Source organism: Barbus barbus (genome assembly GCF_936440315.1).
Source record: "Barbus barbus genome assembly, chromosome: 11".
In the NCBI taxonomy this organism is placed as follows: domain Eukaryota; kingdom Metazoa; phylum Chordata; class Actinopteri; order Cypriniformes; family Cyprinidae; genus Barbus; species Barbus barbus.
The window spans coordinates 30,096,749-30,232,781 of NC_136739.1; the positions used below are offsets into that span (position 1 = coordinate 30,096,749).

General features: G+C 35.5%; 3 protein-coding genes across 4 annotated transcripts; 2 read left to right on the top strand and 1 right to left on the bottom strand.

Moving 5' to 3' along the window:
* Positions 1-2,104: 2,104 nt before the first annotated feature.
* On the bottom strand, positions 2,105-33,524 carry LOC306877451 (sodium channel protein type 2 subunit alpha-like; the record flags this gene model as incomplete). The annotated part of the gene is made up of 26 exons (XM_079429220.1): positions 2,105-3,294; positions 4,704-4,974; positions 5,279-5,383; positions 5,603-5,740; positions 5,851-5,904; positions 6,473-6,745; positions 10,877-10,999; positions 12,099-12,272; positions 12,552-12,706; positions 14,312-14,444; positions 17,728-18,138; positions 18,225-18,581; positions 19,261-19,425; positions 20,213-20,451; positions 22,982-23,108; positions 24,168-24,533; positions 25,368-25,619; positions 25,832-26,038; positions 26,541-26,682; positions 26,811-26,874; positions 28,645-28,884; positions 30,302-30,393; positions 31,507-31,635; positions 31,728-31,808; positions 32,642-32,793; positions 33,261-33,524. 26 exons carry the CDS (start codon positions 33,522-33,524, stop codon positions 2,105-2,107), a joined length of 5,904 nt encoding a protein of 1,967 aa, XP_079285346.1.
* A 14,351-nt stretch (positions 33,525-47,875) lies between these two features.
* On the top strand, positions 47,876-54,495 carry slc38a11 (solute carrier family 38 member 11). The gene is made up of 12 exons (XM_079428176.1): positions 47,876-47,990; positions 48,071-48,191; positions 48,882-48,956; positions 49,642-49,776; positions 49,898-49,963; positions 50,423-50,529; positions 50,918-50,997; positions 51,947-52,017; positions 52,104-52,265; positions 52,373-52,485; positions 53,594-53,725; positions 53,815-54,495. Exons 1-12 carry the CDS (start codon positions 47,892-47,894, stop codon positions 54,103-54,105), a joined length of 1,452 nt encoding a protein of 483 aa, XP_079284302.1. The 5' UTR covers positions 47,876-47,891; the 3' UTR covers positions 54,106-54,495.
* A 1,280-nt stretch (positions 54,496-55,775) lies between these two features.
* Positions 55,776-118,307, top strand: LOC306876654 (cordon-bleu protein-like 1). Of its 2 annotated transcripts, XM_079427988.1 has the most exons (14): positions 55,776-56,008; positions 57,802-57,876; positions 92,574-92,765; positions 99,400-99,607; positions 102,371-102,596; positions 102,743-102,784; positions 103,191-103,285; positions 103,516-103,734; positions 105,121-105,256; positions 108,940-109,174; positions 113,221-113,297; positions 113,632-114,959; positions 117,691-117,802; positions 117,966-118,307. In XM_079427988.1, coding segments are annotated over exons 1-14 (2,988 nt in total). In that variant the 5' UTR covers positions 55,776-55,967; the 3' UTR covers positions 117,968-118,307. The 2 variants fall into 2 exon arrangements, with proteins under 2 accessions (XP_079284114.1, XP_079284115.1); XM_079427989.1 differs by lacking the exons at positions 55,776-56,008; positions 57,802-57,876 and adding an exon at positions 81,553-81,644.
* The last annotated feature ends 17,726 nt before the right edge of the window (positions 118,308-136,033 follow it).

Here is a 136,033-nt window from a genome sequence, read left to right on the forward strand (position 1 = left end):
GATGGGAACAGATCTCTAAAAGCTTTGTTTAAGGAACAGTTTGCCCAAAAATGAGAATTTGCTGAAAATGTACTCTCCCTCAAGTAATCCAAGATGTAGATGAGTTTGTTTCTTCATTAGAACAGATTTGGAGAAATGTAGCATCACTTGCTCACCAATGGATGCTCTGCAGTGAATGGGTGCCATCAGAGTCCAAACAGCTGATAAAAACATCACAATATTCCACAAGTAATCCACACTTGTAAACAGTGCTTAATCTTTGCATATTTCTCCCCTGATTCAGACAAGACAACTTTTTAAATGGAGAAAGCAATATTATGGATGGAGGACTTGTATTTTAGCAATGGATTGAAGACAAATAGTTAATGAGGGATTTGTTTCTTACAAACATGCAGCTTTTCACTTCACAAAGCATTGGACTGGAGATGTGTGGATTATTTGTGGATTATTGTTTTTATCAGATGTTTGGACTTTCATTCTGACGGCACCCATTCACTGCAGAGGATCCATAGGTGAGCAAATTATGTAATGCTACATTTCTTCAGATCTGTTCTGATGCAGAAACAAACTCAACTACATCTAGGATAGCATAAGGGTGAATACATTTTCACACACTTTGAATTTTTGAGTGAACTATTTCTTCAAAGCTGTTTCAAGTGCAATATCAGTGATGCAGCTACAGGAAAGGCTGAAATCAGACCGGTTTCACAGTTCAGGATGTGACAGAGGTCTTGAGGTTTTAAGGAAAATGTTAGCTGCAAGCTCTCGATTAGGGAAGGCACGTGTGCGAATGGCTTTCTAGCATGTTGAAGAGAGACCTGAGAGACACTGAGCCATTCTGAAATACTGAGTGAGAAACTTGTATGACTACAGGTGAGCTATCATGCAACTATAATTACACGTATCAACAACAACCGACTGCAACAGTGGTCGGCAACAGTCAACAGAAGAAAAAAATACTTAAACTCTTATCTCGAGTAACATAGGAAAACGCAACCTCGCAACAAATCACTCTCACTTAAAAACAAAAACAGATAAGAGAAACGCAAAATTATATTAACAAACACAAAATGACATTTAAAGAGGAAGTTTGTAATTTCTGCACCAACAGAAGCACCAAACATACCTCAACAATAACATCACAAGAACACATAGTTCCATATCCTTCACTAGTGCTATATTATTTTGCTCCCATAATGGTGTAGTTACAGCATCTACCATCAGGGATTAACTAGTAAAGTTAACTAGTCAAATTTTGACAACCATTGACAACCAATTGCCTGTTTTTCATGGCGGACGGGACTACTGTTTTCTAGCAAATAGGGCTGGGTGATATATTAAATATATAAAGTATATTTTGCAATATAAAATCACCTGATAGTTTAAATATCACAGTGATTTATATATTTATGTAATGCCAACAGTATTCAAAACTTCGGGGTTTTGAAACACTTATATAGTGTCTCTCATACTGTGCAATTATTTGATAAAAAATACTGTAAAACCATTACTATTGTGAAATATTATTACAATTTAAAATAACCGATTTCTATTTTAATATATTGTAAAAGTAATTTATTCCTGTCACTCAAAGCTAAATTTTCAGCTTCATTACTCCAGTCTTCAGTGTCACATGATCCTTCAGAAATCATTTGAATATGCTGATTTTAATATTATATATATGCAAATCATATATATTTATGCAATATTACATATGCTTTAATTACACACTATATTTGTATATTTTGACTTTAAGGTTTGATGCCACTAGTGGCACAAAAATCACACACTTCACCTTCTCAATGCAACACACTGGATGCATCTCCAACAAACAAACTTGCTGAAGAGCACACAAAGAAAACGCATGAGATCACAACACTTAGACAAAACAACAACATTTGGTCCATCGCCATTTTCGCCAGCGAGTGAAACAGATTAGGCGTAGCAGCTTCACTGCCTAAATCATGTCAATCACAGCTCCAAAATAGGCAAAAAGTTCAAGTATGCTCAGGCAGTATGGCATAGACATCCACATCAAACTGGCAAGGTCACCTGACCCTGACAAATAACTTGAAGTAAAAGTTGTAAACAATTGTTCGTAATGCTACTCTAAACGCCGTTTGTCTTCCACTTCCTTCTCATGTTTATCCTTCTTGTATTTGTTTGTGGCGTTCTGCATCAGGCTATCATACGACAACGGAGAGGACGTGGCGGGCGTTGCGTTTGAGTCTTCCGAAGCACTGTTATTATCACACTTGTCATTGTCAACAGACTCTTTACTCGGGACCTTCCCGTTTTGATTCCTGGACTCTCTGTTGTCATTACGGACCTTCTTCATACTATCCCGGACCATGTGCTTCCTGAAGGCTCTCTGGATGATTGCAGCAGACATTTCTTCATGCTTCCTGCGCAGGGTTGTGGTGATGGGCTCGTAAGAGGACTTTGAGGGGTTGGAGACCATGAATCGGTCTTCCATTTGTCCGCGAAGGATGTCCATCTCACCGTCTTCCCCGAGAACCCGTTTGGTGAAAGCAAACAAGATATCCAGACAGTGGATGCGTTCGCCGCTCACCATCGGCAGATTCATGGAGATCAGCTGCAGTCGGTTGGGCTTCGGTATTCGCAGAGGCGGATCCAGAGAATTGGCAAAGTCCGACAACTTGTCGTAATCTATGAACTGCGTGGCATTCGGGTCAAACTTCTCCCAAACCTCGTAAAACCTATCGAAGTCATCTTCGCTCAAAGGCTCGGCACTCTCCTCGGTGGCCACGCTGAAGTTCTCCAGGATGACGGCGATGTACATGTTCACCACGATCAGGAAGCATATGATGATGTAGCTGACGAAGAAGAAAATCCCGATGGGCGGGTTCCCGCAGTCGCCTTTAACCTGGCTGCCGGGGAAGGTCTTATGCGGGTCGCATTCGGATTCGTTTCCATTAGTATTTAACATGGGTGCCAGAAGGCCGTCCCAGCCTGCCGAGGTGGTGATCTGAAACAAACACAACATGCTGTTGCCAAATGTCTCAAAGTTGAACATGTCGTCAATGCCGTTCGATTTTTTGACGTAAGCGAAGTTGGACATGCCGAAGATGGCGTAGATAAACATGACAAGGAAGAGAAGAAGTCCGATGTTGAAAAGGGCAGGAAGTGACATCATCAACGCAAACAGAAGGGTCCGTATTCCCTTGGCGCCTCGGATAAGACGTAGCACGCGGCCGATCCGGGCGAGGCGAATGACACGAAACAAGGTGGGCGAGACAAAGTACTTCTTAATGACTTCTGCCAGGAACATGCCTGCAACGACAAGAGGTAAATGAATGTTGAAACAGCACTGTCTATATTCAGGAGGATGTAGTGTTTTTTTGACATTTTTGCAAGCAAAATGAGGGTGATGTTAATTTCCAAAATTTTGTCTTACCAAATTCTGTCACTTAAACTTTAAACAAGATTATCTTTGTTAAAAAATATTAAGTAGCAAGTTAGAAATTTACAGTTCAGAGAACAAAAGAGAGTACCACCGGGATTCTTTGTGTGATTTGCATGATCAAAATGTCTGAATTTTACTTGATGGCTTGTATCGTCACAAAATGTAACTATATTATCTGCTAAATGTGATTATAAAGCATAAAGATTTTAAGATATTTTCAACATTGTGATTTCCTGTAAAGCTGCTTTGAAATAATGCATGTTGTGACAAGCGCTATATAAATTGACAGTAGTCGTATATACAAAGAAAATAAAATAAAAAAAATTGCTGAAGGCTCGTTTATTTTGTGTTTTTCCAAGTTGTACCACATGACTTTTAACAAAATTGATTATGAGTAAGTGCATAGATGGCAGAAGGTTTATTAGGCTGCTGTCACTTTAAGACCTAGGGCCAAATTTACTAAACAGGGCAAATTAGCATGAGAGCGCAATTCCAAAACACAGCTGATGGGCGTGAAAATAAAATAAGCAGAGCCGATGCTCATCAGGTCCGGGTGATCTGCTTACAACACAGGCGCAAAAAAGTTGAAGACATGCTTTTTATGGGCTTTAAATAATGGCACAAATACAAGTAATTTGACAAGTGCAAATGTTAGTAAATCACGTTGTGTGATTCATTTGAATACTCTCCTCCCATAAATTTTGTGTCTGAAAGGGAAACTCCTACAAATGCATATTCAATAAGGTCAAGCGCAAAAATAACTGTGCCCACGCTTTTTCAGTGCTAATTCTTCATTGTACCAGGTTTATTAGGCTGGTTCTTTAATAAATCCTGACAGAACTATTATAACGCAAAAAGACGGTTTGCGCTGGTGCAAGCTATTAGTAAATTTGGCCCCCATGCACATATCTAATATACTGACGCACATTGAATTTTCTCCAATATATTTTATGTTCATAAAACATAACAGATAACATAACAAATTTGACCATTCAAACATGTGTGACCATGGGTGTTTCCTGTTATTGCTCATAATTCTTTTTAACATCAAGCACGCACCTCACTTTATTTTATCATTCATTCATGCTTCATCACACTAAAATATCAATAGCTAAGTAGTACTGCACTTTGTGTGATTATTCTGCAGTTAAATGTTTGCTGGTTTGAAAAGAAGAAAGATGATATTTAGTTGATTTTGCAACTGTGAAAAACAGGAGGGGGTGATAAAATAGTTGCTTAGTAAAGGGTCAATTCCTCATCATATTGCAGATCTTACCAACTATAGACAGGATGACCACGATAAAGTCGAATACATTCCAGCCGACGGTGAAGAAGTACTGCCGTAGCGCGGCCATCTTTAGCACACATTCACTGGAGAAGAGCACAATGAAAACAAGATTGATCCAGGACAACACATTGGCCATAACCTTGGTTTGATCTTCCGTCTCCACCATCATAGTGACCATATTGAGCCAGATCAGGAGCATAATGAAAATGTCAAAGGCCTGTTTGGTTACGAGGTCAAAGATGAATCCTTGAATCTTGTTCTGAAATAAATGAGAATACATACATGAAAAGATGAACATCAAGTTATTCCAACCCCTTTTTTGTTTTGTATCTTCTGCAAAGCAGAATGTTTGCGCTTCTCTATTCCATAACAAAAGCGGTTGTGATTTATACCAGGAAATCTTAACAGCAGTCTATATTTATAGAAAAATCACCATACACTTTAGATTTATGAAAAAGAGAAGCTTAGACATTCTGCCTCATTTTGCATTTCATAGAAAAAAAGAGAAGTTCTGGCATGACATGATGACAAGAATGTAAGCTGTTTTTCAAAGTAATGCTTACTTTTGGCCTTGGAATGGGTTTTTGAGGTTTCTTTGAGCCGAGCTTCTTCATAGCGTTGTAGTATTTCTTCTGCTCTTCTGTCATGAAAATATCTTGACCCCCAAAGTAAAGACAGAAAAGACAGAAAGATCATTTTGGGACTAAAACGGCCTCGATTTTATCATCCAAAATATGTACTTTGTAAAGCCATCTTCTTTGTAGAGCATCCATTGAGTACACACACACACACTTATAATATATATATATATGTCTGAGTCAAAATCATTTCAAAAACATCCAAAGCAGCTGGCTTTCTTGTCAAGTTTATAATATATAGATACTTATCTTTTTCTTCTGCTGATTGAAGTTGTCAATGATGACGCCAATGAAGAGATTTAATGTGAAAAAAGCTCCAAGGATGATGAAGATGACAAAATAGAGGTACATATACAGATTCACCTCATACTCTGGCTGTTCATCTACCTGCAGTAATGGAGATGAAGGGCAACATGCACCAGTACAGTTTGATTATAAATCATAATTTTGAATTAAATATTATTGAAGCTATAAAATGACAATCAAAAAAGACTTACATTGCGAGAGTCTATTGCTGCATACATAATGGGCAACCACCCTTTAAAAGTGGCCTAGACAAAATGAAAAAAACTTGATATTTTACTTTTTGATTTTAGGACCATTAATATTGTTGCATTGTGAAATCATTTTGCATGGTAAATAATATTTTGCGGTAATAAAAAAATGTTTTTTATACTGTAAAGCATTTAAAGGGGTCATATGATGAGACTTCAAGCTTTCCTTTCTCTTTGGAGCCTTACAAGCTGTTCATGCAGAGATAAGATCCGTGAAGTGGCAAAGACTAAAGTCTCAAAGAGATTTTCTTTATAAAAGTTTTAGCAACGTCATATGACCCCTTTAAATATCAGGGTAAGATCTGATGTACTGTCTTAAACCTAACTTTAAATTCATAATGTCAATAATAATATAAATCATATTTTATTATTAATAATAAATAATAATAATAATATTAATGGAGATTACAAAATAAAAACAGACGATGTTAAAAATCTCTTCTTATGATGAAACATTATACATTTTCTATGTTCAAGATTAAAAAAATAAAAATGTAGTTAAATTTAAATTAAAAACAAATCTCTCTCATATTTATTGACCATCAAATGCTTGGGGCAACCTTACCACTTGTAGCAGGGACAGGTATCCATTTCCTACATTGTCAAAGTTAATCTTCGAATTTCTCCATTGGAGTTCATGGGGGCTATTGACACACTCCGTTTTATTACGGATATGTGCAGTAGACATGCGCAGTCCCGTGGTTTTGTTTACACATTCGTAAAACTTTCCGGCGAAGTAGTTGACGCCCACAATGCTAAAAATGAGCCAGAAGATGAGGCAGACCAGCAGGACGTTCATGATGGAGGGGATGGCACCCAGAAGAGCATTCACAACCACCTGCGTCAACAGAAACATCACAAACTCACAAAGTGTCATGAATATGTGCAATCGTCACAGAAGCACTTTGTTTTACAGCTTAGTAAAAATGACTAATTGCTTAAAGTAAAAATTGCTTCTTACTGTATATTGGTGTTATATTGTTAAAATATAATTTTTCTCATATTTATCTAGTGACAAACAATGTGGAAAACATGCCTTGAATATATTCGATTAGTCTTTTACATTCAACATTTTGAATCTTCTTAAATATAACGGTTGACTGGTTGAAATGATTATTCATTTGAGTGAAATAAAAGCAGCACGCTGTAATTTCAGAGTAAAAACATCGATATTGATATCACGTATCTTTCACTTAACTTTTTTTGCCATATCACCCAGCTCTATAATAGGCCTGATATACCAGTAAAACTAAGTGCATCCGTTTATTATTCTGTTGAATTTTGGTAAAGAGAGGAAAACACATGAGTGTAATGAGAAACTGGTTAGCAGTAACAATGGCAGGAGGACACATCATTACCGGCAATGACAATAACGATCGAGGGGTGAAGCTGGGAAGAAAGAAAGAGGAATGGAGAGGGAAAGTTATCGGTGCACGTCGATCTGTGCACTCACTAGTTTTGTCAGTTTTGCCGTTTGGATGATTGTGCAAAGTTCAGAATTGAAAAATCAGCTGAATTTGAAATGTCACCACATTATGTTGATTTGGAACAATTTAAAGAAATAAGGCTGCAAATATATAAAATATAAATTATAAAACATATAGTATAAAATATATACAATTTTAAATATTTAATCTCTCTCTATATATATATATATAAAATATTTTACCTGATAAAATGATCATTTGTGATAATAAATGATAAATAAATAATAAAATTATAATTATGTAATTTATTATATATTTCTATTTTAATATATTATTTTAAATAAATTATGTAGATTATATATATACATAAATTCAATTGTCTGCTACCTCAATTCATATTCAGGAACCGAAATGCTATTTAAATGCCTCTCAATTCAGTTCTGAATGATGCACAACCTTGGCATGAAAAAGCATGACCTTTAGGATGTACGGTGAAGCCACGGTATTAACGTTTACTGTAAATGAACAAACACAAAAAGAAATGAAAGCACACGTTAAAGGCACTCAGCAGCAATGGAACATCCGGATGCACGGTGCATTTCTAGACACTGTCAATACAAACAGAGGAGAGATCAGTGATTGCCACGTGAGGGGAAGTCATTGCAACATCACATTCATGTGGAGAACGTACGCAAGCGTTTGGTCAATAACAGCACTACCGACCCCCACCCCTGAGCTTATTACATAAAGCAGCACGTCAATGCTCCCTACCATTGCTTGCAATTCACAGCTTGTAATTGTTTAGTAAAACACCACAAATGATGACCGGACACAGGATTATGTCACAGTTGAATTTCAATGGTTTCAAGCTCTCAGCAGCCAATAAGTAGTTTTTGTTCATTGTCTTTTAGGACGAGGTCATGTTAATCAATTTTTCTCAGTTTCTAAAAACATTTTATAGAAATGCACCTTTTTAATCTGCATTGTCTAGAATGAGGAATGTGCAAAGAGGTTGCTGTCAGTCTTGTTAACTGATCAGGTTTATTGGGGACTCATGCTGTGACACACATTTAGCTGGAACAGTGAGAGGGGGAGACAGAGGAAAAAGCCACAGTCACGATCTACTGTACAACAGGCACACATTTCTCTCTGCGCTCTTAAAGTTAACATGAAATCAATTTTAACCCCATTTACTTTCTTTATGCATGCTTACAACCTTATTGTTGTTATATAATATTAAATATATTAAGGTTCTGCAATATATAAATATATTGTGGAAACTTAAATTCCTGTAGAGCTGCTTTGCAACGATTTGTATCGTAAAAGGCGCTTTACAAATAAACTTGAATTGAAGTGAATTATTGTGAATGATAACGTGCACATTATACTAAAGCAGCATTTCGTTTTTGTCGCTGAACCACTTTGATCTAAAATATTTTCTGAAGTATACCTGAGATTTTAGGTTCATTTTTCAAAACAGTCAAATGGCATGCAGGGTAAACATAAAATATATTAATGTTTCATTTTGATTGTTTTTAAGGGGATAGTTCACCTAAAAAGGAAAATTCTGTCATTTACTCAGCCTCAAGTTGTTGTATGAGTTTCTTTCTTCTGTTGAACACAAAAGAAGATATTTTGAAGAATGGTGGAGTGGTATCCAAACAGTTAGCCATTGATTTCCATAGTACTTTTTTCCATACTATGGAAGTCAATGGCAACCAGCAACTGTTTGGTCACCAACATTCTTCAAAATATCTTCTTTTACAACTTCATACAGGTTTTGAACAACTTAAGAGTGAATAAATGATGGCCCTTTAATTATTTACTTATATATATATATATAAGTAAATAACTAAAGGGTCATACATTTTTGATTTTATTAATTAATAGCTATTTATCAACTCTCAAAGTCTGGGCAACCCTGTACTAAATAATGAGGTTTGAAATCTTCCAACTTGCTCCGTTTCTTTTCAGATTACATCAAACCTCGAAAAAATAGTCACGTGTATGTAACTACACGTGACTCTATTTTGGTATTTAACACCTACTTTCTATGATATAAACCATTTCTGATAGATAAACTCAAGCCCCACAATATTTTTTTTTATGCCAGTTTCATGTTGACTTCAATAAACTGATCTGCTCAGAGGACTTCATTCACATGTCCAGCCAGAAAGAAACACAAAACTACTGAAACGGGCTTTTCGTACTGCAATAAACATTGGGTTAACGTCTTCTTAAGTCTTCATTAAGCTCATTTTCATTCTGCTTTTACCAAACTTCATCAAAATACAGTAAGGAGAATTGGTAACCTAAACTACAGAGAGCAACAGACAACCAATAATGAATCAATCAGTGCTCGGCTCATTAAATATGTATGCACTTTCTTAAAGTTGTGCGTTTTCATTCTGTTTTTGTCTTTTACTTTTCAGAAGGCATGGCGACATCTTTTCAAAGGTAAAACAGAAGTTATTAAAATCGACTTCATACTTGCCGCATGCTGTATTTATCAGATTTTAATTTCATAAATATAAAAAATTAGGGCTGTGATGAAAATATTGATCTCTCCATTTTAATGAATTCTCCAAAATCAATTCTTACATCCCAGAAATTGGTCTGTTTTCAGATGATGCATGAACAAAAAAAGCAATTCAATGTTTATAGCTAACCAGTTGGAAAATGAACTCTAGGAAGGAACATTATGCTAAATGTACACACTATATTAGCCTATATATTCATTATTTGTTTTCTTAACATGTTTTTTAATATTTAATGTATGCTTGAATAAATCTATCATGAAAACAAGTTATGACATCCACTGTTTAAATTGCTACAAACTGGAGTAGAAACATGATTATAGGCCAATAATAAGTTTTTATAAAAACAGCCTTATGTGCAATTTAAATGTTTGTTTACAAATCACTTTAATATTACAGTAATATTATATATTATTATAGTAATGTGAATTCTTTCCTTGAGGGATGGGAAGTGGTCTGTGGCCAAGTATGGTGACCCATACTCTGAATTTGTGCTTTGCATTTAACCCATTCAAGTGTACACACAGTAGTGAACATACACCCGGAGCAGTGGGCAGCCAACGGGGAGCAGTTGGGGGTCGGTGCCTTGCTCAAGGGTCTCACCTCAGTCGTGGTATTGAGGGTGGAGAGACTGTTGGTTATTCACTCCCCCACCTACAATCCCTGCCGGACCTGAGACTCGAACCCACAACCTTCAGATTACAAGTCCAACTATCTATCCATTAGGCCAAATCACAAGCTTGTGAATCAAAATAGAATTGAACAGTAAAACTGGTCTCTCTAACAGAACTCACAACGTTAACCCAGAGTTTACAATAGTAGTGTGAAATCTCAAAACCTGACCAACCAGGACTTTCATTGATTGAATAAAGTCCTCTCTATATAATATAAGTCCTCAATAAATGTATAATTTATTATAAATGTAATGTAATTTTATGATATGCTAATTTAATTTAAGAATAAAGATTTATATATGTAAATGAATAAATAGTTCACAGATTTTACCCTCATTCCTTCAAAGCGTGAGAGAGCTCGGAGCGGCCGGAAGGCTCTCAGGGTTCGGAGAGATTTGATGGCGCTCAGCTCTGAATAATTCAAGGCGTTGGCCACCAGGCTGATCAGAGAAACCTACACACATCAACAGAGCTCATTAGGAGAAAAGCAGTCACGATTCCCTTCCTTCCTGCTCCAATCTCAACTTCTCTGCGGGTTCTCATGGGAAAACGGCCTTTCAAATGCACAAATGTCCAGTTCACTCTCGCAACTGTTATCAAACAGTATAAACTCGCTCAGTCTCAACACCCTCATGCATAACACACACGAAAGCCATCATTTCCAATCAATCATCCTCATTTCACTGATGCTCTCTTGACAATGGTGCTTTTATAAATTGATGTGGGGAACCAGGGAACCAGCCAAATAGTACTGTTATATTTTACTGCCAAGGAATTATTTATTTATTATATTTGTATAATAAAAAATATAAATACAACTTAAAAAAAAAAAGCAAAAAACATAAAATTTTAATTTATTTCAGTTAGCAAAATTTCTCATTTTTAAATTATGTACTAAAATAACTACAACTAAAATAAAAAGAAAACAAAGTTATTCAAAATAGTAATAAAATCTATAACAGTATCTAATCCCAATTATGATGACTATAGCATCCTGTCAGTCGTACAGATTTGAAATGACATAAGTGTAAATGAATGATGGCATAATTTTCAGTTTTTGGTTTTACATACACCTTTCAGAATCAGCAAAATATTAGTAATATTAAAACACTATTTTTTTCAGCACCCTGGCTCTTAATGCATCATGCTTCTTTCTTGACCATCAGTGAATGTTTGCACTATTTGTATGAGTCCCTCGATTAAAGTAAAAGGTCATATAGACACTGTTAGAAAGGGTTCAAATATGCAGAAGATCCTGGAAAACCAAAAGACGTGCAGGACCTGGAGGATTTTTCTGAAGAGCAGTGGTCAAATGTACCTGCTCAGTGACAGCTATCACAAATCATACAAGTATGAAGCATATAGGAATTTTTGAATGGGGTCATTTTTATAAACTCATCTGTTATTTTTTTCTTGTGGACTATATGTAAACATCTCTATGTTTACACTACAAACATTTTGCAGATTCTGCAAGGTGTATGTAAACTTACGACCACAACTGTAACTGTAATTTTGTGCAGCACATATTATATTTAATCAAAAGTTGAACCTACATCAACAATAATAAAGTCCAGCCAGCACCAGAGATTGGTGAAGTATTTGGCAAAACCATATGCGACCCATTTCAGCAGCATCTCGAGGATGAAGATGTACGTGAAAACTTTATCAGCAAATTCCAGTATGGTCTTTATGGTTTTCCTTGACTCGAGGTAAATGTCCTCAAATGCCTGAAAAATGGTTGAGATGTAAAGATATAAAGGATTATAAGCATGGATTGCAACAAGTTCAGTGAAAAAAATACATCCAAGAAAAATACTGATTTTAAATGCCAATAAAATTTAAAACAGGTAATTAAAACCAACAATATTTGTGTGTGCCATGTATTATTCTGTCTAGATTATTGTGTCATAGGCTTAGCAACATGTTCACATCAAACTCTGCTGAAAGTGAGTGAAGGCTTTACCCTGTGACACACTGACAAACAAAATAGCATGCATTTCCCTCACCAGAGCGCCACTGCTAAGCAGAATCATAAAGACGATGAAGGTCTCAAACCAGTTGTGCTCCACTATGTTATAGCATGTCTGTCTCAGCAGCCACCATTTCTTCCACATGCCCTTTTCAGCATCCACCTGGCAGCACGGGAACTTTTGGACACACCCTGAAAAACAAAGTACAGATTTGGAGAAATGAACAAATAAGTTGGTGGATAAGTATAATAATGATTTTGATGTAAAAGCACAACGTGGGTTGGACTTTTTCATGTTATTATGGATTATTATTTTGGCCATAATAAAGTGACAAAGCAGCAGGTTGAAGTTAAAACATCTACAACATCTACAAACAGACAGCTTTTAACTTCACAAGACATTAATTGGTGTGGATTACTTCAGCTATCAGCTGTTTGGACTCTCATTCTGACGGCACCCATTCACTGCAGAGGATCCATTGCTGAGCACGTGATGTAACGCTACATTTCTCTAAATCTGTTCTGATGCAGAAACAAATTCATCTATATCTTGGAGGCTTGAGGATACCAATTTTTGGTAAACTATTCTCTTAACTTTTCATTTTTCCAAATACTTTTCACTAACTAGTCTGAAGGCGGTTTTAGTGGGTGTGCAAAGTCAGTTCCCTTAGGTTTACATTTACTAATTTGGAAAGGAAAAGGAAAGGAAGTGACATGTGGCCAACTATGGTGTCCCATACTTGGAATTTGTGGTCTGCATTTAACCCATCCAAGTGCACACAAACACAGCAGTGAGTAGTGAACACACACACACACACACACACCTTGAACATACACCCGGAGCAGTGGGCAGTCATTTTTGCTGTGGCTCCTGGGGAGCAGTTGGGGGTTTGGCACCTTGCTCAATAGTCTCAACTCAGTCTTGGTATTGAGGGTGGAAGCAAGCGCTAGTCATTCACTGCCCCCACCTACAATCCCTGCCGCACCTGAGACTCGAACCCACCACCTATGGGTTATAAGTCTGACTCTCTAACCATTAGGCCACAAGTCACGACTGCCCTTTTAATACAAGGAACATCACAAGCAAGGTTGTTCATCACATTAACTATGAACTCCCCACTCTCCAAGAACTGTACTCATCCAGAGTGAGCAAAAGGGCTGGCAAAATCACTCTGGACCCCTCACATCCAGCACACTCCCTCTTTGAACTGTCACCAAAACAAATTCCTCGTATGCGTAAACATACCTGGCAATAAAGCTAATTCTGATTCTGATTCTGAACAAGCTACACTAAAGCTTAACAATCACAAAGTGGTGCCATAAATTTTGTCTTCATTTTCAACTTAAAAATTGTTGTTCAATGTTCCTGTTGTGAAATGTTTTTTTTCTGAAAATGGGTAAAAAAAAATATTTATTTAAAACAAATTTTAAGCCTGACTTAAGTGTCAAAACGTGTAATAAATCCATGCAAGAAAAATAATATTAATAACCATCAAATTTATTCAATAGCAAAAAACATTGATAAAAATGGAGATGAAACACATAATAAAAACCAATAATATTTGTGTGTGCCATGTAGTATTCTGCCTATTGTCGAGTCGAGTAGACAAATAAAGACATAGACAAATAAAACAACACGTGCATTTCCCTTCAGAATTTTTAAGCCTGACTTAAGTTTCAAATGTTTTTTTGGGGGGGCCCATTGTAAATAACATGGTATTTCCCACAGATACTACTGAACTTTTTTGTAAGATTTGAAGGACAGTCTTAATATGGTGAACAAACTATTAGCAGCACCTTGTGTGAAACAGGCTTCTGGATCTGTAGATTCCTCAAGTTCAGAGTCCAAAGCATCTTCTCCATCTTTACCGAAGTGTCTGAGGTCCACCGTGCTGCCCTCCGAAGAGCTGGGAGCCACGTCAGACAGCTTCTGCAAGAGCAGCACAGACACATCATCACACGTTACTATGGCGACGCCGAGGAGATGATACACGTGCACAGGGTTTCTGAAGTCAGTCGTTTCAGCTGAGTCACTGGGCAAAGTCTGAGAAGTAAGGCTTGCTTGGTGTGATATCTCGTGTGCTTAAAACCAGTATGTACTTTGGTTTTGACGTCACGGTTCGGTATGGTCTCGGTACAGCAGGGGGAAAAACTAAACATAAAATTGCTTTTTTTGTTTTTTTTCAGTGGTTTACTGAACAAATTGCCCTTTCTTTAAATAAATTCACTTATAATTAAAATGTTCTTATGGATACAAATCTACCTCAGCTTACGCTATAGGGAGCCATTTTACATTACTATAAGATTACAATTAACAACATTTAATTACTGTTTATTTTTAAATATAATAATCAGCACTCAACTTAAAAAAACAAATTGTATGCAAACATGTAAATTGCACATAATGCAGTTTTTAAATTTACTTCTAAATGATAAAATTTATATTTGCTATTGAAATATATTCATTGACACAGTGTCTGTCATAACTTGTTTCATAAGAGATTTATTTAAACATACATTAAATAATCAGGACATCACTAACACCTATGCTCAACTATACCACTAACAAAATGCTCTTCTCTAGAGTTCATTTCTCTAGAAAACTAAAGAGCTGTGGACACTGATGACTTGCCAGAGGTAAATGAATGCCACGTGTTTAGAAGATTTTTATTGTTGTTTTTTTGGACGAAAAGATTTTTATTAAGTTTTATTGACGTCTTTCCGCGGTTGAATCACTGATTAAGCGATTACATGAGGAATGAGATGTTAATTCATGTTTATTTTGTGTTAAAACTAGTAGTAAAAAGGGCTCCATGCTGCCGTTTGAACTGAGGTATTTATGAAAATAGCATTTATTGGTTGAATGTCCATCATTTGAAAGATTAGACTTTGTTTCTTATCAAAAGTAACAATATATAAAACTGGAAGTTTCCAATGAAGTTCCAATTCGTGCAGTAGTTAAAACAATGCTGAATTTGTTCGGTACACATCCATACTGAACCGAAAGACCCAGACCGAACATTTACGGTAAGAATACGTGTACGAGTTACACTCGTGACCAAGTGATGTAATGCTACATTTCTCCAAATCTGTTCAAATGAAGAAACAAACTCATTTATATCTTGGATGGCTTGAGGTTGAGTAAATTTCCAGAGAATTTAAATTTTGGGGTTAACTATTCTTGTATTGTGCCGAATTCTCGGTGCATGGCAAATTAAAATGGTAATTCAGCTTTCTGTGGGAGGCAGTTTTATGCAATCATTCCTTGAAATGCTGCCTAGTGCCTATGTAGGATTTTTGAGTTTCAGTTGAAAACAAGCAGTAGACATTTTAGAACAACTTCAAAGAGATTGGCATACGAATGATCAGTGAATAGATGATTATATGCCAAAAACCACAGACCGCCACATCCTCGTTTCCCAGCAGAGAGCAAATGAGCGTGTTATCATGAGGCTAACATTCACACTCAGCACTTAAATGGCAGATAATGCGATCTGAAGACTGATATTCCCTGACCTCTCTTCCATAATGGGTCAAGCTTCATGTTGATGTAATCCATAATGCACTTACTGCAATTAACCCCACCGGAAAAATGAGAAATTCAGTGACACTACTGAAAAGCTTTCATTTTTGGCACATTTTAACTACACCAAATGACTTTAGTGTAGTTGACTCGCCAAAAGACATAATTTGCACTGTTATATAATGATGTAAATTATATAATATGCCATCAATAGCAGTTTGTTTCCACAAGTTAGGGTGCATTGCTGTCATACTGCAAATAAAACTCACACAACCACCTTTTGAAGAGGACTTCGGTGTGCACTTGTGAAAGTGCTGTCGGAAAACCACTTGTTGTGTCAAACAGACTTTAGGGTCCCCTTCTTGTGGTATTAATGCATTTTCAATGATCGGATCACGATCGGATTACACTTGACCACATCAAAAGCCAGGAGTAAATGCACCCAAGATGCACTGAGATCAGATCACTGCAAAACCCATTTGGAGTCTAAAGAAAAATGTTGATAATTCCCCTCATTTAAGTGCCATGTCAGATATCGCTCACATAATTTGCTCACCTGGTTCAAATGAACAATATGCCATTATTTATTCAGTACATTACAAATTGGTATCTCACTTCTTTTCCCAAATACAAGCTCTTCTAAACCCTAATAACATTTTATACTGAGGGAATATTCATAGAGAAGGGATGCAAACCATACTCAAAAAAACTGAATTATGTAATGTATCAATGCTTTAGTTGTCAGAAACTAAATGTCAGAAATGCTAACTCTTACATAATACCCTACCGTTCCAAAGTTTGGGGTCAGTACGATTTTTCTAATAAAAGAAATTAACATCCTTTTTCACCAAGGATGCTTTAAATTAAGCAAAAGTGAGAGTAAATACATTTATTACAATATTAATATTACAAAAGACTTCTACTTAAAATATATGCTGTTCCTTTGAACTTAATCAAAATGTTCAGAAAAAAATCCCACAGCAGCACTGTTTTCAACACTGATAATAATAAGAAATGTTACTTGAGCAGCAAATCAGCATATTAGAATTAAATCAAATCTCTATTCTATTACACTAAAGATGCATTAAAATTGGTTACATATTGCTATTTTAATGAGTTTCAAAGGGGACATTTTTCCCTTAAAGGGATAGTTCAACCAAAAATGAAAAATCACCCCATGATTCACTCACCCTCAAGTGGACCACTTTTTTATAATGGATGGACGCAGTTTATTGAACGTCTATTGGACTACTGAATATCACTCATTCACTGCTATCATAAAGCTTGGAAGAGCCAGGACATTTTTATATATAACTCTGATTGTATTTGTCTGAAATAGGAAAGTCATAAACGCCTAGGAAGGCTTGAGGATGAGTAAATTATGGGGTGATTTTCATTTTTGGGTGAACTATCCCTTTAAGGTCCTGAGTATAGCAATATTTTATACCTAGTTTAGGCATGAAAGGAAATGAGCGTGAATAATACTAACAATAAAAATACACATTTGTGACAAAATTGGTTCCGTTTGCATTAACAGCCAAAATGAAAAAAAAAAAGAAAATGGCACAAGGTTTAAAAATGTATATGTAAAGGGGACTTCATATCTGCTTATCTCCCTGGTCAATCTGAGGTTTGAAAAAATTAAAACTGAAAAATTGAAGGAAAAAAAAGCTGAAAACTGTAAGTTTACCTCTTTATTCTCTAGGTCTGAAGAAAGGCTGCTGAAATCCTCAGTGTTGAGGCACTCAAAGTCAGACTCCTCAGCAGCGATCGGCACACTGACGGTCAAGCTTGGGTTGCTGATAAAATCCTCTGTGTCACTATCCATGCCCGTACTTCCAGTGCTTTTAACCAGCTCTAGTGTGGTGTGGTTGGAGTTATCATTTATTCCCTTGCAGCTTCTCAAAATCACTTTTGGCTTCCTCTTTCTTATACAGCCGCTCCGGAAGAAATTCTGAAGGCAGGGCTTGACTACAGTAAAACCTTTCTTGATTCGACCAACCGCTATCTGCAGGTTGTTCTTTTCAGCATCTTCTCCGGGGGCCGTGAGGTTGTCGGCACTGAATGAGCTGAGCAGCAGAGCGAGGAACAGGTTCAAAACCTGCAAGATTTGGAAGAAACCAACTACAGGTTGACACAATTCAGATTTTTTTTGTTTGTTCATTTATTAAAAGTAACTATACATACCACCAGATTTCCAATCACCATGACCATCATGAACACAATCAAGCACAAGGGAAGTCCTGACACTTGCATGCAGTCCCACATGGTCTCGATCCACTCTCCACACAACACCCTGAAGACGATCAGGAACGAGTGGAAGAAATCGTTCATGTGCCAGCGAGGAAGCGTGCAATCCTCAGAGATCTTACATACACAGTCTCGGTAGCTCTTCCCGAAGAGTTGCATGCCCACCACAGCGAAGATGAAGACGATGATGGCCAGCACAAGCGTCAGATTGCTCAAGGCACCTAGTGAGTTGCCAATGATCTTGATCAGCATGTTCAGAGTCGGCCAGGACTTAGCTAGTTTGAAGACTCTCAGCTGTGACAATAAGGGGCATAAAAGATTAGTATGGGCAAGTACAGATGCACAATATAGATTTGATTTATTTTATTACATTTATTAGAATCTGCTGATATGCTAATTTCCTGTAGTTTTAGATTCAGATTACCTTTGAAGTCATCTAATGTTGATTTAAAGTTAATCTTAAAAAAAATATATATTTTATAATATTTATTTAAAAAAATTATAGCATTGTTAAATATAGTCTTTAGCAAATCTCACTTATATTTTTTTATGAATTTATTAGTTCACTATAGAGATATAAATAATATAAAATATTGAGAAAAATGGTGGTAAAATTGATTTAGTTGAAGTATAACACATCAACTTCCCAAAATGTATGCATGTTAATTTCCCAAGTAAACTTGAGAAACAAAATTTCTCTCAAGCAAAAAATTATTTAATATGCTAATAAATATATAAATGAACTGCTAAATGTATACTTTTTGAGGTAGAGCCAGTAAAATATTGGCAGTTCAAGTGAAAATTCAAGCCTCATTGTGACACAACCTTAGATTTTGTCCGAGACAAGGTAACTTTGAAGACAGCAATTCATATAGTACCATTGGAAACAGCCCTTAGCAAAGGGCACCTATGCTGCCTCTTATATGACTTTATATAGGGTTTAGAACAGAGCCATTAGTTGAGATACTCTTACCAGTCTGAACGGCCTAAGGAAACCGATTCCAGGAAAACAAAGTTCCAGAAGACTCAGCGTGACTATGATGCTGTCGAAGATGTTCCAGCCTTCCTGAAAGTACATGTATGGGTCCAACGCAATGATCTTGAATATCATTTCTGCTGTAAAGATGGCTATGAAAACCTGCAGGCAAGGAGACAATTCAAGCTTTTTAAATGAACAGCAACATCATAATAATAATATTATTATAATTATTTATTTACAAACCTAGAGACACCTACTGACTAAATTGTGATTAAAATGTAGATTGGCCTTTATTAATAATAATTTCTGAGAAAACATCACCTCAAGTAAAGTGGTGCCTACTCTTATTAAAATGCAAAACATAGTTAAAATACTGTTGCTGCATCCCAATTTGCATCCTAAATAGAATTCGAAAATAGAATTAGTATGTCCCAAATCATAGTACGTTTAAAAAAGTATGCCAAAGATTAACGGATGGTCTACTACATCCGGTTAGATTTCAAAGTGCAGATCAATGCACACTCTAAAGGCTAATATTTGATTAGAACTACAAACACGCATAAAAAGTGTTAAAAAACTACAAACATGGTGGTTTTGTACATCTGTAGGTAAGGAGACCATTTTTTTTTTTTTTTAATTAACAACAATTAAAAGTGTTTTACAAAACTACAGCTGTCCATGGACTAAATTTGTAATAAAAATCATTACGTATGTAATGTGGATTCATTGATAACATTTAGAAAACATCACTACAAATAAAGTGGTTTATATTCTTACAAGTTAAAATACTGTTTTAACACTTTCATAGATAAATCTGAAGTACTAAATTAGTAGTGGGGTTGCACACTAATAACAGTAACTCTTTCTAGAATAACAGAACAAGTCTCACAGTATTGTATATGAGGGCATTTCATATTCATTAAAATACTGCTAAAAAAGTTCTTACCACATTGGCGGTGGAAAGCATGTTAATATAAGGGGCATCCATGGGGTGATACTCCATGGCCATGAATGCTGTGTTTATCACGATGCAAATGGTGATAAACAAATCTGCAAAGGGGTCCATCATAACCATGTGGACAATTTTCTTTATCTTCAGCCATGTGGGACTGCAATCCCATATCAGATAACGCTCCGCAAACTCGAACCAGTACTCCACACATTTCTGTTTCCAGATCTCCGACGCTGCAGAAAACGAAGACAACAATCTGAAAGCTGTATTTGAACTTGTATGAATTTTGACAACATTTGGAGCAAACAGAAATGAGGAAACAGGAACTACATTAAAAAAAATAGTTCATCTTTCTTCTGTGAAAGCGTAAAGCGTCACTATGAAAGTCAATGAAAACTAAGGCTGTCAAACTTCAAAACGACAATAAAAGCACCATTAACCTTCAGTCTATTCCTCAGAGGGCCTGAATTTCGTTTTGGAAAATGGGGCGTAAAGTTCCCACCTTAAGGTGACTCTTATGAGGGGAGTTAGGATATATTTTTAGATATTTTTAAACTAAAATCATCAAACCTAAATTTTTTGTCATACAGTGTAGTTGTGTTTTGCAGTTTATAATGTTGTTGATTCATATGTATATTGTGGAGGAAGATGAACTTTGATTTCAAACTCTGAATTGATTTTTTTTTTACTTAAAAAGACAAGTAAACAGTCAGTAATAAAATAAGAACAAATAAATGACAAGCAATGGGACAAACAAATACAATAACAAGATACAACTGAAATGAACTGTGATTTAAGTTTCTCAGGTAGGTGTAACAGTACTATTCAGATACAGAAATACTACAGAAACTGAGTAAACTATTTAATTCCCTAAAATAACACAATTCACTTAATAGCCTATATACCGACCATGTTTAGTATGGACTGTGTTTACATAAATACTCATCAAGACGGGCCTTTTTTTGTATGTGTTTGGTTGCAAAACACAACTTAATTCTGTAATCGCATGCTGTTTCAGATGCGGCTTTATGTGCGAGTCTCTCAGAGAGCGTGCAAGTACTAAATTGAGTTCTCTTTGGCGTAATCTTGCACTTGAATATTTAAACTGGTAAGACCCTGGGAATAAAAAATCTAGCATGGAAGGATAGAAGTGAAGTTGAGTGACCCCCCCCCCCTCCATGTATCCACCTTTTTCTTCAACGCGGAAGCAAGCCTATGGATGACACTTCCGGTTCATTAGCCACTATAGGTAAATAACGAGGAGAATAACAATGTGCAGTAAACGGTAAAACTGTTTGCACAACAAACCAGTGTGATCGTAATTAAGATAATACATTAAAATAATATGATAAGACACACCAATTTTCAACATCAAGCAGTAAAACAAATTGTTTTGTACAGCTAAAAATAGCTGGACGCGGATGAGACCGGAAGCTAGATCCATAGAATAGACAAATGGCTGCGCCCATTTTTACAGCAAGAAAAATGTGGATAATGTCTGTGATCCCCTCCTCTGTATTTTGCTCTCTTGTTTGTTCTTTGTTGTATTATTGTTATTTTAAATTATCCATGTAAATGCCAAAAACCGCAATTAAAAAAAAAAAAAAAAAAAAAAAAAAAAAAAAATGTAAGACTTAAGCACGTTCAAATGTTACATTCTGTCATCTGTCCTGAGTCTCTTTCACGCTGAAATATTTGCGGGAATATCCCATGTTACAAGCGCTGAACCAGCAGGAATTATGCACAATGCCCACAATCCCGTGCTGAAATTCAAGCATCACTTTTATGGTTCCTTTGCATTTTTTTTAAAGCTTGACAGCCTTTTTTTATATAAATGATTGTGCTGTAGTCAGAAGACTACAACGGACAGTTAGGACTGCTGAGAGGATTATCAGAGCCCCTCTGCCCAGCCTCCAAGAACTTTACACCTCCAGAGTGAGGAAAAGGGCTAAGAAAGTCACTCTGGACCCCTCACACCCAGCTCACTCTCTCTTTGTACTGTTGCCCTGTGGCCGGCGCTACAGATCACTGAGCACCAGAACAGCCAGACACAAGAACAGTTTTTTTCCCCCAGGCCTTAGCCCACAACTTATGAACAACTTATGAACAACACATAACACACCCCGGTACTATACATCTGTAAATAACTCATCAAACCTTCATCTGTCTATGGTCATGTCTCACTTCTGTATATTTTTATTCTTTATCACTATTGTTATTCTTAATTATTGTCTATTCTCTTCATTATTAGTGTTCTTTATCACCTTAATTATACGTTGTCTGCACTATGTTTGTACTTTCTGTACTGGAAGCTCCTAACACCAAGACAAATTCCTTGTGTGTGCAAACACACTTGGCAATAAAGCTCTTTCTGATTCTGATTCTGTATTGAGAAAACATTGAAAAATGTTGTGCTACAAGGCAGCATAAAAGTCATACAGGTTTTATATCAACATGCGGGTGAATAAATGATGACAATTTAAAAATTTCAACTATTTCTTAAAATTACAGAGAAAAAGCTAACAAATATCCCTCACGTGGAGTTTATTGTACAGGGCTCATTCACACAGAATGCATTTTTATTAGTTTCCTAAGTGATACTTTCAATAGTTTTTCTATGAGAACATGCAGTTTTTAAAAATGCATCTCGAGACTTTGCATTTCTTTCCCCGTTCCACTGTCCAAGTCGCACATTTTTCAAAGCAAAAACCACATTTCAAAACGGTGTGATTGGCCCACAGTAAGTGTGTTTGGCATTCTTACGGTCAGTCGTGTTGTTGCTGACACTTGCTATGCTCAAAGCTCGCTGTCTCGCTAATTCGTCATATGGAAAACCCCTTGAAAAGTTCTTTGAATTACATCGGTGTCGATATTCTTCATCTGTGTCAAACTGTAAAGAGATCAGATCAACAGAAAATACATCAACAAATGTTACGATGGTGCTTCATTAGTGTTTGCAAGGCAGCAATATATTGCTATTCATCAATCATTCTTTTATGCAGCCTGTAAAACATCTCAGATTGATATTTCACAAAAATGTGGAAGAAATTAATAAATTATGACAAAACATAACATCTTATTCTTGATGATAAAATTCAGATTTTTGGGATCCAGTGAAAAGTAGCAAAGCAAATTTTATATATAGATTATTTTTCTACATTTGAATTGGAAAAATAAAAATGGCTGGTGGAATTTTTTTTTATTTTCCTTCAGTTTAACACAATTCTTTTGCTGCCTTGCAAGCATTGCTATTTCATTCTGGACATTTTAACCACTTTGAGAATGTCTTCGTTTGTGCTAAACGCCACTATTATTTCTTTAAGAACATCAAGACATTACAAATGTTTATGCAATACAGTGAAATGCTTCATATAATATAAAGTTAATAAAAGTTGTAAAAAGTTACAATTTAATTTTAAAAGTCATAATGTAACTAATTTGACAGTATGTACAATAACATGCTTTAAATGCATGCTTTAACACGCTTTTGAATAAAAAAATAAAAATATATATATTTTTATATGATTAATTGATAACTAAAAACATAATTGACAAATAAATAGATTTTCAATGCTGATGACATGCTGTAATCCTGGAAGACAATTAAAATTGTTCATTGTCACAAACTGATTCGCAGGCTCACACACAGAATCTGCATGCAATGAACTTCCACATGAATCTCTGCAGATTTCTGCTGAAAGTGAATCTGATCACTCATAAGTTCCCTGCAATTTAAAAAAAAAAATTGCATCTGCTTATGCAGCTCTTTCTTTATTTAAATCCATCCCACAGAATTCTGCAGATTTCCACCCAAAGTCAGCAAAAAATGCAAAAAAAGAAAAGGGCAAAGAGAAAAAAACAAAAAAGGGTGCACAGATTTATGTTACATAAAGAGAAAATTATTATTGCATTGCACCACAGCAACAGCACATGCATCATATGTGCTTACGCAAGTGTCGTCAAACGTTGTTCTTTTTCTGGACACCTCTGGTGTCAGCATTCCGGAGGGCGAGTTGGGTGAAGACGCTCCACCTGACACTATCACCATGCCATTGCTGTCGACCATGTACCGTGCTTTTCCGTTAGACGGCAACAGTATACGTGGAGTCAGGCTGCTTTTGCTATGAGTGCTGCAAAGCGGATCGGATCGAGAGGGTAGAAACAAAGAGCTTCTCCTGCTGCCTGTCTCCTCACACATGTTTTGCTCGTCATCGGCGTAGTTGTTTTCTGAATGCACACGCCCGCGGAAGCTGAAGACGCTACCTTTGCTGTCCCGACGTGGGCTGAGGATTGAGCCCTGAAAACTCAGGGGGGACTGAGGAGAAAAACAAGCCTTACAAATACATTACCAAACAAATGAAGGCATATGAGGACGAAATCTGACTAACTGGCGGAAGAAATCCCAATTTACATCCAATTTGCCAATCCAGCTTTAGGAACATATTATCATATATAACTATGACAATAACTAATATAAGCATCCACACCAGTGCATGATAATTAATTGGCTGCTAATGCTTTTGTTTATCAGCTGGAAAAAAAACACTGAAAATCATTCCAGGCATTTTGTTCCTCTGTGTCGTTATCGTTACAATTGGACTTGATTATTAAAACTTTATAGTTTACATAGCTAATGTTATCGTCCTTAGTTTTTGCTCTTTTCTAATGTAAATTCATGGAAGTCCTGTTTTTTATTTAATTTGTTCATTTTACAGTAATAATCCTAAAATATGGTATAAAAAAATATATTTAGAAGTTCAATCTGTGTATTTAATAGCAGTTTTTAGTCATTTTACTACATAGTTGAACAATTTTGAAAGAAAAGTAGCAGATCGTGATGCTTTGCAATTCAAAATTTCAGCTTACGTAAGAATAACAAAAACTTAAATCGAAACATTTTAAAGAAAATTATGAGTTTAGCGACAGGTCAGTTGGACAAGCAATGGCGGGAGAGAACAAAAGTGGCAAAAATGGTCAATATCTTGATGATGAAGACAAAGGTGTTGTTGACTGTAATTAAAACTGTAATTATAGCACACTTAAACAATAAGACATTTCTTGATATGGCTGTTGTCTTCTGTGTTTAAGTCAATGGCATTTCTATGGTAAGCATCAGATAAAACCACACAGCAGATGAGATTTTTCTAACCTGATGTGGAGACGTGTAAATCCGTTCACGTGAGAGCCGGATTTTTCCATCAGCTGTTAAACGGAAGCTGGCCTTTCTATCAGTTCCCTCCCTGTTGGAATCCTCCACTTTCTCGCCTTCCCCCTGACGCTGTCTCTTTTTTTTGCGATTGCGTCTTTCTTTGGCACTTTTGGAACTGAGTTTGGAGGTGTCCGAGGAAGAGTCTGTTTTTTCTCCACTCAGCCCATCACACTTGGACGCTTCAGCCGCAGCCTGCCAAGCAATCATGCAACAGATTATACTTACACAGTTTGTAAAGATTTCCGGCATTTACATTTATGCATTTGGATGCTTTGAAAGAATACATTTTGTTAGCGATTCATGCATTTCCTGGGAATCAAACTCATTACTTTGCCATGGAAGGCGCCATACACTAGGATTTGCATGGTATTCATACCCTGTTTTAATGAAAACACCCAACAGACCTGAGCTTCCTCTTCCTGTCTCATCAGCTGCTGGAGCATGGCGTTAAACTCCTCCTCTTTCTTCAAAGCCTCATCAATAGTGGCTTGATTTTGTTCATCATATGCCATGGCAACCACAGCCAGGATCAGATTCACCAGGTAGAAAGATCCCAAGAAAATTACCAGCACAAAAAAAATCATGTAGGTTTTTCCTGCGGCGCGAAGAGTCTGTAAGAAAAGTCCACGATTACTCTGTGATAAACATAGGAAGCTATTCATGTAAATCCTGTATGATTATCTTCTTTTCCATACAATGAAAGTGGATGGAGACTCCATAAATTACAAAAAAAAACAAAAACACAAAAATACCATAATAGTCTATATGGCTACATGCTAAATTAAATAACTGATTTGTGTGAACAGATTGAAATTGTACAGAAATAGACAGAAGAAACTGCACACTTCATATGTTCATGCATTTCCCGTGAAACAATAGGTTTGAAAACAATGGAGGGCAAGATTTTCAGGGAAAAACAACTTTTCAGTCTGTTCCTTACACCCGCAATATTACACAATTATTTTGTCCTTTTTGAAGCTTGACAGCCCTAGACTTTGTCTACTTTTATCATATAGAAAAAAATGATTCTGCAAAACATCTTTTGTGTTCCACAAAAAAACTATAATCATACAAAATTGGTTTCCTCTACGTAGACAAACAAAGCAAAAGCACCTGTTGGTAAAGTTTCTCCCAGCAGTCTTGAGTCATCAGTCTGAATAAGGCAAGGAAGGCCCAGCCAAAGGAATCAAAGCTTGTGTAACCATAATCTGGATTGGGACCTGCTTTCATACAGACATGGTTTTCTGGACACTGCCTGAAATGCACACGTGAGACAGCGACTGTCAAAAACTCACCATGTAACATGCAACTGCTTTTGGAGAATTATGTTTGAAGGGAAGACAATGCCAAGGTTTATGAAATAATTCAATACACGTTGCTTACCCAGCATCACTGCTTTTCCCACAGATCATAGCATATTTCTCTCCTGATTGGATATAATGATAACCTACAGGAAAAAGAAGAATACTATTCATAATAGAACTTATACAAAACTAAGGTGTATTAGTTGGTTTGTACTATAACCCATGAGTTTATTTGGTTAACATTATAGGTTGGTTCATATTTACATTTATTGTTTTTACATTTATATTTTAATATTTTTCACTGGTACTTTTTTCGCAACTAAAATGACAATATGACCAATTTCTTTATTATTTTTGGTGCAGAAAATGGACCAAGACCATTTTTTTTATTTTTTCAATAAAACAGTTCTAATATATGACAATTTTCTTCATTTTTGTATTTAATATTTTTCATTGGTTATTATTTATTTGTTTATTTTCACCAAAAATGACCATATGATTACTTTCTTAATTGTTTTTGGTGCAATAAATGTCAAGTAATATATGGCCATTTTCTTCATTGGCCCATTTGTGGCACCAAAAACAATAAAGAAATTTGGTGCAAAAAATGGACCAGTTTTAATATATTACCATTTTCAGTGTTGGTCCTTTTTATTTATTTATTTGTTTTTGGGGGGCACCCCAAAAAAGCCTTAATACATGATCATTTCAGTCATTGTTTTTGGTGTCAAAAATGGACCAATGAGGAAAATGGTCATCATTCAGATAATTGTTGATGCTTTTTTTGACATTTTCCATCCTCTCTCTAACCCATCAAATTAAATGGGACATGTTTTTGTTTTTTTTAATGGAGCAGGGCCAAGCCCCATGCAAATGAGTGAAATGTCAAAATGCCAGCAGAATTTGTGTATACTATCAGTATAATGATACATGTGGAAGGCATCGTCCTCAGCAAGCAGCAAGCCAGATTACCTCACTCCTATGATAGCTTTCCCCATCCCCGCTAATAATCCAATGGATATCATATTTCGCCCCCTATGATTAAGGTGGAATTCCTCTTCCTCTTTCTTTCAAACAGGTTTTTCATGGCTGGCGCTAATGTAAATGTCCATAATGCTGAATGATGACAGCTGGCTGTCTGGCAGATGTACAGATCACTTACACACTCTCAATATTTCCTCTTCAGGCCTTTATTGTAGTTAGTATATTGGACCTGTCACTCTTCACTGGATTTATACCGGCCCTGATCGAAACGTTCCTCACATCACAACAGTTTCATGACAATTTTCAGGTGTACAATAACATCTCTTCACATTAAATTTGTGCATCAGGATGCAAATTATCGGTCCCTCTGGATTAAGTGATGTTGATATATCACCTATTATTTGCAATAACTTGTCACATACAGCAATTAAATAAGATTTCAGTGTTCTGTAAAGTAAATATGTGTTGTACAGTCACTAATTTATATACCTTTATGTGGTATTCTGACGAAACGTATGGATGTATTGATGGATCAATGTATGAATGCATGTGTATGGCTGGATGGATTTTTGTATGAAACCTAGGTCCAATATTGTTTTTTGTGCCTTAATTCAATCTGTCAGTTTGTCTCTCTATGTTGTGTAAAAAAACAAACATACAAATAAATCGTTCAAGTTTTTGTTTTCTAATAACTGCCTTTGGGTGCATGAAAGCATTTAAGGGATTTGCTTAGTTTAATATCGGCACGCTTACTGCATATTTCTTTATTTTGTGCACTAACATATTTTCAGCTACATCTACTTGTAATATCACTAAAATGAATTGCAGAATGATTATTGGGGAGTTTTCACAACAAAACACACATGTACTGATACATAAGCTGCATCAGATTCTGAATCCATTCAGCAAAACAATGAAAATGCACTTACTCTGATTGTTAATGTATGCCTTGCAGTCGTCTTTTTCATAACATTGCTCTGTCTTGTTAAGTAAAAAATAAGCGTTTAAGCTGTAATTGTATGGCTGGACCACACATTTTTGTCTTAGAATTCCCATGAAGAGCTGCAGTCCGACCAAAGCAAAGACGCATAGGCAAAAAAGGGTCAAGATCATCACATCTGACAGCTTCTTCACTGACTGGATCAGAGCTCCAACAATTGTTTTCAGCCCTGTGCAAAACAGAGCACACCTTGTCACATTCCAACTTTAGACTAATGCAATCAGGGTCCAAAATTCACTTCAAAATCAAATATTTTATTCTGGAATTATTTAACAGTTGTTTTCATCTATAGTTATGACAATCGGCGCAGGTCATTGTGACATCACATACAAGAGCCTCTTCATGTGAGAAGACTCCTTGTTTTGCCAAATTTAGCCATTTGAAGATGTGCAAGTCACAACAGATTTGACAATATGATTCACCGATAACACTTCAGCAAGGGTCCGGCTATCATTCTTACAGTTCAACTTAAATCATGTAACAGTACTTTGTAATTAATGCATTACATTATATTTGGACCCTGAATGAATGTGTGTATATCAATTTTAACATTGACATGTTGATACGCTCTTAGCGTTACAAGAGTAAATCTCTGAATGCTTAAGTTCACAATAGTATTTCATGTATCACATGCACATAACTGCTCATAATAACTAAACAGTCACTACACAAAAACATGCAAGATGGCTATAGTAGAAACATAAAGTCATCGCAAAAGGAGAGGAGAAACAAAAACATCAAATATAACCGCCCTTAACAAATCTAGCTCAGATTTCAATAACACAGTGATTGTTAAAGGAATAATTCACCCGAAAAGGAACATTTGCTGAAAATTTACTCACCCTCAGGCCATCCAAGATGTAGATGAGTTTGTTTCTTCATGGGAACAGATTTGGAGAAATTTGCATTGCAATCACTTGCTCACCAATGGATCCTCTGAATGGGTGCCGTCAGAACGAGGGTCCAAACAGCTGATAAAAACATCACAATAATCCACAAGCAATCCACACTTGTCACTCTTGTAGAGTGAAAAGCTGCACATTTGTTAAAAATAAATAAATCCATCATTAATTGTTCTGTGGATAATTGTGATGGTTTAATCAGCTGTTTGGACGGCACCCATTAACTGCAGAGGATTCATTGGTGAGCAAGTGATGGAATGCTATATTTCTCAAAATTTGCTTAGATGAAGAAAAACTCATCTACATCTTGGATGGCCTGAGTGTGAGAACATTTTCTGCAGTTTTTATTTTATGGGTGAACTATTCCTTTAAGTACTTTTGTAGTAAACCAGCACACTGATTTATGACTCATGAGCAAAAAGGACAGAAACCATTCTTAAATTATAAAGTTCAAGATATGTGAATTTTTGACCTACTGATTAAAAAGAATTGACTTATTCAATGTGAATCAGACATCACTTTTTTTTTTTTTTTTGCATGCAACCATCAAATCACGAATCAAAGCAAGAACACCTGAAAAGAAAACTGGAAAATGTTTGAAAATAAAAAGTCTCTAAGCACTTAGAGAAGAACATGACATGCTTGAAGAGAGCAGTGTCAGCATCTGTGACCCTGAGCTCTCACCTGGGATGACAGATATAGTTTTCAGGGCTCGAAGAACTCTGAACGCTCGCAGCGCAGACACACTACCCAGATCCACAAACTCTGTTACATATCTGAAACATGGAGGGTGGGAAATCAAACACTGCCAGACATACAACACACAGGAAGGTCAAGACACAGGGTTGCAGTCGGGTTCAAAGGTCACACAGACGTCGCACACCTGAATGTGCGGAGAGCTGATACATTGCCTATGTTTATAAACTCTGTAACAAACCTGTGGGACCAAATGCACAGATACAAATAAAGCTGATGGGCACTGAAGATGCCAATGGCCTTTATGGGCATTTTATGGACTAATTATCAGTTAAGGATGCATAATTTAAGATTATAAATTATGAAAAATTATTAAAAGAAAATTTGAATTAAATAACTGATTAAAAATAAATAAACAGAAGTATTTTAGTCACATTATTCAAGCGTTTTAATGAGTGCACAAACATTGTATATAAAATATAAAATTTTTAATAATACATTTTTATTTCAAATAAAATATAATAAAAACTATATATATATTTTATTTTCTTTCTTTCTCTGGTTTTTGAGAAGTCTTAGCAAAGAAAAAAGTTTTTGAACCCCTACAATGTTTTGTTTGTTTTTTGAACTCTAAATGTTTTACTCTAAACATATAAACTATCAATTCAATACTTTCATAATGCATTTCAAAAGAAATGTGTTTCTACCTATAGATTTGCATTTATATTTTGTCATTTACCAGACACTTTTATCTGCAGCAGTCTTATCATTGCACGCTGACAGCAACTGAAGATGATCATTTTTGACCCACTTTATGAAACACTACAGTTGAAGAGTGTGATTTATGCCATTAGCAGCACCAAACTGAATTGCAAAAATAATAAACATTCTGTCATCATTTTCAGACATATTTTAAAGATAAACTGGATGGTGAAAGTGGGTGTTTCATATAAAAAAAAGAGTAGGATAGATTCAGCGGAGGAGTTGAAAAGCAAGAGGTCTTGGTGATGTGAGCCAAAAAGAAAAGTGGTTTTAGAAACTACATTTTAATGAACGATTGTAAAGGCTGGTCAGTTGGAAACCAGAAAAGTCTTAAAAAAATGGCACTCTTCACCTTTAAGCAATGATAATAAATGGATTCTAATAACTTATAACAGTGTAGCCGGGGTAAATAACAGATTTGGCATACTTACGCCATGACTATAACCATAAAATCCAACCAGTTCCACGGGTCTCTGAGGAACGTAAACTGTCCAACACAGAAACCCCTAGCAATGATCTTAGTGAGTGCTTCAAAGGTGTATATTCCAGTGAAGGTATACCTGTTAAAAACAAGACCCTCAGTTACTGCACTCAGCAAACACGGTGAATATTTCTACACTATACTTGAAAAACAGAAAAGAGATCAACTCACTCTACGTTCTTGGTCCAGTCTGGAGGTTGGGAGTAGACCATGAAAGCGCAGTTTGCCAGTATAGTGAACATTATAAACACACTGAACAATGTGAAAGCTGCAGTTAAGGAAACTAAGTGATAGAACTAAGTACCATTCAAAAGTTTGGGGTCAGAAAGATGATTTATTTATTTGATTTTTTTAAAGATTCAAAAGAAAATTCATTTAAAAGAAATTAATACTTTTAGCCATCAAGAACACACAAGTTATAGTGCAGACATTTATAGTATTACAAAAAATGAAATATATGCTGTTATTTGGAACTTTCTATTTTCTATAAAGCATGGTTTACACACAGATATGAAGCATCACTGTTTTCATAATTGCTAATAAAATGTTTCTTGAGCAGCAAATCAGCATTTTATATTGATTTCTGAAGGATCACATGACTCTGAAGTCTGGAGGAATGATGCTGAAAATTCAGCTTTGATCACAGAAATAAATTACATTTTAAAATATATTCAAATAGAAAAGTTATTTTAAATTGTAATAATATTTTACAGTACTACTGTTTTTAAGGTATCATTCTCAAAATCATGAACAAATCTGAAATACACAAAACTTGAAATGAGATTTTTTTCTGCAGTATGGAGTAAAATTAGATTTAAAGGAGCTTTAGCTAGCAAAATGATAATCCATTTAAAATTTAATGTTAAAGTGGTTCTCAACTTCAGCAGATTTTTTAGTTTTCTCAACTTAATTTCTAGAAAATTTCTCAACTTTTTGTTGTATAAACTTAAAACAAGAAGTTGAGAAAACTCAAAAATCTGCTGAAGCTGGTTGCCTTAAAATTTTAAGTTGGCTCAACTTTTTTACAATGTACCAGCAGAAAAAACCCTGTAAAAAGACGTAAAAACATAAGACCCAACCATCACAGCAAGACATGTTTCAGCAGTTGAAAAGGATATGAATGTACCAAAATCTTAATTGATATTCTCCTCAGAAGGTTGAAGGGACTGAAGATATACAAGGCAGGAGTGGCGTTGAAACGGCTGATTATTTTTTTTTTGTTCACTACTATAAAAGTCTAAATAAGAGGTAGATGAAGAAGATGAATAATAATCATTAAAGATGGACAAAACAGTCAGCAATAATACATAAAATACACACACATACAATATAATAAATTATTATATCTTTATATTAATATGATATTTATATAAATAAAACATGCACAACAACAACAACATAGAATATGATTAGTTCTTCTTAATTTGCATTTGAAAACATTTGCTGAAAAATGTGATTATTGACCTTTTGATTATCGAATAGCTTTTTGTTTTATTAAATTATATTTGACTACATTTTTTATTTTATTTTACATGTTTCAAATTTCAAAAACATCTATAAAGTTTCTTTCCATGTCTTTCTTTTACAGATTTTCTTAGATTTAAATAAGACTTTAAATCTCAGTCTTCAGGGTGATGGTTGGACCCCTCGCAGTACCTTTGTGGACTCTCATGGTTTTGTTGAGAAATATAAATCCAAACTCACTGCCTGATTGCTGTAGAACTGGTCCAGGTCCTCCAGTGGTGTGGACACCAGTCCTCTGGGAACGTCTCCGTATATGAAGGGCAGATTTTTCCCGGCCTCCAAGCCGCTGTTGGGTTTCCTGCATTCATCCTCTTTATTTCTCTCCTGCTTGTCCTTGGACTTCCTGGCGTTCTCCTCAGCGATCCGGCTCTCGATGGCCTTAAGAGATTCACGGGTGAACTTACGGAAACTTTTAGGTCCTGGTGGAGTAAACGAATGCGCCATGTTCTCATCCTGAAACTTCAGAGTGATTCTCTACATGCCCGCATGAGAAACAACTGGCAGAACCACAGAGAAAGAGAGAAAGACTGAGTCAGAGGGACAGAAGCACATTAAATGTGATCGGTAACTGTATGGTTAGCTTTCTATAAAATCCTTCCGGAACCACAGAGAGAAAAAGCATCCTGTAAGTGATGGACACGCCTTGCAATACTCAAAACCATCAGCTATCAGAAATAGAGAATCAGGGTTATGTATGCCACACAAATAAATAAATACAGTCCCACCCGACTTAAAAGAGGAGCTTAAACCTACAAATAGCTTAGTAGAGCATGGTATCATTTTTATTAACGTGCATTTCACTTATTAATTTATTGAATTTTATACATTTAAATAACAATTTTAATTTAATTATTAATTTATTTACATTCATTTAATATAAGGACTTTGGATTACAGGTAATAATGTTGTAAGTTTCATGCACAGACCGATCATTTTGCTTCATAAGACATGAGTATATCGTCAGGAGCCATGAGTATTCATTTTGAGCTCTAAATAATATTTTTTTATTCTCAAAGAAAAGGCAGCCACTGACATGCATTTTATGAATAACCAAGGACCAGAGTTTCAGCTAAAAATCTTCTTTGCTGTTCTCCTCAAGAAAAAAAAAAGAAGAGTCACCTACATCTTTGGATGGCCTGAGGGTCAGGAAATTAACAGCAACTTTTCATTTTTGGGCGAACTGTCCCTTTAATTTGCTACTGGTGGATCAACAGCATCTCTTACTAACAACGCTGGCTAGTCAACCAGCACACCTGTGCTTCTTGAGAAAAGGACACCGGCTGTTTAGTTTAGTTGACATTACATGTGATTTTATTTAAAGAAATGTCCCCTGGCCTGCTAAAAAACATTAGATAAGTGCAAATTTCCATGTCTGTTCTTGCTGGTTGAGCTGGTAATTTGAATCAGTATTTGGAGCACACGTCATGTTCATGGGACAAAGGACAACTTCATACATAACCAGTTCATGGGTCACTCCAGCTGAGGTTTGAAACCCTCAGACCAGATCAGGCCAAATCCAGAATCACTACATAACCATGCACCCACTTATTTTACTGGATTTCCCTCTGAGGAGTTCCAATATGTTCATTAACAATAAATATATACTTTAAAGGGATAGTTCACCCAAAAATAAAAATTCTGTCATCCGGTAATTCTGTCATCTAACAGTTTTAGAAATGGAGAAGAATTTTGATTAAAGTCCTTATTTTTGTTTACTTTGCACACAATAAGTATTCTCCTAGCTTCATAAGATTACAGTGGAGCCACCGAGTTCACGTGGTGTATTTTAACAATGTCCTTACTATGTTTCTGGGCCTGGGAACATTTCAGTTACATTGCTGTCTATGGGAGGGTCAGAGAGCTCTCGGATTTCATCAAAAATATCTTAATTTGTGTTCCAAAGATGAACGAAGGTGTTATTGATTTGGAGTAATTAATGACAGAATTTTCATTTTTGTCTGAACTATCCCTTTAACTATAAAGGCTAAGTTTTTTTTTATCAACCCTTTAATGTTGACTTGGTTTGAAAGTTCAGATCAAATCAGAAACAGGATTATTTTGATTGGTTTTTGTCTGCAACAGGAAAACTGTACACCCAATCAATTAGAAAACAAGCCTATGAAGTCAGAGTGTGGCATATTGGTGGACATGACTTAAAAGTCCCTTTAAGGTACCGCAAGCAAAGTCCCTTTCAAGGAATGTCTGTTCATTCAGCGGCCATATTTGCAATGCCTCTGGGCAGCTATTTCGGACATTCAAGTCCTATCTAAATTAATTGGGAAATCCTGAAATATCAAAAACTGCATGTTGAGCTCACAATTAAATTACATATTTCAATTCAGCAACAAAATCTGAAATGAACTGCCCCATAAAAAAAATAGTCTTTGATGCAAGTCAGTAACCGGACATTTTTGTAACTCCCTAAAGGCAGCTACAACCCGAATTCTGGAAATGTTGGGACGTTTTTTTAAGTTTGAATAAAATGAAAACTAAAAGACTTTCAAATCACATGAGCCAATATTTATTTCACAACAGAACATAGAGAACTTAAAATGTTTGCACACTGAATAATTTGACACTTTTATTCACTAAATGAGCTCATTTCAAGTTTGATGCCTGCTACAGGTCTCAAACAAGTTGGCACAGGGGCAACAATGGGCTGAAAAAGCAAGACATTTTGAAAAGATTCAGCTAGGAGAACATCTATTGACATCAGGTCTGTAACATGATTAGCTATAAAAGGGATGTCTTAGAGAGGCAGAGTCTCTCAGAAGTAAAGATGGGCAGAGGCTCTCCAATCTGTGAAAGAGTGCGTAAAAGGATTGTGGAATACTTTAAAAACAACGTTCCTCAACGTCAAATTGCAAAGGCTTTGCAAATCTCATCATCTACAGTGCATAACATCATCAAAAGATTCAGAGAAACTGGAGAAATCTCTGTGCGTAAGGGACAAGGCTAAAGACCTTTCATTCATTTCATTCAAATTTAAAAAACGTCCCAACATTTCCTGAATTCGGGTTGTACTTGAATGGGGGAAGTGATCCCATAACTGTTTGCCAAAATTAAGTTAAATAATGTTGAGCTCAAAACATTACAAAAAGATGCCCCTTTTGACACATTTGCATATAGTTACTGAATTTCAACTACTGTAAAATGCTTTAAAGCTGGAAAAAGGAAAGCCATGCAATCAATGTGTTCACAAACTCAATCAGTGTGGTCACTTCCCAGTATATGGGGCATCAAGCCCAATTAGTGAGGGAGGAGATGATTTCTCTTATTTCAGATAAATCACTAAAGGCCCAACCACTGAAAAAAATCTCTTTCTAATATGTGTTCACTGGAAAACCCTCAACATTAAGAGCTCCCAAGAGTGATAAACCAACTCTGCACTTTGTTGAGAGTGGGGAGACCACATTGCTCTCCAGAAATCAAACACTGTATAAACCAGCAAAGAGCACATGCTCAATCAGGAAGGAGAACCTGGTACAACAGTGGAGCCACACATGAGAAACACAGCCAGACATTTCCTCTGTAATACTAAGAATCATTATCAGATATAATTTCCTAATTGCATTACCATATCATAATCTGTCTTCGGGTCACTAAGAGGAGACATCATTTCCTTAAGATATCAGACTTCACAAATCACGCTGAAAAGAAAAGGATGCCGATCAGAATCCTGGTTGGAAAACAACAATGGTCAAAAATGAGCAAAACATTAGTATGCTTATATGAAAAACAAAATTATAAATTAAAAATCAGAAGATTTTTTTTGTTGTTGTTGCATTGATGCCATAGAAGAATCATTTTGGACTTCCAGGAAGAACATTTTTAATAATCTAAAGAACCTTTTTTCCCACTATAAAGAACCATCCAATGGAAAGTTTCCATGGATGTTAAAGGTTCTTCATGGAACCATCAATGCCAATAAAGGTCTTTTCTTTGTAAAAGAAAGTGTAAGATGTAAGATTCTCTCTAGTTCTTGGCCTTTTTCCGTTTTATCCTGTTCTCACAAAGGCAAAAGCACAACAGACACATTCTGTCTTGCAATCTGCTCACCCAACTTAATGAACAATATCCCATGAATTATTCCACTTGGAATCTCTCATTAATCTTCTCGAATCCTTACTCACGTCTCTCTCCTGGTCTATTTTTAAGGTACCCTTTAAAAATTAATTCCCTCCATTTTTCTATCCTTCCAGTTCCTATTAGTATCCATTTCTGTGCGAAAGATAGTAAAGTAGGGATTGGGAAATGCAATACGATAGATTTATCTGTTAAAATGACAAAAAGCAATTCATGAATAAAGCAACCCATCTGTAAAAGGAGCTGGAGAAATAAAAATAAAAAATTGTTGGGAAAACTGGGGGGGGGGGGGGGGGGGGGGGGGGATTATTATTGATGTGCAGCAATTATCTTTTGCTGCACATCAGAAATATATTCTTTGGTTTTTCTCATTGTGATGGATGATTAAGGGAATTTGGGCTTTGTTTTCCCTCCTATTTATATTTCTGTGAAACAGGAAGCCATGGCTGGATAATTTCATGTTCATAATCACCCTGGAGTGCTCAAAATTGTGAATATGAATGGGAATATACTTCAGAGATATTTTACTCTGGGTGCCAATATTTGTAGGGGTGCCAATAATTGTGTCCAACGTGTATTTGAGAAAAACATTTATTTCATAATGATATTTCCCCCCATTTTACATTCTTATTATCCAATGAAAGGTTAGATTTTTGTGAATTATTTTAATAAAAGATCAAAATGATTAACAGATTAATTTTCACAGCCTTCTTTGATCATATTTACCAAGGGTGCCAATATTTTTGGCCATGATTGTACATATGTATACATATACGCTGCCTCTCAAAAGTTTAGAATCAGTAAGATTTTTTTATGTTTTTTAAAGGGAGTCTCTTCTGCTCATCAAGGCTGTATTTATTCGATCAAAAATACAGAAAAAAACAGTAATATTGTGAAATCTTAGTGCAATTTCTAATATCGGTTTCCTATTTTAATGTACTTTAAAATATTATTTATTTCTGTGTTGCAGCGCTGAATTTTCAGCATCATTACTCCAGTCTTCAGTGTCACATGATCCTTCAGAAATCATTCTAATATGCTGATTTATTATGAGTGTTGAAACTGTTGTGCTGCTTCATATTGTTTTTTGGAACGTGATACTTTTTTCTTTGATTCTTTGATGAATACAAAGTTAAAAAGAGCAGCATTTTTTCAAAATATAAATCTTTTCTAACAATATAAGTCTTTACTATGACTTTTTATTCATTTAACACATCCCTCCTGAAAAAAAAGAAAGAAAAAATGTACTGACCCCAAACTTTTGAACAGCATTGTATATTTTAACACAACATTTATCCTCTATTCATCTATCAGAGCCCCCCCCCCCCCAAAAAAAAAACAAAAAAAACAATATGAAGCAGCACAACAGTTTCAACACTCATAATAAATCAATATATTAGAATGATTTCTGAAGGATCATGTGACACTGAAGACTGGAGTAATGATGCTGAAAATTCAGCTTTGATCACAGGAATAAATTACATTTTAAAGTATATTCTAATAGAAAACATAAATAGAAAAAGGCAGCGTATTTATCAAATATATATATCTTAAATATATATATATTTTTTTTTTAGGGCATAGTGGGCAGGGCAAAAAATTATCTTTTGGCACGATTTGTTTGCTGCAACTCTCGGATTGGTGTAACTTTGTGTGAAGTATCATGGGTAATGTAGTTTTTCAGCACAAATTCCACTATTGCACATAAATTGAATTAATCTGAACAGGTGGATTCAACAAAAGCAAGTCTGTCAAAAAAATGTTAAATATTGTGAAAAAGTAAAAAGCCTTTATTCACATGGCTTTAACATTAAAAACAACACATGTGCACCGACGCGTTGCAGCTAACTCGCCTTCATCAGGGTGTCCAAAAGCAAGTCTGTCTTTAAGGGTTCAGCAGTTATTGTTAAAAATTTAAGAAAATAAATAGAGTTTTTACTTCCACAACCCAACTGTTGTGCTATACAGTGTTACCAGAAAAGTATCTAGATGCTAAAAAGTATAAATGTTACTGTATTAGATTAAAAAATAATTAAGCAAATGGCATCTGAAGATAATCCTTTGCTTTCTTCAAAATGTTTTGTCAATAACTTTGAATCTTTGGTAATGTAATTTTAGAGGATGTATGAAAACAGTTCTCCTAAAGTTCATAATCTCCTATCAGAGCAATCATCACATTCACGAGTATGGACACATTACACTTACACCAAAAAAACATATATATAATATACAATATACCCTTATTTATCTTTTTGTGAAATGTTTTGTTGCTTAAAATAAATGTGTGTGGCTTTGATATTTTGTTATACACTGTAATACAAAGGTATTATAGACAACATTTGACCAATGTCTGAAATAGACCCGCCTGACAAAGTTAAGAACACTTTCTCCCTTTAAAATCTTCTTTACTTTGCATCTAAATTTGATTTCAACAAGTCTGTAAGTCAGCTGGCACGCCTGTTACCAACCATGAAGAGTTTTCAACAGATGCCATCTTCAGCAGCACTCTAAGGATGTAATAAATCCAGATTATTACCTGCAGGTAGTACATCGTGTCCTCTGAGAGATTAACAGGTTGTTGACCACATCTGTACTCCCAGCAGACACGGCATTCATTTTAATTAGAGATTGAGTAGCTGACTGACAGGCCTGGTTATCAAACAAGAGCCAAAATAAACTTCAAACAGAGCCACGAGTCAACATCTAAACGATGGCTGAGGTTACTCCAAATTACACATGATATTCATCACATGATTACCATCGACAACAGCAACCTGACTCTCGCTCAAAGCCTCTAACCTCTCTGCATGACATATTGACTCCTCTGCAAGACAAATACACCTGACGACGGACAGTGAGGTCGCCTCACCAAATGCCGGCTGATCTGCTCTTTATCAGTCTGTAGAAACCGTATCGTTCGTGGAGTAGAACTCAATAGAAATTTGACAGGGCAGCAATTAAAACAAGAAACAAACCAAAACATTCAACTATTATGTTATGAGGAATGATCTGTAAAGCTCTTTATATATAATGTCTTTTTATTATTATTCTTACCGATAACTGTCTGATATATAACTGAAACTATATTGTCTACATAAATTAAAAATAACACAATACAACTAAAATCAGTTGATGTTATATGATGCGGTGTCATGGAATAATTTGTATCATACAATTTAGGTTTCACATTTACAAGATTATAATACAAAGCATTATAACAAAGCAAATAAAATGTATACTGTATATATTTTACTGGTCAAAAAAAAGTCCCATTTTGGTGTCTGCATCAAACAAAATTTTGAAAAGTGATTTTATATACATAAAAACATTAAATGCATTTAGGGTCTACTTTAATGTTTCAAATAACTTTTGTGAAAATAAAATATCAAAATTATTTACATTGTCGTTCAGCGTAACAGATCTATTTATGTAAACATGAAACAACATACTTATTCTGACCTGTACTTAAGAAAATCTGATCATACTAAATTTTATTATATTTTAAATGTTTAAAAACCTAACAGTTTGAAGGTTACTGGAAAAGTTACAGACAAAATAGACGACAGACAGACAGACAGACAGACAGACAGACAGACAGAGACAGACAGACAGACAGAGAGACAGAGAGACAGACAGACAGACAGACAGACAGACAGACAGACAGACAGACAGATAGACAGATAGACAGATAGACAGATAGACAGATAGATAAAACAGACAGATCTTCTTTCAGGTGGTTCTTGGCTAGAATACAAGGCAATATAAATTTTAAACCTTAAGTTAAAAATATATGACTTAAGTCAAAAGTCACTCTAATGGCTCAGTCCAAACAGTCAAAAGTCTATGTGAGACTAGTACAATACCAGCAGATTTTTCTTTGAACCAAATTAAACAACCTGTGCCAATATAAAGCTGGAGCACAATCCTGGTTTGTTTGTAAGGAGAGCACTAATACACACAAGAACAGAAAGAAAAGCTAAGGTTTGTACTACTGGAAACTATTTTAAGCAATGCGAGCAGCTGCTTCAGCTGTTGACATTCTTGTCTGAATGAAAAATTCGGTTTACATTATGCAAATTTCCCCACCTCTCTGTTTGTCTCCACACAGTCCAAAAAAACCAACCACAAACAGATTCAATCAGAGCCATCACATCAGGCACTTCAAGTGTTTCCCATTGCCTTGTGAGGAAAAACATTAAGTTTCCCAAGTGCGGATATATGCTGGAATGAAACCAAAAACCTCCAAGAGCACTTAGCAAAACGCCTCTGAATCACAAACCGTGCTCAGTAATGGATCTAACAGCCCATATTCATTGATGCATCCTGTCAGATTATAATGTTTTTAATATCAATACTTTGCGTACAGAACAGAATTGTCTGAGTGAAAAACAACTATTTCAGTCTTAAGAGCCACTTAAAAGCTCTACTATAATATGCAAATTATATAACATTCATAATATAATACTATAACTACACTACAAATTTCAGTGCCAATGTGGGTGCTCAATTTACACTTTACAAGCATGTAAGCATGTATACTTTTAAAAGCATGAGAAATCAAAATGGACATTAAATTTATCAAAAGTGAAAGTAAAGATATTTTCATTGTTACAATTCTTTAATTAAAATAACTTTTTTTTTTTTTTCAGAACTTTCTATTCATTGAACCCTAACAAAATATGTATTATGGTTTCTACAAAAGCTGCACAACTGTTTTCAACGTTGATTATAATAAGAAATGTTTCTTGAGCAGCAAATCAGCATATTACAATGATTTCTAAAAGATCGTGGGACACTGAAGACTGCAGTAATGATGCTGAATAAATTCCATTTTAAAATATATTTCAAATAGAAAATAGTTCTATACATGGAACCTCTTTAACTAATGTCAACCATCCTTCTTACTTTTCAACACCTTCTCTCCAACCAATTGACTCCATTCTGGCAATGTCCTCTTCTAATCAATTCCTGAAAGATATCGTCCTCTTTAGTATTTACTCAATGAATAGCCTATTCCCTCTCAAATAAATCAAATTACAGAAATAAAATGACTAGTGTTGTCTTTCAGTCTTTTGCAGATTTAGACCATGAATTATGGCACCACAATCCTCGCCCACCGGCCTGGACAAGCGCAATGATTGACAGGCGAAGTTTCTGCCCAAAGTCGAAAGCACTAAGTTAGCTATTTCAGAGATCTATGTAAAGTTGTAGAGCTATTTTATGCGTATTATTCCATTAAAAAAAAAAAAACATAAATTCCTTGAACTGTTAGTCCACTATACAGGTACGTCTCAAAAAATGTGAATATCGTGAAAAAGGTCAATATTTTTTGTCACTCATTTCATAAAGTGAAACTCATATTATATAGATTCATTACACACAGAGTGAAATATTTCAAGCCTTTATTTCTTGAAATCGATGATTATGGCTTACAGATAATGAAAACCCAAAATTCAGTCTCAGAAAATTAGAATATTACATAAGATCAATAAAAAAAGGATATTTTAAACAGAAATGTCAGGCTTCTGAAAAGTTTGTTCATTTCTATGCACTCAATACTTGGTTGGGCCTCCTTTTGCATGAATTACTGCATCAATGCGGCGTGGCATGGAGGCAATCAGCCTGTGGCACTGCTCAGGTGTAATGGAAGCCCAGGTTGCTTTGATAGCGGCCTTCAGGTCATCTGCATTGTTGGGTCTGGTGTCTCTCATCTTCCTCTTGACAATACCCCATAGTTTCTCTATGGGGTTCAGGTCAGGCGAGTTTGCTGGCCAATCAAGCACAGTAACACCATGGTCATTGAACCAGCTTTTGGTACCTTTGGCAGTTTGGGCAGGTGCCAAGTCCTGCTGGAAAATGAAATCAGTATCCCAATAAAGCTTGTCAGCTGAAGGAAGCATGAAGTGCTCTAAAATGTCCTGGTAGATGGCTGCGTTGACTGTGGACTTCAGAAAACACAGAGGACCAACACCAGCAGATGACATGGCAGCCCAAATCATCACTGACTGTGGAAACTTCACACTGGACTTCAAGCAACATGGATTCTGTGCCTCTCCACTCTTCCTCCAGACTCTGGGACCTTGATTTCCAAATGAAATGCAAAATTTACTTTCATCTGAAAAGAGGACTTTGGACCACTGAGCAACAGTCCAGTTCTTTACTCCACAGCCCAGGTAAGATGCTTCTGACGTTGTCTCTGTTTCAGAAGTGGCTTGGTAGCCCTTTTCCTGAAGACGTCTGAGCGTGGTGACTCTTGATGCACTGACTCCAGCTTAAGTCCTCTCCTTGAGAAGCTCTCACAAGTGTTTGAATCAGATTTGCTTGACAGTATTCTCAAGCTTGTAGTCACCCCTGTTGCTTGTGCACCTTTTCCTACCCCAATTCTTCCTTTCAGTCAACTTTGCATTTAATATGCTTTGATACAGCACTCTGTAAACAGCCACACCTTTCAGTAATGACCCTCTGTGACTTACCCTCTTTGTGGAGGGCGTCAATGATTGTCTTCTGGATCATTGCCAAGTCAGCAGTCTTCTCCATTATTGTGGTTTCAAAGAACAAGAGATACCCTGAATTTATACTGTAGGGATGGTCATTAATTGAAACTCAAATGTAAATATTCTAATATTTTGAGATACTGATTTTTGACTTTCATGAGCTGTAAGCTCTAATCATCAAAATTAAAACAAAAAACTTTTGAAATGTTTTACTTTACATGTAATGAATCTAGTTTCTCTTTTTGAAATAAGTTACAAAAGAAAAATTAACTTTTTCACGATATTCTAATTTATTGAGATGTACCTGTACTATAATTTAGGCTAAGCACCCTTTCTCTCATCTGATGTAACTGGTGAAGAAAGCCTTCTGCCTGTCTGTGGAGAAATACCTGATTTAATTTATTGGCGCATTCTAGACGGTTGTGTTCAGCTGAGGTGGGCGGAACAGAAGAACATGCCTTCTTTTATTAAATCTAATCTGTATGAAGCGATTTTATGAGGCGATTTTGGTGGCTCAATGCACTCAAGTGACTTAATTTGTGATTAAATCTTTCTGAAGATTGACCATACCTTACTTTTTTCATAAATAACCACTGTTCCATCAGCTGCAGTCAAATAAAACTTAGTTCTCTATAAAACTGAATGAACTTCCTATGCTGTGGCATCATCTCGTCTACACGAATCAATTGCAGGAAAACTAACGATTCGTTCTTTTGAGTCGAATCTTTTTAATGCACTGATTCACTAAATCAATGTGAACAGTGCGTTCGCAAATCGAATTAAATCAGGTCACGAGTCAGAGCAGTTTTCGAATCAACAAATCAACAACTCATATCCAAAAACTGTTGAGTGAACTGATAGTAAAAGCTTTTTCCATTTAAAAAAAAATGCATAAGTTTGTTTACGAATGTATGACCGTTTTGTCTCATTGACTTATAAACCAATGCACTACAACAACGTTAAACAAAACATGCATGGATGTGAAATATGTAAATCAATTTCATTTTATGTAAATTAATTTAGTTTGAATTGTTTTGATACTGATACTGGAACTGGAACACAATGGAGTTACAATAAATCCCTTAAAACATTAGTATTATTAATAATAATAATTAATTCATTCATTAATGCTCTTATTTTATGATTATGCATTTATAACCAGAAATTGAGTAAATGTGCTTTTCATATGGTTTTACTGAAACTCTGATGGCGACGAGATTACGTGAGTTTTTTTTTTTTTTTGAATGAACTGTTCGAAAGAACCGACTCCTGGAAATGAATCGAACTACACACAGTTCATTGTCGAAGTCAAATTAAACGCGGTTTAGAAGTCTAATACAGAAATACAACTTCATGTGAGCTGAATGAACTATTTTTATCTCTTCGTCAACCAGGACAGTTGACATGTCTCTCAAAAATAAAAACAAGCAGAGGATGGTCGCTTGGATAAATTGTTTTCAAGATAATAGGCGTTTGAACATTGCACTAATCAAATGCATAGATGTATTATAAAATGCTCTGCGTTAAATTAAAGCACAAAACCTGTGGCGCAGTTTAGACAAGTGCTGACATTTATAAATGGATGTCGGAAAACCAAACAAATCAATCAATGTACAGATATTTAAATAACTTTTTTTATTTTGCATCTAATGCTCTTATGACAACAATAAATTACTGCATGTAATACAGAAATAGAAAAGTAAGCATATCACAGCCAACTAAAGTAAGGCTGTGTGAATCACTGTAAAAAAAAAGAGATAAAAATGCAATGAGAAAATAATCTAAAAACGAAGCCTGCTAATGACTTTTGCTACTGTATAATCACAATCAAGCTCAGATTTCATTTTAAAATCCTGGTTAAACATAACTCTTTAATGCATCACACTTATTTGCATTCAATTATAACCTGGAGCATTTTTTTTTTTTTATCGAGCATATATTTTAATAGCTTCATCAGCACTTTATGATCCACTCACCATCGTCCAGCAAATATCTGAGAATTTCTGCCAACATGAGATAAATTAATCCTCAGCGTCCAGGAGCAAAACTTGATCCAAGGTGGAGGAAAACAGACAGTGTGGGCAACTTTACCCAAGTAAGTAAACTACAATCGCAGAAGACTGTGATCAAAAAGAGCGAAGTGCATGAGATCACAGAGATGAGCGCTTCCGGTTATTCATTAGACCCAGAGCAAAATCACCAATCATACTATGCCTGAGGCTGAGCTCATGAATATTAAGTACGCCATGCCAACGTTGCTTCAGTTGGCAACGCCTTGCCTCATGAATATTAATTAAATTTGCTGACGTCGCAACATAACCGTCCAATGGAGAACGTTCGCTTATGAATGTTAAAAGCTTGACTTTCGCCATAGTAGGACTCCTAAATATTCATAAACTTAAGGGAAACTGACGCCAGAGACGGAAGATGATCACTTTGATTTAATTCCTAATAATGTTTGCCCCACCCCTTGTCTTTAAATACTCACATTTTGACAAAAACAAAATGAAAATAAAAGATAGTTTATTTTCTCTATACTGTTAGATTTTAGATGACAGTGTGTTGTTAAAAAGACAAATTCAAAGACAGTTTTGTCACTTTATCTTATGTTTTCTTTAATAGGCCTAAAACATCAGAATATCAACACGGTTACGACGATATATAAATTAAATTATATTTAATTTAACACCATTTAGTTTAATTTGTAAAAAAAAAAAATCACTTTAAATTTACCTTGCAAAATACCTTACCTTTACTTGCTACAGATATTTTAAAGTGAGTTCATAAAAACGTCATAGCATAGCAAATCATTAATTTAATCATTAATCCGCACGTTATCAGCTCAAAGCATCAGTCACGCGCTTCAGACGAAGCCCGATGGCGTCACCTAGTGCATTAAATCACTTCAGCAGTGTTTGGCTTCCCAGGTCAAAAAAAGTTCACTTCCACCTAAAGTCTATTTTTCATGCACTAATTGTGTACTTAATATACTGAAAATTATTATTTAGTACTTAAGATAAAATTGAGATCATCTAAGTATTTAAAAAAAAAAATAGTTGCCACACTTGAACCCATTTTTCATATATTTCTTTCTACAAGTGGTAACTAAATACAGAGATAATATGTTAAAAGCACATTTTAGTTCATATTCACTGTGTCCCAAAATAGCACAGTTGAGTACACTTAGATGATCTTGTCTTAAGAAGTATTAAATAATCATTTTTAGTATGTTAAGTACAAAATTACTGTGTGAAAATAGAGCATTTTAAGTGCATTATGGAAGTGCACTTTTTTCAGCTGGGTTTCATTATATACACAAATTTTACATGTAAATGACTACTAAAATAATGTCATGAGCTTTAATGACAAAATATATAATATATCAAAATAACTCAATGCACAAAACTGATCTACTGTATCTAAATTGTGCATTCTTATATGTTTTCTCACACAGGAACCCTTGGTCAAGGATCATCCAGATGTCATCAAATCGGGTGGTTGCTCAGCAGCACTCAACGATCTGCAGGACACTCAGAGTTGTCCAGTAGACACAAGCACTTTGTCTGTGTAAACTACAGCACATATGGCTGTTTGCATCCCTGTTTGTGTCTTTATAGACCTAATGTTCATCATGAACCTATCTATCTAGCTATCTATCTGTCTGTCCGTCCGTCCGTCCATCCATCCATCCATCCATCCATCCATCCATCCATCCATCCATCCATCCATCCATCCATCCATCCATCCATCCATCCATCCATCCATCCATCCATCCATCCATCCATCCATCCATCCATCCATCCATCCATCCATCCGTCCGTCCGTCCGTCCGTCTGTCTGTCTGTCTGTCTGTCTGTCTGTCTGTCTGTCTGTCTGTCTGTCTGTCTGTCTGTCTGTCTGTCTGTCTGTCTGTCTGTCTATCTATCTATCTATCTATCTATCTATCTATCTATCTATCTATCTATCTATCTATCTATCTATCCCATGTTCATTTCTTTAGTAGCATTTGAATTGAGTTCAGTTACTTTCCACTATTTCCCAATAAAGTGAGACTGTTGAGCAAATGTTCGTCCAGCAGCTATAATACGGTTTAACAGGCTTTGTGTGTCAAGCTCTTCATGTAGAAACAGCTTTTCAAACAGCCTGCAGCCGATGCTCAAACGCAGCAGTAAGGGGCGTATTTTTATTCTGTGCTGAATCAGGTGGAGCACTTTTACTGCTGCTTGAGTCCATGACATTGGTGAACATCCATCTAGTGCAGCAGGACATCTCAGAAGGGCTGTTTTTAATGGAGAACCACAGAAGAGAAAAAAGCAGCACAGTTCAACAGGTGTGTTTGCATGTTTATTGATCATTCATGAGTAATCGATATATTGAACATGCTTGTGATGTGAGTTTCTGTCTTTACAGATGGACGGTGACAGGGATTGTTTGTTGTCTTCACATACGGACATGGGGAAAAGTGGAACTAGTTCAATATCCTCAGCCTCATTTAATTTCATCAATTCCATTATAGGATCTGGAATTATAGGTAATGTTTTGTTATCAATGCTTCTAAAAAATAGTATAATTTTAAATTGCGTAAATGTATTTGTACCTGTATTTTCATTTGTGTTATTTCATTGTATATGTAGACTGTATACTTATTTATGGTATGTATGACTGTATAAAAACTCTTGGCTGCCAGTGTATATTTTTTTTATATTTTGGTTGATTGTCCTTTATTTATTTTAAATCAAACAGGATAGTTTGCAATAGTCAGTGCAATATCGGTATAGAAAATCAAATCTATTCTTCGAGTCAAAAGCATGCATGATGATGTTTGGATGCTATTATGTTCATTAGTTTCTTATTAGTCACATTTGTGCGTATTTTAGTAGGTCAGTAGATGTGAGAACTGGCTTAGATTCCACATGGTGCAGGATCATATGACTGTAGAACAGCCTCAGTCGGTTCACATGCTTCTGCTGCAGGAAAAAAAAGAAAAAAAATGTTTTTCTGGTCCTATGATATAGCTTTGGGTCCAGAAAAGGTCAGCAATAAATATTTAATGTATGCATTCTTGTCAGTAGCTATTATTTGTGGTCTATCACCTGCCTGATCAGAAAAAAATAGTTAGTCATCAGATCTTTTTCCTGTAGGGGAGACTGGGGCTAGTTGTCACACTTTTTATCTATTTCAAGTCCTCCACATCTCTGATCTCTTGGTTTCAATCATCAAGGTTTGCCGTACTCCTTGAGTCAGGCCGGCCTCCCAATGGGTCTCCTGCTGCTTATTCTGGTTGCCTTCATCACAGGTATGCACTGCAAATGTGCATGAGCCATTAACTGCATCTAGATCAAAGTAATGTGTTAGAACACTTGCATGCATGGCAAAGGAAGCCTAGAATAAAGTTTAGGCAATAATTTGTATTAAAATGAAAATGCATAGAAAAATGTAGCCTATATTCATATGGACAACTTTATGATACGTGATAGTTTTGTGGCGCTACAATAGATCTATGTCTCTTTGACAGTAAATCTCCATAATGTTTCACCATAAATATATTTTAATGCTTTCCTCTCCATGAAAAAGAAATGCTCACATATTCGGCCCAATGTTAGCATTTTTGTTTCACAGATGAAAAAAGACAGTATGGGATCTAAATTACATAACGTTGAGTAAATGATGACCAAAATGTCATTTTTGAGTGAACTACACCTTTAACATGAGTATTACTGTTGTGCTTTCTTTGTATTTTACACAATACTGTCTAAGAGCATTTTGATTTACTTTATATATATATATATATATATATATATATATATACATAACTACAACATACTATAAACACTATAAAAACATGATAACAATAAAAAACATGATTTTGGTAAAATTTTTAACTCTTCATATATATATATATATAAGTAAATAAGTAAAAAAAAAAGAAAAAAAAAGTGTATGTTTAAATGTGGAGAGATGTGTTATTTTTCTTTCGGCAGATTACTCCATCATCCTGCTGGTCAGAGGAGGGAATCTGTCTGGGACTCACAGTTATCAGTCTCTGGTTCAAAGCACATTTGGCCAGATAGGATATTTGATTGTGTCGGCTCTACAGTTTCTTTACCCGTTCATCGGTAATCACAGACATCTACTACCTGTCCTAATGACCTTTTATTGAATAAATATTGTGAGGTGAAGTGAGATTTTGAAGAATAGATCTTTTTTTTCTTTTTGCTTTTGTTGCGTCCCATATAGCAATGATCAGCTACAACATCATCACAGGTGATACGCTGACCAAAGTGTTTATGAGAATCCAAGGAGGTGAGCTGGTTATTATTATGTACTTTTAAAAGAGGTCATAGCATTCAATTTTTTTTTTTTTTGTCTAATTGAATTCTAATTCAAATGCGTATTTATAAAGTGTTTTGCACTAAAAAGTCATAATTTAGTTATGACCATTTTTTTTCTTTCTTTTTTTTTTTTTTTTGCTGCTATGCCTTTAATACTGTAAAAGCATATGAAATTGCCTTATGTTTGCCTTATGTTCTGAACACCACATAGTCATGATTAAAATGCAATTGTGGCTAATTTTATGTTAATAAATGGATTTTAGAACCATTTTTCTGTGTGTATGAAGTTTTGAGTTCCTAAAATTACAGCATGTTATCACAATAAACACATGACTTGTCCAAATTAAATGAATTCATTTTGGGTATAGATGCCATATTCTTACTTCTGATAAAAGCAGAAACCTGACATTTGTGCTCTTTGTTTTTCCAGTTGGTCCCGGAAACATTCTTACAGAGAGACATTTCGTAATAATGATGTCCACTCTTCTGTTTACACTCCCGCTGTCTCTATATAGAGATATAGCAAAGCTGGGAAAGGTTGAGTATTACCTACTTCTACCAAGCTCCAAGTTCGTTTTTTATCTTTTTCAATATAATCTTTTGTGATCTGCTGCTTTAAACAAATATTTCACCTAATAAATCTGTCATTTAGCTGTTATTTATTTACTCTCATGTCTGTTTTTTTTCTGTAGACAGATTTTTCATATAACTGTGACCTTGTCTGATTATGTTGGGCTTTTAAAATAGACGAAAAAGGATACAAAATGTTTCATAAAAATAGTGCATATGACCTGTGTGCAAGTTATTTGAAGTCAGGTCATTGTTGTTGCTATCAATCAGACAACAGGAGGTATGTAGTAGATTGTGTATAAAAGTTATTTCAACAAAGGTTTTATCATAACTCTTGTCCCTTCCTCTGTTCCAGGTCTCTTTATTGTCCATGCTTTTGACTCTTGCCATCCTCATCACAGTGGTCGTGAGAGCAGCGACACTAGGACCACAGATGTATAAAATCTCTCTCTCCGTCTGTGTGCATTCATTCACACCATCCACCATATGCTGATGTTTGCAGACCGCAGCTCAGGATAATGATTTACCCTTTAAACACTCATTTCTGAGAAATTATCTCACTGAGCTTTTTTATTTGACTTTCCATCATATTTGTGGCCTATATAACAAGGCATGTACATAGTGTCACAATGCAGTGAAACAATACACACATATTTTGTGATGTATGATGAAGCAAACCCCTAACCCTTGTGAAACCCAGATTGAATGTTTGATTTTTTCACCAAGCTGATAAAAAAGACAGGCGAAAAATAAAGAAAGAAAATCAGTACAATACAGTTTCTAGACCTAAATATACAGAGACTTGGAAATGCGGCTGTCTTGATTCTAACAACATACTAAAAGAAGGGTTTCTGTACGTCTTAAAAGCATAAAAAAAAAAATTATCTCCACAAATTAAGGCCTTAACATGTCTTAAATTAATAGTCATGGCATTAAATTTTGCATGCATTGCAAAAAACACATCTGTCAGTATTTTTATCTTGTATTCCAATTAAAATATCTAAATATCCTTAAATCAAAATACATTTACTAGAGATGCAAAAAGAAGATATTAAGTTTTTTTTATTTTTTTGATAAATTAAGTGAGTTTATACTTTGAAACAAGAACAAATATCTATTGGTGGGGTATGAAAACTTGTTTTCCCTTCATTGTATTCTCCTTAGACATTTACATTTGGAGAACATATTGAAGTACCGTGGTTCCTTTAATTAATTCTCTTAAATTGGTCTTAAAAAAATTTACCTTCATAATACTTACAGAAACCCTGTAAAAACACTCAAAACACTCTGGCAGTGGTGTTTGCATGGTCATGCACAAACATCAAAAATAGTTATTTCTAAAATGAATAACTATGCATTAATCACATTTTTATTGCACCCACAGACCTGCGTCAGATGATGCATGGGTGTTTGCACGGTGGAATGCAATTCAGGCAGTTGGCGTCATGTCTTTCGGTGAGGTATTACCTTCAGCGATTAACAACATTTTCAATTAAAGTATCTTTTTCAATTGAAACTTTGACGTGTTTGATATTTTCCAGCTTTTATCTGCCACCACAACAGCTTCATGATCTACGGGTCGCTGCAGGAGCCCACTCTGAGCAGCTGGTCTCTTGTCACTCATGTATCTGTGGGCTCAGCCGTACTGGTCAGTGCTGTCTTTGCTGCTGCAGGTTATGCCACTTTTACTGGTTATACACAAGGTAAATTACTGTAAATATCTGCACTTATTACTTTGATAAATCTGTGCCATATGGGTACAAAAGGCACTGAAACATTGCATGTTTTCCTGTTGTGTTTCTTGTCCAAGGTGATATATTCGAGAACTACTGCAGGAATGATAACTTGGCTACATTCGGTCGGTTCTGCTATGGCGTCAGTATAATCACCACCTTCCCTCTGGAGTGCTTTGTAACCCGTGAGGTAAGATAACTGAAGCTTTTATATACAGTATGTGTGATTATTCAACTAGGGGCACTTTTGACTACTTGAAATATTGAAAAATGTCCTGAAATGATCTGATCATGGCCTTTTAAGTGGATTTTCCATCATAACTAAATGCTGATCTCTACAATACTTGTTGTGATGGGAATTGCAGCAGTATTGGGGACACAGAATTTTTTTTTATTCATATATAAAAATAATATTTGTAAACTTAAACACTAAATTAATGAAATGCTTATGAGTTATTATAGTTTATTGAAACTAACTAGAATTAAAACCAATTAAAAATCTTAAAATAAAATAAATGTTAATTACAGTATGTAAACAAATGTAAACTATTTGTATTTCACCTAGTTGCTAAGGCAACATTTCTCCTTTTCATTCAGTAAAAATTAAAACCAAAATAAAAATAATTGAAACTATGTAAACATATATAAACATAAAAATATAAAAACACACAACAAAATTACTAAAACTCACCGAAATTAAAATGAACATGGAAAAATAAATAAATGTAATGTCATTAAAACCAAATTAATTGAATGCTCTTAGTTAACTGAAACTAAAACCATAATAAAAATTATACTTAAATTAAATTATTAATATTAAACATGAACTAAAATATAATAATAATTATTTAGTTTATATAATTATATAGTTCAACTTTATTTAGTAAAATAACAAACTGAAATAATTTAAATATAATTTAATTAAATAATTTGAGCTATTTGGCTTTATATATATATAAAGCCAAATTCAAAATATAAATAAAAACTGTAGTAGTATCTCAGTGATACTAAAAAATATATATATATTTTTTAAGTATTCTGGTTTTAACACTTTTTATTATTTATTAGAAAGGAAAGTTGAAAGGCATATAATATCCTTGATGCAACACATAGTCAAAGTCTGTAGACTCTTGATTTCATTTTTCAGAGTTTCCTGTATGACATTACAGTCATCCTGTCAACCGTATGCAATGTTTGAATACATTTTAAAGTCTGACATACTAAAAAGGATTGTTCTAGTATTTAATTTACTTTCTTTAAAGTTGGTTGTTTCTTGATGTTGTCTTTATTCTGTCCAGGTGATCTCCAATGTGTTTTTTAAAGGAGAGCTCAGTAACACCATGCATGTCATCATTACCGTGGTGATCATATCAGCGGCGACTGTCATATCGCTCTCTTATGACTGTCTGGGTTTTGTACTGGAACTAAATGTGAGTTGTTGATTCATCATCATCATTGAGGCAGCAGTCTGTTACATTCAGAGATGTGTGTTACTGTTGTGTTTCTGTGTCTCTCTCAGGGGGTTTTGAGCGCCATACCCCTCATGTTCATCTTCCCCGCCGCCTGTTTCCTGAAGCTCTCAGACGGCCGCTGGTATCGCGGTGAAAACCTCATCCCCAGCATCATCCTGGCGGCGGGTGTTTGTGTGATGATTATCGGTTTGATCATGATGGTGCTCTTCCCTCAGGACTGTTCACACGGAGCAGAGATGTTCTACTGCACCGTCTCCAACACCTCCGTTCCCAGCACCACTTCACCCAACAGCGGGCCGCAGTTTATTAACGCCACACCGAATGTCAGCATTTTCTGACTGACATTAACTTTGTCATTTTCACTGGAATCTTTTTCTGTGCTGTTTTCTAGTGATAAATTGTTGTATTAAAGAAATGACCTTCTAGATCTACGTTCTTGCTTTAATATACTCGCCTAACAATTTTCATTTGAAGACTGTAAATGTATAAAAGCATAAATGTATATGTCATTTGAACCCATACAGTAGCTTTATGTTAGGAACAGACCCAAATTTAAGTTATTCAAAGATAATCTTTAGCTGAACATGATGTGCAAGATTGATTTAGGCCTAAATGGCCAAGCATTATTTGGAAAAGCTGCACATCAATGAGTTATGGAGATGTTTATTGATATTAGTAACTATTAGCCTGTTTCCCATAGGTTAAGTTTTATTAAAACAATTTTTCATTGAACATTTTATCATGCCTGTATCAAAAAGCCATTTTTACTCTTGTGCCAGATTCTGAAAATCCATTATAAAAACATTCATTTTTATGTTTAAATCTATAATTTTCTAAATAACTCGCAATAACATAAAAAACTTTGCATATTTATTTATATAGGCTGCTTATTTTATTATATTATATTTTATTTTAGTATGCTTGTTTACCAAAGAAACCCTGTGAAATATGAGACATAGGCTATTTTGTGTGCCATTTTCATCTGTAATTTGGTCAAATTATGCTAAAAATGTAAAGGTATAATTGAACTTAGGCTATTTGAGATAGCCTGCATAAAACGCTCCCTAAAGAAATACTATGATACTATATAATTTAATCAAAACAACTATGTTGTTGTCATAGTTTGTAACGTTCACAAATTTCAGAAAAAGAAAAGTAAATCCTCCCATGATGCTCGTCTGTTGTTGAGTTAATTAGTCAAGTTGGCTAACCTAGTTAGTTAGTTAGTGAGTGAGTGGTGAAAACACGAGACTAGATTTATTTTTATTTTTAGATTTAACACGAGACAAACAAAATTATTTGAGATTCATAAGCAATTGAATTGAGACTTGACGTCGACCAAAAATTAGATAGCTACTTGTGAATAACACACTTATTTAGAAAGAAAACTTGTGCTTCACCAGCTAGAATAATGGTCTAAATCTGAAACAACAACACGACTGGACAAGTGCAACACACTAGGCAACTTTTTGAGAGTTAATTAGTGACAAAATTGCCCTACTCAGTCGTCAAATAGGCTATGTCTTCATCATTGTAAGTAAAATACATGTAATATTCTTCAGAAACTCTTTGTGGGACCATGCATGAAGGTGAGTAAATAATAGAAATGCTTCTTTTCCCTTCATGTACTGATCACTTCTATCACTAGATGTAGCTATTTTGCCAGTAGTGGCCCTGCACGTCAAGATAGTGAGTGAAATGTATATCTAAAATCATCTATGTACTAAAATTATCATCATTTGGCATGTCTGTCTACATTTTCCTAATGCATCCCAATCATATTTAACTGTTGCATGAATTATGCTGCGTTTGAGAAGTTTTCAATCTGGAAGAAACAGACAGAACTCTCTCGCATGGGAGAGAGTGGGATTTTAGCACATGAACTACTTTGTTGAGACTCTTCTCTCGATGTCAATTCGCATTCCACCGTCAAACCGGAGTGTGAATCCAGTGTGAGGATGGGAGGGCAGTAAATCATCGTGTCATGACTTGAAAACGCGGGGCTGCCATCGGTTGAATAGGAACAGAGGAGGCAGGACTCTGGAAAATAAGGTTGGGAGTTGCAGAATTTTAAGAGTGTAACGTTAACGGGACAGAAGTGACGCAGGGACCCATAAGCAGTGCTTTAAGTCACGAGAGGCGCTGCAAAACCTGCTGTTGTTGATGATAATGCTGTTTTGAAGTATTGCGCGCGAGACTGATGACAGCTGACAGCCGCGCGGAAGTTCAAGGGCGATCGAGGTAAGTTTGAGGCGTCATGCTCATTCAAACTATTATGACTCATTGAATCGTGTAAACGTCGCGTTTTCTTCCTAGTGGTCACCTACTGTGAAGTTTATTTGCTTGGTTTATAAAAAAATGTGTGTCACGTGAACCTGGGTCGCAAATCTTACCGGCTGGTGTTACTTGGATGATTATTCTGACATTTGTGACCCCAAAACCAGTCATAAGGGTCAGTTTTGTGAAATTGAGATTTTTACATTACCTGAAAGCTGAATAAATAAGCTTTTCATTGATGCATGGTTTGTTAGGATAGGACAGTATTTGGCTGAGATACTATTTCAAAATCTGGAGGGTGCAAAAAAAATCAAAATATTGAGAAAATCGCCTTTAAAGTTGTCCAAATGAAGTTCTTAGCAATGCATATTGCTACTAAAAAAAAGAAATTACAAAATATCTTCATGGAACATGATCTTTACTTAATATCTTAATGATTTTTGGCATAAAAGAAAAATGGATAATTTTGACCCATACAGTGTATTGTTGGCTATTGCTACAAATATACCTGTGCTACTGATGACTGCTTTTGTGGTCCAGGGTCACATTTGTCATTTTCTTTGCTGTTTTGCTGTTTATAAAAATATATGTATGTCGTATCGGGATTCGAACTTGAGTAGCCTTGAAAGCAAATCACTCCTAATTTATTAGAAACAAATGTTTTTCATGGTAGAGGTAGTTTATTATGATGAGATGAGAAAATATATAGTTTACCTCAAAAGGATTTTTATAGAGGTTCAGAAGACTCAATGAATTTGATTTCTTGACAACAATCTAAAAAGCATCGTGTGCGATCGAGTGTCATTTATATTTAAACTATGACATTTTTTTCTTCCTGAAACACAAGATGAATTGGTATGTAGAGTTGGGTTTCAAATTTGAGTTGCATTGAACACAAGTCATACTGACTAATTCATGAAAAGTCTTTTTTAAAGTCATGTCTGTCAAATAAAAGGAATAAATTTCTCAAGCTATTGTAGGGCTTCGAGTGATGATTTTGACTATTTTTGGCTATGCAAAGTTTGCATGTAATCGAGCATCATGCCTGTTTAATCTTTAAGTGTTGAATACATAGACTGTAAAAAGGTTACAAATCAAGATGTCAAAGTTGTCATTTTCTATATGAAAAATTCAGGGTGATCACTGGCTGTTAAGTTCATTTGCAAGTTTGTGCGGTTTATAAAATAAAACTGTTAAAGCGGGATTCAAACTCTGGTAATAGCATGTTTGAATGAAAACCATATCACTAGAATTAGTTAAAATAATAAAAGTCTTTTGCTGTCATTGATCATGAATTATATTTCATCTAATGCACCAGTTGAGCTAGGGCTGCATGATCCAATAATAAATAACTAAATAAAAAAAGCCTCATATTTGTCAAGTGTTGGCTGCCAGTAAAGATCCTCCCTCCATGGGAAAATACCTCTACACGCCCTACTGTAAGAGCCTAAACTGGTTTGCTGGTCTTACCTGGTTTAAGCTGGTCTCCAAGCTAGATCAGATGAAAAGTAGTCAAAACTCTTCTAAAACCAGCCCACAGACCAGCATGCCAGCTTAGACTGGTTCAAAACCAAGAAGTTTTTTCTGTTTTTTTTTTCAACAAGCCAACCATGCCTATTAATGACACTGTGGCTTGCATTATGGGAAGGGATGCACCACCTTCTGCAGAACTGACTAGTCTAGTTTAACCTCTCCATCTGTCAGCACTCCCTTAAGGCTGTGCCATGAGTCAGTAGTGTTTGCTTTCTGTCCTACAGTGCCAGGGATTTCAGAGCCGTGCAGGCCGCTGCAGGGATGGATGGTGACGCACACAGCCGACCGCCTGACCGAAGGTACATCGTAAGCACTGAAAGACCTACTCATTACCTTTTGGTTTGATCTCTGTCATTTCTGTGGTTTAGGTCATTGTTGAACTCTAAATTAAGGAAGTATTTCTCTGAAACTTCCATTTTATAACTTTTTTGCCATTTTTACAATGGTGTGCAATCAAGAGGATGGGAATAAAGAGCTGAAAGAGAGTTTGAGAGGTCGGTTACATGACTGTGTAATTTTATTATACAGATTTTTAATTTGATCAAATAGGATGGAATGCTTTGAGAGTGGCAGTTTTGTGGAAATGTATAATATGTACTGACAGATGTGCTGTTGTTTTCCCATCGAAATGAATGATGTTACTTCCTGGAGGATGATGTCATTAAGGAACTGGCTTTTGTTAGTAAAGGAATTTTGCAGAAGGCTGACAGATAGAAAGTGAGGACATGAGAAGAAATTTCCCAGTTATACAGTAGGTGTAGATATTTGAGTAAATGTAATGCGTTATGCATGTGTGTTTGCTCTTTCATATTGTGGATTATGTGGAATGAAGAGAAAAGCCAGCTAATATTTGTCATTTTTTCCTGCAAGTTTTTCCAGTTTTCTTTAACCTGCAAGCAGCTGATTGCACATTCCAGCTCTATGTGGAGAAAAATCATAGTGGAGCATAATGTGAGGTCTGGAATAAATTATTTTATATAAGGGAAAATAAATGTATGACTGTAATGCATTGGGCAGGACTAACATTTGTGTGACCTGTTACTGCAGATTGGGCTGTTTATGAGTGAAGATTTAGATGTTGTGTGTCTAAATGCGTCTCTGGTTGTGTGTTTGTTTACAAGACAGTCTGACTGTAAATAAAGTCTCTGTTGTCGTAGGCATTGCCTCGACCTTTGACATCGGTGCATTTCCTGCCTGCTGAGAAGAGCTGAGAAACGCTCTTGGACACATGTGGAGGTCATGGGAAATGAACTTTAGGGAGGGGGGGAATCTTGCAAAATTCTCCTGCTTAATTTCTTTGCTGGGGAAAGGAGGATGTAAGTTTTGTAACTTTACTGGACAAGAGTCGTCTAGCGAAGAACAGGGTCCACGGTTTTCATTTCCCTCTTAGATATGACCGGAGATTACAGAAAAATGACAGTGTGATGCGTGTTAATTTGACCTCAGAGGCAATTGTACTTATCTGGTGTAATAATCCATGGCTGTGGGGCAGGATTCAGAATCAAAAGACTAGGAAATTTAAAATATACAAACCAGATGCAGAACCTGGTCTTTGAAAACCACATGAGGCCGATTAGCCGTCTATATCGTGAGCGAGGAAATCTGGATGTTGAATCCTCAATTTCCATTAGCTTCAAATATGATCTTTATTAACACACTTTGGACTTTAAGACTTTGGAAATTTGTGCTCCATGGGTTCAGATTTAGCTAGCAGAGGATGATGTCAGTTTTCTATGAAATATGAGAGATTTTTTTTCCAGCACGTTCTCATAGTTCTCTTTTTCTGCATTATTTCTCTCTCTCTCTCTCTCTCTCTCTCTCTCACACACACACATACACACACACACACACACACACATGCTACGTCTCCCACGTTGGCTATGAGCACATCCCTGTGTTATTGTGATTTTAATTAGAGGCGAGTCTGATATTTTGAAGGTTTTTTTATGAGAGCCTTTCGAGCCTCTTGCAAACTCTGATTTTCCACCCAGAAATTTTTTATTAGTGTTGCCCATGGGCTTTACAAAGAGAAAGTTTTGTTGTGTTAAACAGCATGACTCTTAACCACACAGAAGTTGTTGTGTAATTCGGGAGCAGGATTTTGGTTTCTCTGGCATTGTGGGTCATCAGGCCATCAACCATCTTACTGCATGTCTGTGGTGCAACTCTGTAAATTTGTATCCTTTCGCCAAGTTGCACAGCTCATGTTTGGTTTGGTTATTTGGTCCATACACAAGTTTGGTTTCACCCTTGCCCTGCAGGTCTCTTTGTTTTATTTGGGTCTATACTTATACTTATTATTATATTACTTATATTTGGGTCTATACTTACTTTATTTGGGGCAGTCGTGGCCTAATGGATTTGGTGGAGTTGGACGTGTAACCCGAAGGTCGTGGGTTCGAGTCTCAGGTCCGGCAGGGATTGTAGGTGGGGGAGTGAATAACCAACACTCTCTCCGCCCTCAATACCACGACTGAGGTGAGACCCTTGAGCAAGGCACCGAACCCCCAACTGCTCCCTGGGCGCCGCAGCAATGGCTGCCCACTGCTCCGGGTGTATGTTCACTACTGTGTGTACACTTGGATGGGTTAAATGCAGAGCACAAATTCCGAGTATGGGTCACCATACTTGGCCACACACACACACACTTCCATTTCCATTTCCTATACAGTAGGTCTGGGAAAAAATATGGATTTTTCAGTTAAAAATCCCTCAATTGAAAGATAAAACCATAAAACGCAACCATTGTAGTCTGATTCTCAAACACTGAATCAGTGTGAAACTGATCTAGTCTTTTAACTTGAAACCTGGCATTGCGCACTGAATATTGTTGTTTCTATGACAAATTGCTTGTGATTTTCCTAGTTTTGGATAAAAACATCTTAAAAAAAAAAGACTAGCAATGTGCGCTAGTAAAGTAAATAGTCAATTTTGATTTAATGCAGACTTTAAGGACGTGAATCCTCTGATTATTACAAACAAAGAGTAAGTGATGTAAACAAGATTAATTGTGCTGTTGACTGATTCATTGATTATAGCGGAATTAGAGATCGAGATAAACTGAAATGAGTGACAGCTTTTTAAGAAAGCACACTTTGCGCGCTTTCTTTGCTGTATATAGCCTATTCTCCATTCAGAATTTGAATAAAAGTTTAGTTTTTCATGCTGCTAAGAGGACCAATGTGGCTTACTTGCAACAAACTTCCGGAAGTGACATCCGCATATTCTCTCGAAATCGCAATGACATTGTAATAATCATAACTATGGACTGGACAAAATATGATATGTCAGAATAGATGTGCATGAAGGCAAGCACCCTCACTAATTTCAGAATCATAGTGACTTAATTTTGGAACAGAGCATCCTTCCGGAGCTCTACGGTGGGACTCGAGATCGGTCTGTAGGGCAGTTGTCTTTCCTAACTACCGTCCTTCCTTCCTTCTTTCTTTCTTTCTTTCTTTCTTTCTTTCTTTCTTTCTTTCTGTACATATATATATATATATATATATATATATATATATGTATGTATGTGTATAAATGGGTCGCTACCAATGCAAATGTTGCACTCTCACCTCCATGCAACAATCAGTTTTGCAGATTTCCCCATAAGACAGTGCAGAATATGTGAGCCTGCTAATAACGTATAGTAACTGCAGAAGTGCACACATCTAATGGGGAGTTCATATTCTGGAAGATCAGAATGGTAAAAGAAGAGACTGACAAATGAGGGGAATTTAAGCTTGATCTCTGCAAATATGAAAGCAAGATGTGGAACTTCGCAGGTGTTGGCAGGACTCTTGTACGCTGCTGCAGTTTGGCTTCTTTCACTCTTGACATCTGTTCTTGGAATTCCGAGTTGTAAGGATGGCTACGGCGATGTGAATAACTGTCGGAATGTTTACTCGCTTATGATGTCATCTTGTGTGATCTTTGGTCATTTCCAAATGATCAACACACACTTCTGCCTCAGTGCAGCAAGGACCAGGCCTTGACAACAAAGTGTCACCTCAGGGATGGGGAATGGAAGCACTTAAGAGTTTTTGCAGATGATTCCATACTTTCTCACACTCTATCGTTCTCTCTTCCTCGCATACTAGCACATACACACAGAGTCTGCTTGCACAGCTGTTCTATCCAATCCAGTGTTGAAAGCTACAGTATAAGACGTTATGATGTTGGCTTGACACAGACCTTCTGGAAACCACCCAGAACACTCTACAAACCAACTAGACACCTTAGATACCATCAGAACAATAGAAAATAAATGTCTCTCAGGTGACGCTTTCTCACCAAGGCCTGGCTTATCTTAACAAGCCAGAACACCCTAGCAACTACCAGTGATGATGGGTAGTAACTGATTACATGTAATTTGGATTATGTAAGCCGATTCCAAAAAATTAAGTACTTGTAGTTAGATCAAGTGTTTTCTCAACATTTCAACCTAGCATTTACTACCGGTTAACACATACATTTTTATTTGAATTATCACTGAATGACATTTTAAGGTAATAGCTCTAATTTAACACATTTCCATTTTCATGGTTCTCTGATGTTGGTTAATGGTCACATGACCTGCGGATAAACAAATAAAATATATGAAATAAAATAAGTGTTTTACTTTATTTTAAAAATGGTTTATTTTGATTTACATTTTTTATGATTTAGCTAATTATTAGGTTTCATTAAACCCAGGAACCCCCTGCAGTTCCTACATGAACACCAGTTTGGGAAACCATAAAAGGATAGGTCACCCAAAAATGAAAATTATTGCATTTAATTACTCACTTTGCAGGTCATGTCGCCTCAAACCCATAAGACCTTCGTTCATCTTCAGAACACAAATTATTTTATTTTTGATGAATTCCTAGAGCCTTATGACCCTCCATAGACAGCAACGCAACTGACATATTCAAGGCCCAGAAACGTAGTAAGGACATCGTTAAAATAGTCCATGTGACATCATTTACTCATTTAGCTGACATTTACTCATTTAGCTGACGCTTTTATCCAAAGCGACTTACAATTGCTATATATGTCAGAGGTCGCACGCCTCTGGAGCAACTAGGGGTTAAGTGTCTTGCTCAGGGACACATTGGTGTCTCACAGTGGATTCGAACCCGGGTCTCTCACACCAAAGGCATGTGCCTTATCCACTGCGCCATCACCACCACATCAGTGATTCAACCTTAATTTTATGAAGCTACGAGAATACTTTTTGTGCAAAGAAACAACTTTATTCAACAATTTTTTTCAGTCTTTGACTCGCGCCCACAAGGCTGGGCAAAATTTTAAGTCGTCCTCTTTGTCAAAATCTTCAGACATGTTTATGAAGACCGTTTTATGTATAGCGTGCGTCTTCCTCTGCTTTTAAACAAGGAGCAGCGTATTCGGGTTCAAAGTCAGAACACCAACTCCTGCGTCACTGGCACCACACGCATTCATCGTAGTACTCCCGTGAACGCGCGTCTTTATGCACCAAAGTGTTCTCGTAGCTTCATAAAATTACGGTTGAACTACTGATATCACATGGACTATTTTAACAATGTCCTCCTTACTACGTTTCTGGGCCTTGAAAGTGTCAGTTGCGTTGCTGTCTATGCAAGGTTAGAAAGCTCTCGGATTTAATCAAGTAAAAAAAGTAAAGTCGTGACGTATTGTCAAGTATGGTGACCCATACTCGAAATTGGTGCTCTGCGTTTAACCCATCCAAGTGCACACACACAGCAGTGAGTAGTGAACAAATCCACACACACACACACACACACACACACACCGTGAACACACACCCGGAGCAGTGGGCAGCCATGCTGCAGCGCCCGGGGAGCAATTGGGGGTTCGGTGCCTTGCTCAAGGGCACCTCAGGCGCTGGACATTCACTCCCCCCACCTACAATTCCTGCCGGCCGGGGGCTCGAACTCGCAACCTTTCGATTACGAGTCCGACTCTCTAACCATTAGGCCACGACTTCCCCCAAAATATCTTAATTCGTGTTCCAAAGATGAACAAAAGGTCTCACTGGTTTAGGAATAACATGAAGGTGAGTAATTAATGAGAGAATTATTTTTTTTTTTGGGGGGTGAATTAACTTTTTAGCATAATGTAATGTTTGCTTTATGTTGTTAATAACAGCAAATGGAATATATTTTCTTTCTCTTTGTATTTTTATATCAATATGGTACAAGATGATCCTATAAAAATCAATGTGTAATCTAAAAAAGTATTCTGATTATATTACCTAAAATGTGAAATTTGGAATCAGTGACGGATTACAATTAGTAAGCAATCTACCCAACTACTCAGAACATCATAACTCTCTACAAACCACCGAGTGCTTGCTAAGTCCTGGCAAAACCCATGTAAGGCTGTCTCTAGTGAGTGTTGGACATTTGTCTTGAATTGTGTTTTCTTTTCTTGTTGCCTTGATTAATGCAGGAGATCATTTAACTTTTGAAGTTGTTCCTGTCTAGTGAATGCTTTGCAGGTAATGAAGGGTGTCAGGAAGGGTGTTTTCTCAATAGAATCAACAGAATGATTAATAACTCTGCCTTTAAAATTTACAGTGTACCGTGTAAGGTTTAGGGTGGTTTTAAGAGACAACTCCCAACTAAGGTGCTTATAGAACAATGGTTAGTCTGGAAAATGTAGACCTCAACAGCCTGAAGCAATCTGAAGCTAATAATGGCTCTTTACGTTTCAAATCGCACTAGATCGCACGACTGTTCTCATTGTGATTTTATAAATCTGATAATGAGAGTTTGGTTATCACTTACTCCTCTTCATTTTGCTCATGTAAGACATATTGCATTGTGCTTTAATATTTGAAGCATGCATTTTAGAATGGAGAGATAAAATGCTATTTTTATTTTGATCGTGATGTTGATGTTAACTCTTAGATGCTAACTCATTTAAATTCTTGAGCAAGCTATCTATTTAAGGACAGTATACGTGACTTGTAGCATAGCATGCCTGATAATGGCCAGACTGTGGCGTCATTCAATTCTTGCTTTATTTGCTCACTTGAGTAATAGGGCATCCTTTCAATGAGATGCTCTTGTGGTGACAAGCCCAGCAGAGTGAACACAATGGCTCTGTTCTAAAACCTAGTGAGCTGCACTGTATAGGCAGCCTAAATGTGTTGCACAGAAATATAGTACTATCCAAAATTTTGGGGTCAGTAAGATATATATATTTTTTTTGGAAAGGAAATTTTTATTCAGCAAGGATGCATTAAACTGATCAAACGTGACAGCAAATACATTTATAACATTACAAAAGATTTCTATTTCAGATCAATTGTTCTTTTGAACTTTCTATTCATCAAAGATTCCACAAAAACAATTATCACTATTTCCACACAAAAAAAAAAAATTATGCAGCACAACTGTTAATAATATTTGTAACAAATATGTTACAAATACATTGATAATAAAAATAATAAAAATGATTCTTGAGCAGCAAATCAGCATATTAGAATGATTTCTGAAGGATCATGTGACACTGAAGACTGGAGTAATGATGCTGAAAAATCAGCTTTGCATCACAGGAAAAAATTGCATTTTAAAATATATTCAAATAGAAAACAATTAATTTATATTGTAATATTATTTCACAAATATTACTGTTTTTACAGCATTTTTTTTATCAAACAAATGCAGCCTTGGTGACTTTCAAAAACTGACCCTGAACTTTTGAACAGTGTTATATATTTTACATGCAAATATTGGAAATTAAAATAGTCAAGCTTCAGTTTAATGTTTTTTTTTTTTCAATTGCTATATTTTTTAAGTTAAATGATATTGTCATTGTGTATTCTAGCCTTTTGAGAAGGGTACATGCAGTGCTGCTGAATTTGGCTCAAATGAGCATGTTGGGTGCATGATGTCTTAAAATGCTGCCTGCGTAGATAGCTCACTATGATTTGGAACAGAGCCATTGCCTGTAGATGCCATAGATCTTCTATACATACCATACTGTATGTCTTGACTCCTCCAAATTCCACACATACACACGCGGTCTCTCTCTCAACAGCTGTATTTAACACGCCGGTCTCCTCAACACTTCCACCCAGACTCAATGCAGCTCTGTGGAACATGAGAACTCCTGATTTTGCACTGCCTTTCCTTTCTGCGGAGTACAAGGGCTTTATTTCTCCATGTTGTGTTTCTCAGAGCACTGAAAGAGCATGTGGCAGCACTCCAGAGAACACAGGAGAATGGAGGCTCTTTGTTTTGCTGTCAGGCCTGCAGGCAGTGACCGTAAACTGCTTTGAATGCAGCAAAAAGGAATATGCTCCAAATTGATTAGTTTGGTGCGTGTCGTGTGTTAAAACGGGGTTGGCGTGTTTTGTTAAACTACCTTCTTCAGATATGCTGCTGTCCTGTTGAACGTTGCATTCCAGAAGATGATGCACATCGAGTTCCTCAAGTGCGACGCATTTGTTGGCGCAACTGTAAGCTGCCGGTGTTGCCTGTTTGAGTTTGCGAGTATGCACACGTGCTTGCTTGCATTTACAAAGGCAGCTCTGGACACTTGAGGACAGACATTGGCATGAAGTAGAAACTGGACACTTGGGATTTGCATGATATTTGGTGGTATTAAAAGTTCTTGAATGTCTGCATTCTCTGACAATGTTTGCTGCGCTCATTTTTTAGCTGAATCATTGTGTTGTTTTAGCCGGTGTAGTCCGATTCATAAACACATTAGTCTTATGAACCGACTCTTTTTAATGACCTGGCCAAAAAACATAGAACAGAACTCTGTCTAGGCTTTTGAGATTGTGTCCTCACATCATAAAAACACGCTGAACCTGCTGTGGGAACTGAAAGAGCTCACAGTTTTCTTGAAGAAATGCTCCATTGCAGAATTTCCCACTCTAAAGTTGTTTTCTTTACTCGGAGCGTGAATCTAACTGCATCAGTCAGAGATTATAAATGTTTTTCAGCAATATGGTTATGCTAATTGTGTATTATTATTTAGGGGTGTCCCCAAATAAGGATTTTCATAGTCCAATCGGAATTTTTTAATCATGCCGATAGTCGACTGATAGACGAATCAAATGTTTGGGCGCGGGGCAAAATACATTACCAAGAGTCAAGTCAGACATTCAGCAGTCATAATAATAACGTTAACACACATGTAAAGTGTGTAACGGATGCCTCGCAACATTTTTTACACCAGTTGTCTCATCAAATATTTATTTAAAGCTTCTTTCTTTTACAGATTATTATTTACAGCATTATTTTAATAGGCTGTATATTAACTTATTGGGAGAAAAACATTTGTTCTATGCGAAAAAATCAGACATTTGAGCACCCCCATATAGCCAAAATGACATGATCATAACACCCTGCAAATATTTGACTGTGAGATTGGGAGTCGAATCAGGCTCCTCTTATCGAAGCATTTTATCGTCGACTATTCGGGGTCACCCCTAATATTATTCTTGTATTATTTATTAATATTTTTATCATTACTATTAGAAATTATTTAAATTAATTGAATAAATTAATTAGCAGTTAATATAAATTAAATTATTTTAATTGAATAATTATTAGCAATTATATAATATTGATATTGATATTAATAATAATAATAATAATATATAAGCAATTCAAGTTTTATCTTCTGGATGATACAACCCATAGCAACCCCTTGGCAACTGCATTGTATCATGGCGGTGAGTTTTGCATGGACCAACAGCACTTGCGTAGTCTTCAGAAAATGAATAATCTAGTTTAAACCTGCTCCCACATTACACATTATTTTCTGTTTAATATGATAAGACGTATTGTTTTTCAGCACATAAAATATGAAAAAGTGGACATTTCCTCTCATAGTAATTTTTCAATGTAACATGAGAGGTATAAATGTCCATCTGCCACATTACTTTGAGATCAGAGTCTTTGAGAGACTGGATTTCAGGCCACGGAGCTCGCCAGCTCGTAATGGCTTCTATCAAGTGTGTCCATCTTGTTTTAAAAATCTTGGAGTTTTATTCTCAGTGTCAGGTACTCGTATCAGATTTCATTAGATGATTGCTTTCTACACATGGATTTATATTTTTTTGGAATATCTTCCTTCTAGTTTCATTCTGATGAAGACGTCCAGCAACTATCCAATGAAATGTATAAGGCATTTTAGACACTTGCCATAAGGCATAGTTTCCATGCAGCTTTATAATGCAGTAGAGAGCTCATTAAATCAAAACTTTGGCTTTTAATCCTTGTCTTTTAGTTTTGAGGTTTTTATTTATTTATTTTTTTACTTGCATGCTATTCATGATTAGAGTATTTGAGTATTTTTTTTTTTAGAGTATTTTTACTTTATTTTTTAATATTTTATGTATTTTATATTGGTTTCTGTTTTATTTTTATTTTTTATTTATTTTTATATCATTCCATTAATGTACTGAATTTTATACTGACCTATCCCAGACATTGTTCCGTAATTTATGTAATGCTGCATAATACAAATTTACTGTTAGTTGCATTATTATTGGGCTGATGATGATGATGATGATTTATTTTTCTAAATATTTTTACTTAATTTTTACTTTTACTTTTTGTTATTTTTATCTTTATTTAATGTTAGTTTATAAATGTACTGGGGTGCCTCAGGGCTCAGTACTTACACCACTTCTCTTCTCTGTCTACATGGCATCACTAGGTTCTGTCATTCAGAAACATGGCTTTTCATATCACTGCTATGCTGATGACTCTCAACTCTACCTCTCATTCCATCCTGATGATCCGACGACAGCTGCTCGCATCTCAGCTTGTCTAACAGACATTTCTTGCTGGATGAAGGACCATCACCTTCAACTCAAACTTGCCAAGACAGAACTGCTTGTGGTTCCATCAAACCCATCGTTTCATCACAATATCACCATTCAGTTAGGCGCATCAACCATAACTCCTTCAAAAACAGCCAGAAACCTTGGAGTTATAATTGTTGATCAGCTGACTTTCTCAGACCACATTGCAAAAACTGCCCGGTCCTGCAGATTTGCTTTATTCAACATCAAGAAGATCAGACCCTTTCTTTCGGAACATGCTTCACAACTTCTTGTTCAAGCTCTTGTTCTGTCCAGGCTGGACTATTGCAATGCTCTCTTGGCTGCAGTTATAATGGTGGAAGTGATATTAATAAAATAAGGAAAGCCTCCATAGCGTAACGTGAGGTATACAGCAAAGATAACTTTTCAAAACAAAAAGAAATGTAAAACTAAACTGGCTGTCGCTGACAGGACTTGCATGCTTTTTTCTACAAGAATACCAACATGTTCACCTTCTCTGGTTTAAAAAGTGATCTTTTACTTTAGTTTGAAAACCAAATCCTCCGTTGCGCTCAGTCCGCTGCGCGAACCTTCGCGCTCGTGCTGTTGCGGCGAGTATAAAACAGGCTCTACCCACGAAGCGCTCGCACTGAAAGCGCCTCTCTTCACTTGATCAGTGAAATCTGACTCCTGCTACAATGTGCCGCGGCTCTGCAGCGCGCGCTGTATGAAGCAGACTCTTTGGAGCAGCTTAGACCATGCACTCGCACAAGTGCGACCACGTCAAATTTTTTACTCGCACATTCTCAAAAAATGGTCGCAATCTAGAACCCTGTTATTTGTATTATGATTATTTTAAAGATTTTTTACTTTAAAGTATAGATGTTACTTTCATATTTTTATTTTTGTTTTATTTTAATTTTTTATTAATATACTGTATTTTATATGTACCTATGCCAAATATTGTTCCATAATTTGTGTAATATATGAATACAAATTTACATACTGTTAATGATTATTTGCTTAGTTGCATTATTATTTGCATTTATTATTTACTTTAATATTATACAGTTTGACTTATGTTTTTGTTATTTTTAATATTTAGCATTTTTATTTTTTTTGTACCATATTTGATATACTACTTATGCCAAATATTGTTCCATATGTGTAATACTAGTCATAAAGCACCAAGCGATAACACAGACAGAACCTGCAAACCCAAGCGGCGAAGAAGATCAGTGTTGTGAAGTCTAGAATTTGGCCGCCCGGTGACTTTTGGACGCTACTGTGCGTGTGATTGGCTAAGAGGGAAAACACTGGCTGCTGTATCTCTGGCAAGTGTGTCTTTGCAGACAGTGTCCCTTTGTCTCAGAAGAAAGGATTCAGTGTAATAGTTTTAATTATGACTCCAGGGGAAATACTTCCCCCTTTTTACTATTATGTAAATGTTGGCTCTTCTGCTAATAAGGGGCTCTTCCAACCTTTTTATACCTAGTATATTCCTGCATATCTCAGCAGACAACAAGGTTAGTGGATTTGAATTTCACGGTCCTCTAAGTAAGCTGAGCATTTATTTCCAATCTACTTATCTCGTAAATGGTACAAACTATTCCTGCGAGCCTGTGATCGGAACCATTTCCCCTCTGTGTTGCTTATCTAAATGCTTGGCAGATGTTTTGACCGGTCTCTGTAGAGAAGATGTTTGGTTGGCCTTGACTGTTCTGTTTCTCGGTTCTGCGGTGGGAATGTCGAGGTTGGGACATGTGTGAACCCGGAGAGACGCGTGGGTGAAATGGTAGAGTGAGAATTCATCAGGCAGTACATTGACCCTCTGCGTGACCTGTAGAGGACGGGGTCGTTTGTGGGTCGCATATGGGATCACCCATAGAGTCCTGAATCCCAACTTGAACATTACGTCTCCATTGTAGCACGTCTCCCCCTCGTGCTCGTCATGGGAGAGCTGCTTCAGTGCGGACCGTAAATGTGCTGCGCTTCCGTTAAATACCATTACCTTTCCTTTTTGCCTACGTCTCATTGGCTTCCTGGTGAGATGTAGTTGTTTTGTTTTTTTTAATGTTTTTCACATACTGTTGTTGAGCTGCTTGTATGATGTGGTAGAGTTTATCACACATCCATTATGGCAATGGTATGTTGGATCAGGACTCAGATTTTACATTGGACATCAAGTGGGCACCAAAGATAATGGAAAGCATTTTCACCTTCTGTTTAATGTTCATATTTTATTTATATTATTATTATTTTTTTAATTATTTTGATAAGCCTAATTTCTTTTGTCCATTAAATTTTATGTTATTATTTTTTATATTTTTTTTAATTATTACTTTTTTACTTTTATTGTTTTCTTTTACTTGTTTGATGAATGATTACTTATTTGCATTATTATTTTCATTAAGATTATTTTAGTTATTTTATTTACTGTACATTATTTTTTTATATCTTATGTGCTTACTATTTATGCACAATTTTTGCTTTTTTGCATTATTTTTTGCATTGTAAGAGGTTTTTTATTATTTTTATTTTTCATTTTAAATGATTTACATTTTGTATTTACATGGTCATTTGCAGCATTAATTTCATCAAGATTATTTTATTTTCTATTTTATTTTTTAATTACTTATTTGCTTACTATGCATGATTAAATGCTTAGTTACATTATAATGATTTATTTTATTTCACAAAAAATCACTTGCTGATTTTGATGCAATGGTTAGTAGTTATTTTAATACATAGTGAATTAAATTAATAGTAAAAATATAATATATGATATAATATTGTGCTTGTAAATAAAATTTTCAGTCTTACCGGTAACATTTTACATAACCGCAATAGAATCGAAACTCAAATTACCAAACTAACCAAATTCTATTCAAATGGACATTTCTACCAGGTTCAACCAGTTCATCACCCACCCCATTTCCATTGTCGACGGCTTAATTATAACGTGAGCGCCTTAGTTTAAACGGTGTAGACGTGGTGTCAGTCTTTGTACTAGAGAAAACCGTTTGTTTTGCTTGAAATAATAGAGCATGCAAAGAGGAAGTGTTTCACATTCAGAGTCACTGTGTTATTGTCTTCCCCCTCCTTCCCCCAATCTCATCTCTCATCTTCCCATCCCACAATGCTTTGGGAGTAATGGCCTTTCCAGACCTTCTCTAAACTGTTTATTTACTGTGAGCGACCTCTCTTACCATCTTACCAGCTGTGGCTCTGGATCTGTGTTTTGTCTGTCCACAGGGAAGATGCCCGTCAAACAACTCTCTCCGATCAAACCTCCTTTGCATCACTCACCGGCCACGTTTTACTCGATGTCCCAGGGCATGCACGAATTGATAAAATGCAAACCTTGAATGCAATCAGGGATTCTGAGGGCTTTATAAAAGCCTTAATTTACTCTTCCATAAATGAAGGCCTTAAAAAAGTTATTAAATTTAAAAAATAATAATAATTTATAGTCATGGCATAAAATGTTGCATGCACTGCAAATAATAATAAAAAATTAATAAAAATAAATACAATAAAATAATACAATAATAAATATCTTCAGTATTTTGTTTTGTTACAAAAACAAATATTTAAACATCCTTAAATCAAGAATTACTTGAGATGAAAATATATTTTTTTCTGAAGTTTTTTTCTGAAAAAACAAGACTACTAAGTGAGTGTATGCTTAAAACAAGAACAGATATCTGTAAATTGTGTACAAAAACTTGTTTTCCCTTTGAATCAAGTTGATTTTTCTGGGCATACTGGCAGATATTTGTTCTATATTTGCAACTTATCTTCTGTCATTTTTCTTCTCAAGTGAAAGTATCTTGATCCTTTGACCTTTTCACTGCAAATCAAGACAAAAACCGACGTTTACATGTAGAAACCATATATTGTAATCCATTCAATTTAATTCAGCTTGGCCTTAAACAGGTCTTAAACTCTTAAATTTACCTTCATAAAACCTGCAGAAACCCTGTGCCGTGCAAGTCGCTTTGGACATAGCATTCACATTTTTGCATTTGACAGATGATTTTTGTTCAATGTAAAATTGGGGTCCTGCTCTCCATTTAATCTCATTTAGGAGAAACGATTGAGATATTAAAGAGACCTCACTGGTGGTTTGTCTTTCCAGCAGCCTTCATTTTGCAAGCATTACCCACATAATGCTTTCATTCATGGTCATCACACCTTTTCAGCAGATCTGCAGGGAGAAGCTGTCAGCGGTAAGCATTTTTAGCATTCCCACTGTTTTTATAAGGGCAAAGGAAAACTGGCAAGATCGACATCTCGTTCCGATGAGGTCTGTGGGTGCTGGAAAGCCATTAAAAAAGAGAGAGAAAGTCTCTCTCGTGGTCGGGCCCCGCCGGTCCACCTCATTGTGAGTGTGAGGAAACTGCAGAATCACAGTAAACTGTGATCTGAGGGTCAGTGTTTCTTCCTGCCTTTCTAACACGCCGCTTCAATGGAGCATACTGAATAAAAGTTTCCACTTGCCAAACAATGATTGTGACTTCAGAAAGCTCTGTAAACTAAGACCGGATGGAGTTGTTTTCAACAGGCTCAGGATTATGGATCAGGTTTGAGCATGCATATGCTGCGTGACTGAGGCAGTAATCTCTGAAAGCATATGATTGGAATTTTTGGGCCCTCAACCTTTGTCCCCTTTCCATAACTGATTATTTCAGGCAGTAGGACACTTTTAACTTCCCTGCATTTAAGTTCCCTCCTGCTGATGAAAGTAAACTTTGAAGTACAATGCAGTATTTCCGTCTATTATTTGTCTTTGGACACTGAGACGTGGCCCGAGACACTGATGAATTTATGCAATGTAGCTAGATATCACTTTTATTATTTTTTTAAAGGGGTCATGAACTGCATTTTTTAGTAATTTGATAATATTTCTTGAGGAGAATTTATTGTTAGTATGATTTTTACATCAAAAATGGTCATAATTTAGAAATAAAAGGACATTTTCTCCCCAGATTTTAGCCCTCTGATTTGAACGCTCTGTTGGAAGGGGCGTGACTGCTGTGAGGCTGCAATGGAATCGCCCACTGCTATGATTGGCTAACATATTTGCATATGAAATAAGTATTACATGTGGAGTTCTCTCAAAAACTTTACTATTGCATGTTACTTAAAACTATGGAAGAACATAAAATAAAACTAAAACCAATAAAGCCTGTTTTTGTTATTCACATTCACATTTATTCATTTAGCAAATGCCTTTATCCAAACGTGAATTACAAATGAGGTCATAAATGGTACCTGAAATAAAATTAAATATAAAGACTGTTTGTTTCAGCTAGTTGCCAAGGCAACATTTCTTTTTATTCATTTAACTTAATGTACTAAAAAAACTTAATATGAAATAAAATTATATCAGCACATTTAAAAATGACAAACAGAAATAAAATTACTAAAACTTTAAAATGAAAATCGAAAATGTATATTAAAAAAAATCAGAATATTAATGAAAATTACTATAGTATCTCAGTGATACTTAAATAAAGCTGATAAGCGCTATGCAAATATTTGTCTTAAAGTGCCCCTTTTATGGATTTTTGAAAATTATCTTTCATGCAGTGTGTAACACAGCTCTAAGTGAATGAAAATATATAATAAAGTTTTAAATCTGAAAGTGCAGTGTGTATAAAGTTAATGGGCCTCATTTATCAATCGAACGTAGAAATGAGCGTACAAATCAACTTACGACAGAGCTCACGTGTGACTGATGAAACATTCGTATGCCGCCAATCCCATCGTACGAAAAATCATACGTTGATAAATGGGGCGGCAGAAAACAATCGTAGTTTGAATATCATGCCCCTAAAAACACCCCGGTTTAGAAGCCTCGCTCCTAGAGTTTACGACACAGAGAAACGTAACCCGGCCAAAAAGAGGAAGTAAATTCATGAAAGAGAAATTGATCTTACTCCAAAAACACCCGTTAACCTTATAATTGTCACGAATCCGGTCTGTGGCCTTCCGCTCGATAGCCACCAGAGGTCGCCTCTCCATCATATTGACTCTCACACCACGCAGCACAATGAACTACAATTCCCATCATTGAACTGACGACACACATACAGCTGATTGCACTAATCACGCTCACACCTGAGAGCTATCACACAATCACACACTCTACTTAAACCATGGACTTCCTCTTCCTCTCTGCCGAGCATTATCCTGCGTATGCTGTTTACCCTTCTGTGTTTTGTTCTATCTTTCGGTCTTGCCCCTTGGACTCTGTTTGTATTATTAAAAGTTTGCACATGGATCCGCACGTCTCACGTCTTGTTCGACTCGTTGCAATAATTGCAAACAATGGCATTAATTTATATGTATATTAAATACCAGTAAATATAACGAAACATTTATAAACATTATGAACACTATATAGATTTAGTTCTCCTTAATCCACAATGAACCCTTTAAATTTAACGGTATTACATTTACATTTATGCATTTAGCAGACGCTTTTATCCAAAGCGACTTACATTGCATTCAAGTTACAGTTTTTACATTTTATCAGCTCTTTTTTATCCACTTTATTACAGAACAAGAATGAAAAAAATTAGTAGATATAAAATGTTATATTAAACTATGAAGTAAAACACAAATTAGGATATAGTGGCATTCATTATAAACGGAATATAACGTCAAGCTAAAATGAATTTATTAAAGCGAAACTAAACGGCATTGGGCTCTAGGGATGCGTGGTATACCGGTACTGGAAAATTACCGGTATATATTATATTTCAAACGGTACAATATCATTATTTTGCTCAATTCGGTATTTCATACACTGCAGTTGCAAAATCAGAATCAGAATTAGCTTTATTGCCAGATATGTTTGGACATGGGAGGAATTTGTTTTAGTGACGGTAGCTCCACAGTGTGACAGAATGACAGCGACAGGACAGGACACAGATAAGAAAAAAATAATGTACAAATATACAAAATGGGCAATATGCAAAATAGGCCAATATGCAAAATAGCACAAACACAATATACAAAATAGACAATTCAGTATGTACAGGTATGTTAGGTGCAAATTTGAAATGCAATATGTTTGTGTGTTAAATAAAAAATAAAAAGTATAATAGTGTTGTGTGTTTCATGTTTATTGTTAAGAGCTCAAATGTTCATGAGATGGATTTTCTGAGTGAAGAAACTGTTCCTATGTCTGGCTGTTCTGGTGCTCAGAGCTAGGAGTGTGCTGGATGTGAGGGGTCCAGAGTGATTTTACCAGCCCTTTTGCTCACTCTGGATGAGTACAGTTCTTGGAGAGTGGGGAGGGTTATACCAATGATTCGCTCAGCAGTCCAGACTACCTTCTGTGGTCAGATTTGGTAGCTGAGCTGAACCAGACAGTTAATGAAGTGCAGAGGACGGATTCAGTGATGGCAGAGTAGAACTGTTTCAGCAGCTCCTGTGGCAGGTTGAACTTCCTCAGCTGAAGGAGGAAGTACAACCTCTGCTGGGCCTTTTTCACAATAGAGTCAATGTGAATGTCCCACTTCAGGTCCTGAGAAATTGTGGTGCCCAGGAATCTGAATGACTCCACTGCAGTCACAGTGCTGTTCATGATGGTGAGTGGGGGGAGTGCAGGGGGGTTTCTCAGTGCAGTCATTGGTGTAGAGGGAGAAGAGCAGTGGGGAGAGAACACAGCCCTGAGGAGCTCCAGTGCTGATCGTACGGGTGCTGGATGTGTATTTTCCCAGCCTCACTAGCTGCTGCCTGTCTGTCTGTCAGGAAGCTGTTGATCCACTGACAGATGGAGGTGGGGATGGAGAGCTGAGTTAGTTTGGGCAGGAGGAGGTTTTGGAATGATAGTGTTAAAGGCCGAACTGAAGTCCACAAACAGGATCCTCACATAAGTCCCTGGTCTGTCCAGATGCTTCAGGATGAAGTGCAGTCCCATGTTAACTGCATCATCCACAGACCTGCAGGGGGTCCAGTAAGGGTCCAGTGATGTCCTTCAGATAAGCCAAAACCAGTTTTTCAAATGACTTCATGACCACAGATGTTAGAGCCACAGGTCTGTAGTCGTTAAGTCCTGTAATCTTGGGTTTCTGATATCTGTAATTGTATTTTCACTAGATAAAATGTCACCATAGGCTGCCATTCAAAATCAATTGTTGATATCAAGAATTAATTTCTTACTAGTTGAAATTCCAATTTCACATCAGAAATACAATTCTTACTAGTAAAAATGTCTATTCTTGATATCAACAATTAAATTGTTACTAGTGACAATGATCATTTCTGATATAATGAATGTGAGTGTTACTAGTAAGAAAGCCATTTTAGATATCAGAAATTATATTGATATCAGAAATGCATTTTCAGATATCAGAAATAACAAATGTAACATGTTGAAATACATTTACTGATGTTAAGAATTAACATTTCAACTAGTAAAAACAGTTCTTTATCAAGAATTCACATTTTTACTAGTAACAAAACAATTATTGATATCAACAAAGCCAGTTGATATCTGAATTTGCCCTTGCAACTAGTGAAAATAGAATTACTGATATCTTAAATAATGTTTTAACTTGTAAAAAACTTTTGTAGATATCTAGAAATGCCATTTTTACTAGTAAGAATAGCTATGGTAATGAGTTCATGAATATTAACGAGGTGTGGTTTTCCCATAATCCTCTTTGTAGCGTCAGTATAGGCCAAAGAACATCCATGCGAAGAAATGGCTCCTTTATTTATTCGTTTATTCAATGAAACAAAAAAATTATATATTGGCTGGGTTTTTATTTTTATTATAATTTGTTTTTTTTTTGTTAATTGCTTAGAAAAAGTAGTTTCATCCTGTTTCTTTTTATAGGCCACCAAGTCCTTCGAATAATTAAAGGAAAAATTAACAAGGCATCATTTAGCTATAACATAAAAAATAACTTAATGCAGTTTTTTATGTTTATTTTTGGTTTCATTACACTTTCTTCTAATATATCAAATAAAAAATACAACCAAAATGAAAAATAAAACGGATAATAATGCGTTAAACAAAATTTGAACGTTTTGCTGGACTTTTTTTTAAGTTTAACTATTGTATTTACATGAATGAGTCGTCATATCGCGTATCCAAATTCGTACCGGTGTTTCTCTTTGTTTAAAGGCGGGTGCCGTTTTTTTTTGTTTTTTTTTTACTGTACATTTTGATGTATTATTACACCGACACGTTTGATGAGCCGACATATTTGCACTCTCTGCCCAATTCGGCTTTGATTTTCTTGACGTGATACACATTTTGAACGTGATACACATACACAAAACCAAAAGTGGCCTATACTTCTCGCACTTTCTTTTTATTTTGTTAATCTGTTAATTAAGAGAAATATTCGTGTAGCCCTATTTATTTTATTCCTTTTATAATTTCTGTTTTTCTCCATTCACAGAAGCGCCGCAGGTGTGGGATACGACAATGTGCGATTCCTCACGGTCTGTTGTTTATGCTGCTATTTGCGCATATAAAGCTAAAGCCCTGACAAGAAAAAAGCTTTGTCGGTTTAGGAAAATAATCTAAATGAACAAAATACTGTCATTCTACAATTCTCCGAAATTCTCCATGCTGCACGCAAGTTCAGGCTAACTCAAAAACTTGCGTACACAAGCTCAGACCTGAAGTGAGATTTGATCGTAGCCACCGCTTGCGTCCATATTGATAAATGCCAAGCTCGTAGAAACGAGCGTACGGCCAAATTTTCGGTTGTACGTTCATTTCGTAAATGAGGCCCATTGTCTCTCAAAAGAAAGAGTCGACTCAGAATCATTGAAACGAGTCAATTTTAAAACTAATCCCAAGCCGTTTCTTGTTGAAGTCAACATGAAACATTAGCATATTGCCCGCCCACTTGTTGGTCTTTTCATGTTGGTCTGAATGAAAATGCTAATTCATTCTTTGCCACTAGGTGCTTTTGGAGCGTAAACATCACAAACACTGCTTTATCAGGCATTACAGGCAGATTAGCGTCACGCAAAGTAGGAGTTTGGAAAAATTTATCGTTGAGCGAATCGTTTGGGCAAATAAGGTAAAAATAAATGTATATTATAACAATGAAAGTGTTTTTTGACCTTGTATGCATGTCAACCTGTTGTTGGGGACTCCCAAAAGCAAACTATCAACCTTTCATTACCCATAATTAAGAGCACTTTAAATTAAATGTAGTAAATTAAAGTCCAGTCAATATTAATTCCCCTTATATTGTTCAAAATCTATATGACTTTCTATCATGTTTTTTTGTTTTTTTTGTTTAGGAATCTCATTATTGACCCCCCTCCCCCCCTCCCCCCTTATATTTCAAGTCTTCTAAAGTCATATGCCAGCTTTGTGTGAAAAACACTGTAGGTTAAAGGGATAATTCACCTAAAAATGACATTTCTGTCATAAGTTACTATCATTTCATTCCAAACCTGCATGACCGACTTTCTGCTGTGGTAGAAAATGTTCATACAGTGAAAGTCAGTAGGGGCCAATGTTGTTCTTCAAAATATTGTTGTCGTCGCAGAAGAAAGCAAGTCATACAGGTTTGGAATGACATGAAGGTGAGTAAATGATGACAGCTTTAATTTCTTGGTGAGCTGTCCCTTTCAGTTATTATTTATTAATTCACTGAGCTCTTCCTTGTCAATCTCCATTACACATTGCTGAACTGACATAAAAAAAGACAAGAAATGAAGTCTGCTAGCATATTAGAGATTTTTTTTAAACATATAGTTGGATATTTTTTGGATATTTAATTGTGCAAGCTCATTTTCCCCATTTTTACATTTAGGTCTTCTTTGCCACCATCAAATTGTCACTTAAAGTTAATTAAAAAGCATTAAGAATTTATTTAGCATTAATTACATTTAACAATGTAAAATGTAATCTTTAGCAAATCTCAAAATGAATACTTTTTTCATACTGATGTGATACCTAAAATTACTTATTGCATTGAAAACAACTGATTTCAGTTTTTACTCTTTTACTTTATTTATGCAAATAAATAAAGTATTATAATATCAGTTTTCAGCCATAAAATGGACAAAAAATATTATATTGGGAATTAGAAATAAATATAAAAAAAAATAGATGTTAACAAAAAAAATAATGGTAATATTAAATACTGTATTATCTATTTTAAAATGAGATTTCACAACTTTATGCAGAGATTTAAAGTAAATAACAATCTACAGTCATTTCTGTTCATTACACAAAGTTCATTATTTTAAAGAGGACTTAAACTGTATGAACTATGGTACTTTTAAAGGTGTTTCCCTGTCAACTTGGGCTCAATCAATAGTGTAAGATAGTTGAGGCTATCTGTTTGGATGACCAATGACAGACAGAGCAAGTGCTCAGGAAACCTGTTTAATCATTGTTTTTGCAATTCTGTTTAGTGGCTCTAGTAGTGCAGAAATGACAGACTTCACCTTTAAACCTGAGGTTAGCGACTCCCCTTTAGGCTTCGATAAGTTGCCACAGATTTTCTCCATCACATAACCACAACTGTGCTTGTGAAAGTCCGCTTGGAGTCGAAAACTGACAGCTGGGCCGGTGCAGAATTGTTTGGAATATGGTGCCAGTTTATCTCATTATGTGAAATCTGGAGATTTAGTGAAACAATCTGCTGCTTCCTACGCAATAATCTGGTTTGGCGTCACTGCAAGCTTCTGTTTGCGAACGAGTCTCATGATAAAGAGATGAATCTGGTAGACAGACCACATGAAGCACAGCTGTGTGTCGGGAGAAGATGATTCGTTCTCATTATTATGCCATTTGTGAGTCTGTCAGGAGTGGCTCTCATCTGGACACTTCATAGACTCCCTGCACCTGATGAAATGCAGATTCGTTGGCAGAGTTTTCCATCCAAAATTCCCACACTTGCTTCACTCACATTTGAGAAATAAAGGCTCATGAACACATTACAAAATTCTTGCAAAAGCATGTTTGTGATGTCATGACATGAATTGAAATGATTCATGAAGTCTAATAAAAGGCTGTTTTTTAATAGATCTTCATTGCATCAGAATTCCCGGAAAAGGTCACGTGTTTTCTCTGCAGTGTGAAGAACCGATGCTCAATCAATCATTTACATTCAGCCACCAATTGCATCGACTGTTATCAGCTCAGAGCGTGTTGAAGCTGATGTGGTGTCTTGAGGGATCACATAATTAGGTCCATCTTTCAAGGAAAAGCCCAGATAATAACAAGATCACAGGCGATGGAAAAGAGCAGTGTTGTTTTTCTTCTAGCAGGTTTAATTGAACCTCTGGGCCCTGACATGCCTGAGCAAGAATGTGAGCGAATAATTCTGTATTATGTTGCTGCTGTTGTTGTAGTTGCACAAGCGATCTCTGGGTCTGTTTTAAAACAGATGAAAGGTGCCTTGCACTGGAATTTATATGTGAAATTACATACATACAAATATCTAAATATTTAAAAAAGGAAAAGAATATAATTTTATTACACATACATACATGCATGCATAAAAGCTTTATTATTATTTAGTATGTATTTCATTGCATTGCAGTAAAAGATTAATCTTTTATTGGTCAAATGCATTTTTTGCTGTACAAATTTGCAGACTTGCAATTGGTACACAGTGAAACTTTTTATTTGTTGGATAGGAATGAGTAAGGTCTGTTTTGAGGGTGTGAACAGAGTTGAATCATTTTGAAATTAAGTGGAAATGCAGCAAACTGGGACCCGCCTTTCAGAAATTATCATGTAATTCTCAACAAATGCTTACATCTGCAACTAACGTACTTTTCTTAACTTTTTTTTTTCTCACGACTCTCTTAAAACAATGTGTGCTTTACTACTATTTCTATTGGGATCAGCATGCTCTAGTATGCATGCTTGCGTCGTGGCTTGATAACAGCAAAGCAAACATAGCTAAAAGTGATAAGACTTGATTGCATTAGTGCAACTCTATCAATGCAGTTTCATCAGTCGCTGAATGTCCAATGCCACGCTGTTTTACCCACCAGCCCTTGAGTTCACACAAAGCTGATTACACATCTGTGACCATGATCAGCTGCTTGGCTTCACTTCAACACACACACACACGCGCGCGCGTGCATTCATTGCAGGGGTTTCTCTGACAGGCCCATGGAGAGTCTGTGATGTCATCAGATGGGCGTGGCCTTAAGGTAGGCTTGCCACTTTTGGGCAGAAACTTTCTTTAGTTGTGTCTTACTCGTTATCTGAGCGACTGTGTGGATCAATGGGACATGTGAAGTATCTAAAAAGAGGAATTTCACTCCGTAGCGCAGGAGGTAAGAAACATTCTGGGTTTGATGAATGAATGTCTTTGTCTTGTACCTGTAGGGCAGGTAACTCTAACACAAAGTCTCTTGTTGGTGCATGTTCATGTCACTTGGCGTGCAATGTGTTAGTTTATTTTACTTTGTTTACACTAGGTTGTGAAACCAGTCACATGGCCGTACGTTATGCGTTTGTTTGATTTCACCTGGAAAATAAGTAACTGTGTATATCAATGAGTGGTGTTGGGTTGCAACTTGAAGGGTTTGTCTGAAGTTTATGAAGTTAAACAGCATTGTTCCTAAAATATCCCGGGTGGAGTCCGTTACGGAGCAGGAAGATGCCTTCTGGATATTGTTCAGCCCTTCAAACCCACCTTTCCCCAAAGGGCCAATACTGGAAGGAGCCTGTCGCCTACACAATGCCTTGAATTAGACTCCCTGCTCAATTGTCCCAGATTCTCCCAAAACACTCTCCCAACAACAGTTAGCGCGATCCTTCGGATAATGAATTCGTCGATCTCCCCCTGAACAACTTCTAGATGTTGTTGTTTCCCAGTGTATTATGTGAAGATTTCTGGAGACCCCAGACAGCCCCACTCTCTCTCTCTGAATGCTTTAATAATGCAAGTGGTCTTTGCTGAGTAAGTCGTGTAAACATTAATTAGGCTACTGTAGCCGCCCACAGAACCACACAGCCTTTAATAAAGCTGATGGAAATGGGCGGCAGACACGTTACGCCTGGTTAGCCCATAATATTCACACAGGGCTCATTGCCTCAATTCTGAAAGATAGGAAGTTGTAAACCTGTGAAGGTAAAATTGTTTCACCTGATGAGTAGTTCACAGTGATTAAAGGGCTACGGTTAATGGTGTAATTAATGCTTATATCAGGTTTAAATGGGTGTTAATGATATTACGGTTTATTTAAGTGAATTAGGGTTGGGTTATTTTTTAGGCTGCATTAATGTAATCAAACATTCCAGTACAGTCAAAAATAATGTTGTGAAATATTATTTCATTTTCAAATAATTGTTTTTTTTAAACATTTACAAATTTTTGGAATGCAAAGTGAAGGCAGACATTATCTAATTTTTTTTTTTGCAGCCTTTTAATGTATTAAATGTTATTTATGTAAATGCTTTAAAAATCTTTTTTTTTTGCTACTGAAATTTAAACTAATTATTGTTGTTGATCCCTTAGGAGTTGCCACAGATACAAAAAGAATTTCCGAAAGGATGCTTAAATTAATGACTGTTAAAACATCTCGGTGTTCTCATACTCTCAAAACTGATAGCTTTCTTGCCGTATTAAGTTCTGCAATGCTGCTTTAAAACAATGTGTGTTGTGAAAGCACTATAAATAAATTTAAAATAGCCTTGACATAAGCTTCCTTAGGACAAAAAAAATAACTTGTGATTATGAAAACATATGGAGATGTTTTTAGAACACTGAAGTCACTGCAATATTCACAGTGCAGTATTCACATTTTACCCCTAATACAGTAGATTTAGAATTACTGTGACATCACACAAACAGAATCCACACTTCCAGATTTTTATGTGAGCAACGCTCTACTGATCTATTAAGTGTTATATAATGAGAAATGTGGCATATAAAGCATTTTAATTGTGTATCCTGTCATATAGACACAGTATATACAGTAGTGTTGTCTGGGTCCCATTATATAATTGATGCATTTGGTATTAAATAAATCAGCACAATTGTGCTTTAAAAGCTCAAACCAGTTATTTGTGACTTCAGGATTTACTTAATGTCTACCGACATGATTAAGAATTTCATTAGAATCTATTTGAATCAAATCCATCAATCCTGGTGGGAATGTAAAGAAGCCCTTGAATAATCATTTGTTTAAAAAAAAAGCATTTTTTTATTTTTATTTTATAATTTAAATTTTATATTTTATTTTATGCAATAATATGAAATGGCTCTTTTCTAGAGTGCCAGAATTGTATCTGTATATTAAACATGCTAAATATCTAATAGCATTTAAAAAGCATCCCAGGATGCACCTAATGATGTTGGTTGATGTTCAGAGTAAACTATAATCTACACAAGAAGGTCAACTATACCCTGTGTTTTATTAATTCCCATACATTTATTTGGGACAACTGTCTTTTTTTTTAGCATTACAGTTTATATTTTTCACAGAGTTATTGGTGATTTATTCACATTTTGAAACAGATCGTTGGGGGATGGGGTGGTCTGTGCTGGTATTTCAAATATTCCAGAAATGAGCCTCACGGCCTGAGTTTACTGATGTCTTTGATCTGAGACGGTCTAAATGTTGTTGTGCGTGTCGAGTAATAGCTGTGATGGTGCAGATTACCCAGCGTTAGGATATCTGTGTTCTGTACGGTAAACGCACAGCTGCCTGCTTTGAAGCTTTGCCTTACTCTTGTTTTGAGGACTCAGAAAATAGCTGCACATGTTGTTCAAATTTTAGTTTTTCCCCCACAACAGGTGTTTTGAATATAAGAGAGTTGAGGTGTGCTCTGCAGTGTTCACATGTGATCAAATGACTCTGAGTTATACACTGAGACATTGTGGGTTTGGCTTATTGATTAATTAAATTATCTCTGCAAACATTCACTGAGACATTAGTCATGTTACTTCACTCTGTTGGCCATTAAGTAATTTTCTTTAAATGACATCATGATGTTCACCCGACTTAATTGAGTTGCTTTCTCCAGCAGTGTGTAAGTCTGTTCACACTACACACAGTATAGACAGTATACAAGTCAGCTCCAGGCCCATATGAAAAAAAATTGTACGACCCCCACACACACAAATGATATGGGCTCCAATTTGGTTAACTTATTGTTGCTTTTTCTGATGTAAATAATGTTACGTGACTATTCAGAAGCTGTTTTAATTATCTTTGGAGTGTTACAAGCTGATTGTGCATAGATAAGATCCCTGAAGTTGCAAAGACTAAAGTCTCAAAACCAAAGAGATATTCTTTATCAAAGTTAAGACTCTGCCACACCCCCCTAAAACGGCTCATTCAAACACACCCCCACATGTCTATGTCACGATGTGGAAATATTTGCGCAACGCCGCCCAAATGTTCACGCAAAGAAAGAAGTCGTGGTTTCAGTAACCGCTGTAGTGTTGATGCAGCCATGACAGGGAGACGCTGTGTGTTTCTAGGTGAAAGCAAAAGCACTTTATTTGGCCTCCCGAAAGTAGATGCGTTTAGGAATCATTAAGATTACTTACAACAGAACAGCACAACCCAGATGTTATCACAATGCATTTTATGGACGAGCGTTTCGTGAACCTAGGAGAGAAGGTAATTCTGACTTTGCTATGACAATCTGGCGCTTCTGAATCAGCGACTGCAAGTATGTTTTGTTATTAAAGTAGGGCTGTGCAATTAATCGCATGTGATTCTCATGCACATCCCGTCAGTAAAGCCGGCTCCTTGATTGGCGGTTAATCTCCATCACCTGTTTTCAGATGGAGCGGCTACACATAGCTGTAGTTCACTGACAAGCGACGCGATATCACGTTCATAATCCAATGCGATATTGAACGCGATATTGCCTAGCTTGTCAGTGAACTAGTATTAAGTAACTGTGCCAGTTGGCCAATCAGAGCAGACTGCACTTGTTGGAAGGAGGGCTTTGTAGAAAACAGAGAGGCGGGGCATACAGGACCTACAATAATGTACATTATTTGAAAAATAATGCGTTTTTTAAACATTAAAGCATGTCAACATATTCTGTTACACCAAATACACAAAATAATGATCTTTAAAAAAGCATCATATGACCCCATATGAATTTTTATACAAATTTTGACTTTAATTATTTCGTTTTAAAGTAGTCATTTATAGCATTCTATAAATATATTTATCATGTCAGTGAAGCAAGTATGTGCAGAGTTTCGGTTCAGTTTTTGTGAAGCGTTCCTGCTCAAGATCAAGACTGCAGAAAGCCACCCTGTTTTTCTTTCTTTTATGACGGCTATTATTATTTTTTCACAAAAAAAAATGCAAGTGATTTCGCTAGCGCCTCCATGTCCTTCAAAGCGCTCTTCAGCTTCCACTCTTAGCACAAACGATTGGATATTTATCTTACATTTTTTTTATTTATATTGTGAAATTCATGAAGTTTTTATGTCTCAAATCGTGTTTATTTGAGAAGGCTAAACTGATCAAACATATGCTTAACTCAATGTCTGCGCTGGCCGCTTGGTATTTAAAAAAAGCAAAAACTTGAATAAAAATAAAATGTTCCAATCATGTTTCTAAATTAACTTAATAAAGAAATGAAACGAAATATAATCACTTTGCCATTAAAAACCAGAACTGAACTTCTTTTAATGGCTGCAACAGCAGCTGTGTAAAGGGGAAGAGAGAGAGAGAGAGAGAGAGAGAAAAGACACTGTTTCGGGTCGGACTCGGGTGGAGAATTCTGATAAGCTGTCGGACAAGGGCCAGGCCTATGCAGGGCTCTATATTCATTCCCTTGTTTCAATTAAAAGTTCCCCCTCGGCTCGGCGGGCCCCCAATCTGCCCGGGCCCACCTGCATACCCTGCATACCCAGACGCAACGCCCCTGTACAGTATAAATACTATATAATGTATATAATAGTAGTAATCAGCAAGATGTTTGCAAGAATTAATACCTTTATATAGAAAGGATGCATTAAATTGATCAAGATTGACAGTAAAGACAAGCAAAAAATATGTGACAAAGTCAGTCAATAATCAAAATTTCACTTTCTATATATAAAAATGTATCACAGTTTCCACAAAAATATGAAGCAGCACAGCTGTTTTCAACATCAATAATAAGACATGGAAAGAAAAGACTTCTTTCCAAAAACATTTAAAAAAAACTTACTGACCCCAAACCTTTGATTGGTAATGTATACTATGCTCTATGTGATGATAAACTCTACTTATAAAATACATTTTCCCTATTGAAAATCAGCTGGTAATTAGATTTCAAACCACCTACAAGTGTGGTTTGGATCTAGTTCATGAGCAGTCAATATTCTTGTGATATTTTTGCTCTTCAAACTACAATGAAGTGTTTTTTCTAGAGTCGGCTACAGCAAAATATCTGATTTTTGCTGCTTGTGTGAGCAAATCATATGTGTGTTTGTGAGATCTGCAGTTTATTTAGGATGTGTGGATGTGTGGCTGCGTTTAATGATATCTATGTGTGCTGCTGATGAATGAGTTTAGATCTGGAGCGATGCGTCAGAGGAAGAGGCCTCCGACAGTCAAGCTCCGACACGCCTGCTGTGTCATTCACTGCTCTGAGATGGTGATAGATCGCGGTCAAAATGTCTCACTGGAATCAGCCTCTCTTAGTCATATTTAGACCCAAACAACCACAGAACTTCTTATAACAATTCCAAGTATAACAAGTAGAAACATCCATCATTCACAAACTTCTACACAATCCCCACCTGCTTGCATGTTTGTTTATTAAACATTTGACCTAGTTGTTAATGCTTTCAGCTTCAAAACTCTGTTTAACACATTGTACCATGCTTGAATCCATTCCACAGATTTTTCCCCTTAAAAACGCTGTCAACAGGTCCGCTTTTGTCTTTGCTGCCAGTTGCATGTTTGCAATGCTCTCATGTCAACAAAATAAGGCAAACAATTCAAATTCAGCTGACAGCAAAATTGTAATTGTAACATTCACGTCGTGCATGCAGTGTCTGGGTCGATATTTGCGCAGGTGTCTGCGTGTGAGTTTGCCGACTGATTTGCTGTTTTTTCTTGTACGGTGTGCAAGGTTGCGTGATAGGGCTGCACGATATTGGAAAAAACTCACATTGGGATATTTTGTTTTTCTGCAAGATATATTGCGATATGAAAAAAAAAAAAAAAGAAAAAAAAAAAAAAAAAAAAAAAATCACCAGATGACTTAAATAGTTCTATTTGGAAAAATTAAATAATTAATGATTGGGGTGATTTTCTAGGTGAGTAAATCAACATAAGAAATAAACAAATTACAAGCATAGATAAATATAATAGAACAAAGATACAAATGAAATAAACAGTGCTTTGTATTGTTAAGGCATGTCTAACAGTATTCAGGTACAGAAATTGAATAATCAAACGTAAAATAACACTGCATAGTCTTCACTGTATAAAGTAAATCTAATAAATTTGTGTTAAAGCTACAAAAGTGATTTTTCTGTTTGATTAACATGGCACAGAAAGCAACAGGGACATTAAACTGCTGTTATTGTTATCCTCTATCTTTCTCAATTGTTTACCTTCACCTAAGACATAAGCAACTGTTTTTTACAAGGATACTTGAAGAAACATGCATTTTGGCAGTTTATGTCATTTCAGGCACAAATAGTAGGGGAAGTGAATGGGATTCATGTAGAAACATTAAATGACAAACAATATCTTAAGCACCACCACCAGACCTAAGTTCAGTCAACATGACAAATATACATTCATACATGGTTATCCTAATTACTAAAGTTATATCATCATTTAATGCTAAATTATCATAATATCATGTAATGTTTGACTGATGCTAAGTGAGATATAAAAAAAAAACTGCCATTTTCCATTTATATATATATATATATATTAGTATATCAGATAATTAATATTAGTCTGGTGAGTAAACTAAAAAAAATGACAAGCCAATGGAGATTATATTGCCAAGTAGAGGGTTGATAATATTTACAATAATCAATTGAATTTGAAGGGTGTCTCTCACATTGTCCCACAGAAACATTAAAATAGTGTAGATTAGTGTGCAATGTTATATAATACTAATTTATTCTATTTAGTGACCATTTCATTCATTTAACATTTAAAATTGGGAGCATCCAAGTTATTTGACATTTGAACATTTAAAAAAAAAAAAAGTAACAGTTACTTTCCCTGGTAATTAGATTCTTTATAATGATGTAATGATGTTTGTGAGAAGTAACTAGTAATATAACTAATTACTTTTTTTTAAAGTAACGTGCCCAACACTGCATACTATACTATGATTTATTACTTGTCTTTGTTGAATAATACAGAATATAAAAAGCTTTAAAAAATAATTGCATATTAAATTTGCAATCGCAATATTGGTAAAAAAAAAAAAAAAAAAAAATTAATAAAATCGCAAGAGATTTTAGATTAGAGAATTAGATTATTTTCCAAAATCGTTCAGCCCTGACACGCACATCGCGATATCGATGCTGAAACGATATATCATGCAGCCCTATTGCATTATGTTATTTTGGTGTTTTGATCACAGATAACGTATCTTACAAAACTGACTCTGATTGCATGAACTACGGAACCTTTAAAGAGAAACATTTTGCCATTTATGCAAATAAATCTTTAGATGTATGTTGAAGCGCACTTTGGTTGACACTAATGGGGCGTTTGCTATTTGAAACGTCTGTTTTGAAAGTCATGAGTGTGTCTGCTTACCATGTCAGAAACCCCTGTGTTTACTTTGGCCTGCCGTAGCCACCTCAAACATAACATGCTATGCTAATGGACACATTTCAGGGGCTTTCCCAACTTCCTGCGTAATGTTTACGCTCTGCTCCTCAGGCCTGGGCTATTCCTGACCATTTTTAGGGAATCTTGTATGTTAAATAAAAAAACAGGTAATGGATATAAAATATTATCTGCTGCTGAGAGACATTTGTGAACTAGTACTTCAGCAGATGGTTGCTTGGGATTTATTGTGTCTTTGATGCCCATTTCTAAATGCACAATTGTTTTGCTGAACAGAATGTTCAGTCATTTTATCGTCTCTCTGGAGTCGTCATATTTGGATAAATTTGACATTCAAACAAACCCTTCAGCTTCATATGGTGTAATACGGCTTGATGTGTTCAATGCCCTGTAACCTAAAAATGATCATATTGAGCAACAACATTTTTGGACAACGTTGTGTAGTGCTAGCCTAAAAACCTAATAAGATTTAAAGGGGTCATATCATCAGGAATCAACTGTTCCTTGATCTTTTTTCCTCTCAGTCCAAAAAGGAGTCAATCAAAATTAAGCTGCAATTTTAATTTTTTGTTGGAAATCATAAATGTCGGTTTGAGATGGCCACACATGACCACACTTACACGTCATTGACCTTATTTGATGTAATGCATAGGAAGTAGAATAGATATTGTTCTTAAACAATAGAGAAATTAATCAAGTGTAAAATTCCTGGCTCTGTCATAATTGAGTCTGTACTTTACCAGTACCACGTCTCAACATGCATTATTTTGTGATATATGTGACCCTGGACCACAAAACCAGTCAAAAGGGTCAATTTTTCGAAATCGATATTTATACATTATATGAAAGCTGAATACATAACCGTTCCATTGATGTATGGTTTGTTAGGATAGGACAATATTCGGCCGAGATACAACTATTTGAAAATCTGAAATCTGAGGGTGCAACAAAATCTAAATATTGAGAAAATCGCCTTTAAAGTTGTCCAAATGAAGTTCTTAGCAATGCATATTACTAATCAAAAATTAAGTTTTGATATTTACAGTAGGAAATTTACAATATATCTTCATGGAACATGATCTTTACTTGATGTCCAAATGATTTTTGGCATAAAAGAAAAATCAATAATTTTGACCCATACAATGTATTTTTGGCTATTGCTGCAATTATACCCCAGCGACTTAAGACTGGTTTTGTGATCCAGGGTCACATATGTAGGCAATCATGCACATCAGAAAAAAAGTGCAAAAAATTATACCTTTAAGGATACCCTTAAAATGTCAGCTTTGTGCCTTATTTACACCTATAAAAAGATTCAAAGTAGTGCCTTAAGGAAACGTTCAAGATGTAGATTTTTTTGTGAAATGTAGCATTACATCACTTGTTCACCAATGGATCCTCTGCAGTGAATGGGTGCCGTCAGAATGAGATTCCAAACAGCTGATTAAAACATAATCCACACCACCCCAGTCTATCAATTAATGTCTTGTGAAGTGAGAAGCTGCTTATTTGTAATAAACAAATCCATCAATATGACATTTTTTAACTTCAAACCATTGCTTTTGGGTAAAATATATCCATAATACTGCTTTCTCCAGTGAAAAAGCATCTTGTCTGAATCGGATGAGAAAAATGCACAGATCAAGCACTGTTTACAAGTGAAAACTGTTTAAAAAAAACAGCTTTTGGCTTCACAAGATATCAGTTGATGGACTAGAGTGGTGTTGATTATTGTGATTGTTTTTTATCAGCTGTTTGGACACTCATTCTGACGGCACCCATTCACTGCAGAGGATCCATTGGTGAGCAAATGATGTAATGCTACATTTCTAAAAATCTGCTCTGATAAAGAAACAAACTTATCTGCATCTTGGATGGAAAAACTTGGAAAATTTAAATTTTTGAGCAAACTATTCCTTTAAGGATACATATTGCTTCTCAAAGGTACTAATATGCACCCATTAGAAGTAGATAAGGTATAAAGTTGTCATTTTAAGGGTACTGCCCTACTGACAAGCTGTTGTACCCCTAAAGATAACATTTTTGTATGTGCTGTTGTTGAAGGATGGGGTTAAACTATTGGATGTGAAAGCAGACATGCAAGCCTTGTTTGAATGTTATTTCACATGCAAAGAGGGTTTTACATCTTAAAGTCACAGTAGCTAAAATACGCTTGTTTAAAAGCCTGAAATGTACTGTACGCAATTACATGCAAACTGGTATTACATTGTGTTCCAAAATGTGTCAGACCTCAAATCATAATGTAGTGCAAGTCACTGTTGCATACACAGCATTGTGCTATATAGCATGCATTTACGTTTACAGTCTTGATTCTATGGTCAGTTTTCTGTAAATTTAATATTTTCAACAGGACCGTGGTTTTGCTATTTTGGCTGAGCATAGCGCCTGGGTTTGTGAAGTTGTGCACAATGTTTCTGGCTCATGGATCAGATAGACTGTTTTGGATGCAAACATTACTAATAGACCTCAAAGAGAGACTGTGAGTTTTGAGGCTGACTGCCATCATAGTCTGAGACGGTGACTTTGTTTCTCAATACTTGCTGCATTTAAAGAGACCAGCACCATGCTCCTCCTCCTCTGCTTCCTCAGAGCTTCATCCTTGTCCACTGGAATGAATTAATCACATCACTCCAGTGACTTGTGTGTAAAGTGCATCCAAGCCCTCTTATTAAATAGCTGCTTATTTGAGTGAATAAGAAAGAATGTCTTTCAGGCATCATCATGCAACGTTTTCAGTGCAATTACTGCATTTCCCTGTAAACTAAAGCTGCTCGTTTTTCATTTATAGTTAAAATTGTTAAAGCAAACCGCTGCTCTGATGTGAATAATACAGTGTGAAAACAGATCTGTGCAGCAGGAGGATGCAACTGAACTCTGGTTCACACCAAGCAATCAAAATGTGTGTAAATGGATCGATGATTTAGTGTAGTCTGTTTTAGAGCAGATGTTTGAGCACAGCAGGTGAGATTGCGTAACACTGTGTGTGTAAAGTCATGTCTGATCACTCATCTGCCGTCTTTACGAAGCCCCCAAGCAGATATTTTCTACATTCGCTAACAGGCATGCAAGTAGAGCTAGTTTGTACTTGAAAGGGGAAAAAAATTGTGCAGATCTGTTTGTCAAGATTCAATTTTAGCAACATCAACAGCAGAATATGACATTTGTATTACTTCAAGGTTTATTTGCATCTAAATTATCCATTTTACTCATTTTTTAATTTTGAGAAAATATTTGGAGTAGGCCCCTATTTAAAGGGATAGTACACCTAAATATGAACATTTGTGATATTCTCACCCTTATGTTATTCCAGACTTGCTATTGCTGTTATTTTTGACATTTGACGGCTCAACATCGTGATGTCTGTCAGCTATCGGTGATGGACAATGGCATCATCTATTGGCCCAACCCTAGTTCATATTTTAAACCTGTTTTGTCCTTGTTTAACAGGAGATCATCAAAAAACAAAGCTCCTCCTCCTCCTACTGTCCTGAAAGGCCTGGATGCTCCACTGCTGAGCCACAAGCTCCCAGCGTACCCTCACCCTACCATGAACCAGAAGGAGAACCTGCTGGAGCAGGACCTGACCCTCACCGTGGTCCTTCCTGAAGGGGTGGAGAGGACCACGGTCGTCCACGGCAGGTGAGGGGTTTGTTGGTTGTGTTTTATGTAGAGCTGGACATGTAAACTGCTGGAGTGGTTGGTATGCAGACAACTTGGTAAAGATGCTGCAGTTTCTCATGTTCAATGAAAAGAGGTGTCAAAGCAATGTAGCTTTGTCGTTGTGGTTCCCTTGGTCCTTTTTTGTTATTTTTTTATTGAAGACCGTAAATTCTTTAATAGTACAGAAATGTTGTAATTATCCTTTGCATTTTAAGTAGATTCATGCTACTTTCTCCTCATTTGCTAACTGATCAGTTACTGTTATTTAGGTGTTATTTATATACGGTGTTTAGATTTATTTGTTAGGTTTTTTAATATTTTGATTTATATTTTATGTATATTATTTTGAGTTTATTTTTGTAAATTTGATATGTACTTTTAACATTTTCATAAATTTGTTTTGCGGTCAAATCTATTTTTTTTCTTAAATACATACACGTGTGTGTGTGTGTGTGTGTATTTATACACACAATACTCACACATTATGCAAACAACCTTTTATTTTGGATGCGATTGATTTGACAGTCCTAATTAAAATATTTCTGTTTGACTATTTTTATTTGTTTTAGCTTTAGTAATTTTAGTACTTCAACTTATTTTTTAGTTAGTTGTCATGACATTTAAAGTTTTTCCATCTAATATTTTTTATTTAATTTAGCTTTATTTCTAGGGATGGGTGATATATCGCATGCGATACATGCGCATCTCGTCAGTAAAGCCGGTTCCTTGATTAGCGTTAAATCTCCATCACCTGTTTTCAAATGGAGCGGCATTTAATACACGGTTCACTGACAAGCTACGCAATTTGCGTTCATTGTCGAAGGCGATATATCTGCAATAATGAAAGCGATGTTGCGTAGCTTGTCAGTGAACTACGGCTCCGTGTATTAAATGCCGCTCCATTTGAAAACAGGTGATGGAGATTTAGCGCTAATCAAGGAACCGGCTTTACTGACGAGATGCGCATGCAACCAGATGCGATATATCGCCCATCCCCATTTATTTCAATTACTGAAAAATGTAATTGTTTTAGTTATCAACAACATTGTCACTCATTAGCAGCAAATTTTCAAAAGATTGCACCCATTTACTGCTCCATAGTTCTTTTAATCTGTGTGTGTGCGTTTGTAACATTTTATTTTATTCAATGTTTTAATTTTAATATAACCAATAAACAGCACAGCATGTTTCTTTGCAGACAACACTGAAAAAATGTGTAGAAACTGTGTTTACTTCAGTTGACATTGGAGTTTCCCTCCATCTTGAAGTAATAATTGGTAAATATTTTAGACAAATAGCATTGAAAACAGATCAGAATATACAGATGTGTTTGAGGAATTTGTTGGCAAATCTGTAGGCACAAGCCTGGACGTTTGTGGCTTTTGCAAAACTTTTTATTAGGACACAATGCCAAAAATGCTGTGGCAACATTAACATTGTGTGTGAAATGACCACTGCTCACATATCATCTCTTCTGATCTTATAAATCTAGTCCTTTACTTGTTCAAATAGCACTGTTCAGAGAGTTTATGATGATATGATCCTGTTGCCTTAAAACTATTTTGAACATGGTGCATGTTTGGCAGGACAGAATAAACATTGCAAAAATTACGTTTGAGCATGAGTGCATACAAACACTGGTTTACTCGCAGCTGTGTCCATATCTGTAGCCCTAACAACCTGAACCGTTATTGAAGAAAGATTATAGTAAGTTAATACAAGAATTCTCCGTTTTACAGAACTTTGTATTTAATGACTTCTCTACACTTCTGCAAGGAAGGCGTTAATCTCTGAGCTGAGCATGAGATCATGAAGCTGCTCAGATGATTGCTGTTATGAAACTAATCAGATGATTGCTGCGGTGAGTCAACTGGGTGGGGCAGTATTTCTCTCAAAGATCCTGCAAAAAATCAGGCCTGGTTTGGGTACAAGGAATGAGATGACGTTAGAGTAATCCGGCATCTCTACACTTTGTGATTATCATTAAACCCGTCGATCGATTTCAACGGTTGGATCATTTGCTCAAATGCAATGCTGTACTCTCTGTGCCGTGCTTAGTGTCGGGCGTTTTCTGTCCTCAACACTTCATCTAACTTCATCTCAACTGTCAAAGGCGTGCCAGAAAGACGTTTTTGAAGTGGGATTTATTTAACGATTGGCCAAATAGCATTACAGTACTTCATATTTTTCTCCAGTTCTTTATTACTCTAATGGAGCCAACAAGACGTGAAGCGTACAAATCCATTTGCAAGCTTTTATTCAAAAACATGGTCAAACATCAGTAGACATATGTTGAGGGCAAGACACAAGAGCATGCGTGGGTCGTCGATCGGCGAACAATATCCAGATCGCTTGACAATAGTAGGGCTGTGTATTGGCAAGAATCTGGCGATACAATACGTATCACGATACAGGGGTTGCGATACGATATATTGCGGTACTGTAAGCAAGGCGATATATTGGGATATTTGTTATTTTAGGAATAGGATATATATTTTTTAGGAAAGCTGTCATTAAGAAGACAACACCATATGCAAACCTTAGCAATAAATAAATAAAAATAGTTTAACCAGAACACACTGGGATCTGCATTTGCAATAATCAGTCCTTGTAACATTCAACATTATTGAACCACTTTTTGTGCAGTACGAGTAAAGGGGGAAATATTCAAGTGCTTGCATGATTCTTTAGTTAAATGCATGTATAAATATGTAATTTATAAAAATATATATTTATAGACTCTACTTTAAAGTTTCACAGTTTAAGTTTACAATTGTGACATACAATGTCATAACATTTGATCTGAACAAAAAATTACATCTGCTTAATATCAATGAAAAATAAAGTGCTTGCAGGATTCCTAAAGAAAACAACAATTGTAAAACAATCAAATAAATACAGATGTTAAACATTCTCAGAACTTTTCAACTTGGATTTCACAGGTTTTTCAGTTTGTATTTATGTTCCGCGTGGAATCGCCGAGACCGCGGCGTGAGCACCGCCCCAACTGCACAAAATGCCCCCGAATTACGATAGAAAGCTGCAGCTGCACGGCGACTCTACTGCCCGCCGTGCCCCGCGCAAAGGCTTTTCAACATGGGACGCAGCAAGCGGGCAGAACAGAACATTATCACAAAAGCCCAAATGGTGCCACACTTCAGCTTTGTACACCGAAACGAGAACTGGAACAATTCTTTCATCCTCCATTACTGGCAGCGAACTATATTAACGCTAACATTAGTGGAGTGCGCTGATGCTAGTATTTCCTGTCACTGTTTAAGTTCAGAGATGAAGACATATCGCGGTCGGGATATGAACTCAAAACGAAACAACTGCCATGAATCTTGTATGATTTTTTTTTTTTTTTAAATATCGATATTCCATTTTGGAGAATCGATACAGTATCACCAAACAAAATATCGCGATACTCACGTGTATCGTTATTTTCTTACACCCTTAGACAATAGGGGTAATCCGAGAACACGAGCAGTAATCCAAACAGTGTCCAAAAGGCGAGACGAAAGGGCAATCCAAAAACACAAAAGCAATAATCAAAACACAGGTAAACAGGCTTGGCAAGACTAAGATTAAGAAACTAAGAAAGGCTCCGTAAAGTAGCTATCAGCAAAGACTGTGATAAACGTTAAACAATACTCGGCCATTTGATTGAGGAAGTCCATTGCTTTTAAGTAAGGCCTGTGATGGGAATCAGCTGTGTGATCAGTGCAATCAGCTGTGTGTGTGTCGTCAGTGCAATGGATGATGGGAATTGTAGTCCGGTGGTGACGTGCAACAGTTAGTGTAGTGCAAGAGTCAATGTGGTGAGCGAGTAACCTCTGGTGGGGAGTGAACGGAAGTTCATAGGCTGGATTCGTGACAATTACCACCTTGGAATAATTGCAAAATATAAATTTGGTAACAACTAATAATAATAATACATTATGATGACGATGATGATGATTTTAATAGTAAACGTGTTATTATTATTATTATTATTATTATTATTAAAAGGAAAGGAAAGGATGTGACATGTGGCCAAGTATGGTGTCCCATACTTGGAATTTGTGCTCTGCATTTAACCGTCCAAGTGCACACACACACAGCAGTGAGAAGTGAACACACACACACACTGTGAATATACACCCGGAGCAGTGGGCAGCCAATGCTGCGGCGCCCGGGAGGTGCCTTGCTCAAGGGTCTCACCTCAGTCGTGGTATTGAGGGTGGAGAAGAGCGCTGGACATTCACTCCCCCCCCACCTACAATCCCTGCCGGACCTGAGACTCGAACCCGCAACCTTCAGGTTACAAGTACAACTCTCTAACCATTAGGCCACCAGTAGGAGTCCGGGTGGTACCAAACCCGGTTCTTGACCCGTACAGCCCTATGATTTCCGCGATGGAGAAAACGCGGACGGAATCCAGTTATAAAAACATAATTTACAGTTTAGCACGGAATGTCACGGAATTTGTCAAAGTTTGGATGAATTAATCAAAAGTAGGTCATTACACTTTAATCAAATCGTGACATGGACTAGTATCTGTAAATATTAAGCCGCAAAAGTCGATTCAAATATGAATCCTGCACGTTCTGCGAGTCTCTGTGTGAATGAATGAATGAATGAATGAATGGCAGAGACACGCTGTTTTTTTTTTATTACATACACTGAAGCGCACCTGACGCTCTCTGTGATTTTCATCATCTACCGTCTCAATGAGGACATAAATACATAAACTACATCTCCAGAACTGTTCTGAGAGTCACTTCACGAGCATTTTACCGTTTCATTTGAGTAAAACCAGTGTCATCTCATATGGATATATTTATTAGAATGTATGTGATACTATTACTACTGTTGAGAAAATTAATAAATCTTTATTTTTAAAGAAATAATCACACAATATTTCTTCCATATTTTAATTTTAATAGTAAATCCCCTTTATTTACCAAAAAAAATTAAATGTGTTTACATTTCATTAATTAAAAGACAAATTAAATTTGGGTGAAACTTGTTTACTGTTTTTCATACTTTATTACTTGAAACACAATTTTAAATAAGTATAAAGAATGGCATTGATTTTTGTACATTTTTTGTTTGACTTTATTAATAAAAATAGTGTGTTTTTTAATTAGCATGTTTTTGTGTTTTGCTTTGGTACCGAGAACCGTTTAATAATTAACTAAATAATTATTATTCTTATATTATTAAATGTATCAATTTATGTTTTAATGGTTACATAATAATAATAATAATAATAATACATTTCTACATTTATATGATTATTATTATTACTTCTACTACTACTATATTGTTATTAGTAGTAGTAGTACTAGTGCTAGTAAATAATTTATTATTCATATTATTATTATTATTCATATTATTATATTATTAAATTGATCAATTTCTATTTTAATACAATATTAAATATATTGCTACTACTAATACATAATAATAATACATTTATATTTTTAATAGCAGTAATAGTTTATAAAAATAAATAGAATAAAATAATTTATTTTATCTGATCATAAAATATTTTTTTCTTTCATAAATTGGACAGCATGGTTGTGCTTTGACATTGGGTTGCTAGAGTAAATTTTCTTTTTCCTGGCACAAACCTGATCTCAGATTTCAAGCAATCTGTCATCGCCATTTAATCATCATTTTATTCTGTTCTTTGGTCTTGAACACCTGTAAATGAAACCTGATTTTCCTGAGTTCAACGTATTGCCCCCTTCATGCTAAAACTGAAACCAAATTCAATATAGAAGAATTAATAATCAAATTCTTCACCTGCTTTTCTAAATTTGTGCCACCCAAACTCACTGGCCTCCCGCTAATCAGGATTAAATGATTGGCTCTGTGTTTCCAAAGGCTTCGCAGATCCAGGAATTCCAAAAGCAGCTGGAAAGCTTTGTGTCATAATCTGTCTTGAAAGGATTTTCCACACTTTCAGTATGCAATGGGTCAAGCGTATAGGACGTGGTTTTCTCTGAAGCCTGTGGGAGTCAATGGATAAGAAACCACATTGGATGTGATTCTCATTGTTCTTTCATGCTTTGTGGTTCAAACTTAATGCAACATGAAGGGAATAGTTCATGCAAAACTGAAAATTGTCATTTATTTACGCAGTATTTACAGCAAACCAGTCTGCTTTTCCATGGAAAACTAAATCAATTTTGTTATAGGGAAGAAAGGCGTGCACAGATTCTTTTGAATTTTCTTTTTATTTTCATTCTGTATCATGTTGTCAACAACAATCAAGTGAAAAACCTTTGACATGCATTGGAAACCCCTGCAGCAAAATATCATTTATGCAAATCCTAAATGCTTCACAGATAGCAAAGCTTGTGTCCTTAACTTTGATATTTGCAAACTCCCCACAGCAGTGTCACATGTTTCCTGGGGCGTTGACTCAACAAAATATAATGGAAAAGATCTTTCACAGATGAGATACTTGTTTCCTAATGGAAATGTTCACCCGAAAATGGCATTTTTGTCGTCATTTTCTCTTTTTTTATTTTTTATTTTTTTCTTCTGACACACAAAATGAGATGGTAGCAAAGCGATTGATAGCAACTGATATTCACTACTGCTTTTTCGTGTGTTTCAGCAAGCCCATGATGGACCTGCTGGTCATGCTTTGTGCGAAGTACCACCTGAACCCGTCTGGCCACACCATAGAGCTCATCACCACCAACAGAAACCATGTGAAGTTCAAACCCCATGCCCTTATTGGAGCGCTAGAGGCTGAGAAGATCCTGCTGAAACCGAAAGGCATGGAGGACAAAAACAAAAAGACAGGACCACAGATGCCTGAGGTATGTACTTCAGCAACATTTAAAAATATTAAGAAAAAATTTTTTTTTTTTACTGAAAATAGAAATATCTTGCATAGTACACATACTATATACATCAGCACTAGTAATAATAATAGTATTTATTATTTTTATTTATTATTATTATTATTATGTAAAGAAATGAATAAATATAAAAAATATTTACAGAAAATAAAATATATATTGTGCACAGTACTATTATTGTTGTTGTTATCATTTAAAGAAATTAATAAATATTTACAGAAAATAAAAGTATTATGTTCTACAAGCGATTCAGGGAAGGCGATTCATCTGTGATTATGAAAGCAATATTGCATAGCTTACAAACTGTAATTACAGGATGTTCCATAACTTAGTTACATACTAAGTACCTTTTATTAATGTAAGTACAACGGCTACTACTAAGCACTTAATTAGGTAATTACTCTGTATTATGACACCTTAAAATAAAGTGTTACCGCGATTTTATCGTGCAGCCCTAGTACACATACTATGTACTTCAGCAATTGTAAAACTATTTTATTATCATAATTATTTAAATAAATTAATATTAATATTAATATAAATTTACAGAAAAAACAAGCTTATGAACATATACTTTAGCATTAGTAAAAATATTTTATTAGTGAGGTATTCTGAACTAAAAATGTGTATTTAGAATGTAAATATGATCCATTTGGATGCTGATGTCAACCTGAAAAGTTTCTGTAAATCTTAGTGTTGTCATTTTCATGTTCATGTTTGTTCATTTAGTCATGAGTAAAAGCAGATCTCCTGTTCCACACCCTGTGAGATGAGCCTGAAGTATATCTAGATGACTCAAAGCACCGGAGCATGGCTGTACCATGCTAACAATCCACATCATAACGAATAACAAACAATATCACATTACACCAAATAAAAAGCATACAGTGGGGATCGAAAGTTTGGGAACCCCTTGCAGAATCTGTGAAAATGTGGATAATTTGACCAAAATAAGAGAGATCATACAAAATGCATGTTATTTTTTATTTAGTACTGTCCTGAGTAAGATATTTTCCATAAAATATGTTTACATATAGTCCACAAGACAAAAAAATAGCTGAAATTATTAAAATAACCACATTCAAAAGTTTGGGAACCCTTGGTTCTTAATACTGTGTGTGGTTACCTGGATGATCTACGACTGTTTTTTTGTTTTGTGATGGTTGTTCATGAGTCCCTTGTTTGTTCTGAACAGTTAAACTGAGCACTGTTCTTCAGAAAAATCCTCCAGGTCCTGCAGAATCTTCAGTTTTCCAGCATCTTTTGCATATTTGAACCCTTTCCAGCAGTAACTGTATGATTTTGAGATCCACCTTTTCAAGCTGAGGATGATTGAGGGACTCAAACACAACAATTAAAAAAGGTTCAAACATTCACTGATGTTCCTGAAGGAAACACGATGCATTAAGAGCCGGGGGTGAAAACTTTTTGAATTTGAAGATCAAGGTAAATTGTACTTCATTTGTTTTCCAGGAAACATGCAAGTATCTTCTGTCGCGTCAGAAGGGCAGTACTAAATGGAAAAATATGATATTTCAACAAAATAAGAAAAATTTGGACATCTTCATCCTGTTCAAAAGTTTTCACCCCCCGGCTCTTAATGCATCGTGTTTCCTTCAGGAGCATCAGTGAATGTTTGAACCTTTTTTAATTGTTGTGTTTGAGTCCCTCAATCATCCTCAGTGTGAAAAGGTGGATCTCAAAATCATACAGTTACTGCTGGAAAGGGTTCAAATATGCAAAAGATGCTGGAAAACTGAAGATTCTGCAGGACCTGGAGGATTTTTCTGAAGAACAGTGCTCAGTTGAACTGTTCAGAACAAACAAGGGACTCATGAACAACCATCACAAAACAAAAAAAATAGTCGTAGATCATCCAGGTAACCACACACAGTATTAAGAACCAAGGGTTCCCAAACTTTTGAATGTGGTTATTTTAATAATTTTAGCTATTTTTTTGTCTTCTGGACTATATGTAAACATCTTTTATGGAAAATATCTTACTCAGGACAGTACTAAATAAAAAATAACATGCATTTTGTATGATCTTTCTTATTTTGGTAAAATTATCCACATTTTCACAGATTCTGCAAGGGGTTCCCAAACTTTCGCATGCCACTGTAACTGCACACAACAGCTCTGTTTCAAACCCGTCCTGCCATCTACTGCCTACATAGGGCAGCATCCTACTGAAATGGCATTATACAAATACTGCTTCTCATGTGTAGTGCACTGGAGATTTGACCAACGGTTTGGCATAAGCATATTACAAAGTTAACAACATGATATTCTAACAAGTATAAAAATGCACAGAATGCACAGACAGTAGATAATAGTATTAAAATTGAGAAATTGTCATAAATATTTTATAATATTAATATATATATTTTAAATATTTATTAATATGGTTTTAGTATTAAATAATTAAATGCAACCTTTTTTCGGCATTAAATTAGGTTTGGCAGTTATTTAGGTGAATTAATTTTTATTTGTGCAGTAATAGTTTTTATTTATTTCCAGTTTTAAATTTTTTGCTTCAACTTCAACTTATTTGCCAAGGCAACATTTTTTCATGTTTATTTTATTTTATATGATATTATATTTTATTATATTATACTTATATTATATATTAATCAGTGATCCCTATATGGTCGTCTCACGAGTATTTGAAACAGAAGCGCACAAAATCCTGCCGTATTCTTTACTTTCCTTCTCTTTCAGGCAACCGTACGATTAGTAATCAACTACAAGAAAACCCAGAAAACCATTCTCAGGGTGAGTCCTCGGGTTCCTCTACGAGAACTGCTTCCGGCGATCTGCGAGAAATGTGAATTCGACCCGCAGACCATGGTTTTGTTACGAAACGTCCACTCAGAAGACACTTTGGACCTGAGCGGCTCCCTCAATGATTTTGGCCTGAGGGAAGTGTATGCGAGAGACACCAAAGGTCAGAACCCACTGTGTGTTTAAGCTAAGTGCATTAAAATGACTCGTATGAAATCATGCAGGACCGGTTTTCATAAGGTCACATTGAGATACTCTGCAAAACATTTTTGCTATACTGTACTCTTGGGTTTGTGATTTTTCTTGCAGTTATTAGCCCTGTAAGTCTGCCTCCATCTCCAACTCACTCAGGTAAGTGATGTTAAATATATCACATTTTCCATTTTATAAGAAAAAAAATCATATTTTGTTGCACAATTTGAAATAACACATACATGCAAATGCATTGGCTTTTATTCTAGACTGGGCAAATGTCCATTATCCATATGATTGACTGTATGCTTGTCATGTTGTTGTTCTTTATTTTGAAGCATCCTTGAGCACAGAAAAGGCACTATATAAATTAAACATCATAATATTATTATTATTATTAATAATAATAATAATAATGACATTTATTCAAATAATGTATTTATTTACAAAAAATGTTTTGCCTAAAAAGGAATTATTCCTATTTATTTAAATATTGTGCATGCTTGCATTAACTTCTTTTAAATAAGAAGTTAAGGATTTCTACCTAAACTGCATTGAATCGCAGAAATATTTCATCATGGGAAGGAGAAAATCCAGAAGGAGAAAGAAAAGAGGCGATTCAGCTTATTTCGGAAAGGAAGTAAGAAGCAATCCGAACAGGTGAGTAATGAAATCCTATATGTCTATAACAAAGAACGATAACATGCTTGGAGAGTTTCTAGTAATGTTAAGATAAGGTTAAAGGCTTGTGTGTTTTCACTTCTTTGTAAACATTCCCTGGTCATATTTGCTCTATGCAAATGGTTAAAGACTGTACTTATTCGTGATTGGCTTGCCGATGGCACTGGTTGGGAGTGTGCTGACTTGTGATTGGCTGTCTGTCATTAAAGTCTATGACCGTGAGCGCACCGGCATCTCCAGTGCACAGGAAGCAGAGGCCGGTCAGCATGAATTCCTTCAGCACGCATTCGCCCATTACCTACGATTCCAACACCATGCCCTCCGACATGCCAAAGAAAAGACGAGCCCCGTTGCCGCCGAGTATGATGTCACAGAGCATGCCTACCGACCTGGGTCATCAAACCGCCGCGCATCCCGATGGCAACCAGGTATGTAGCGCTGTTCTGGAATTGTCATGCATTAGTCCAAAAGTCTGAGAGCACAGTAAAAATCTGGGATTTCTTTCATGTAAATACGTTTTTGGATTTTAAGAAAGCAAAGAATATAGATTTGCATAAAACAAGGAAGGATACTGCACTATTCTCCAGCAGTTTCCTGGGTCAAAATGATTGATGCTTACATACAATACACATGAAGCTGATTAATTACATCATATAAATTTATCAATTGCTTTATATTATATTAGGTTATTAGTTTCTATAAAACAAACTATAGTTTGACAAATTTTGCTTTAGATTATAGTTTCTATAAAAACAATCTGTGGAAACATTGGACACTTAAACTGCACTAAAAATGTCTGAAGGTCATTTGTATTATATACAAAATATCAAAGCAAGTAAAAGCAAGAAAGACAGCACAATACTTCTAACAAAAGATTTAATAAAAAAAGTTGTTTGGTAGATTTAAATGATAAAAACATGCCTTGTTCACTAACGTCACTTTTCTTCAACGTTTAGCTTCATGACCTTTAATCAGCTGGTGTTTGGTGAATTTTAGTAGATGTATGAAGTTGGTTCTTTTCAAAGTGATGCAGGCATTTCATTCAGACATTTTTGTAGGTGTGGTTTAGGTTTCCAGACACTCCTGGGTGCCACTGTAAGTGAGCCTTCATTATCTTGAATTGTTTAAAAAAAAAACTGACTGTATATTTTTTGTTATAAAAAATTGAATATTTTGTTATAATTTTTGCTTTATTTTAATTTATTTTATTTTTCTATAAAACAATCTATAAAAAATAAAATAAGTGCATTGACATTCAGACATTTTATTTTATGTAATGCAAACTTTAGCAAATAAAACAAATGCAGTGAAATTAAGTGTGGGTTTAGGTTTCCAAACACTCTTGGAGCCACTGTAAGTGAGCCTTCGTTGTCGTGGAAGTCTTTTAAAGAAAAAACAAGACAAACTATATTTTGCTTATGAAAATTTTATTTTATATTTTATTTTGCAACTAGGAAATAAAACAAATGCAGTGACATTCAGACATTTTTAAGTGTGGTTTAAGTTTCCAAACACTCTTGGAGCCACTGTAAGTGAGCCTTCATTGTCGTGGAAGTCTTTTAAAGAAAACACAAAACAAACAAGACTTTGTAACCTGTTATTTCATGACCTGAGTTCAAAGCTCACGTCTGAATTTACACATAAACGGCACTCTGCGAATACAATGAGCGGTTAAACCTTGCTTTCACAGTATTTGTTTTGTTTCTACATAAACTCGGCGTTGGGTTGAGTCATTTCATCACCTTGTCATTAGGGAATGTGGTTACGTTTCCCACAGCCAAATTATGTGTCATATTTATTTCTGCTTTCCACAGAATATGGCCCCTTTGAGCCGGGGGTCCTCGACAGAGTCGTCCTTCAAGAAGTCCACCAAGCGGAAGGCCCCCCCGCCCCCCACCTCGAGCAGCGCAGCCCCTCCTGATGAAAGCACACAGGACAGAGGCATGACAGGTCAGTCTGAAGACAACAGAAACTTCCAAAGAACATGCTTGTGTTCACTATCAAGGGTTTACTTGGGTCAAAATGATGGTAGCTTAAATGCACTATCACTTACATTAATGTAAAATAAATTAATCAGTTGCTCAGGAGTGTTTTATGTCATATGTTAGAATGCATTGGATATATGGTATGCATTATGATATATGATATTCGTTTAGTTCAATTTATATAAAACAGACTATAGAAAAGAAAACATAAGTAGCCAAAACACCTTTTAGAAACTAATTACAACTGGCTTAATTGTAATAACAATGCAGTATCGACTTCATCCTCTTATATTAGGTTATAAATATATATATATATATATATATATATATATATATATATATATATATTTAATGCAGGTTAAACTCTGTTTATATGAGCTAAGAGCTATGAGAATTTCATATCTCTGCTATTTCATCATGTTTCGTGCTCAGTAATCTGTTGGCAGTAGGTGTAGAAGTAACAAAAGAAAAAATATTATTTAGAGTTAAGAGTATTATTTGAAGTTATTTCATTATTTAGAGGATTTAGAGGGCTTGAATGAGCACAGCGACTGTACTTTGAACGGGACAGAGGTGTAGGTGGGCATTTGGGGACAGTGCTAAGGGGCCACTGTGTGTTGCAATTGACTTTCTCAAGGTTTGTCTCCACCTAGTGGTTCAATAGACACATCACTGCTTTCTCTGATTTGATTTTTTTTTTACTATCAGGCAAGTGATGTGATTATGCTGCCTTATTAGATACCTTCTGTGTTAGATACCTGCCTGTTGTAAAAAAAAAATTCCCAATTTTTGTGTATGCTTTCTATATTTATTTTAAAGCAAGGGTTTTCAAACTGGGGTCTGGTGTGTAAAGATAAATAATTAATAAAAACAATATATATATATATCTATAATATATATTTATATATATATATATATATAAAATTAGATTAAAATAACTAGATTCAAATAGGTAAATAAATACATCTTACAGTACTATATAGAAAAATAGAACAATATTGTAATAATGTAGATTAAAATAAACTAGATTCAGATAAGTAAACAAGCAAATAAATACATACATATCTAATGTACAGGACTATATAGGAAAACAACTAGAAGAATAATGCAGTAATGTAGAAACAATTAGGTTAAAATACAAGAAAATTTGATAGATTCAAAAAAATAAGTGAGTAAATAAACACATAAACATCTAACAGTGCAGAAGTACAAAAAATAATAGAAAAGTAATGTAGCTTAATAGAAACCTAAATTTCCTGTTTATATTTTAGACATATATTTATAATATAAATTTTTCACTGTATAAAAAAATGGGTCTTTATGCAAGGAACTAAATGCTTGCTTTAAACAGTATATCATGGGGGTCCGTCGCATGAGGAAGATCATATGTGGGGGTCTGTAACATAAAACAAATAAAATAAATAAATAAAGAATATGATGTTAATAAAGCATAAGATTCTACAGTAAGATCCAAGTTGTGTTGGCATCTCAGAAGGCAGCTGTCTATGTAGGCTGCTCACGATGTGCTGGATGTGAGCCGTTGGGTGGAGGCTGTGCTGGTGAGAATTTACTGGATGAGTTAAATGTTTGCAGCTGCATCAGCTCGACTCGTTCTCACACTCATACACACGTACGGGCACACAGTTACACAGTTAGCTGCAGCTGCGGTGTGTGTTTGGGTGTAAACACAGCTCTGACATTTCATCAGAGCAAACGTTCAACCTGACATTTTCCTGGATGAATATTGAAATTTCACTGAATGATTACAGCTGCTTAAAGTAGGCTGCTTATGAGTTTGACACAGAGTCGTTTTGACCTGTTCATTGAAAGGAATCGACTCGGAGTCATTTGTTTGGGAATCATTGGTTGCACAGTGTTTTTTTTTTTTTTATTGCATGCAGTTTTTAAAGTCTATTGATTGTCTCATATTGTTTATACTGCCTGTCTTTCTCTCTCATCACAATTAGTCTGAACTACAAGCTCAGAAAATTCACTAAAACATTTATTTTGTGGAAAAAGTTATTTATTGCTTTCATTTCGTTTCTGTTGCCTGTGCATTTGACTCTGAATGCGCTTAGCCACATCTTACAGTATGATATCACAGTTTAGAGTTGAAGTTTTAATGAGATGTCTATTTTCACTTTAATTACTGTTGTACTGAAGACTCTGTTGCCAAGGTAACACACTCATGCTGCATAATTAGTCAGTTTGATCATTATCGATCTATCGTTCTATCTATCGATCCTTCTATCATTCTATTCATCTATCTATCCATCTATCGTTCTCTCTATTTATCATCTATCTATCGTTCTATCCTTCTATCTATTGCTCTATCTCTGTTCTGTTCTTCAATCATACTTTCTGTCATCCATCCATCCATCATCCATCCATCTATTGTTCTATTGATTATTCCATTGATTTATCATTCTATTAATCAATCTATTTACCAATTATTCTATCCACCCACCCGTGCATCAATCCATCCATTTGTTTGTAGCTTTTCTGCTCTTTACCTTTTTTACAGATAAATACAGTATGTAACTAACTTTGTTTGCTTTTACAGCATGTAAACTTTTCTCATTTGTTATATAAATCAAATCTCTTTGGATCAGTTTTATTCTTTTTGTTGCAATTTTAAAATATTATAATGACCTGGTACATCGCCCTAATTCTCTTCATCTTTTTCTCATCTCATCTCTGCTGTTTTCATATTGTTGACCTGATCATGCTCTTCATCTGAGGCATGAAATTCTAAAAAAGGAATCTTTTAATCAAATTTCACTTTAAACCATGTCTGTGCTGGAAGTGAACGATGCAACAAAACCGGTCCTGTTGTAATCAATGAAGCATTGCATACTTTGTTTTATACTGCTCACCTGCATTGCACATCTGTGGAGTAAATGCATTAAGAAAAAAACATCTCTCTGTAACTTTTATATGCTTTATCTCTGAAAGCACTCATAAAAATACATTGTTTTCTTAAGACGTGGGTTTTATGTGAAGTAAAAAGTGAGATGAGGAATGTAAGTGCTCTCTAATCAGGAGCCGAAATCTGCAGGCAGACTTTTCTTTTTGTTCATAACTATACAAAGATGGCCTCCCAAGTGTGTTTTATGAATACTTTTGCTGAGTTGCATTGTGTCACAAGGCTTTTTTCAGTGCAGGGTCATGTCAACACTGATTGGCAGATAAGGTCTAATAACTTCACTGAGAGAAACTGAGAAAGCAAATAAATAAATAGAGCCCCAAAACACACAAATACGAGCTCAGAGTGGAGCAGAGATGGAAAGAGCGGCTGCAGAAGGGCTTTGAATCTAAATGTCTGAGAGAGATCACAGAGACAGCTCTCTGGATGTTTCTTCATCTCGCTGCTCTCCAGAGAGGGTGATTGAAGAGCTGAATCAGGCGAGAGAAGCGAGACGTCTTAATTAACGGCGCTCGCTCAGTCTGAGGAGCAGAGAATCAATATTAATGCTGCATATGCCAGATCTCTCCCTCTATCAGCTGAGAATGGGCATCACTTCAGTTTGATGTGGAAACCCCTGAGTTATTGTTGCTGAGGGATACAGTGAAGAGCTCAAAGGATTGGGCTGCACTTTGTAATATTTAAGCATCTGACTGTGCATTTGTCGTGATTTTACACTGCAGAAGCAGCGTTGGCGTCTCCTCTGGAGGAGATCAGGGAACAGGAGGAGATGAATGTGAGCGCAGAAGGTCAGGTGGTCGCTGTGGAGGAGGATGACGACAGCAGCCTCAACCTGTCCGCCGACATCTCTCTGGACTCGGGCCGGGCTGGGACGGCAACTCCGTCTCAGGATTCAGAGATTCTGGAAAGCGGGATAGCCAGAGACAATCCATCTTGTGACCTGTCCACAGATGCAGAGTACGTACTGTGCAGTAGTGTTAATTTTATACAAACCAGTAACACTTAACGCAAAGCCTTTGTATGATGCATTATAAAGGGTTATTAAAGGGTAAAAAGCATTATAATTATTCATAATATGCGTTGTAATACATTATATCTTGTTGTAAATAATTATATCCAAATTTAAAATGCATAGTGTACCAATGAATTAAGTGTTATAATGTATTAACTGTGGTTACAATTATTAATGAGATTGTACAATGCATTATAAGGTGCATTACAAGGCATAATTAATGCATTAAAACTACTTTTATAATGCGTTATACATAAAGGCTTTAAGTAAAGTGTTTCTAAACTACCCTACCGAACCAGCCTGAAGAACCCTATCAACGCCTAAAAACAAGCCAGAACACTCTAGCAAAGCTTAGAAACCCATCAGAAAACCTTACTGTGCCTGTTGTTATTGTTAATAAATGTTCAAATGATTCAATATGATTTTTGGTAATTGTAATAAATATGATACAGAATTAAAATATAAATATATGATGAAACGGTTACACTTTGCAATAAGGTTCCATTTTTTTACATTAGTTAACTGCATTAGTTAACAATGACAAATACTTATGAAGCATTTATTAATCTTAGATTGTTAATTTCGTTAATTTCATCTATTTAATTCAATTCATTAATAAAATCAAAAGTTCTGTTTGTTCATATTATTTAACCGGCTTGAGCTAAGAAGGAACAAATTTATTTTCATTAACTAACATCAACAAAGACAAAGAAATATGTAACAAATGTATTGTTCATTGTTCGTTAGTCTTAGTTTAACCACCACCATTAATTTATGGGACCTTATCCTAAAGTGTTACAAAAAAAAATTAAAAATATTATAATATTAGAAATTTTGTCTTGCCAAGTAACTGAAATAAAATAAGTATAAGATTGAAGTACTGTACTAAAATGACTAAAAATTGAAATAAAACTAAATAGAAAAAAAAGACAAACGAACATAAATTGATCAAAACTTACTTAAATGAAAATATAAAAATAAAAAGTAATTCTAAATATTAACACATTGCAACCATTCTTAAAGGTGCAGTAGGAGATCTTGGAAAATGCTAACTTTAGCCTGATAGCACTGAAAGCAAACATCCCACCCTCCCTGCAATCGCTGTCCAAAGCCACGCCTCCTGAACGTTATATAAGCACACAGACCAGACGGCCAGAGACAACATTACTACAATACATCATATGTCATTAACCGGTGAGAAAGTTTTGTAGCACAGTTAGTAAAAGTACAACAATACCAGAAAGGAAGATCAGGTTGTTAATGTTTGCCTGCCATTCTCGCTCTGTCTGCACAGCGTACGTGAACGCGCTGATGACGTATCCTGTCTGCGCGAACAGAGTGCGCAGAGGTATGCTATTACATACTATGTTGACAGGCAGGTAGGAAAGTCAATCAAAACACTCGGAGCAAGCATTTTGTTTGGCCGAACATTTCTTGGTCCTTAACTGAAAATTGAGTGTTTAATCTTGTCATTTTACATTATTGACACACTATTTTCCTATTTTGATATTGGAAAGTTGCTTTGACACAATCTGTATTGTTAAAAACGCTATATAAATAAAGGTGACTTGACTACGCCTTCCACAGAATATACAGTCATGGCCAAAAATATCGGCACCCTTGGTAAATTTGATCAAAGAAGGCTGTGAAAATTAATCTGCATTGTTAATCCTTTTGATCTTTTTATTAAAAAAATTCACAAAAATCTAACCTTTCATTGGATAATAAGAATTTAAAATGGAGGGAAATATCATTATGAAATAAATGTTTTTCTCAAATACACGTTGGACACAATTATTGGCACCCCTAGAAATTCTTATGAGTAAAATATCACTGAAGTATATTCCCATTCATATTCACAATTTCGAGCACTCCAGGGTGATTATGAACATGAAATTATCCAACCATGGCTTCCTGTTTCATAGAAATATAAATAGGCGAGAAAACAAAGCCCAAATTCCCTTAATCATCCATCACAATGAGAAAAACCAAAGAATATATTTCTGATGTGCAGCAAAACATAATTGAGCTTCACAAATTAGTGAAGTGGCTTTAAGAAAAGAGCTACAGCAGTGAAAATTCCCATTTCCACCATCAGGGCAATAATTAAGAATTTCCAATCAACAGAAAATGTTACGAATCTGCCTGGAAGAGGACGTGTGTCTATATCGTCCTAATGCACGGTGAGAAGGAGAGTTTGAGTGGCTAAAGATTCTCCAAGGACCACAGCTGGAGAATTGCATAAAATAGTTGAGTCTCGTTGTCAGAAAACCTTAAAAAAAATAATTTGTCAAACAGCATCTTCATCACCACATGTTGTTTGGGAGGGTTTCAAGAAAAATTCTCCAAGCTCTTCCAAAAACAATCTCCAGCATATTCAGTTATCAGACACGACTGGAACTTCAAATGAGACTGACTTCTATGGTCAGATGAAACTAAAAAAATTTGCTTTTTAGCAGCAAACACTCAAGATGGGTTTGGTGAACACGGGGATAAAAAGTACCCCATGTGTACAATTAAATATACTGCTGTATTTTGTATGTTGTGTGCCTGTATTTCTGCTGGAGGCCCTGGACATCTTGTTTAGACACATGGCATCATGGATTCTATCAAATACCAACAGATAAAAATCAATAAGTGACTGATCTTATAACGGGCCTTGTTTGGATCATCCAACCGTACAATAATCCAACCTTAAAAACAACACAAAAATGGGTCACTAAAAGATCGAAAAGGATTAACATTGCAGATTAATTAATTTCACAGCCTTCTTTGATCATATTTACCAAGGGTGTCGATATTTTTGGCCATGACTGTATAAATACAGATAAATACATTTAGACCACTTAACTTAATGATTGCTATCGGCATGTGAAGAGACTTTAAACCAGCATAACAAAAAATGTTTCTGAAGACAATCACCTATTGCACCTTTAAGGCCCCGATATACTTCAACGAAATCGAAGAACGAACTGATATGACGTCATTTTGAACAAAATCAGGCCGAAACGAAGTTCGTTTTGAGTTCGATTTGGCAGTTCGAAACCGCTCACCAAAGCGAACTTTCTGGGGGAGTTCATTTTGGCTCCTAAACACTTTTGAGCTACCATTGGTCCATGGCGATTACGCAACATAGCCTCCTATGCTTTACACTAGCACTGTGTTGAATAGCTGAGCTGCCACAAATATAGCCGCACCTGTACAATCACTCGCAGAGAGACTTTAAAGATTCAGAGAAAGCATTTCATTCCTAGAAAGAAATTGCAACGAAGCTTGACGTCGAAGACTTTTTGCATAACTCGTCGACGACGAGTTATGCAAAAAGCGACGTAGAGAAACATCAGATACAAGTTTTCCAAAGCCATGAAAAGAATGAAACGAAAGAGTAAAGATGTAAGGTAGCAAGTACCAAATACATGTTTCAAATAAATGTTACACCATACTGCTGCAGTTGTTGTTTCAATAAGCGAATTTAAAAGGTAAACAATAAATAAAATACCAAAAGAACATACAATAATAAACCTTTATTTTTATCAAATCATGACACCACAAAATATAAAAACGTGTTATAATTTATCCAGTTTAATAAAAGACCTAGATACAGCATCATTGCGTCATTGTGTTTAGGGCATTCGCGCGAGTGTTGCGACATATGTTTACATTAATCTACACCCCGTCTCAAGCAGCGCGGGGGTGTTGGAATGTTTGAAAACAGTATACTGTCGCTCAGCCTTTTCGAACTTCTTTTTGCCCTCAAACGAAGAACGAAAACAAACTTCGTTTGAAGTATATCGGGGTCTTTAACTCCACAGCAACACCTATAAACCAGCAAAAACAGCCTAGCAACCAGCCAAAGCAATCTAGAAATGCCTGAGGTTTAGGAGATTTAGGTTCCTTCTTTATAAATGTATGTACATTTTTTTTTTTTTTTTTTATTAAATGTATTTTTCTATGTTGTCTTTAACCTTTGCATGGTTTTTACCCTTAACAGAGTTGCAGAAGCCACAGTGAATGGCAAGATTCAATCGGACCAAGCCGCAAGCTCTCATATCCCTTCAGAAGAGATAGGTGAGCTTCAACCCATGTGTGAGATCTTTCAGCACCTCTGGTGTTACACTTTAGTGTACTTTATGCAATTGTTATTTATACCTATGAGTCAATTTTGCAGCTTAGTTTTAATAAATGCTCTGGTTGAGTTCTGAAACTTACAGTAGTACAACAAACTCTTTAATCTCTGAAGATCAAACAGGAAAATGTGATTCTTCATGATATGATCTCTATAAAAAGTCAGATATGACACCATAAGAAAGCGTTGTTTGATGTGCAACGGGTTATTTTACAGTAAAACTCCAGTGACAGAATAAAAGGCTTCGGTGTATGACTTTGTTTTCGCTTTCTCTAGAGCCCCCGACGGAAAAGACAGAAGAGGCGATTCAGACTTCAGAAAGTGGCCCTGTTCTGGAGGAGGTTTCTGTGAGCGCCACAGAAAAGCCTGTATCTTTGTTCAACAAGCTTCAAACCTCCGAATGTGGCATACAGACATCGCATATGGACTTGCAAGCACAGGGCACAGAGTCCAGCCTCGAAGACCAAGCACCAAAAACTGTCCCCAGTTCAGTCAGTTTCACTCACACTGAAATGCAAATGCAGATGGAACCCAAGAAAACCTCTAATGAGTCATCGAGCTCATGCACTGAACCCTCCACAGCTCCATCTGAGTCCTCAACCGGACTAAAAAGAGACATGGCTACTTCCACAGAAGAGCTGCGTGTTCCTGAGCCACCTTCGCCTGTGATCCAACCAACCAAGGATCTGACTCTGACATCCACACCAACCTCTAAAGCAAATACTGTAAAGCATATTGTAGATGCCGAACCCAAACCCAAACCATTCAATGAGCTCACCCGTGAATACATTCCCAAAGTGGGCATGACCACCTACACCATCGTGCCTCAGAAGTCTCTCGAAAAGCTGCGTTTCTTTGAAGTAGAGTTAACTTTGGAGCCCAATGAAGAATACAAACCCGAAACAAAGTCAGTCTCCAATGGTACAGTTGCTGTTAACGGCCATCAAAATGTCTTTGCTCAAACTAGTCCTTGTACTTCACCTCTAGCTGCCATTTCATCCCCTGTAGAAGGAACTGAATGCAAGAAAGTTCCACCGGCAACAAGACCCAAACCAGCTTCTTTCCGCCTGCCGCAGCACAAACGAATGGCCGGGGATTACGTTGCCTCTGCGGCCGTTCGCCGAGCGAGTGTGGGCAGTAATAGCAGCAGCAGTAGTTGTTGTAGCAGTCCTGCAACCCGGCCCAAAGAAACTGCAAGCAGCCCGCAGTCAGATGTGTTTCCTGCACTGGACAAATTCCCTCCTCCACCGCCACCGGTGCAATGGGAAGTTGAGGAGACCGCAAGAGGCAGTGATGCACCTCGAATTGCAGAGGTGGATGTACCTCTACCCGAAGCTCCCAAATTTCCACCGTTGTCTGTAGTGTCCCGTCAGAAGAGCCTTCCCACAAACCCCACGCCATCGCTGAGTCTAGAGAAGCTGAGAAGCTTCGCCGCTCCCAAACCGTACTCGCCCTCTTCGCCCTCGCGCTTCGCTCAGGCCGTGTCTTCTGCAGTGAAGAGATCGCAGTCGTATTCCCATCAACCCCTGGGGCAGTTACCACGCACGCATCATCTCACAAAACAGAGATCCATTACGGAGTCCCCTGAGCCACCGCCCAGCACTGTGAGTACAACCTAGTAAAACTCTAATTAATAGTGGTTTGTATTATTTATTTACATTTTTTTTTTTTGTGCTGGGCAAGATTAATCGCGATAAGTTTGTGTGTACTATGTATATTTATTTTGTATATATAAATACACACACACACGTGCACACACACAAACATGTATATTTAAGAAATATGTTTATATATCCATTACGGAGTCCCCTGAGCCACCGCCCAGCACTGTGAGTACAACCTAGTAAAACTCTAATTAATAGTGGTTTGTATTATTTATTTACATTTTTTTTTTTTGTGCTGGGCAAGATTAATCGCGATAAGTTTGTGTGTACTATGTATATTTATTTTGTATATATAAATACACACACACACGTGCACACACACAAACATGTATATTTAAGAAATATGTTTATATATTAAATATTTATATGTAATATAAATTATATAAATATAAACATGTAAATAATTTCAAAATATATACTGTATGTGTATACAAAGTGCACCCACATATTATGTACACAAACTTTTTTTGATACGATTAATTGTTGCCCAGCACTACATTTTATTACAATATTTTTATTTGAATTGCTATATGCATTGAAAACTTATTTTCATGACGATTCTATATTATTATTATTATTATTATATTTATTATTATATATTTTGAGTTTGTTTTTGTTTGAACAAAAAGACTCCATTTAACAATTTTGCGTTGCAAAATGAATTGAAAATATATTATTTTTCTGACAATTATTATAAGAAAAACATTATATATTTTAATAAAATAAAGAATATTTTAACTAGTTTTTGCATTGCAAAATGACCCTTTTTCGAGAGAATGACATTTTTCCACCCAGATTTGCTGTAATGCGTTCAAATATTTTACTTTTGATTTGTAATTCTTATTATTTTCGGTTATAATTCACAATTGATTCTCATGATTCTCAGAATACAGAGCAGAATCATGAAACGAGTTTCAGTAGTGCAATTTTGTTTAGCGGTTTTTTTTTTCAGCATCTTGCGGCATGAACATTTAATTTTTGAGTGTAGATAAGTATACAGCTTTTTTTTTTAATGTTCCCCCACAATTGCAGGGGAAATGTGCTTAAAAAATGTAACAATGCAAAGCCGTTTAATTGCCCTAAAATAGACAGCACTTTCTTGAAGAAGAATATAATGTTCATTTCTTTCTTTTGATGTTGAGGTAAAATAGAGGCGTGTTTCTGACAGATTTGATTAAGATGAACTAATAATCTGACATTGTGTCTGCATATGAGGCATGCAGTGAGAAGGTCAGAGTACAGTGCAGGTGGAGTCGGACCTGCAAGGTTTTTTGGGTGCTGCTGTAGCAATGCTTGACTCACCTTTGTAGCCTCATTGTACTACAGTTGTTGTGTAAGTAAATATTCTATTGTGAAATCCACCCGGTTTAAACCGGCGCTGGTAAATTAATATTGGGAGTTGGATGACACTCATTGTAATGGCAGCGTGTGTACTCAATGTATTGACGCACATGGCTCATTAATCTATGTCCTGGATTGACCTGTCTACTCGTCTTTGTTGTTGCGTTGTCGGGGTCAGCTGAGAGCGTGTTTAGAGATGCAGGGCGCTGTTGTGTGCCGTCAGAGTATACAATGTATGTTGGACTCATCGGCGTCAAAACAGTCTTGAGTAAAAGCTTTTGTTTGCTGATGGGTTTAAATTATGTTTAAGATCATTTATGAGAAGATTCAGTCAAGTGTGTCTAAACTTTTGACTGATGGTGTATGTAAATACAGCTGTTTTTGACTGTGTGTTGTTATATTGGTGCATAAAAATTAATATGATTAACTGTTATTCATTCTTCATACAGAAAACTGCTTGGAAGACATGCCTTGATTATTTAAAAATATATATTAATAATATTTATTTTAATAATATAAAAATAATAAACTTTTTATTCCGCAAGGATGTGTTAAATTTATCATAAGACATTTAAAGACATTTATAATGTTGCAAAATATATATTTTTTAAACATTCTCTTCTTCAGAGAATCCTGAAAAAAAAAGTGTACTGGTTTCCACACAAATATTAAGCAGAACAACTGTTTTCAGCATTGATAATAATCAGAAATGTTTCTTGAGCAGCAAATCAGCATATTAGAATGATTTCTGGAGGATCATGTGACACTGAAGAGTGAAGACTGGAGTAATGATGCTGAAAATTCAGCTTTGCATCACAAATAAATTACATTAAAAAAAAATATATATATATATATAGTTGGAAGTTGGAAATAATTTGGTTATGAGTCATTTGGTTTGAAATAATATTTCACAATAGTTCAGTTTTTACTGTACCAAATAAATGCAGCCTTGATGAACATATTCCCTTGGCCTGTAATTTCTAAGCTATATTTGTCTATTAACACTATTAATCAGCATTTTACATACATACGTGTGTGTCTGTGTGAATGAGTGTAGTTTTTCTGATGTGTGTGTGAGTGAGAGTAGTTTCTCTGATGTGTGTGTGAGTGTCTGTGTGACTGAGAGTAGTTTCTCTGATGTGTGTGTGAGTGTCTGTCAGTGGGGTACAGTGGAACATCTATCTGTGTCGTCTTCATGTGATTTATGCGCGTGACGCAGAAGCAGCAGTGTCTTTTTTTCACAGTCCCTGTGGCTGCCTAGTGTGCATCATCCTCAGCCCTCATTGAGAGAGTGTGTATTGTGTGTTTTCTTCCCCCCTGTGGACCACAGGTGACAGACAATGGAGAAGGACGCACAGAGAGATCCGGAGAGGCCCCATGGCAAACAGCAGGCCACGGCGGCCCAGCACCGAGCTCCACCCGAGACGGAGGCATGGGAACATGTAAGATTGGAAATACTCAACATAAATCTAACCATCTCTGAAGCGCTTGCAAACCCTGATAAAACAGTAACCTTTATTTTAAAGGTTTATCCTTATATATTAATAACTGACAATCTGCCATGAATCATTTAATAAAGTCTCTAAAGTATACTTTTGTCTGCAGAGGTGTCTGAAGCATCTTTAGCGCCATCTGCCACATTGAAGGGAATGTCTGAAGTCTTTCATTCAGAGGAAGAATGAAATGTGCCTTCATTGACGGAATTCCAGCGTCACTCGTTCTCAAACATTCCGCAGGTCAAGAGAAAATCTTCCGTCTCCATTTTTGCATAATCATGATTTAGGTTTCTCGCAAATCAAAAGACTTTCAACACTTTTTTTTGTTTTAATCCGGATCTGGTCAGAACTGTGTAGAGCGCAGTCTTCCACTTTTACTTATCTTTTTTTTTGCTTTTTTTCGCCCAACACAGCAGTTTTCAATTAGCCGCAATGTGCCTTAAATGAACTTAAAAAAAAAAAAAAAATATATATATATATATATATATATATATATATATATATATATATATATATATATATATATATATATAAAATGTTACGTTCATTTAAAAATATATATATGAACTGTTTATATATATATTTGATATTATATGTTTAATATATATAAAAATATATATTTATGTAATATATAAGTAAAAAATATAAAATATTTCAAATGTATAAATAAACAACAGTTCATAGAAATCCATATGTCAGTTCATAGTGACCGTACAGCATATTATTAAATTAGGTTTTTTCTGATGCAGAGCAAACTCATGAAGAGGAGCTACAGCTGTGGATTTCTTTTAATTTATTCTGCATTTGGATAATTAATAGTTTGTTTTTTCCCCTTCCCTTAATATCTGTTAGACTTTCTCCCTCTTTATAATTGTAGCAGAGATGCTATTAATGTTATCATATTTTAAAAGGAATATTTTCGGGTTGCTTTGTGACAAGAATTACATTATGAAATTTGTAAATATGCAGATGTGAAAGAAAATTATTATTAGGCATAGATTTGATTTATATAATTATTAGGCAATGAAAAAATGATACTGAAACTTCTTGAGTTATTCCCTTGCCAAACATTAGTACACCGTTTATCTACGTTAATTTTGGGCTGCAGTTATAATATGTTAAAACAGTAATACGTCATGACATTGAACAGTTTTCTGGAGCCCGCAAAAACAAATGATTATTCAAAGCTGTTGCCAAGACAGAAAACACTGGGCTTTTCATTCATTTTGAGGAGAATACTGCTGTATTATATGTATAAACTCAATTCTCCTCTTTTCTGTATTAAAGTTTGCATCCTCTTATTGTGTTATTCTTTTGTCATTTGGGTCTAATTCCAAGTTTCAGTTTTTGTAAGGATGTCAAAGTATAATATGTCTTAATTTAAGCATGGAGTGAACAATACAAAGTTGTTTACTTTCCAATTACTGCAATCTGACACTGGCTTGACTCTGTCAGCTTTATTTATTTGTGCGTCATCCAGCTGTAACAGGACACAGATATTCATGTGAGAATGAGGTACTTCAGTGATGTTTGTTTGATCTCTTTTGCTCTGTTCAGAGGAGGATCTTGTCAGTTTCTCATGAATGAAGGTTTAATGCATCTGAATGGAGGAGCGCCGGTCTTTTCCATCAGTCGGTCCAACAGCGCTAAAGAAAATGGGATGTTTTTCTGATCCCAAAGCGTGTGAAGATCAAAACGCATTTTCTGAAGAAAACAATGAAGCAACAGTTTGTGTAAAATATCAAAAGAAATAAAGTAAATGTAAAGGCTGGGACCACGTCTGCTCCAGACAGATCTGTTGTATCCTGCCAATCCTAGATTTTTCTTTCTTTCTGACCTTTTCTTTTGCAATTTTATGTATTTTTCTTTGTTCCATGTGCTTTTTTTGATTTTTCATAATATTCTTTCTTTTTTACAGACTTGCAGGTCAGATCTAAACTCTAACCCTTTTTATTTTTCAGTGGTTTTTATCTTTCCTGGTTCTCCTTTTCTTTTCCTTTTCTTCGCCTTTATTCATTTCTTTTAGGTGCATGTTAATTTTTTCCTTTTCTTTTTTGCTTTTTTTCAACTTATTTTTCTGTTTGTTTTCATCTCTTGCAGTTTCTCCATCTTGCAATTTTCTCATCTTTCTTTTCTTGCATTTTCTTTTTCATGTTCCAGCATTTTATTAATCTTTCCTGCGTTTTCTGCACCTTTTTTGCCTTTTAATCTGTCTTGCATTTTCATCTTTCTTTTCTTGCATTTTCTTCATCTTTAGTTTTCTTTAGCTTTATTTTAAACAAGTACATTTTTTCTTCTCTTATTTGTTTGTTTGTTGATTTATTGCATTCTCTCCACTTTGCAATTTCATCTTTTCGTACTTTTTCATCTATTTCATTCAGCAGCATATTCATTTTTTTTTTCTTTTCTCTCTTGGAGTTCATTCATCTTTATTTCATTCCATTAGCTGCATGATCATTTTTACTTTTCTTTGCCTGCGTTTCTCAAGTTTTACCTGCTTCTTTCTTTCTTTCTTGCTTTCTTTTTTCTTTCTTTCATCTTCTCCATTTTTCTTTGGGCTGCATGTCGCTTTTCCCTCTTTTTCTTCTACCCCTTGCTTGCAGTTTCTCTCTCTCTCTCTCTCTCTCTCTCTCTCTCTTTCCAGACGCGCGCATATATCTTGTGTGAGCGCGCTCGTGCAGACGGTTACCGGCAGCGATGGTGGAGAGAGCGCGAGCGCCGAGCAGAAGCAGGTATAACGCATCACATGACCACAGCGCCTTCAAATGCGACGCTAAAGGGCCATCTGTGGGATCTTAAGGCTTGGCAGGGACACTCTTTAACGCGGTACAGTAACAATAGCGTGCTGTACTGTACTGTTTGAAATATGCATATGTCAGCAAAACAACTATTACTAGCGTTCACCTCAGCTCTTCAGGACGAGAAGCGAGTCGTAAGTGTCATTTAACCTTACTTTAATGACTGTGTGATGCATTTATAGGTGTCACGTTTGCTTTATAAAGAAATTAATTGGTTGTAATTTCTGTGTAGGAGATATTTCAGGATAAACACACACCTTTTTTCGTGTTAACCAAGTCTGTTGAATCAATTAAGGGATTCTGTCAGACTTCATAACAGTTTGCGAGTCTCATTGTTATTATTTTTTCATTTATAGCAATGTGACGGTTATTTATTTGTCCATAAGCTATACACATTTATGGCTTTTTTTTAAAAAACACATTGCAGTTTTGAGTTTTATTAGAAGATAAATTAATCTGAAGTAAAAGGCAGAGACTGACAGCTCATATGCCAAACATTTTAATCAGCTCTTTGGTTTTAAAGTTGTTATTGGCCTCGAACACAATAATTAACACTGTTTTTGTGTTGGTATGATGTATTCAAATCGAGAGATCTGCTATTTGTCAATTATCATCCATGCCAGTTTCTGAAGGATACCTATAGATGTTTTTAAGGAGATACCAATGTTGTAAAGCAGCAAAAGAGTGTTAAAATATAAATATAAAAACACACACAAACCCTATGTCTTAGGCTGTAAAACAGCTATAAAAAAAAGTTTTTGTCACAAGTTTGGTTTTGTTGATATCAGGTTAGCTGATTTGTTTTTGATAGATAGATACTTTATTCATCCCAATGGGAAATTCACAGTTCTTCAGCAGTGTCCACACTTAAGGCATCAAAGCATGCAATAAAAAAAAAATCAGCCATGACTTTCCCCTCTGAGTGGGGTGTGGTTTTGGAGAGAGGGTGGATCTAATTTGGTATAACTGTGGAGATTTTGATTCATTTCAGTGAGTTGAGTCTTTTGAATCAAATGATTCGATTTTTTTTTTTTTTTCATTTATGAATTTGATTCATTCTGCAGGTCTTATTGTTTCAACCCCCACACTTGAAGAAGAATATGTATTATTCATAAAATGATAATCTTAAATGGATCATAACAGGAGTAGTATGGCAGTGTGCTCTCGTGATTGTTAATGGTGGCGATCAGGGCCATGGCTGATGTTGAAGGTTAAATTACCCTTTTGAGGTTAGATTTTACATGTAGTATGTAAAGATTATATTACACTGAATAAAATATTGCATACTACATATAAGTATGCTTACAGAGCATTCTTTATTACCAGCTGAGAGTTAGGTTTAGCTTAAATATGATTTGTCCTTTACTAGAGCCGTCTTGAAGGCACAAAACCGGTCTCGCATGCTTCTTCAAGGGCAGATTTCAGTAAAAAAACAACCCAGCATGCGTTCTGTCCAATATTTACCCAGCACCGGGTTGTATTTAACAGTAGTGTTATTGCAATAGCAATATATTTATTTATTGATTGATTTAATTTTTAATATTTAAAAAATAAACAATTTAAGAAAAAAAAATTCAAAGTTTAATAGTATTATTTCAATAGAAATCTTTCTTGTTTATATTTGTATCATTTTAATAGTAATCATTATTATTATTATTATAATTGAATACTTTTTGCAGTATATTTGTTTCGCAATAGTAATATATTTATTTAATTTTAATAATTACTACTACTACTACTACTAATAATGAAAATAATATAATATTGTTTTATTATTATTAAATCATATTTTTTTGCAGTATATTAGTATTGTGATAGTAATATATAATTATTTAAAAATGTGTAACTTAAATAATAAATTATAATATTAATTAATAATAATAATGATAATGAAAATATATTTTTATTAATATTAATATTCTAATTATTATTAATATTCTATAGTCATATTGAATTAGGGAAAACATGTTTTTCTTATTTTCTTTCATTAGCTTATCACATGTTTGTAATAATTTAGGACAAACAGTAACCAGAATGTTAAAGGGATAGTTCACCCAAAAATGAAATGTCATCTTTTACTCACTCTCAAGTATTTCCAAACCTGTATGAATGTCTTTGTTCTGCCGAACACAAAGGAAGATATTTTGAAGAGAGTTTGTAACCAGGCTGTTTTGGGGCACCATTGACTTCTATAATAGGAAAAAAAAAATACTTTGTAAGTCAATGGTGCCCCAGAACTGCTCTGTTTCCCACATTCTTCAGAATATCTTCCTTTGTGTTCAGCAGAACAAAGGCATTCATACAGGTTTGGAAATACTTGAGAGTGAGTAAATAATGACATAATTTTAATTTTGGGGTGAACTATCCCTTTAATATGCCTTGGTGCCTTATTGCAAACATTAAATATGTAATGAAAAACTTCCATAAACATGAAAAAGTGATTATATTTTGATCACTTATTCAAAATCCACCACTGAAATGGTCCTAGGACTTCTGATAAAGAATTAAGTGTTTATATTTTGCTTTAATCAAGGACGAGTAAAAATGTTAGTATGTAGTAGTAATGGCAACCTCAGTTTGATTCACATCTGTGATCCATCCTCATTCATCTGCGTGGCTCCGCGCCGCCCGGCCAGATCTACAAAGTGTGTGTTAGTAACAAGATTGCATGTTAATGCCACATTAGAGGGGGCAGTGTTTGTGAATGCAGTGATTGTAATGATGAAGCGCATGCAGTCGGCCGCGGGTGGGTGTCTGAGCTTCTGCTACAGGCTATAATTATCTGCTCTTGTATGTCCTGCAACTCTTTTGTGTGGCCCTGCTTCATGCGCTTCTATGAAAAGACTGTGATAGTCACTCCTCAACCGGTTCCTGCTAAGCATTTACACAGGCAACTGGCTTCACGGAGCGAATGACCCAAACATGAAACAAGACCAGTAAGCTACTGTTCTGAAAAAAAAAAAAAGATTCTGTTTTAAAGCAGGATTACAATGCAAAGTAAACACATTCTGTAGTATTTCTCTCTTTAGTTAGTTTAGTGAACTGGTTATCTGCATGCCTTTGCAAAGTATCAGCATCAATGTTTCATGCATTGTCTAGATGGTTACATGCTTAGTGAATGTTCAAAGGCTTGCTGCTTATCTCCTGATAAAAGAGTGTGTTTTATAATGCCGTGATTGAATGATATGACTTTAGAGAATGGAGTTGTTGAGGGTTATGTAACCTGTCTTATTAAATGGACTCTTATCATTCAGTGATTAAAAAGATTAGCAAGGAACTAATTAGAATTAGAAAGGAAGCAGCATTTAGATTGCATTAATATTTACCATTCCATATATATCCACATACTGTATTTGTTCAGAGATATTAACTCTGCACACACACGTATTTTTGTTGCTATGCACGGAAGGTCATTGTGAATTTCTTTTCATATTTTGCTGTGATAATCTGGCAAATTTCTGAGTGAAACATGGTATTCAATGAGAAAGCACAGGCTGAAACTGAAACTTGATCATTAAAAGTGAATGTTACTGCCTGAATGGAGGAGAGGGATTGATAAATAAGGGGGATTCATGATGGCACCTTAATAATTTGAGTAATTTGTTTAAATAATTGTTTGTTTGTTTGACTGGAGCACAATAAGAAGGTGCATTAAATATAGCTTCATTTTGGCGTTAAAATTCATTTGAAGTTTTTCAAACTAGAATTGCATTGAATATTAAATGACAAATTATATAGAATTATAGAGGAAAATGTGTACTGTATGCAATATTGTTTTAGCGATATCCCAAAATCATTCACATTTATGAGGCAATAGATTTTAAATGACCTTTTAGATAACAGGTTTCACTGATTCTGCATAAAATAAAGAAATCTGCTATAAAATTTTACATGGAGGCAGAACAAGATATGTTTTTATTTATTTAGTTTTATTTAGTTTGATTAATTGGAGTAATTTTGGCACGCCCAAATTAGAATCCAATTAAAAATTAAACAAATCATATTGAAGTATAGTAGAAAATGTGTACTGTAGGGGTGGTAGGGTACGCATACTGAACCACAGATCATCCCTATCCCCTTGGAGTGGGGACTTTGGAGTGAACAGGGCACAATTAGTCGTTTTGGAATGCACTTGGCAAAGGGAGTGATCTAATTTCCTCAATCTTCAGCTGGGATGTTCCCGTGACAACGCAGCACAGTGTTCTTCAGCAGATTCGCTTACAGACACCGGCATACATTTGACATTTTTATATTTTAAAAAGTTGTATACATTAGTTTTTATGTATTATATAGCAAAAAAAACTTTAAAATATAAAATGCATGTTCGGTATGCGTGCCTTTCCACCCCTAGTGTACTGTATATGTTCTTTTAGTTATATCCCACAGTAGGTCTCATTTATGAGGCAGTATATTTCTATTGAATGATGTTTTAGATAACAGGTTTTCACTGCTTTTGCCGATTCTTCAAACAAAAACTGAAAAAAAAAGATTACATGGAGAAGTGAAACATGTGAAGAATGCATGCTGGGACGGTTCTTTAACGAATGTGTCAGTGATTTACAGCGGCAGTTATTAGAGTGGGACAGAACAGCAGCATTCCAGAAAGCTGTTTTTGTCCCGGGATGTTCTCCAACTGTGTGAGACCGACTGCTCGCTGTACACCAGTGGCTTTTTTTTTTAGTATTGGACCCAATTTCTATTTCAAAAAATCCTTTAGAGTCACAGATCCTATAATCACACATTTATATAATCACAGATATAAATACATAAAATGAATACACAAGGTATTTATAGATTAAAATGAATCAAGTTTCTAGAATAATATTTAAAAGAACAAAATTTCAAGCAAGATATGGAGGTTATTTATATAGAATTATAGTGGAAAATGTCACAATTCACATTTATTTATTTATTTGATTAATTGGAACACAATTATAGTAAGAAGGTGCCTTAAATATGGTTTCATTTCGCCATTAAATTTTTTTTTTAATTTTTCCTAACATTCCAGCTTATAATTAAAGTTGCACTGTACTTATTTATATTGTTTTTTGCAATATGCCGGACAAAAATAAGATCATCAATTTAATTGCCTATGTTTATGAACATTTACCTTTAAGATAAATCATATTTATAGCAGTTTGTTTTTGTCACTTTTGTTAAAAAATGTTAAAATACACATACTTATATTGTATACTGTACTTGTATAGTATACCAATAATTTCATAATTTTTGTTTAGACAAATTCATTTGTATAGCACTTTTCACAATATGCGTTGTTTCAAGGTAGATTTACAAAAAAAAATATTAATATTTATAATATCTTTAAAATGCTTGATATATACTTTTTGATGATACAAGCAATCAAGCAGATTTGCTATACATTGTAATTAGTCTATGCTAGTATACTGCATGAATGCAGATAAAGTTGGACATACTTATATATCCAGCTTTATATAAAGAGCTGGGTGATAGTATAGTTATATTTCACGTCAAAATAAAAGATGAGATTTGCTATATACAGTAGTATATATTGGTTTAGGCGAGAGTATTGAAAGTGAATAAAGTTGGATATAATATCAAACTTTATAGAGTTGGGAAATGGTTTACAATTTTTGAGATTTGCTACATGCTATAATTTTTTTTAATGTGAGTGTACTGTATGTACACTATGTGGAAAAAGTAGGATGCATTATATATTCAACTTTTGATATGTCGCTAGTCGAAAGTAAACTAGATATCTAAAAGGCCATTGCCAAGTCCCTCTTGCAATGTAAGTCTACGGGGCTTGATCCGAATGCGTGATGAAGCTCTGCTGGAGCTCTAGTGGACTTCATCTAGTGGCACTCTCAAGGTCAAGCGACTAAAAAGGTGGTTAAAGTGTGTGTGTCATGTCTCTAACGTGCAATTATGGTGGTACGTGACGGTCTAAGAATAAGCGTTTCTGGCCGTCCTTAACAGCACATATGCATGAATGCTGAGCTGTAAGCAGAGATGTGTTCGCTCCCCTGCGGGATCTTGTTAATCTGATAATCACTGCAGACGACACTAGCGATGCTAACGACAGCTCGTATTTCTGCTGCGACCTCTGACACTGCGGTCATCTGATGAACACTTCACTCGCTAATGTCTTCCCACAGGAGAGTTCAGTGCTCAGGAGACTTCATTCAAGGATCAATTTTGTCCTGAAAATTGCTTTTTATAAATAAATATAGGTGCAAATGAGACAGTTGATGACATATAGTAAGAGTATAAAAGTGTTCAATCAATGTGCATCACATAGACAGAAATTGAGCTGATGTATATCTCAAAGTTCCTCCAGTCTTCAGTGTCACATCATCCTTCAGAAATCATTCTAATGTGCTAGTTTACTGCTCAAGAAACATTTCTGATTATTATCATCAGTGTTGAAATAGAAATATTTTACAACATTATAAATGCCACTTTTGAGCAATTTAATAATTGCAGATTTTGATATTTTGAGATTGTTCAGTTGCAGTATGCATTATGTAAACTGTAGTGTACACTACATCATTGTTGCATGACCTCATTATGTTGCATGGGAGTGACATCCAGTTAATATTAGGGGGAAAACTATTGCAATAATTCAGTTTTATTTTAAATAATATTGTTTTGTTAGTCCGATCAAATAATGAGTCAAGAAAGCATAACGGATATTATTTCTGGTTTGTTAATCACACTAGAATTGGAAAGACAAGTCAAGCGCAATGCATTGTGGTGTACAGATTTATATAGTATGCTCTTGACAAAATAAAATAGAATATCTTTGTTTTATGCATACATAAAATATGCATAATGTGCAAAATATACATACTATATACTGCAGAGCTAGCGAGATGAGTGTGCTTGTATGTTATTCTGAACACCAAAACTAAAACTATAAAACCTTTTAATAAAAATGTTTGCTACTTGAAATAATAAAAAAAAAAATGTAAACTTAATTCATTTCAGCTAGTTGCCAAGGCAACATTTTTCATTTTAATTTAGTTTATCTTGATTATCTAATACTAAACCTGGAATAGAAATTAATTAAATCTATATAGTCGTATAAAAAAAAACTAATAAAAAACTAAAAAATAAGGGAAGATTACAAAACTTTAAAATTCAAATGAAAACAAACATTATAAAAATTAAAATTCTAAATATGAATAAATTAATATTAATAACCCTACTGAACACAGCCACATCTGAGATCTCGTGAAACTCTTTCTGAGCAGCAGGAAATAGTTTCTGTTTTACTTTCCAATTAGCCTCATTGCCAGCAGGAGAAACAGTCGAGATCTGAAAGAGATATGTGATGTTTTTTCCTGTGGGTTTGGACTATCACTGACTGATGGCTTGTTTCCTTTCCGTAAATCCAGGTTGAATCCGAAGTTAAATTTCAATGGAGAAATCTCCAGAGTGCCTGTTTGATGTTAATATGTAACCTGACATATATAAAGGTTTATGTGAAGTCAGATTGTTTGTTTTAGCAGTGTCCTTGTGTTTCACACCCAAAGCAAACGCACAAGCGGGAAACAGACAGCAGATGTGTTGCTTATGGAGTCACGTTTGTGCTCTGACTGTCTGTCGATGTCGATACCCGCGTGACGTCTTGATGTAGAATCATGATGGGGGAAAAACCAGCAGCAGAAGTGTGTTTGTTGCTGATCTACTCCTGACATCTCCTCTCAGCATTAATCATTACAAGAAAGCCAGCAAAGGAACACTGAATTAAACCCTCAGGAGGTCTCTGGTTTTTTTCCTTGAGTTAACTTTGACCGAACACTTACACATGCATTATGATTTCAATCCTTTGCAATGTTCGAGTTACATCAGCCTCTTTATAACGTTAATGTGAAATAAAATTTACAGTTATGCATTCGGTAGATGCTTTTGTCCAAAGCAACTTGCATTTCATTAAAGGCATCATGCATTCATTCAGTTCATGCATTCAGTTCATGCATATACAACCTATATAGACAGAAATGTTCACAGTTCTGTGATCTCATTTAATGATCACTTGATATGCAGGGAAACAAATAAAATATTTTATCTTTTAGTAAGCGTTTTATGTTGATTGTTGTTATTTTACAATTATATATTCATTTTGATTTTACCCTCTTATTATTTTAATACTTATTAGCGTTTCATCAACTCAAAAACCCCTTGTAGTCCCTTACAAACCCCAGTTTGGCGAAAACCTGATCTAATGCAATGATGTTCATATTTGTTTTATAAATAAGTATGCCTTAAGTGTCCAAATGCTTATTTATTTGTATCTGTATAATTATTGTTATAGTTAACCATTAAAAATAAAAAAGAACTTGCTTGAAATAAATCAATTATATATATATATATATATACAGTGCTGCTTGAAAGTTTGTAAACCCTTTGGAATATTCTATATCCCAAAACATAATCAGATTTCCATATAAGTCCTGAAAGTAGACAAAGAGAACCCAATCAAACAAGTGAGAGAAAAATATTTTCTTTGTCATTTATTTATTGAGAAAAATGATCCAGTGTTATATATCTGTGCGTTGCAAAAGGATGTGAATCTTTGCTTTCAGTATCTGGTGTGACCCCCTTTTGCTGCAGTAACTGAAGGTAACGTTTCTTGTAAATGCTGATCAGTCCTGCACAATAACATGTAGGAGTTTTAGTGCAGAGCCACTTAAACTCTGTGATGTTGGTGGGTTTCCTGCTATGAGCTGCTTGCTTAGGTTCTTCCACAACATTTTAATTGGATTAAGGTCTGGACTTTGACTCAAAAACATTAACTTTGTTCTTCTTTAACCATTCTTTGGTAGAATGACTTGTGTGCTTATGGTTGTTGTCTTGCTGCATGACCCACGTTCTCTTGAGACTCTGTTCTTAAACAGATGTTCCGACGTTTTCCTTTAGAATTTGCTGGTATAATTCAGAATTCATTGTTCCATCAATGATGGCAGGCTGTCCTGGCCGAGATGCAGCAAAACAGGCCCAAGCCATGAGACCACCACCACCACGTTTCACAGATGGGATAAGATTCTTAAGCTGGAACGCAGTGTGTTCTTTTCTCTGAACATAATAGCTTCTCATTTAAACCAATAAGTTCTATTTTGGTTTCATCCATCCATTAAACCTTTCTCCAATAGTCCTCTGGCTTGTCCATATGATCTTTAGCAAGCAATTTTCTTTTTGGAGAACAGCCGCTTTCTTCTTGCAACTCTGCCATGCACACCATGGATGTTCAGTGTTCTCCTGATGTGGGCTCATGAACATTAACATTAGCCAATGTAAGAAAGGCCTTCAGTTCCTTAAGTTACTCTGGGAAGTTTTGCAACCTCACAGACTATTACACGTTCTGCTTTGGAGTGATCTTTGTTGGTCACCACTTCTCGGGAAGGTAACAGTGGTCTTGAATTTCCTCCATTTGTACACAATCTGTCTGACTGTGGATTTGTGGAGTCCAAACTCTTTAGAGATGGTTTTGTAACCTTTTTTAGCCTGATGAGCAACATCAACTCATTTTCTGAGGTCCTCAGTAATCTCCTTTGTTCGTGACATGATTCACTTCCACAAACATGATCAGACTTTGATAGATCCCTGTTCTTTGAATAAAACCGGTCACGTACTGACATTTGGTAGTCATTGCACTGACTGAAAAAAACACGTCTGCACAGATGGACTCTAATTTCACCTTTAAATTAACTGCTAATCCAAGAGATTCACATACTTTTGCCACTCACAGATATGCAGTATTGGATCATTTTTCTGAATGAATAAATGACAAAGAAAATATTTTTGTCTCATTTGTTTGATGTGTTCTCTTTGTCTACTTTCAGGACTTTTATGAAAATCTAATGATGTTTTGGGTCATATTTATTTAGAAATATAGACAATTCTAAAGGGTTCACAAACTTTCAAGCAGCTCCATATATATAAAAATATATATTTCAAGTAAGTTCTTTTTTTATTTTTAATGGTTTTAGTTAACTGTAATAACAATTATACAGATATAGAAAACTTATTTATATTCAGCTAGTTCCAAAGGAAACATTTCTTATTTTCTTTGTTTAACTGATGTACTAAAGTAACTACAATTAAAACTTAAAATAGTTAAAACTATATATATATATATATATATATATATATATATATATATATATATATATATATATGTAGACTTATTTTAAATAATAATATCAATAATATAACAATAATACTAAAAATGGCAAAACACAAACATTTAAAATAAAAACTAAATATAAAAATAAAATAAATATTCAAACTAATAATAAAAACTATAATAGTTTTTCATCAATACTAAAATAAGACTGATCTGTATGTATATTTGCTGCACATTGTGTTTTAAATAAATACCGCAAAAAGGGGGTCTTTGTTTTTGTAATTTTTACAGTAATTTCTCAGTAAATACTAGTGCAGTGAACACCAGTCAATGCACAGTAGATTTTGCTCAGCAACAAAATGACACTGAACACTGGCTGTGAGTGCTGGGAGAGATTTGTTTACTCATAACCGCTGAGAAATGGAAAGGTAAGAAGATCAGCGTGAATGCACGTACATGGCTGTCTATCAGCACAGGCTTCATTCAGCACGTCTCTGTCACTCTGGCCTTGTCTTTCCTCCTCATTGTCAGCTTTTTGAACCCACTTTTTGTGTTGTCCTGTGGCTGTTGTTGTCATGTAGGGCCGCATGCGAGAGTCCGGCCTGAACTGAAGTAGCCGCGCCTCTTACGTCCTGCTAATGTAATTAGAAAGTGTTTGCATTGACTGATAACACAAGAATGTGTTTCAGCCCAGCAACTATTTTGGGAGCGTCACGCTGTCCGGTCCTCTGGTGCCCTTGTCTTAGACCCAGCAAACGTTTGGGTGATGAGGCTTATGTAAACACCCTTGTTGAAACACAAGAGAAATAAAGGTTAATAGTGTTGTGCAGTTTGCTCATTTTAATTGTGAGTATTATATATATAAGAAGATATATATAAGTAAGAATTGATGTTCAACAAATAAAAAAACAGATATAATACAGATAAACAAATGATAAAGCTTGGCTTATTGAATATTAGATCCCTTTCTACAAAAGCACTTTTTGTAAATGATATGATCACTGACCATAAACTAGATGTGCTTTGTTTGACAGAAACCTGGCTAAAACCAGATGACTACATTACTTTAAACGAATCTACCCCCCAAGATTACAGTTACAAACATGAACCACGTCTAAAAGGTAAAGGGGGAGGTGTTGCTACAATTTATATCCAAAGAAACAAGTGTTAATGATAAATCCCCTGTGATGTTTGTACTGGCTACTGTATGCAGGCCACCATACAGTCTTTATTAAAGAATTTACTGATTTTCTATCTGAGGTAGTGCTGGCTGCAGATAAAGTCCTAATTGCTGGTGATTTTAATATCCATGTTGATAATAAAAGATTAGTTGGGATCAGCATTTATAGACATTCTAAACTCCATTGGTGTTGAACAACACGTGTCAGGACCTACTCATTGTCGAATCATACTCTAGATTTAATACTGTCACATGGAATTGATGTCAGTGGCGTTGAAATATTGCAGCAGAGCGATGATATCTCAGATCATTATCTAGTTTTGTGTATATTCCATATAGCTAAAGCTGTAAAGCTAACTCCTTGTTACAAATATGGTAGAACCATCACTTCTACCACAAAAGACTGCTTTATAAATAATCTTCCTGACTTATCTCAATTCCTCAGCATAGCCAACAGCGCAGAACAACTTGATGATGTAACAGAAACTATTGACTCTCTCTTTTCTAGCACTTTAGATACGGTTGCTCCTTTATGCTTAAGGAACATTAAGGAAAAGAGTCCAATACCGTGGTATAATGAGCACACTCCGGCCCTAAAGAGAGCAGCCCGGAAAATGGAGCGCAGCTGGAGAAAAACTAAATTAGAGGTATTTCGTATTGCTTGGCTGGAAAGTACCCTATCCTACAGAAAAGCATTTAAAACTTCTAGATCTGCTTACTTTACATCTCTTTTAGAAGAAAACAAACACAACCCCAAGTATTTATTTAATACAGTGGCTAAATTAACAAAAAATACCCAGCAGCACAGTAGTAATGACTTTATGAACTACTTTACTTCCAAGATCGAAACTATTAGAGATAAAATTGTAACCATGCAGCTGTCAGCCAAAGTATCGCATCAGATGCACTATTGGAAATGAAGAATTGTATAAACTTGTTACATCATCTAAACCTGTATTTTAGACCCTGTTCCATCTAAGCTCCTAAAAGAGGTGCTTCCAGAAGTAATAGATCCTCTTCTGAATATTAATAACTCATCATTGTCATTAGGATATGTCCCAAAAACCTTCAAACTGGCTGTTATTAAGCCTCTCATTAAAAAAACACAACTTGACTCAAAAGAATGAATTAATTACAGACCGATCTCGAATCTCCCTTTTCTGTCAAAGATATTAAAAAAGGTAGTATCATCACAACTATGTTCCTTCTTAGAGGAAAATTATATATGTGAGGATTTCCAGTCAGGTTTTAAACTTTGTGTTTATTTCATCCTGCTGTGAAACTCTCGCAGGAGGGACTTTGACCAAAGAGCAGCACACTAATACTTGATCTGAAAGGTAAATTGGTAATGAAGACAGATGTTGACACATGATAACAGGGAACATCATTATCTCATCTGATAGCAGCATTCAGATCTCTTATCTTTCTTATCTACCTTCATTTTCTGGGCTGGTCGTGAGGTATTTGTAATCTAAAGTGACAAACAGGAAGTCATTCATTTCAGTAAGAGTTCCCAGCGCCATTAGCTATTCCTAATAATCTGGTGCCAAATATCACTAAGTAAAAGGTCATTTACTGCAGTAGAAGAAGCCACCGTGTGTCTCTTTTCATATATAATAAATTACTAGTGTCTCAGAGCGTGCAGACGAAATGTAATAAATGCGGTCATGTTATCTTTCTTTCAGATGCAGATGCTTTTTAAATTAGAATTCAGTTCATGAATTTGAATTGAGGCAGGAAACAGAATGCAAAATAGCTATTTGAATTTGAATTTTTAATAATGTAGAATGAAATGAAAATTCTCAAAATAAGAAATTCAAATAGCTAGTATAATATTTAACTAAGAAAAGGTTTGTCAACTTTAAGACATTTTGAGTGATGGCTTGACAATCCTTGTTTGAAGTCTTGAAAGGTTTTATACCTTAATTAAAATTTTATACTCATGTACAGTGTAGGGGAAAGTTACTTTTAAAAGTAATGCATTACAATATTGCGTTACTCCCTAAAAAAGTAACTAATTACATTACTTGGCTACTTTTTATGGAAAGTAATGTTACGTTACTTTTGCGTTACTGTTTAAATATGAACAAGGCTTGATTGTTTTTAATACAATAAATTCTAAAGTTCTAAGTTCTAAAGTGTAATTAATAAACCTCAGGCTGAAGGAAGAGTAAATTCACGTCTGTAAAGTAGAACGCAGGAGAAGAAGGTTCAACACTCTTCAGCAATAAAAATAAACAATGAAGCACAATTGTTCGTTTATCTAAAGTCATTTTTTTTATTAGTATGGTTGAACTGGATCATTAAAGGTCAGCAGCAAAGACATTGGTTAATAAAATGGGATTAGATACATTTGTGTTGTTTAACATGTTTAATTATTGCAGGTTTGCGTCATATTCTGAGTTTGAATTTCACTGTTTTAATTCATGTCGATGAATACTAAATCTGTTTTTTGTGAGTGGGATGAATTAATACACATTCATGTTTAGTCTAGAAACAGCATGTTCACACAGCGCACTGTCAGTCAATAAATGTTGAAAAAGTAACTGGCGTTACTTTTTTGAAAAAGTAACTCAGATATTTTCTTGTAAATTAAAAAGTAATGCATTACTTCACTAGTTACTTGAAAAAAGCAATATTACGCAACTCGCGTTACTTATAATGCGTTACCCCCAACACTGCTCATGTATATTTAATAAATTGACAAAATATACAGTTATGTGGATTTTATGTTGAAGAACACTTTATTTCTCAAATTTGCACTGAATTCCTTTCATTTGCATTTTAATAAAAAAAAATTCCCATCACTCCAATTTACATTCATGATCTGAAAAGCAGCTAATTCTTTCATTCTAAATTAAAGCAACCATGGTCCTCGATTTACAAAGTAATAATGCATCATTCTCTCACCCTTGTTATTCCAAACCTGTATGACTTCTATGTTTCAGTGTTTTTCTTTTTTTCATCTTCCAATGTTGTCTGGTCTCCAGTGTTCACACTAACATGACATGATCATGCTAGTTTATGCTGGTTTGGTGTTGGTCAAGCTGGTGGATCAAACAACATGGTGTTTCTACTGGGTCTGGTTAAGTTAGTTAGGATGCTGAAGTCTTCAGTTGAAAATTCAGTCATCATTTACTCACCCTCATGTCATTCTAATCCTGTTTCACTTTCTTTCTGTTGCAGAGCACAAAATATTATATTTTGATTGTTGTTTAGAATATTGGTTTCCATGCATTTTGGCAAAAATTGACACTATGAATAAAAACCTAAAGATTGCTGTAAAAACAGAGAACCTCTTTTATAGCTTGTCAGAGACTAAAAAATAAAGAAGTGAGAAATGTAATAATTCCCAATAATTCTACATATTTTTATGCTCAAAAGTAACTGTACAAACACAGACACACAAATGTCTTGACTACATGTAGTGACTATTTGTGTGCTGAGGTGCAAATAACGACAAGGAAATAGAAATAGTATCTAACATTATTTGAACTTAATCTAAAAAAAACAAAAAAAAACAGAAAGTGTCAAAATTGTGAGAGAAAAGGCTGGATTTACTAACAGCTTTGTAAAGATTTACTAAAGACGCACTGTGAAGAATTAGCGCTGAAAAGGAGTGGACAGTTATTTTTGTAACTCACCTCACTGAATATGTATTTGTAGGAGTTTCTCTGTCAGACACAAAATTTAGGGGAGGAGAGTATTAAAATGAATCACGCAACGCGATTTACTAATGTTTGTGCTCGTCAAATTACTGGTATTAGCGCCATTATTTAACGCTCCCAAAAAACATGCCTTAAATTGTTTTGCGCTTGAAATGGCTGCAATTGTTGTTGCTAGTAGGAGGCACTGCAGAGAACAAAGAGCGTGTGGTGGAAGGAAAAGGATTTTTTCCACACATATTAATTTATTTGGAATGCCAGAAGAACACATTATCTGAATCTGAACATATCCTTACGATAATTTGTGCTGCGCTTGGTAGATTGCAGTGGTCGATATGTAAATGAGATGTTTCATCTGCGTTCTTTAATTTGCGCGTTGTCAGTAAATCACCCGCAGAAATTTCCACACCCATCCATCGTTTT

Excerpts from the sequence above, each read along its gene's own strand:
- slc38a11 (XM_079428176.1), top strand. The coding sequence starts at position 47,892 with ATGACATTGGTGAACATCCATCTAGTGCAGCAGGACATCTCAGAAGGG. Across the intron at positions 47,991-48,070 it reads AAAGCAGCACAGTTCAACAG|ATGGACGGTGACAGGGATTG; the intron begins GTGTGTTTGCAT and ends CTGTCTTTACAG. Across the intron at positions 48,957-49,641 it reads TCTGGTTGCCTTCATCACAG|ATTACTCCATCATCCTGCTG; the intron begins GTATGCACTGCA and ends TTCTTTCGGCAG.
- LOC306876654 (XM_079427988.1), top strand. The coding sequence starts at position 55,968 with ATGACAGCTGACAGCCGCGCGGAAGTTCAAGGGCGATCGAG. Across the intron at positions 57,877-92,573 it reads AGCCGACCGCCTGACCGAAG|GAGATCATCAAAAAACAAAG; the intron begins GTACATCGTAAG and ends CTTGTTTAACAG. Across the intron at positions 109,175-113,220 it reads GACCTGTCCACAGATGCAGA|AGTTGCAGAAGCCACAGTGA; the intron begins GTACGTACTGTG and ends TACCCTTAACAG.